At 35.4% G+C, this 144,179-nt stretch overlaps 6 protein-coding genes and 1 long non-coding RNA gene across 12 annotated transcripts; 2 read left to right on the top strand and 5 right to left on the bottom strand.

Moving 5' to 3' along the window:
- Positions 1-25,084: 25,084 nt before the first annotated feature.
- LOC136205901 (cationic amino acid transporter 2, vacuolar-like) lies at positions 25,085-32,874 on the top strand. Its single transcript, XM_065996750.1, has 14 exons — positions 25,085-25,558; positions 25,883-26,084; positions 26,352-26,436; positions 27,447-27,587; positions 27,687-27,805; positions 27,889-27,985; positions 28,079-28,251; positions 28,367-28,433; positions 29,149-29,307; positions 30,488-30,755; positions 31,235-31,340; positions 31,528-31,640; positions 32,203-32,278; positions 32,496-32,874. Exons 1-14 carry the CDS (start codon positions 25,396-25,398, stop codon positions 32,650-32,652), a joined length of 1,926 nt encoding a protein of 641 aa, XP_065852822.1. The 5' UTR covers positions 25,085-25,395; the 3' UTR covers positions 32,653-32,874.
- Positions 32,875-33,202: 328 nt separating this feature from the next.
- On the bottom strand, positions 33,203-36,636 carry LOC136207202 (uncharacterized). Of its 3 annotated transcripts, none has more exons than XM_065998511.1 (4): positions 36,480-36,636; positions 36,147-36,381; positions 36,008-36,060; positions 33,203-33,398 (listed from the first exon to the last, which is right to left on the bottom strand). In XM_065998511.1, exons 1-4 carry the CDS (start codon positions 36,504-36,506, stop codon positions 33,225-33,227), a joined length of 489 nt encoding a protein of 162 aa, XP_065854583.1. In that variant the 5' UTR covers positions 36,507-36,636; the 3' UTR covers positions 33,203-33,224. The 3 variants fall into 3 exon arrangements, with proteins under 3 accessions (XP_065854583.1, XP_065854582.1, XP_065854581.1); XM_065998510.1 differs by having other exon boundaries at positions 36,150-36,381; positions 36,456-36,617; XM_065998509.1 differs by having other exon boundaries at positions 36,456-36,612.
- A 10,088-nt stretch (positions 36,637-46,724) lies between these two features.
- Positions 46,725-48,101, bottom strand: LOC136205480 (uncharacterized). Its single transcript, XR_010675971.1, has 2 exons — positions 47,896-48,101; positions 46,725-47,108 (listed from the first exon to the last, which is right to left on the bottom strand). It is a non-coding gene; the product is annotated as an uncharacterized lncRNA (long non-coding RNA).
- Positions 48,102-68,986: 20,885 nt separating this feature from the next.
- Positions 68,987-72,716, bottom strand: LOC136206650 (uncharacterized). The gene is made up of 3 exons (XM_065997797.1): positions 72,359-72,716; positions 70,354-71,626; positions 68,987-69,656 (listed from the first exon to the last, which is right to left on the bottom strand). Exons 2-3 carry the CDS (start codon positions 71,541-71,543, stop codon positions 69,542-69,544), a joined length of 1,305 nt encoding a protein of 434 aa, XP_065853869.1. The 5' UTR covers positions 71,544-71,626; positions 72,359-72,716; the 3' UTR covers positions 68,987-69,541.
- Positions 72,717-76,755: 4,039 nt separating this feature from the next.
- LOC136206632 (uncharacterized) lies at positions 76,756-80,196 on the bottom strand. 3 transcript variants are annotated; one of them, XM_065997776.1, is made up of 3 exons: positions 79,947-80,196; positions 77,832-79,106; positions 76,756-77,309 (listed from the first exon to the last, which is right to left on the bottom strand). In XM_065997776.1, exons 2-3 carry the CDS (start codon positions 79,022-79,024, stop codon positions 77,192-77,194), a joined length of 1,311 nt encoding a protein of 436 aa, XP_065853848.1. In that variant the 5' UTR covers positions 79,025-79,106; positions 79,947-80,196; the 3' UTR covers positions 76,756-77,191. The 3 variants fall into 3 exon arrangements, with proteins under 3 accessions (XP_065853848.1, XP_065853849.1, XP_065853847.1); XM_065997777.1 differs by having other exon boundaries at positions 77,832-79,102; XM_065997775.1 differs by having other exon boundaries at positions 76,757-77,309; positions 77,832-79,032.
- A 3,236-nt stretch (positions 80,197-83,432) lies between these two features.
- LOC136206806 (uncharacterized) lies at positions 83,433-86,906 on the bottom strand. Its single transcript, XM_065997981.1, has 3 exons — positions 86,536-86,906; positions 84,314-85,589; positions 83,433-83,780 (listed from the first exon to the last, which is right to left on the bottom strand). The coding sequence occupies exons 2-3, from the start codon at positions 85,504-85,506 to the stop codon at positions 83,666-83,668; spliced, it is 1,308 nt and encodes a 435-aa protein (XP_065854053.1). The 5' UTR covers positions 85,507-85,589; positions 86,536-86,906; the 3' UTR covers positions 83,433-83,665.
- A 16,807-nt stretch (positions 86,907-103,713) lies between these two features.
- LOC136206745 (probable protein S-acyltransferase 17) lies at positions 103,714-108,058 on the top strand. Of its 2 annotated transcripts, none has more exons than XM_065997894.1 (10): positions 103,714-103,970; positions 104,091-104,184; positions 104,472-104,566; positions 104,661-104,828; positions 104,904-104,976; positions 105,112-105,164; positions 105,311-105,402; positions 105,487-105,539; positions 105,635-105,760; positions 107,366-108,058. In XM_065997894.1, the coding sequence occupies exons 1-10, from the start codon at positions 103,822-103,824 to the stop codon at positions 107,642-107,644; spliced, it is 1,182 nt and encodes a 393-aa protein (XP_065853966.1). In that variant the 5' UTR covers positions 103,714-103,821; the 3' UTR covers positions 107,645-108,058. The 2 variants fall into 2 exon arrangements, with proteins under 2 accessions (XP_065853966.1, XP_065853964.1); XM_065997892.1 differs by having other exon boundaries at positions 104,472-104,570; positions 104,665-104,828.
- Positions 108,059-144,179: the final 36,121 nt, after the last annotated feature.

Raw genomic sequence — 144,179 nt, 5'->3', positions numbered from 1 at the left:
AAAGCCAATAGGTCCTCAACGATCGAAAAGTGGTGAGGAAACTACTTTTATAAAAGGAATAGAAAATGACGCAGAAAACACTTAGAGAAGAAAATGAAAAGACGGACAAAATATGGAAAGTCAATGCATTAGAAGCTCATCATCATTTAAGTGCAGATTGCCACTTTTCGAGAAAATACAGCCCACGTAGATTCCCAAGCCCAATGAAAAGAAGACACATTAACAAAGCATGGGAGAAAACCAATCAAAATAATGAGTACTAGTACATGCAATCAACGAGGAATAAGTCCAAAAAGATCCTTTCTTTTCTCCTTATACCCCACAAGTACAAATCCTTAAAGAAATTGTAAAGTAAAAAAGGAGGATATATGATATCATGCAAAATGATATCATAATTAATATGACATCAGCACTGCTCCTTTTAGGCTTATTGCAAAGGAGCCTCCCTAAGGATGGTCAAACTTACACCTTCCGTAAACGAAGGAACATTCGAGAAACACTAGAATTCCATATGACAAAGGATTTCTCATAGGATAAAAATTCCTTATGGGGCACAAATATCCTCAACTCATAAGGATTCCTAGTTAACAAGTGTCTCGATCTAAAGACCCTGTGTATAGACAGTTATAGTCACAAGAGACGATATGTTAATTATCTTACAACTAATCCACACTTTTCAATCCTTCCTAAATCATCAACTGACTTACGCATTAGAGCGGATTCACCGGATTCCGACCCTGTCTGACCTACGATCTGTTTTACAGATTGATATAAAAAAATTCATAGAGACGTTGGTGTTAGAAATATGGGATCACAAACATAAAATAGGGACGTGATTAATCACTGTCCTTAAGGAAATATTAGCCTCCACTATCAATTGTTGTTGGGTTTCTGACTAAGTTTCCTCTAGGATTTCCCTAACATAAAATTAATGGTAGCAATTTCACTAATTTCCCAATGAACGTATTTGAATAATTAAAACAGTCAGTCAAAAGGTATGAAGGATTGAGGATATTTATAGCCAAAAAGCTGGTTGTCAAAACAGTTATAAAACTGTTTTATCTTTATCCAAAATACAGATGTCTCCAGATAATACAGATGTCTCCAGACATACAGATGTCTCTAGACAATACAGATGTCTCTTAGACAATATAAAATACAGATTTCCTTCTTATTCTTTCCATGTGGAATTTCCACAACACCAATATTAAAGACTAATATCTAACAATCCCCCACTTAGGCTTTATGTATTCGTGTTTAAACAAATCTCATTAGAGTTATGCATAAATGTCGGTATCTTGCGATTTGGACCTCCACTTAGTGTAACACTTCAAGGAAAAATGAAATTGATAAGTGTCCAATTCAACATTCAAATGTCCACTTTAGTGCTAGGTTATTTAATTAATTTAGTGTCATTTCGGATATTATTGCTTGTTTTGGTATGATTTGCCTCCACAGGACTCAAATGATTAAAAGGAGCGGAATTGGACTTAACTTGAAACAAATTTGGACTAAAAGGGAATTTGGAGCTGATTCAGAGGAGCTGAAACGAAAATGGAGTTAGTCTTGCCCAAGACTAAAGATTTCGGGAATCGCAGACTCCAGGATTGATCAGGACTCTCCTTTATTCTATCAAGAATAAACCTGGACAGTTGGGAATGACTAAGCATGCACGAAATTAGGAGATATGGAAGATTAGAAAAGATTTGTGATTGGGAAAGATATTCTTTTGTTAGCTAATTTTTAGGGATATATTTTCCCTACAAAACATTAGGTTTTAGATTAGATCTCTCTCTTTTTTCTTAGACTTTTACATTCCCAGAGAACGTATCTTTCAGAGGGGAAAACTCAGAAACATTTATTTTGTTCTTTATGGCTATTCATAGCTAAACTTCTTTATTTCGGTTAAGGGATAATTCAAAGGCAGGAATCTTCAAGTATTGTGAGATCGTTTCTCTTCTAGTATTTACTCTTTATTCATATCATTTGTTTATTCACTGTGTTTAGGGATTTTATCTCAATTGTTAGTTTGCTTTTGAATGATAAGGCCGATTGTTCATTTGATTAAACTGGCATATAGCTGTCTGATTAAACTAGATAATCAACGAGTCATTATTTAGTTGAATCTGAATAAGTAGCAATTGATGCTATAAAGTTGAAATCTAGATTGTATTTGGGGATAATCAGATTGACAACTGAGAACTCTCCATGTGACATTAATACATCTATTTTCGACTTTATCACATCAAGTGAATGAGTAATTAAGTTTCTGAATCGATATCGCTGAGAATCGGTTGGCTTAGATTAGGTTCTTCTAATTCCTAACGCTATTAACGGGTTGAATCTTAGCCGTTGAGGTAAGGTTATTCGTTAATTAGGAATTAACTACAGTCTTACTTGGTTAATTCATTATTTAGGAAGAATATACCAAACTAGTCTGATATGCAATTTAGAAGAAACATCATTTCTGTCAATGATCAAGACTAGCCGAATTCCTTGCCTGAGAATCCCTTAGCTGAAATTCTAATTAATCATTTTATTCAATTTCAACTCAACTCTATTACTTTTGTCAATTTAGCAATCATCTATTCAAATCCCCCTTTTTTACATTTTATTCATTTGCTTGGTTATATTTACAAATTAGATCAGTATTAGTCCTTTGGGTACGACCTTTGCTTACCCTTGTGCAAGCCTAAGGGCTGTGAAGTTATATTTTATTTTTGGTGGATTCGACAACCGTCAAATTTTGGCGCCGTTGCCGGGGACTAATCTAACTTGATTTAAAGCCATTTATAACCAGGTCTGAAACTTCGGAGCAACTTCTATTTAATTCAGAAATAGAGAAACAGTAAGGAAACTCCGAAAAGAAGCAAAACTGCAGAAACTTCAAGGTGCTGAAACTTCCAGTTCTAGTGAAGAAGAGGGAATTTCCAGCAAGGAAAGTGAGCCATCTGAAGTAGAAAAAAATGGCAGACAGAACTTTGAGGCAACTTCATGCACCTCAAGCTGATCAGCAACCCTTGTGCGTCACATATCCAAACCTGGATGCGGCATTCGAACTTAAGTCAGGGCTGATCCATTACTTGCCTAAATTCCATGGGATGGAAAGTGAAAACCCGCACAATCATCTGAAAGAGTTTCATGCTGTCTGTTCAGGTATGAGCCCACAAGGAATTACTGAGGAACAAGTTAAATTGAGAGCTTTTCCTTTTTCTTTGCAGGATGCAGCTAAAGACTGGTTTCTCAACCTACCCTCCGGATCCATCACAACATGGACCGACATGGCTCAAGCATTCTTAGAAAAGTATTTTCTAGCCTCACGTGCAGCAATGATCCGTAAGGAGATCAGTGGTACAAGGCAGAAGGATATTGAGACACTCTATGACTATTGGGAGAGGTTTAAGAGACTGTGTGCAAGCTGTCCCCAACATGGGATAACTGAACATTCTCTTATTCAATATTTTTATGAGGGAATGTTAGGCATGGAAAGAAAGATGATAGATGCTGCTAGTGGGGGAAGCCTCTTTGATAAAACACCAACTGCAGCTAAAGAGCTGATCAAAAGTATGGCAGCAACTTCCCAACAATTTGGGAAGCAACAAGATGCTCCAAGGAAAACTTATGAGGTAAGTACTTCTTCCATTGAGGAAAAACTAAATGATTTGACGTCTCTTGTTCAAAATTTGGTTGTAGGGACAGCGGTTCAAGCTAAGGCGTGTGGGATTTGCACAGTTATTGGACATGCCACAGATGAATGTTCCACATTGCACGAAGGTACACCGGAACAGATCAGTGCGGTCCTCGGATATCAGGGACATCCCCCAAGGAAGTATGATCCATACTCGAATACATATAATCCCGGACTACGGGATCATCCGTACCTCGGCTACAAGCCGCAAAGTAATGTGGTTCAACCAAACATTCCCCAAAAGTACCAAAGACCTCAACAATATAGTCCCGTTCAAACGGATCTAAATTCAGGTATGGCGTCTAGTTTTATTGATCAGTCTGTTGTGTCTAACTTGCTGAAATTTCAGGAAGAACAATGCAAGGTCAATGCCAATGTTCAAGCAAACTTCCAAAACTTGGAAAAACAAATGAGTCAGATAGCAACCACCCTGAGTGCAATACAGTCCCAGGGGAAATTACCTTCGCAAACTGAGATGAATCCGAGGCAAAATGTGAGTGCAATCTCGCTTCGCAGCAGAAAAGAATTAGTCTTTCCCAAGACTAAGTCTACTTCCGAATTAGAACAGCCTATGTCGGAGAAATCTGTAAGCAAAGAAGAGGTATTCGAAAATGAGACAGAAGGTTCTATTGGTAAGTCATCCGGAGAAAAAGCCACAAATCAACACATACCTATGGTAATTAGACCACCTTTCCCTGGTCGTTTAGCCAAATCAAAGAAAGAAAAGGAGGAGAAAGACATCTTTGAGACGTTCTGCAAGGTTGAGGTAAATATTCCATTGCTTGATGTTATTAGACAAATCCCTCGATATGCTAAATTTCTCAAAGAATTGTGTGCTAACAAGATAAAACAAATTGGATATGAAAAGATTGTCATGGCTGAGAATGTGTCTGCTGTACTCCAAGGCAAAATGCCCCAAAAATGTAAGGATAAAGGTATGTTTGCAATTTCTTGTCAAATTGGGAATACTAGCATTAAGAAGGCAATGTGTAATTTAGGAGCGTCTATAAATACCATGCCTATGTCTATTTATTCGTCCTTAAATGCCGGACCTCTTGAGGAAACGGGAGTAGTGCTTCAACTTGCTAACCGATCTATTGTTTATCCCGAAGGTTTGTTGGAAGATGTTCTAGTTCAGGTTAATGGTTTAATTTTCCCAGCTGATTTCTATGTTATAGACATGGAAGATGAAGATCACCCTTCAGATTCATCAGAAATCCTGTTAGGTAGACCATTCCTAACAACAGCTCGGACAAAAATCGATGTTCACAAAGGAACACTGACTATGGAGTTTGATGGTAAAATTGTTCAATTTGATGTTTATAATACCATGAAATTTCCTAATGAAGTGCATTCTGTTTGTGGTATAGATGTTGTCGAACCAATAACTCAGCAAGTTTTTGAGATTTTTAGGGAAGATAAGTTGCAGGTGGTTGTTGAGGAAAGTCTGAATGTGTACGATGAAATAAAGGAGAAAGGCGTGGAGCTTAGAGAAGATGTGCAGGAAGTCATGCAAGAAATGGCAGCGCTGAAATCAAAACCGGAAAATTCTGATGTTAAAACAATTTCTCGTGCTAATCAATGCCCATTACCTTATATTTTGCAGGCACCAAAACCAGAACACAAAGCCTTATGGGCGATTAAGCAGTGTGACATGAATATTGGTGGTGCAGTGGAAACTCAGAGCTTGGAGAATGGGAATGTGCAAAAAGTAAACGGCCACCGACTTAAGCCGTTTTATAAGAATATCCCAATTGGAGTCCTCAAAGAAGTGCAATATCTTGATCCAGGAGACTAGCCTTAGAGCTCAAGAACGTCTGGCCATAGACGCTAACTAGAGGCAGCCTAGTTTTAGTCTTGCCCAAGACTGATGTTCATAATTTCATTTTCATTTAATTTATTTATTTATTTGTTTTTTTTTGCAACAACTAACTTAACTAACATCATCTTCTCCAAAGGCTTCAATTTTTTAGTTTTAATTTTACAGATGTGAGAGAAGAAAAGAATGGAGAAATAAAGGCCCAAGTCAATGAATTGAAGAGCAAATAAAAGCCCAGGAGTGTTTAGCAGGGACATTGAAAATAAGAGTGGTGAAAAAGAAAAAAATAGGGTAATTTTAAACTAATTTATCCCTACCCTAATTGCCGAACTCCTACCTTCCCTGCTCACTCCATCGTTCCACAAATTCAGAACCCGCCACCCTCACACCATCGCCTCACTCCATCCTCAATCCCACTTTCTAATTTCTTTTGATTCCTCAACTCACACCACCGCCACTTTCTTTTCCATTCCACAAACCCACCATTCACAAACTCAAACCACTCACCACCACTCACCACTCACTCCTCTCTAATTTCTTTCTTTCCTAAAATTTGAACAACATCTTTAATCTTTCTTTCCTTTAATTTCTAATACCCATCCATACAAATTCAAACCCACCAAATTCCACTTCCTTCAATCACAACAATTTTCTCAACCGGCTACGAACGAGGTCTCTGCAACTTCGATAGATATTACGCCTGAGTCACCGCTTACAGCACCACAGCCACAAGCACCGCCGAACTCCTTCGTTGTTACACCGGTAGAAACTTCAGCCGTACCAGAAAGTCGTACAATACCTCCTCCAAAAGGGGCAGTAAGTTTTTCCACAACTCGTTTATATTTTGCTTTTAGTTTGAATTTTATCTTTTTCGTTATGGTGTTTGCTGCCCTTCGCCCTTAATTGTGTGAATTCCGCACCGAGACAGTGCGAGGAGAAAGTGGGGGAGGGGTTTTTGATATAGAAGTGTGTTTTGTTTGTTTGTTTTGATTTTGTCTAACTTTCATGGAGATATACTGTTTCATTGCCTTATTTTATGTCCGTTCTTTCCAGAATTTCTGTCTATTTTTGTCTACAATAGTGTGGGGTGACCACCCTTTGTTTTGTCCCTAGAAATAACAATGCTAGCTCTCAGTTTTGCACTCGGTTGAAACTAGGTTGCCAACTTAGTACTGAAACCCCTAAGTCTTGTTTTGAGTAAAGATGTCGATTTCAAAAGGTCAGGGTTGCACAATTCTCTTAAGCATGCATATGAACCACTTGACTAATTTTCCATTACATGACAGACGTTTTGAATGAAACAACACCAATTTACCCCAATTTTTGGAAAGTTTTTGAGCCTAAATGCAAGAACAAAAACATTACACTTTGTTCTATATTTTTCTGAGTGTTGTCTAATTCTAGTTTGAAATTCTAGAACTTGCCATGTTATGCATTTCGAGACCACATTGATGTATTCGAGTATTAAAAATGATAAGGGCAGTAGGTTTTTTTTCTGTTAGCCATTTCAAAATAAACTTTGCACCCTTAGTCTTGTCCAGGACTAACAAAAAATAACAGTACCAGCCCTTAGTTAGCCACATTTGAGCCTTCCCCCATTCTTGACATACCCCTGTTCAAATCCCTTGGCCAGGGATGTTCTAGCCATCAGAGTCTGTACATTCTCTCGCTTATTTATGTGTTTAGCTGTTGCTTTAAGCAATCTCCGTATTCGAATTAACCACAAGCTCATCAAAGTATGAGGATTTAGCACAAGCATGTTGCTTATATGTGGTTGTGCTTCAAAAGGTGTCTAAATGGACATTAGCTTGGAAAGTAGTAGCTTTCTTATTCTAGTTTGAAATATTATCTTTAGAAAAAAAGAAACAAAAAAAAGCCTCAAAGAAAAAAAAAAGAGAAAAAGAAAAAATCAGAGGCACAAAAAAAAACAGAAGCAAAAAGAAAAAAAAAGAAAAAAAATGTTCCGTTAACTTATTCATTTTAGTATGTCTATAGTTGTTTAAGTTTGTCTTAAACATTCATTCATTCTGAAGTTTAAGAATTGTGAGTCGTTTGTAAATAATCGTGTCTTGATTCCATTTTGGCCATTTTCAGAGTAAATGTACATTTTTATTACTCTCGATTTCCCTTTCTTCCTCATTTCCTTTCCAAACCTTAACCCCAGCCTACGCTACACCCTGTTTTAAGTCCCTTTGATTTAGTGTCTTGAATTCATACTAAGTGGTGGAGATTTGATATATTGGCAAGCTTATGGTAATTTCATTCTAGGTTGCGACTTGAGTGATTTCTTGAAATTAATTATAGCCTAAACACTTGAGTGCAATGAGCGATTTCCGTGAGGGTGTTGTTGATTTTAATTCATACCTTATGTACATGGTCAAAAGCTTGTTTGCTGAGATTTTTCAAGTGGTTACATTGTATGTTTAAACATGAATAATGTCTTGGCTTTGAGAGTTGATGGTTGATAATCTTTACATTATGAGGGGGGATCGGGAAAGGTTGGTAAGCACGAAATCATAAGAGTAAAGAGCTGTTGACATGATCTGATATGCTTAGGGACAAGCATTGGGTAAGTGTGGGGTGTTTTGATAAGTGTCCAATTCAACATTCAAATGTCCACTTTAGTGCTAGGTTATTTAATTAATTTAGTGTTATTTCGGATATTATTGCTTGTTTTGGTATGATTTGCCTCCACGGGACTCAAATGATTAAAAGGAGCGGAATTGGACTTAACTTGAAACAAATTTGGACTAAAAGGGAATTTGGAGCTGATTTAGAGGAGCTGAAACGAAAATGGAGTTAGTCTTGCCCAAGACTAAGGATTTCGGGAATCGCAGACTCCAGAATTGATCAGGACTCTCCTTTATTCTATCAAGAATAAACCTGGACAGTTGGGAATGACTAAGCATGCACGAAATTAGGAGATATGGAAGATTAGAAAAGATTTGTGATTGGGAAAGATATTCTTTTGTTAGCTAATTTTTAGGGATATATTTTCCCTACAAAACATTAGGTTTTAGATTAGATCTCTCTCTTTTTTCTTAGACTTTTACATTCCCAGAGAACGTATCTTTCAGAGGGGAAAACTCAGAAACATTTATTTTGTTCTTTATGGCTATTCGTAGCTAAACTTCTTTATTTCGGTTAAGGGATAATTCAAAGGCAGGAATCTTCAAGTATTGTGAGATCGTTTCTCTTCTAGTATTTACTCTTTATTCATATCATTTGTTTATTCACTGTGTTTAGGGATTTTATCTCAATTGTTAGTTTGCTTTTGAATGATAAGGCCGATTGTTCATTTGATTAAACTGACATATAGCTGTCTGATTAAACTAGATAATCAACGAGTCATTATTTAGTTGAATCTGAATAAGTAGCAATTGATGCTATAAAGTTGAAATCTAGATTGTATTTGGGGATAATCAGATTGACAACTGAGAACTCTCCATGTGACATTAATACATCTATTTTCGACTTTATCACATCAAGTGAATGAGTAATTAAGTTTCTGAATCGATATCGCTGAGAATCGGTTGGCTTAGATTAGGTTCTTCTAATTCCTAACGCTGTTAACGGGTTGAATCTTAGCCGCTGAGGTAAGGTTATTCGTTAATTAGGAATTAACTACAGTCTTACTTGGTTAATTCATTATTTAGGAAGAATATACCAAACTAGTCTGATATGCAATTTAGAAGAAACATCATTTCTGTCAATGATCAAGACTAGCCGAATTCCTTGCCTGAGAATCCCTTAGCTGAAATTCTAATTAATCATTTTATTCAATTTCAACTCAACTCTATTACTTTCGTCAATTTAGCAATCATCTATTCAAATCCCCCTTTTTTACTTTTTATTCATTTGCTTGGTTATATTTACAAATTAGATCAGTATTAGTCCTTTGGGTACGACCTTTGCTTACCCTTGTGCAAGCCTAAGGGCTGTGAAGTTATATTTTATTTTTGGTGGATTCGACAACCCTCAGAAATTAATGGTGGCTTGCCGCTTTTTGAGCCATAATCCCTTTTGTTATACCGGAAGTATCACACACATAACTTCTATATAAATGTACGTTCATAGAAATGGTAGCACTATTATGGCCATGCGCTCATCCTAGACTTCATGGACAATTATAAAAGTAGACCACACTTTCATTAGGAGCGGCACCACTCCTTATGTCCATATAGGTGAAGTTCAAATACAACACATGAAGCTTTATTAAGAGTCTAAGACTCACCCTAATAATCATATACTATCTAATTTATTATTATACTTAGTATATCAATCAGTTATCAACAACTTGTTTTTACCACATTGAACCTTTACATAGTGATAATACTATACATAGGTTGGGTTTCTGTTGTTGCCGATGTAATCATATAGGTCTTAAACCAATCTCTTTGGACATTTTATATACTATGTCCCTTGGAAGTCCTTTTGTGAAAGGATCTGCCAAATTATTACAAGACTTAACATATACAACAGTAATAATCCCATTTGATATTAATTGTCGTACATACGAATGTCTTAAGCTAATATGTCTATACTTTCCATTATATATCTTGTTATAAGCTTTAGACAAAGTGGCTTCCCTATCGCAGTTTAAAGAAATGGCTGACATCGGTTGTGGCCACAACTTAATATCTAATAACATATTCCTCAGCCATTCAGCTTATTTTCCTGCTGCTGCTAAGGCCAAAAATTCAGCCTCCATTGTGGAATGAGTAATACAAGTTTGTTTCTTTGAAGCCCAAGAAACAGCTCCTCCACCAAGCATAAAAATCCAACCACTTGTGGACTTACTATCACCGATAGTATTTATCCAACTAGCATTTGAATAACCCTCAAGAACTGCTGGAAATTTATTATAATCTAATCCAAGGTTTTTGGTTCTTTTTAAGTAACCTAAAACCCTACCAATTGCTTTCCAATGTTCACGACTCGGATTACTCGTAAATCTAGAAAGTTTACAAACAGCAAATGCGATATCTGGTCTAGTACTACGTGATGCATACATCATACTTCCTATTGCACTAGCATACTCAAGTTGAGCAACACCTCTTCCCTCATTTTTACTAAGTTTACAAGATGAATCATAAGGGGAATTAGCCTCTTTAAACTTTAAGTGCTCAATTTTATTAAGCACTTTTTCAATATAATGAGATTGACTCAACGCAAAACCCCCACTATGTTTTATAGCCTTGATACCTAAGATAGTATCAACTTCATTTAAATCTTTCATTTTAAAACATGAACTCAAATAGTTCTTAGTCTCATCAATTCCTTTCATATTGGTTCCAAAGATTAACATGTCATCAACATATAAACATATGATGACATCATAATCTTTTGTAAATTTAGAGTAAATGCACCTATCTACTGAGTTATAAGTAAAACCATGTGACAAAATAACAGAGTCAAATTTTTCGTGCCATTGTTTAGGCGCTTGTTTTAATCCATACAAGGATTTAACCAATTTGCAAACTTTATTTTCATTTCCAGGGAGAACAAAACCCTCATGTTGTTTCATGTACACTTCTTCTTCTAAATCCCCATTTAAAAAAGCCGTCTTCACATCCATTTGATGTACGTATAAACCAAAAATAGAAGCTAAAGCCATAAGTAGTCTAATGGATGTAATTCTAGCCACGGGTGCATAAGTGTCAAAATAATCTACCCCTTCTTTTTGAGTAAAGCCTTGTGCAACCAATCTAGCTTTGAAAGAATTTATAGATCCATCTGTATTATACTTAATCCTAAATACCCATTTGCATCCAACAGTTTTGGACCCCGGAGGTAAGTCCGTAATATACCAAGTATTGTTTGATATCAATGAATCCATTTCATCATTAATTGCCTCTTTCCAAAAAGCTGAATTTCTAGAAGCCATTGCTTCTTGAAAAGTTTTGGGATCATCTTCTACAGTAAGTATAATTGGTATTTTATTAGTAACCCCATTTCTATTTCCCTCCACCAGAAAGAGAATAGCTTGAGAATTAATAAAATCTGGACCTAAATTCTTCTCTTTTCTAGTTCTTTCACTTCTTCTAGGTTCATTAGAAGAATCAGGCACAACTCTTTTCCCATTTGAGTTTGAAGCAATTTGTGGTGCTATTGAGGTTTCTATTCCTGTGGAATCGTCACGAAATTTATTTTCAAAGAATTCAGCATCTCGTGATTCCACTATAACATTAGAATCCAAATCCAAAAACCTATATGCTTTTGAATTTTCAGCATAGTCCACAAAAACACTTTTCAAAGCCCTTGGTCCTAACTTAGTTTTCTTAGGATCTGGGACCTTATAATATGTAAGACAACCCCACACCTTAAAGTAACTTATATTAGGTTTCCTTCCCTTCCAAATTTCATAAGGTGATACTTTAAATTTCTTAGAAGGTACTCTGTTGTGTATATGACATGCGGTTAGTAGAGCTTCTCCCCACAAATTAAGTGGCAAATTTGCATTAACAAGCATTGCATTTAGCATATCCCCTAAAACATCATTTTTCCTTTCAGCCACTCCATTTTGTTGAGGCCTATAAGGAGCACTAACCTGATGTATAATTCCGTTAGATTCACAAAAAGAAGAAAATTCCGTAGGAAAATACTCCCTACCTCTATCACTGCGTAAAATTTTAATTTTCTTATTCTTTGTGTCTCTACCATGGCCTTATAACATTTAAACATTTCAAATGCTTGGTCTTTTGTTTTCAACAAATAAACATAAGTAAAACGAGAACTATCATCAATGAAAGTTATGAAATACCTATTACCTCCTCTAGTTAAATTTCCATTAAATTCACAAATATCAGAATGAATAAGTTCTAATATTTCTGTACTTCTTTCAATTTTAGGAAATGGTTTCCTTTTCATTTTTGCTTGAACACATACCTCACATTTATCTTCATGATCATTACCATAAGATATCATTCCATTTTTAGACATATATTTCATGGTTCTATAATTGGTGTGTGCTAAACGATTATGCCACAAATGAAAAAAAAGTACATTCAATTGCATGCACAAGAAAATAAGCAGAATTCTCAACTTTATTAATAGACAACTTGAACATTCCATCACAGACATAACCTTTCCCAACAAATGCTCCAGCCTTAGACAAAATTATTTTATCAGATTCTATTACAGCCTTTAACCCCTTCTTACATAACATAAAACCAGAAACTAAATTCTTCCTAATTTGAGGAACATGAAGAACATTTGTGAGAATAACTTTCTTTCCAGAAGTAAACTGAATTTCAACAGTCCCGGTTCCTTGAACCTTGGAAGAGTGATGATCACCCAACAAAACTTCATGGTCTGGAGAAGAATCAATATAAGTCTTGAAGAGTCCTTTGTTGTTGTTGCAAACATGAGTAGTTGCACCAGAATCATACCACCAATCATTGCTTATGGTAAGAGATGCCATATGCAATTCTTGGATCATACCAATTTGCAACTCAGAAACGATGGCAATAATTTCATTATTGTCAACATGTTCAACAACATTTGCTTTGTCCTCACTCTCCTTCTTATTCTGATTTTTGATATCCTTCTTCTTGGGGTTCTTACAGAATCTTTTGATGTGTCATTTTTCACCACAATTATAACAAACAACATCAGACAAATTCTTCTTAAACTTTTTGTTGTTGTTGGGATTATTCTGATAATTTCCTTTCCTCTTTTTGCCCCCCCCCCTTCTGATTATTACTGACATAATTAACTTTAGAACTATAAGCAACATCATGTTTCTTATCACGAATTCGAGTTTCCTCTTCAATTCGTAAATACTTCTGAATTTGTTCCAAATTAAAATCCTCAGAAGTGTGCAACAGTTTCTTTCTATAGTTATTCCAACTTGGAGGTAATTTGGCTATGATTGCCCCCACAAGTAATTTCTCTGGAATGTCTATAGTAAGATCCTTAAATTTAGAGGCTAAGATAAGAAATTCATGGACTTGGTCAAGTACAGATGCAGAATCATTCATAGTAAATTCAAAAAATTTCATAGTGATAAACTTATATGCCCCTTGCTTTTCTGAATTATACTTTGTCTTCAGAGATATCCATATATCCTTTGCCTTTTGTACAGGAATGTACAAATCATAAAGACGATCAGAGAGATGGTTCAGAATATATCCTCTACATAGCGCCTCGTCTTCTTCTCGCTTCTTACGTTCAGCCACAATTCCATCAGTATCTTTGTCACTCGGTTCTGGAATAGATTGCAAATCAATGTCCAGAATGTAAAAAAATTTCAGAGTGATCAGAAAAATTTTCATAGTCTCCTTCCAACGAGTGAAATTCGTCCCATCAAACCGATCAAGTTTACCAGCATCACCAACATTCTTCAGCGCGTTCTCCATAATATTTCCTTAAGAGTTGGGCCACTATACAAAATTCCGATACTCGGTTTTACATTCCACCAATTAGAATTATTTTATATATCATTCTATTCTATGAAAGATAAATTAATGTAATGAAAAAATATATACATGACATTAATAGATTCGTTGAATATATTTCTCCATAAATGTTCTAAAATAATTTGATTGACTATATATATTAGAGATGCCTTAATTTCATGGGAGACTAAAAAAACAACCCATAGCCATTCATCAGCTAAATTAGCCACTTCGTGTGAGATTATTAAATGGATATATCTCTTTCCTATTTAAAGATTGCAAGGTTTCTTGTACTCTACCAATTTCCCTACATAATCTCAAACCCCTCATCTTTTGTTAAAAGAGCAGCTCCCATATCTTTTAACCAAGCGAATGCATGGACCACAAATTTCTTGGTATCGCATCAATTATCAAATTAGTGTCAAATGGGTTAATTCTATTCAATTCGAAAAATTATGTATCATGGACTCATAGTTGTATCAATCTAATCAGATTAGTATTGATTTTATGTTATGTTTTCGGATCATATACATTTTTACTATGTAATTTACATCAATGGTGACATTTAAAAATACAGAAGGATACGGTAATATTTCTAAATATTTTATGTCATTCTTAGATTAATAGGTTAATTATAGCCATCGAAAAGTCTATCAATATTTTGTTGGGTTTGTGTAATGTGTTTACAAGTCGAATCTAATTTTACTATCTCTATTAATGATAGCATGTAAAAAAAATCTTGGATTTGTAAGTAATAATTGTAATTTTATTACTTTTTAAAATTAATCTAACATGTAAAAGTATGAAAGAATGTGATAATATTCTAAATATTTGTATCATATCATATCATTCTCGAGTTAGTAAGTAAATAATAACCTAAACAACTAAATCCAAACATTATAATTACGTGTCGTGTGCATTGATGGAGCAAAATATCTACATCTTGTGGGGCTGACTTTTATCCTTGCGGTGAGTGCTAGAGAGTTGAGGGTAATTTTCTAAAGTCCATCTCATTGGACTAGACAATTTGTTTTTGTTCCCATTATCCTAAAACTTCATTGTTTTGATATGTTAGAGGCTAAAAATTAAAAGTGCTCAATTTAAAAGAAGTAAACATTTTTAATATTTTATAAATCCTACATTAATTTTTAATTATAAATTTCTTATAATTTTCATAAATTAAAATTTTGATTCAAAAGGATTTAAAAGATAAAAAAGTAATTAATAATATATGAAATTTCAAATCATAACCTCTTATATAAAACGTACATCTTAACTTAATTCAACTATTTTAAAATATTAAAATAATACTATAAATACACTAATATACTCTAAAATTAAAGAGGGCTGTCAATCCGAAATTATCACTATTCAGGAGTGGAGTGGCAGCAGGGGCGTCCAAGCCCTCGAGTTCTTGGCTAAATTCGCCCGCCCCTGATAGTGTGTAATTTTGTTACCCTAACTAAACATTTGTAAATAGGTAGAAATTTTTTATTAGTTGTCGCAATAAATAGCAGTGATTTTTTCATTATGATCTATCACTAGAATTTTATTGGATTAAAGCACTCTTTATTTATTTAGAATTATTTTGTAATATTTAGTATCCATTTATTTCTATTTGTCAAAAAAAATAAAATTTTGCCTTGTAAGTCCAAATACGGATAAAATATATTTAGTAAACAGCAAACAGAAACTACAAATAGCAAATTCACTTACTCATTAAGGTGCATGTGAAAATTCACTTACTCATTAAGGTGCATGTGAAAATTCCTGTTATCCAAGATATTAGTCATTACCTCTTGATCTATTATTTGGTTACGTATGACCTTTAATTTATATAAAAAAAATGGCTGAAATCTCAACCATCCATACTCATTAAGATTTCACAAATTTTAGATAAATCAGACGATAAATGTTAACAAATAATAAGTTAGGGAGTAAAAATAAGCATTTTGAATAACTCAATAAATAAATATTACTAAATAATAAAGGGATAAAGTACCAAAATAAGTCTATGAATTTCTGGAAAGTATCAATTTAGGATTCACGTATAAAATAACATCAATATATGCTTAACATTTAAAAAATGGTACCAATTTAGGTCTCGATAACGGATTGAGACACATTATTGATATTACTCTGTTAAGTTATGTCAATTGTGTGTGGAGGGAGAAATCAGAACTTAACGGAGTAATAGGAATGACGTGTCCAATCCGTTATCGAGACCTAAATTTATACCATTTGTTATTTTGTACGTGGAGCCTAAATTGATACTTCTCCAAAAACCATAGGTCTATTTTTGTACCTTATCCCAATAATAAATTAAGAATTAGAATCAAAATTTTAAAGGGAAAATATGCAAAAATACCCCCAATGTTTACATCTATGAGTAATTTTACTCTTGATGTTGGCACTTGAGAGCAATTTTACCCCTAACGTTGACAAATTGGATCAATTGAAGAAATTATTCATCAAATTGTATTCTCGGTCATGAATTTTGTCATCTACACTTCATATTTGCGTCATTTTATCATTCATTAATTACAAATCACAAACATATGATTAAACGTGAAAAAATTAAAAACAATGTTGTATTTTGTACGAGTTGGATAAAAAAAAATTTAAATATTTCACCGAATTTAAAAATATCAATCTTCAATTCTATTATTAAATCACAAAAAATATGATTTTTTTAAAATCAATTTACATTCAATTAATTGGTGCAAAATAAAAAACAAAATATTTATATTTTATAATAATATTTAAAATTGATCCAACTTATCAATATTAGAGATAAAATTGCTTTTAACTATCAACATTAAAATTAAAATTGTACTATTTTAAACTTTAAGATATTTTTACGTCTTATCCTAATTTCAAATAGATTAGAATTAGGTGCTCCAAAATTTTATCAGTTCTTCAACTATTATTTCTTAGATTCTTATACTATATACTAGACAAATAAAAAAAAAGATATTGAATAAAGAATTGAGATTTGAAAATGTGAAATGGAAGATTTTAGATGAAGAAGAAGATGGAGATGCAGAACCGACCAATATCCATAAAATATAGAAGAAGATAAGAGTGAGCAATCCATCCATCGAAATCTACTTATTTACTAAAAACAATTTTACAATCCCGAGGCTTCTTTTCTCAATCCATTTAATAAAAAAACATAAGAATTGATTGCAAACTCAATTTAATTATATCTTTTCACGTGTTGTAAAACTATCATCTATGATTTATGGATTAATTTATACAAGTGATAATTGTGTATCATTTGGGAATTAAAATCAATCCATAATTAACTTTCCACGGACGCACCAATTCTACAAAACTAAAGATGAAATTAGGATATTCTGCTAATAATTTTTTTGCACGTCCAATAGAACGGTAAAGTATTTTTTATAATAATTTTTATTTGTATCGTATTTATTTTTTCCTCACTTGACTATCACTAAAATTTACTAGTTAACCTAATAATTTTGACATGCTTGGTGAGACTTTCGAAGCATTTTCTATCCCAAACACCATTTTTATTCCACTTTTCGCTAGGCACCAAAATATAGTTTCTATGCAACGATTTTGGCACGTTCGATGAGACTTCCAAAGCAATGTCGATGATTTAAGAAATGAACGAAAAATACTATTATGCAAAATACGCTGAAAATACCAGGATTTTTTAGAGATTACAATCGGAGTCACTACATTACCATTAATACAGCAGCAAAATGGATCCATTGGTACATTAGTACATTATTGTTCAATGTTACATAGCTAGCTATGTTTCGATAGGCTATATTAGTGAGTAGAATGTCGACAATCTATTTTGAGACGACGATCGTCCTTCAACATCATATGTTGATCATAAATCTAATTGTTGTGTGAAACAAATTAATCAGTTCCATACAAATCATTTTGGTCATTGTTATACGGAAATAAGAGAACATTTGTGGAAACATAACCCTTATTTTTCAGAGAATGTTCATCTACAACCCAATTATTATGAAGATGCGGTGGTAACCCCAAGTGATCAAAACGATAAAGAAACTGAATCCTTCCCCCTTGAGGAGAAGCATCGAAGAACAAGTCCATTGTTAGATCAGACAATCTAACAGATGAACGCATCTATGGAAAAGTGGTGAAAAAGTATGTCTAATGCGATGCAAGTGATGCGTATTTTACGTATATGTGCTTGTGAAGTCAATTGCACCTTAATCGTGTATCAAGTAATAAAGTGAAAGTAGAGTATTGTTCCCCCGAGGATGGTGATTATAATTACTAATCTTTTTGTTTACTATCTATTATTTAAACAATCGAAAGGTAGATTTTGTTGGATAACCGAATTAAAAAATTATGTTAACAAATGGATAAAAGTTACAGAAATTTGAGAATAGAAATTAATCATAATGGAAGAAACTAAAGATTTTACCTTCACTTAACCTACTTAGCCTTTTTCAAGTTGTTTATATCCTTTTTGAGATGATGATTGTTCTTATTAACTAATAAGTTCTTAAGTTATTGGTTTTAAACTTTCGATTACTTACTTTAGCTTGGTCTGGCTAAAGTAATTAATTCAAAGAAGCATTACGTTTTATTAAATCTAAACCTTTATTGATTATTTTACCTTGGTTTGATTAAAATGATTATTTAAGACTCATTAAAACCTTTTGAGTTTATTAATTCTCAACTTTCGATTAATTATTTTACCTTGGTCTGGCTAAATTAATTAATCCAAAGAAGCATTAAGTTCTCAATTCTAAACCTTCAATTTATTATTTTACTTGGTCCGGCTAAAATAATAAAATTGAGATTCATGGAAACCCAATAAGCCACACTAAATGGTCATTAGGTCCAATTTATGAGTTTCGATTAATCAATTTAATCACGATGATTATAAATGATCAATTAAATTCGAGTTGATATTTGGTCCATCTCCAACAAGCATTAAGAATCATAAATTAGTTCTCAAATGGATAAACAGAGCTTGATTAGGTTAAACGTAATTATCAAATAATTAAAATGGTAAATTCTAAAAAAAAACCCTGTGGTTTGGCCGATTTCTAAAAAAACCCTTGTGGGTTGTTAATACAAAAAAAAGGACTGTGGTTTTGCCGTTACCCGAAAAATGGAAAATGACTTAACGGTGTTAAAACTGCTGACGTGGCAAGGGGTAAGGTTGGAAATTCGAATTTTTTTTTATTTTTTTTCCTCTCTTCTCCTCCTCCTCCTTCTTCCTCCTCCTACTTCTACTTCTTCTTCTTCTCTCCTTCTCATTCTTCTTCTTTTTTTCTTCTATTCTTTTTATTTATTTCCGATTTCCAGATTTCTGGAATCCAGAAATCTGGAAAATTTCCAGATTTCTGGAATTCAGAAATCTGGAAAATTTCCAGATTTCTGGAATTCAGAAATCTGGAAAATTTCCAGATTTCCGGAAATATTTTCGAAAATATGAAAATTTCTGAAACTTAAAAAAAAAGAAAAAAAAGAAGGAAGAAGAAGAAGGAGGAAGAAGAAGAAGAAGGAAGAAGAAGGAGGAGGAGGAGAGAAGAAGAAGAAGGAAGAAGGAGAAGAAGAAGGAGGAGGAGAGAAGAAGAGGAGAGAAGAAGGAAGAAAAAGGAAGAAGAGGAGAGAAGAAGAAGAAGGAGGAGGGAGGAGAAGAAGAAGGAGAAGAGGAGAGAGGGAGGGAAAAAAAATAAAAAAAAATTGAATTTCCAATTTTACCACTGTGCCACGTCAGCACTTTAACACTGTTAAGCCATTTTCCGTTTTTCGGGTAACGGCGCAAACCACATTCCTTTTTTTTGTATTAACAAACCACAAGGGTTTTTTTGAAAATCGGCCAAACCATTGGGTTTTTTTTTGAAATTTACCCTAATTAAAATTAAGATCAGCTTTTAGCATTAATTAAGGAAGTTTTAGCCCATAATTAGATTAAAACTTACTTTAGACATATAGATAATAGATTTCACAATAGTAAAAGTAAAATAAGGATTAGAAGAAACCGTAGTTACGATCGTCGAACGAAACTCCTTTGATGAACTAACAAACTCACTTTTATTGGATTGAACTCTTGTACCAACAACACTCTTACAACATAAATAACAATATATAACCAAACTACTGATTCTTGAAGAAAAGAATAAGTAAACTAACTATATAGAGATGGAGAAAAAGTTTGTAGTCTAAGCTTGGTGTATTTTCGGATGAATCTCAATGCCTCCTTTTACAGTGAGAAGTCATATATGCTACCAAAAGCCAAATCTACTGATGTTCCCCAACTACCAAACCTGCATTTATGGATTACATGAATTATACATGCGAAAATTTTCTTCTGAGTAAAAAAATGCATATAGGGTTACGACAATTATACACGGAAAGCCTTTTTTCCTGAGTCAAAAATTCAAACCGCATAAGGACAAATTTTTTTTGGATATTTTAAGCTATTTTTACAGGCATCTCTTCAAGGTATTTACACACCTCGTTGAGGTGTTGCAACAAATTGGGATTAAAAACTCAATTTTATCACACCTAGTCAAGGTGGAAATTCATCTCGCTCGCCCAGGTGAATTACATCACCTGGGCGAGGTGATGCTAAGTTGGAACTTAGCTTTTAGTACTTATTGGTTATATTATGTTTTTTTAATTTTTTGTACTTTGTGTGTGGTTTGTGAAAGTTTTTAAATATTTTTATGTTTGGTTTAGTATGTTTTTAGGTTGTAATTTTATTTATTTATTTCTTTTTATTAGTTGTTTAAATATTTATAAAAATAAAATTTTAAGTTTGTAACAAATGTTCCTCATTCTGAGTTTTGTTTTAGTCCAACAAAACATTAAAAAAAAAATATCTAGAGTAATGTTAAAGGTTGATAGGATGAAGTTTTATCTAAAAATCTTAAATTTTGTAAACGAATTTTGAACACGTAAAAAATTTCATTTCACTCAATCTTTAACGAATAGACATTGACATTTTGAGGAATAAATTGAGTTAGTTGGCACACATAACCGTTTCAAGTGAGTTTTTGAGCCTACATTAAACATTCACTAATGCTATATTTTTTTTTCAATAGTAATCCATAATCACACGAAACTTGAGAATTTGCATCAAATACCAGTCAAAACCTCACACATCTAGCTTAAAACACAATATGACATAAGCATTCTTTGTTTTACCCCCACATCGTCAAACTCAAAACAATAGCCCACCTTAAACACATTCTCCATTGCTCACCTCTTCGAACCTAGACATTCCATTCATTTCACCATGTTACAAACCACATTCCCTTCCTAAATACCAGTTTGTTTCCTCCTAAATTTACAGATAATTAGTAACTGATATGTTTGTTAATTTCAAGAGATGATGATTCACAGTGAAGACAAAATTCAGACAAATACTTCTATCGATATATGACAATTATACCTCTCCATTTTTTTTGTATATTTCATATTCTCTATATATATATATAAATAAAATTAAAATTGATATATATATATATACACACATATATTTATGTGTGTATAAAAAAAATAAAGAAAAGATATGTCACAAAAATAGATTCTGAATTGGCAAAAGATAAAATTATTGCGAATCTATCACATATTTTAAAATAATTCCTCCGTAAATTTATTTACCCAAAAAATCTTCCCCTTCTCCATACATTTACTTTCAGTCAACTTTACAACCCGTAAAAGACCTTTTGATCGTGTTTGTAGTCAGCCGGCTTTGGTAAAGATTGGATGACACTGCAAATTTTTAGTAGTTAGAGTTTTTATCGGACTTCAGCGAAACACACATTATCCTAAACACTTGAGTGATAGAATGATTTCCATGTAAGGTGCTTAAATTGGTTTGATTTTATTCAATATAATGAAAAATGTCCATTTGAAAAACAAGAGTGTAAAAATAAATCATTTTTATTCAAAGGAATAGTCCGAGATTTGAATATAGAATTTTGTTTTATTTTTTATTAAAATAATTCATGTCCTTATATTAACTTATTCGATGATATAATGTTCTTTTCAACTTTTCTTTGCTTGAGGACAAGCAAAATTTAAGTTTGGGGATATTGTTATCGTCGTAATATATAGCTTTTTCATATTTTATTTATATTTATTTCATATCATTTCTGTAGAAATAATAATAATTTCATGTAAAATTTTCATCATTTTACACTTCTAAATAATTATTGTGTATTTTTAGGTGATTCCATAAAATTTTATAAAATCAACGTACAATTCAAAAAATACGAAATGATACGTGGATATGGGTATTATTTCAGTGGTTAAGATTGGACTATATCACAACTTTAATAAAATTGAGACTTTATATCCTAATTTTATTAAAGTGGGACAAAAAAATCCCAATTTTAATAAGGTTGGGGACAAAAGTCCCAACTTTATAGAATATCGGGAAGTTGGGACTTCGTCCCAACAACAAAAATGATCGACAAAGAGTTTAGATATTTGCTTAAAGCTAGTGATGGTCATGGTGTCTAGAGACTCATACCAATAAGAGGCGATGCCTTTCAGGGTGGTGGGGAATAGACGGCACATCACAATATCGGTTGTTGTGGTAGTATCTATGGCTCGCCTAATTTCTTACAATCATAGCCTAAACTCAAAAGAGATCATAAATATTTAGAGGATATATCAGAAAAGGAAATATTCAAGTGTAGATAATCCCTTAATCTTCAACTCCTGTTATTTACCATAAAAAATACATGAAAATTGCAGGAGACATGAAAATAACATTATCCCAACTATTTTCAAGTAAGAAACTAAAATAACAGCAATAGGCAAAGTTTTCCTAAAACCACAACTAAAATAAGAGAATCAAACTCAACTCATAATCATCTAAAGCCATAATCTTTAATTATCTGCCTTTTTCTTTGTGTTTTGGCCTCCAAAAAAAAAGTTATTATCACCATTGGGCTTATCCCTTTGTATTTGATTAGCAGCAATAAGATAAGTTGATTTTGACTCAAAGTTACCATATGCCTACCTATCAGGTTTGTGAAAGGCTAACAAGCAAAGCATATCTTATTCAAAGGCTGCTTTTCCCACTGTTCGTGTAGACTTCCTTGTGGTTCCATCAAACTGAACTGGGCCTAAGCCTATAAACTCTTCAATTCAACGGTTGAACTCAGGGCTCAATTCTCAACATTGACAGTAACATTAAACAACAAAATGTTTACCATCAAACCAAGTAACTGACCCAAAATTGTACCTATGTTTAGCCATTTTACCATTAAACTTAACCTTGAAAGGTAATTTTGATAATTTTTCTTCAAAGAAAAGTTTCTTTGGTAAAACCTTCACAAATAATCCTTTTGGGGCTTTAATTTTGGTAATATAAGTTCAATTTAGAGGTCCAACATTTGTCACTGTTCTTTTTATGGTGAAGGTTTTATCAAGTTTGGCAGTGGAAATTGATGGGTAATTTATGTTCTGTTGTTCTTCTTTGGTTATAAATCAAGGAAATATAGAAATAATAATATTATTTTCAAGCATTCTAGCTAAGCATAACATTAGCAAGCATTGTAACTTAAAAGCAATTATAATCAAATGCATCAGAATGTCTAAACAGACTGGAAATACTTCTAACTAGAATGAGGATACGGCCTACTTCTCTTCTGGTGCAATCAATAGGGAGCCCATCAACAAACAAAACTTTTGATTCGTTTCTTTTGAATAGTACCGTATTGAATTGTTCAAAAAAATTGAAAACTAACCTGTTGAAAATTGCCGTGAGGGAAGAAAAATCCGCAGAGAAGAAAACCCAGTCCAGCGAGCGATGGAAAAAAACCAGTCCAGCGAGCGATGGAAAAAACCCAGTTCAACGTTCTTGGATTTGATTAGATTTGATGGAGGGTATTTAAGAGAGAAAAAATCGAAACGTAGAAGGAGACTAGAAAAGCAGCGGCGTGCTCCTGATGGAAAAGGCAGTGTTTTCCTTATGAAACAGCAATAGGCAGTTGTATTTCATTCCTAACCAAACACTGAGTATTCTCCTGTTTAGGACTTAAACGCAAAAGGAGGTTTAAAAGGACTTTAACAAACACCCACTTAATATAGCTAAAAAATTTCCTCAAAAATAGCTAAAAATAAATTAGGTGTAATACATCATTTACCAATCTTCAACTTGTAAAAAAAAAAATTGATAAGTCGTAAATTTTTAACCGATAGTTCTAAACTTATTTAAAATATTCACTTAGCTCTTTAAAATAACGTAAAATATAATTAATTAATCAATTAGTTATAAATTAAATGTAGGAGATATATTGCATATATTTCAAATGTTATTATATAACTCACAAAATAGATTAAAATATATTTAAAAAATGAAGTTTTTATTTATTCAATTATAAAACTTTTTTTTTCTCTAACATTAGAATTGCATACTTTAATTTTGGTCATTTTACATTTTTAAGATGCATATATATCTTTTATATTTAAATTATTTTTTATAACTAAGTGATTGATTGATTATATTTTATATAAATTTAAAAGACTAAAGCCTTTTTTGATAAACCACTTAATTACTTAAATTAAAATATTAAACACTTATTTAATTTAAGTGTGTTTGATAACGGTTGTTCTTCTACCAATTAAATTAGTTAATTAAGTGAAAAACCATTTATTTTGATAAATCAAAATATTTAACTTAATATTTTAAATTAAACAATATATTTTTATTAAAACTAAATCGTATAATATGTTCAACACTTATAATATTCCGCACTTAAAATTCAATACTTATTTTTTTAGCATTTAATTTTCAATTTTATAAAATAACACCTAATTAAATATTTCATACAAATTTAAAGAAGTGTCAGAACATTTAAAAAATCCAGGGAGCGAATTAACCTTTTTTACAAGTTAAGGGCCAATAATATATTAAGCCAATTAATTATCTATTTTTCAGTCATTTGAACAAAAGCACGTAAGAGAATTTTGTATTTTTGCAATTTAATAATGCAATCATTTTGTGTAGAGCACTTTTTCTTAAATTATAATAATTCGAAGTGGTGGGACCCAATGGAATCCAGTGGTGCTGAGATATCAATTCATGGACGAAATCCCAATCCAAAGATTCCAACCTCCCCACGCGCTCTCCCAGCATTGGGCAACACACACCAAATCCATTTGCCTTATATATAAAACAAACTCCATTTTTATTCCTTGCCTTGTATCATAGTTTTCCCTTTTCGCTCTATCAATAACCAGAGAATTTCTCTGTAACCACATTCTGCCCGCTTCCCTTTTGGAATCTTACTCAAGGATTTTGGGGGCTTTACTTCTTATCTCTCCAAAGGCGGGCAGATTTGGCTTAGGATTTTACAGTTGCTGTCTTTTGTTTTTACAAGTTTTTGGTTTGTAAATTGTTTAATTTTTTGTTCTAGTTTGATTAATTATGATATAGCAATAGAGAAATTTCATTGCCCGGGTCTTCTAGATTGATTGTTATTGGATCTTGAGGGAGGAGTTTGATGGGTTTTCTTGTTGATTTACCAAAGGAAGGTGGGTTTGGTGTTGTTGGAGGTTGCTTTAAGAGTTTGGTGAGGAGAAAACAGGTTGATTCTGAGCTTTCCAAAGCTAATTCTCACCATCAGTTAGCCAAGGAGTTGTCTGTTGCTCACCTTATTGCTATTGGTATTTCTTCTACTTCTTACCATCCACCGAAATTGATTTTTTGAATTTTCTTTTCTGCGCTTTTTGTGCTTTTTAACTTTAGTTGATGATGATGGCCGAGAGCTTGATATGTTTTTTTGGATAGTTCTAATTTCTGTTTCCTCTCTGTACATTATTTTCATGTTATTTTTCACCTGCTAAGTTCTTAATTGCTATTTCGCACATTTCTTCGTATTTATACTGTCTTTCTCTCTCAATATCTGCCTGTTACTTTGAATTGGTGATTTATGTTCGAGTTTTCTTCTTTCAATGACCTCTGAATCCTTGATTGCTTCCCTTTCATAGGAGTTGGTTCAACAATCGGAGCTGGAGTTTATATTCTCGTCGGAACAGTCGCTAGAGAGCATGCTGGTCCAGCTCTCACGATTTCTTTCTTAATAGCTGGAATTGCTGCTGCTCTCTCTGCCTTTTGCTATGCAGAGCTTGCAAGTCGATGTCCATCTGCTGGCAGTGCCTATCATTATTCCTATATATGCGTTGGAGAAGGGTGAGCTCATGTTATCTCTTCATTGGAAAGAAAAAATAAATATTTGGTTGTTTATCATGTGTTCTTCACCTAATCCCGACATGGGAATAGGAGAGTTGCTTATTAATACATCATTTATTTTTAATTCAATCAATTGATCCACTGTACTGTAGTTTGATGGTGATACAGTTATAGTTTAATGTCATTTGTTCAGAAAATGAACTCAGTGTTATTTTTGTTAGCATTTGTATTATCCTACTAAATTACTCTACCAATATCAATGTGAAGTGTTGCATGGTTGATTGGCTGGGCTCTAATATTGGAATACACAATTGGTGGATCAGCAGTTGCTCGTGGCATATCCCCAAATCTAGTTAGTGATTTTCTCTACCCTAAACTTCTTCTTTTCCTGTGTAGAGTAACCGGTTTTGATCACATGCACCTTAATGACCATGTACTATTTGGTCATTCACCGTTAGATCCAGGCTTATTAAAATCTCAGGATGGAGATGCAAAGTATCCTAAGGCTTAGATTTAATAAGCCTATATCTAACGGTGATTTGGTCATTAAGGTGCATGTGAACATGGCTGGTATCCTTTATATGCAAGGTTTAATTAATTATATTTTATGTTTTAGCATTATGTAATTAAGTAGTCATATCTTTTGTTGGTTTAATGTTTGAAGGATGCTAATTGTAAAATTGGTAAGTCTATCATTTCTCGTATCAACTACCAAGTAGAAATAAACACATTAGTAATTTTGTGCATATTCTTAAGTGACAGGGACATTGAAACTCATATCTGGAGGTGTTAGTTTTTATTTAATTGACTTTTGCAGTAAAATGTTGCATTATTAACTCATATTGACAATCTAATTCTTTGCTTCTTAGTATTCATGCTGAATTTCACTAGGTTTGACCTCTTTTAATTAGTTAGGCCTCTCGAGTTTATAAGAGTTTCTGATTCTTAAGTGATGTTATTCTATCTTGAAATTCATTTTATTATGCTTTGGGTATTATACCAAGAGTTAAATAGTTGAGACTGGATTGGATTGTATCCTCAATCTTACTGAGCTGTAAAAAAAAAAAAAAAGAGAACAAAACCTAAGTTGTTGACATTTCTTTTGTTAAGATATGGCTATTTGAATCAGAATAGTTGCTCTATTTAATAATATGGTTATCTGAGTTAATATTTATTAGTCAATGGATTTTCTTCTTCTCCATCTGTAATATTCCCTTCTGGCCTTATGTTCCTTGTATTGTCATTATCAGGGTGTTATGTTGGTAGTGGTGAGCTTGTCTTCCTTGAAATTTAGTTTGCCTTTCTATTTATCTTCTTATCTGGATTTTTTTTTTCTTTTTTCTTTTCTGTTAAATTATCAAGGCATTGCTTTTTGGAGGTCAGGATTCTCTTCCTGTTTTTCTAGCACGTCAGCATATTCCAGGGCTTGATATTGTGGTTGACCCATGTGCTGCATTTCTGGTATTTATTGTTACTGGGCTCTTGTGTGTGGGAATCAAGGAGGTAATTTCCATTCATCTTCATCAATTATTTTCTGTCACTTTTTTATGGTTATAGTGTTTCTTGCATGCAATTAACGCCATAAAAATATCACTTTTTCAGAGTATCTTGGTACAAGCTATAGTCACCACTGTGAATATGTGTTCTTTGGTGTTTGTCATAATAGCTGGTACTTATCTGGGCTTCAAGACTGGATGGGCAGGATATGGACTTCCCACTGGGTAATGATCATTCAGGGGTATATGTTAACTCAATTTTGTGATTTGTAAGTGTGTAGAGGCTAATAAACTCAATTTACTGATAGGTATTTTGCCTTCGGAGTTGATGGGATGCTTGCAGGCTCTGCAACTGTCTTTTTTGCTTACATTGGGTTTGATTCAGTTGCTAGCACTGCAGAGGAGGTATACTCTTACTATTATTATATTAGTAATTCATTTTTAAATCCATTTCCTTATCTATTGCCAGTATTTATGTTTATGCTAATTATCTGACAGGTGAAGAACCCTCAACGAGATTTGCCTATGGGCATAGGGCTTTCTCTGTCTATTTGTTGTTCTTTATATATGTTGGTTTCAGTTGTTATTGTTGGTCTAGTACCGTATTATTCAATGGATCCTGACACTCCAATCTCCTCTGCATTTGCTGAACATGGGATGCATTGGGCAGCGTAAGTATCTTCTTTGGCTCAAAATGTTGAATGTGCTAATTTTTATTCCCTTAAACATTATGAAAATAAGTTGAACCTTTCCATTGAAGGATTATTTAGTTGCTTTTAATTCCAGGTACATAATAACTGCTGGAGCTGTTATGGCGCTTTGTTCAACATTGATGGGCTCGCTTCTTCCTCAGGTGATGAAATAAACTCCCCTCTTCCTATATCATAATTCAATTTAACAAATTATATTGTCTCTGTGTATTCTTTCAAGATGATCTATTCTATTGTTGAACCTTGTACACTTCCTTAGTATTCCTGTTTTCTAAGAGGGACTTGAATTAAATTTCTGCTTTACTAATATTTTTTCCCCCAATTCCATTTGAGAAGGATGAGTTAATTTTCTCTATACAAGTATATATTTTTCTTTCCTTCTGTATCTTCTGAGCTTTAGAAAATAATAGCAATTAAAAATAGTGGCATCTCAGATCATTCTTTTGATGTTTTTGTGATAAATTGAGCTGAAGATGCTATGTGCAAGAGGAAAAACATGATATGGAAGCTGGTGAAGGGCTCTGTAATGGTGGTATTACCTGAGAACCATATGGAAAACTATAGGGCTTAAAGAATATTTCAAACAGATTCTAGAATGCTATGTTTTAGTTGATAATTAATTTAACATAAAAGAAATTTTTTTCTTTGTTATTATTAAACATTGTCTAGGGAAGGAAAACCCCGTCTGTCTCTCTCTCTTTTTTTGTTTTTATTTTTTATTTTTTAATGATTGCTTTGCAAGATAAATCAAATATGAGCCTCATTACATTTAATGGTTGAATTGCATTATCAATTTGTAAGGATCTGGTTATTTGTGAGTTATGATGCTCAATGTTCCTCATTTTTTGTTCTTTACAGCCGCGAATATTAATGGCAATGGCCAGAGATGGATTACTGCCATCGTTCTTTTCAGAAGTTAATAGAAGTACTCAAGTTCCTATAAAGAGCACATTGACAACAGGTGTTGGTGCTGCAATACTGGCCTTCTGTATGGAGGTTGACGAGTTGGCTGGAATGGTAAATGTTCTTTCTTCCTTTTAGTTTGAATTTTCTTTCCATATGATTGGGGGTGATAAATATTTAAATCCCTTTTCTATATTGATTTGACTATTGAAGTGGCCTTTCACGTGTGAATTGGTTCAGGAGGTCATATTAACTCATTTTGAATACTGAATGGTATAGATGGATAATGGTTGGCCAGGCCTTACCAATCCTGCTTACTAGGAGATGCTGCCCTGTCCCTGTTATGTTTACAAGACTGGGAAAGGGTAGGCTCCTGCACATGAAATAAGTTATACATTTTTCCTGTTCACTTCGAGGTTCTCATCCATTCTCCTGAATCGAACTAGCGCTACAACAGTCCAATAACCATTAAAAGAAATGAAAAAAAAGGAAAGGAAATACAGCTTGCTTATAGTAAGGTCAGAAACCTCAGTCAAGTTGACATCTGGAAAAGATATTAATAGATATGTGAGTAAATAATTGTTAATTGTTCGTAATTGTGAAACCATCCTATGCATAATAAGGAAGATACTTTACTGCTTGCACAAATAACCATACCAGAGTGGACATCTCATTTCTCCTTATTTGTGTTACCATCGTTGTCCTAAAGGAAATCTTAAACATCATTCCTTTACTTTTTAGAATAGGATGTTAAGAAATTGCTACTTTACTTTGGACGATGTTTATATTCTGTCTGGCCTGCCAATGGTGAATCACAGCTACTACTAGCTTTCACAATCTTATAGTGCTGGGATTAGTTGCTTTGCAATTTGTGAGAACAGGCATTAGCATATACATGAAATAATACTACCAAATGTGACTGCTCTTGATTGAAATATCTGTGTTCTTCAATCGGCCTTATAGATTGCATGGTAACGCCTCAAGTAACTTGACATATACTTGGATATTGGTTTTAGGGTATTTGTTGATATAAGATACTCAAGAAGCTCTTGCATCTTTAAATAGTCCAGAAATACAGAGTTGTACATTTCAATGATAAAATTCTTCTTCCTGTTTCCAGTCTCGGATTAACATGTCGAAGTTTTGAAAACTGAGGATTTAAGTTCTTATCTTCAAAAAAGTGAGGTTTAAACTGTGTTTTTATGTTGCAACTCAAGTTACTGTTCCCTTGGCATTATAATCTATTTTAATGCAATGTTGATAAAGGCTCTTAATTTGTGGCATTTTTGTGCAGGTTAGTGTCGGCACACTTCTTGCTTTCACCATGGTAGCAATTTCTGTATTGATACTGAGATATGTCCCACCAGATGAGGTGCCAGTACCATCCTCTCTTCAGGATAGAATTGATTCCATGTCATTGCAGTACAGTGCAAGTAGTAAGGATATTAAGAGTGATAGGTCCGAGGTTAGTGCTTGTACTTCAAGCACTTTGCCTTTGTTAGGCAAGAAGAAAGCTACAGTTGAATATTCTAAACTTGTAAAACAAGTAGCCAAAGGCAATTGTAAGTTCCTTGCAAGATTCATACTTCAGTTTGAAATTTACTGAAATTAAAATATGAAGACCCTTGTCGAATGTAGACTCACCTCCTTCCCCAATCCATGTGCGCATATAAGATATCAGTGGCTATTTATGAAATGCTTGATTATTTTGCATATGCTATGTTCATACTGTATCTACTAAAATATGGGGTTAAGCTAGCCAATTTTGAAAATTAGCATTTGGAAGATTATTATACAAAAATTATAGGCTTTTGTAAGAGAAATTTCTTTGTTCATTGTGATAAAACATTCTACCGTTTTGAGCTGCTTTAGATTATATTATTATGGAGTGATTGCTGATGGTATTGAACAATAGCTCTTTTTCTTGTCCTAAATTTAATTCATAGAAATTTTTTAAGCCTTTTTAGCAATACTTACCTATTCTTGCTTTACCATTATGATTCTGCTATTCTGATCCTCTTATATCTTTTAATTTTTTCAGATTTCCTGAAGGAGAAGAGAAGAAAAATTGCTGGTTGGACCATAGCATTTACATGCATAGGGGCATTTATTCTTACTTATGCAGCTACAGATTTGAGCCTACCTAGGTTGGTTTAGGATCTCTATTTATCATTTTTTTACAAACGTTTTTCTAGTAAAATTTGTACATTAAAAGTGGTGCTCATTTGATGTGAGAGGACTCATTTGTTGCCGTGGATTGATGGCTACAGTATTTAGCTTTACTTTTCTTTCAAGATATAATATTGATATTTTTTTGGATCTCCTCTCCATCAGGCCTTTTCGCTTTACATTGTGTGGTGTTGGTGGTCTACTACTTCTGTTTGGTTTGGGTGTGCTTACATGTATCGAACAAGATGATGCTAGGCACAGCTTTGGGCATTCTGGAGGTATGTGCTTCTTTAGCTTGTATTACTTCCAATTCAATAACTTTATCTATCTTGGAAGACTTTCTAGGTGGTTAGATTTCAAAATATCTCAACTCATGTACCGGTAATGTCATGTGCAAAAACTCGGAGCAGTTCTTTATAAGAAATTTAATGTTGCAAGTTCTTTTTACATGTTCAGACCTTTGGTCGTATGTGCCTAGTTAAAGGATTCTTAACTTATTTCCTTCAAATTGGCTTCATGCTGTGACATCACTTGTTTTTTAGACATAATACTACGAATGCAAAGAATTCTCTGTTGAGATGTGCTAATCACATGAGCTATAATGCCACATTTTCAACGATATCTGTAAACGTAAAATGAGATTTAAGTAAAATGAACTCTTTAATCCGCCCATGTATTGTACCTAAATGTAAGCATATTTTTCATTTTAACTTAATTTTGTATATTATGCACCAATCTAGTATCCTCGGAAGATGCTTATCCATTACTATTATCGTTGGCTTATGAAAAGTATTTTAAATGTTGTTTATAATTAATGTTAAGTAATAACATCATTTTCAGGTTTTATTTGTCCATTTGTTCCTCTCCTTCCAATTATCTGCATTCTCATCAACCTATACCTGCTGGTTAATCTCGGGTGAGTCTTAATTCAGAACTTTTGGGTAACCAATCTGCACTCTGTTCTTGCTCTTCAAAAGTTATTGTTAGTTATTTTTGCATGTTTTAGAATTCGTTTGAATACACATTTTTGTTCAGGGCATGGAATTTTTTTCATCTTTAAACTGTATTTCTACTCCATGTTTTAGTTTTCATTTTCTGTTCTAACCTTGTCTAATCTGTGTCTGAGCTTTCAGGGGTGTCACCTGGGCCCGTGTTTCTATCTGGCTCCTAATCGGAATGGTTGTTTATGCATTGTACGGGCGGAGACACAGCACACTGGTAGATGCAGTTTATGTGCCTGCAGCTCACGCTAATGAAATTTACAGCAGCTGTAGAGATAATTTAGCTTAGAATGCAGGTGGATTCAATGTGGTTCTTACAACAGAATCTCTTTGTTGTATGATAGAATTAACCCACTCACTCCTCTCCTCTTTATTGCTTCCCCATATTCAAAATGTGTTTGATTATTATGGCAACAAATATTGCTATTGATATCAGTCCTGTATATATTATTTTCTTATATTACCAAACGATGTAAATAGTTTGCCAATCGAAGATGATTGTTTTTCTTTCTTTTTACTTCTCTTAATGCTCTGCAAGCAGAGCTGCTGAAGAATATAGACATCAATGCCATTCGTGGGCTAAGGCCAAAAATTCTAAAAAATGCACCCCTCTCATGAGGGGTCATGAAATGTTTTGGTATGATACAGAAACAAGGGGTGATAATTTCGGGTTACACATCAAAACCGTATTATATATAAACGGCAACACTCAAACATCCATATAGCAAGCACTCCCTCGCACATAAAAAGGCCTAAAAAGGAACCATTGCTTATTCCTTCATTATCATCACAATTGTGGGTATGAGAAATAAGAATATTGGAATAAAATTCAAACATGACACCCATAAATTGAGGGATATATTATACAAACGAGTTAATAAACAATATCACTCTGGGAAGATTCTCAAGTGCCAATGTAAAAACTGCTCCAAGAACAAAAAGTGATATCAAAGCAAATAATATCTTAGTAACATACAAGAAATTGATTCCTGATTCGGGAACTGTGTTTGCATGACGTGAGCTACCGGTACTCCGCTGAAACAAAAAGCCAATAACATTAGTTTATGCCATAAAAACACTTGAATCACGCTATTAAACAAAAAAAAATGTAATGCTATAGATAATAACCTTAGTAGCTGAGATGTAATGCTTTAGACATCAACTTTGGTGGTTGAGATGCTTTGCATAGATGAATATCAAGACATGCATGTTTTTCACAAAAATTCCATGTCATTGCCAAGGAATTTTGCCCGCAATGAGCTCATAAAACCAATGGCCACTCAACATTGGCATGCCCGCAATGAGCATGTTTTGATTACAGAGAGAGCAATATGTAGAACAGTAGACAGAATACTAAACCACTTTCTATGCTATTCTACGATGTTGTATGGATTCTATAGTTTGGTAGCCAATTAGAGAAAGTAACATGTCATCTCTCCCATAAATTTCAATACTTTTTGTTGTGCGTGTAAGATTTGGTTAAGCATTCCACTGGCTCTTATAGGAGCCATGCTATTAATTTTAAACTTGAGCTATCAGAAATAATAATAACTTACCAAAACCCAACTGTATAAATTTATTTTAGAAAAACTTTTATCAGAGTTTCAAATTTCAATCAAAATGAAATCTAGAATCCGATAATCCCCGATAACATGTTTACTCGAGTTGTTAATCTCAGCCATGTTCTCATGTTTATCTTTACCTTAGTTCAAAAGGCTTCATATGAAAGTTGACGAAGTCATTGGCTACATTTTTTTGAAGCAACCCAAAAATAATAGTTATTTTGGCTAAGCTATAAAGTATTTAGGCAAAGACAATTTGCATAGTTGACATAACAGTCAAATGATCGCAAGAAGCATAGCCAAAACTTGGGTTTCTTTTGACCATCTTCTCAGTGGTAGCAAGAGAAGTGCTAAAGCTTCATTATCTTGACCAATTATTTGTGCACTGCCTGGTTAACTTTAGAGAAAACAAAATGTTTTAGGCTTTTCAAGTGAAAGTAGAATCATGTGGAACTGAAAATAACTAAGGGGATTAGTTTAAATTGTGATAACTAAGACATACAAACATAGCACTAGTCTCTTATTGGAAGAAAAAGCAAACAGGACCACAAATAAAATACATAATATTTGTGGTCCTTTTTGCTTTTTCTTCCAATAAATGACTACTGCTACTTTTGTATGTCTTAGTTATCAAAATTTAAATAATCCCCTTAGTCATTTTCAATTTCATATGATCCTACTTTCACTTGGATTGCGTAAAACATTTTTGTTTTCTCTATAGGTAACCAGACATTAGACAGATTGGAGAACAACTCTCGCACAGTTGAGGGTGCACAAATGATTGGTCAAGATAATGAAGCTTTAGCACTTCTCTTGCTAACACTGAAAAGATGGTAAAAAGAATCCCAAAATTCTCGCAGGTGAAGTTCTGCTATGCTTCTTGCGATCATTTGACTGTCATGTCAACTATGCAAATTGTCTTTGCCTAAATACTTTATAGCTTAACCAAAATAAATACTTATTTTTGGGTTGCTTCACAATAACATAGCCAATGACTTTGTCGACTTTCATATGAAGCCTTTTGAACTAAGGTAAAGATAAACATAAGAGCATAGCTCAAATTAACAACTCAAGGAAACATATCATCGGGGATTATCGGATTCAAACTTTCTAGATTTCATTTTGAATAAAATTTGAAACTCTTGATAAAAGTTTTTCTAAAATAAATTTATACAGTTGGGTTTTGGTAAGTTATTATCATTTCTATGATAACTCAAGTTTAAAATTAGTAGTATGAACAGCATGGCTTCTATAAGAACCAGTGGAATGCTTAACAAAATCTTTCACAGACAACGAAAAGTATTGAAGTTTATGGGAGAGACGACATGTTACTTTCTCTAAAAGTTACAGTGCTGCACCATGCTGAACTGCATACAATTTACATAACCATGCTAAATTGCTACAATCCTGTGAATAGAATCTCTAGGTTCAGCATGAATGATGAACTATTCATCAGAGTTTAACTCAGCCATTCAAAACTTCAATAAATCCAATGCAAAACTAAGCTATTCCCTAGTGATCTTTATTGCATTCAAATTCTTGGGAACCACAAAGGATATTCAAAACTTGTACATTGAGTTCAGTAGTATATAGATCATTGCATATGAACACCTCTAATTAGGGACAGCTCTGGGGGTTAAGTATGGGGCTTGTGCACACACTACGGAGCTTTAATTTTTTAGGGTAAAAGCACCAAAGCAATTCAATTAAGCACCAATAGGCCTTGATCAACCCTGTCAATGAATCATGGGTCTGTCACTGCCTGTAATGTTTCACTTCACCTGACTAATTTGTGCCAGAAAACACATTTCTGAAACCAATTAAGGTCAAGTGAAAAAGTTCTCTACTCAGCTTAAATTAGGTCTTGAATTTGCTTCAAGTGTATTGATCTAGGTCATAAGTTTGATTCCTAAACCCCCAAAAAAATCATATTTCTAAAGCAAAGATAAAACCAGATATGTCTAGTTCCATTTCCCCAGTAACTCTAGGAATGCATCTAATTTCCATGCATTCATCCAGTCAAAAGATGGATTCATACCAAGCCCAAAATTAAAGATTAATAAGAGAGCAAGCAAATCATACCACATTGGGATCCTGTCCTGGAATCAGCCGAATGCGATCTGCTTTTCTAGCCCCTGTGGATAAATGATCAAATAATTAAATAAAGGTCAGTAGATTATCCATAACTAATCCAAAATTCAAGCTAAGAGAAGCTGATTACCACCGAAATCCAAATCTGTAACGGTCTGCAATTTCCAGCCATCGCCATAATCCAGAAGAAGTGCATCGGGGCCAAAACTTATGGGTTCCTCGCCTTCTTTAATGGCTTCGATGTATGAAATACCAGAAGATCCGATTTCTAACTTCCTGTTTAGCAAGGACACGGCAAATCCGGCCTTGGTACCCGACGCAAAGCGACAAGTCTTACCCAAGCTTTTGCAAGAGACCTCCAGAAACTGCTAAATACGTAAAATTAAGCGAAGGAAGAAAAGAAAACAACAGAAAAAGAAGAGAGGAAGAAGGAGATTACAGGAGGAGGCAGTGGAGAGTTGACCTGAGAATCTTCTTCTGCTTCTGCCATCAACGGTATGGTATGCCAAATTGGCAATGGTAGTAGACTTTAATTCTTATGGGTTTTCTTTCTTTTTATTCATATGAAAAAACAAGCATAATACACATTTGCCTCCCTCTTCAACTGTCAGTTTATGAGACTCCATTGGTGATTTTTTACTTCGTTCAACTATATTTATGATTTTAATAGTTTAAAGTTTTAACTGTTTTTTTTATAAATATGTATTAAAACATAATAATTATAGCAATAAAACAAGTTGTAACTGATTTTAAAGTTTTAGTTTAGGATGTATAATGCCAAAAAGAAATTTTTATGGTTTTTTTTTTTTTTTTTTTAATATGTACGGCCATGTACGGTTTGTTATAACAATTAATTTAGAAAATAAAATATTTATAAATATATACCCAAACAAAAAGAATATATACCAAAATATTTTAACACAAAGTGATTATTGAAGTAAATTAACAAAAAATAAAATATCGCAAAACGCTGCCAGTTGTTGGGTATTCTATGAGGATAGAGATAAAGATAAAAGTTTAGATAAATATAAAGATAAAAAATGAGTGTTTATTATCTCATGTTTGATAAGTATGATATATAAAATGATTCATTTTATTATATTACATCTATCAAAATTTAAATAGAAGAGGTATATTACTGTATTATTGATGTGGATTTGAATTAATTAAATTTAATATATTATTCTAACTTGAGAAATACTTGGAACATTGTATTAAAATAAAAAAATGGAATAACTTGAGAAATACTTGTAATATTGTATTAAATTTTAAAACAGAAAAAATGGAATAACTGATATATTTAAGATGATAAATTAAATTTAATTAATTTCATTCGACATTATACTATAATACATGAACAAACTTAAGTTTTCAAAAGTTCAAAGATTAAAATTAATTTGAGAAATATTTGGAACACTCTACTAAATTTTCAAAACACAACAAATAGAATAAATAATAAAATTTGAGAGACAAATTAAACTTTTCCATCTAAATAAATTATCATCATGTCATATACCCCTCTAGGTATAACTTTAGTGTGATAAAATGTTTACACATCTCTTGTCTCATTCTCCTATCTCCTAAACAAACATGTGATAAGTCATCTCATTTTTTTATTCTTATCTCACCTCATATATCTCATTTAACAAACACCCTGTATATGCAACTACTTTCTTGGTTGAGAGAACAAGGTTTCTGAGCCAATTGACAGTAAGAAAGTCTCGCTTTTGACAAGTTTTTTTTATTTTAAGTGTACCAAAATAATTTTGGACGAGGACGAAGATTTAAGTCTCGTTTTTTTATAGTGATGAAGGAAAGGAACAACAACAACAACAACTACCTAGTTGGAGCCTGATGGGAGGATTTATTTACCGATTATGGAATAAAAGTACCTATCATGAAAAACACTATGGTTGATCCTTGGGACCCACAAGAGAACCATGTATCACAGACATCAGCCCAAATATTTTCCAATTTGATTTTTTCTACCCATTGGAACGAGATTGAGTGATTAAGAGGGGTTCATAGACGTACGAGCAACAACTTCTCTTAAAAGAAAAAACTGGATGAGGGTAAGAATCCTAAAAAGGTGCAGCTGATTCGTGCTGATTTTTGGGTGCAAATATATTAACTTCCTATTAGCTTCGTGTCTGAAAGGGTGACTATCAATATAGATAATTATATGGGCAAGTTCATTGAATCAGATGCTAATAATTTCTCTAGTGGGGTAAGCAGTTATATGCACATTTTTATCACAATTGACATTTTACAACATTAAAGAGGAAGATGAAAGACTCACAACCTTTTGTTTTAGGTTTTTTTCTATAGACAAATCTGGCACTTGTTTGGTGGATTTACCCAATCTAGTGACTATTGAAAGACTCTTTGGCACTTGGTTACGAGCTTCAGCGACACAGCATATGACCATTTCGACTTCTAGGTGGTTGCTCTAATAGCCGACGATGAATGTTTACATCGACTAGTGAACCAGGTGATGGTGCAACTACAAAGACATCTCTGTTTATCGTGCCTCATATCACGGTTCCTACCAAATTTGTTCCAGGCCTTTCTAGTGACGTGATTGGGGGAAGGAGAACGTATTAGATATGGAAACTATCTCTATTCTTGAGGGGATAAGTGTTGAAATTGATAATTCCAATTTAAATGTAGAGGAATTGTGATTGTGGATAACAAAAGGAGAATACATGAGGCTTTAACTGATGATGTGGTAAATGGGCATGGTAAGCAGGTAGAAAACCCAATCGAGTGTGATGGACTCAACTCAAAAAGTTAAGTTGTGACTTAAAAAATGGATTATTGGTGCGTTTCTGGCGCCTTGGCTTGCCAGGAGTCATAAGTATCCTAAGTTGGAACTGTCATGGTATGAGTAACCTGAGTTCGTATGTATGGATCTTGTATCCTATTGGAAGCAAAATTTTATTTTCTTAATGGAAGTCAAATGTAATAGAGCAAAAATTGATGCAAATAAAAAAGGCTAGATTAGAAGGGTTTGTTTTTTTTATGTGGATCTAGTTAATAGAGGTGGGGCTTCTTTATTCTGGAAAACAAATAACTTAAGCCATCTTTTAAATTACTTAAAAAAACTTTACGAGATGTCCAAATCACCATCCAAGGTGCCTATCCTTGGCATCTTACATTCTTTTACAGTTACCCGAAAGGAAGTTGTCTTTCCGCCTATTAAAAGTTGCTCTAAACCCTTACATCGCTCCTCCCTCCCTTGGCTGGTCATCGGTCACTTTAATGACCTATCACTTCATTCACAAAAGTGTGGTGCAACATACATCCTCATTCCCTGTTGAGAGGATTTGGGGAACGTATTTTGCATTCATGGTTTGGATGGGAAAGAGGATAAAAAAGCTAAAGAAAAAAGGAAGTAACCAGAAAGTACTTCAAAGGAATAGAGCCCATAATTCACCATAACATATTTGATGTGTTCGTAAATACAAATTAGAGCAAGAAGAATGGCAGTGAAGTTGTTAGTGTTGCAATGTTGTATTTTTTCCGTTAGTGTTGCAATGTTGTATTTTTTACATAGTTGTTTGATCACCACCTGTCAAACCCGGCCTAAAATAAGATCAGATAAGACGGTGAGACATTACCACTGACTTATTATATAAACCAGTAGCAGTATCTCTCAAATAAGGAGAAACATCAGGCAAAAACCAAATTCTAATGTTAAGCTCAAATGACCAACATATGTCATTTCCAGCATAACTTTTTCATACGGAGTCCGATTAAGACGATTCAAAAACCCCTAGAAACGTAAGATAATAATAAAGAACTTTCATTTAGGACTCCATGACAGACTCGGCCTATATCTGGTCGAAAAATGCATCACAAGATTCAAGTACGAATCTGATTTTCCAGCATCACCTATATAGACAAGTTATGACTTACTCATAACCCATATCACAGTATTCCACAAATTCTCAACTTCAGCTAATTATATATATATCTACATGTAGACAGTACAAACCAAACAAAAGGACACTGCCAAAAACAAGTTCTTCAAGTGTCCGTATACTATCCACATATATGTACATGAACAAAATGGATGCAATACCCTAGAGACGACTTGCACCTCGTAGCTGTAACCGAACCTCGCCCTAGGATCGAGTACCCCTCTCGGTACCTTGCACTTCTTCGCCTAAAACAAAACATTAAAAACATTTGGAAAACATGAGACAAAAATCTCAATAAGAAACTATCAGCTATAAAAATCAACTTTACTTAATATAACTACATATATATCCGTTTATAAAGGATTTAATCAACACCTTGTAAAATATACTCCAAACTAAAGTTCATAATAGGATCAAGGTATGAAACCAAAAACCAAAAATATATAATCTTGTATCCATTCTTGAGTTCATCCCCTTATAATTCAAATCACAATTCACAATATATACGAGACGTCTCTTAACATTGCCTATCCCATATGGTCTTACCCAACACTTCATTGCCATACCCAATAGGTCTTCAGACTGTGTACACATGCCATATTTCTCACTAAATATGGTCTTTAAAATTAAATCCACCATACCGGACTACTCTCAATGGATACCAAACATTTAATTCCATATATATATAGATTGAAACCAAAAACATATATGTATATATGTATATACTTCACTTGATCATAATCAAGTTCACAAGTGTGCAAGTCTCCAAAATATCAATCGTTAATCAAATAAAATTCCAAAATTAATCAACCAACGAAACCTCAAATCAATATAACCTAGTAAAAGCTGTAATTCATATTTAAACATAGTCAATAGTTCATTTGAACTATAATTTCGCAAGATTGTGAAAAACCTCAATTTTACAAAATTCCAGCATAACCCTAAAATATCAAGTTCTAGAAATTCTTTGATTATATATATATATATATATATATATATATCTATATACATAAAACTCAAAATATAGTTGATAGTGACTTACCTGAGCTATGAATTGAAGAAAATACACCCGTTTAATTCTCCGCTAAATCAGTCTAAGACGTTTCCCCTCCAAACACTTCCGAAATTCAGAAACTCTTCGATTAGGATTTAGATCTATGCCTAAGGATGCTATAGTTTAAGTTTCAAGTGATTTGGACGGTCGAATCTCCGCAAATCAAAGAAACGGTGGAGAAACGGTCGAAGAACGGTTGAGAAAAAGAAAAAGAAACAGAGAAGAAAAGGAAGGAAAGGAGATGATGTCGAGAGTCTGGAACAATTTGGGATTTATATCCCAAATTTGTCAAATATCCCTTTTGGTCCTCCATCTTTATATAATCTTTTAATAATTACCCTAAACTTTTAATTTACACCTAAACCCATCGAATTAACTCCAAATTTTGCCTATAACACCAAATAAAAATCACATACCCCATAATAATAATATATATTAATATCTAGGTATAAATTCTAGAAATTTGGACACGGACGTGACAATCCTCCCCACCTTAAGAAATTTCGTCCACGAAATTGTACTTACCCGTCTAGGTGAATAAATGGGGATATTGTTGTCTCATATCCTCCTCTCTTTCCCAGGTTGCTTCCTCACGAGAGTGTCTGTGCCACATAACTTTAACAAGTGGTATGGTTTTGTTCCTGAGGACTTTCTGTTCTCTAGCTAGGATAGCTACTGGTTCTTCTTTATAGGACAAGTCTTCAGACAATTCAATTGGCTGCTCTTGAATAATGTGATTCGGATCACTCCTATACCTCCGTAGCATTGAAACATGGAATACATCATGTATATTAGAGAGATTCTGAGGCAATTGTAATCGATATGCAACTGGCCCAACTCGTTCCACAACTTCATATGGACCAATGAATCTAGGACTCAACTTCCCTTTCTTGCCAAACCGAAGTAAACCCTTCCACGGTGATACTTTCAGAAATACTCTATCTCCCACATCATATTCAATTGGTCTCCGTTTCAAATCTGCATAACTCTTTTGTCTATCTTGTGCTTCTTTTAACTTTTGTTGTATGATTTGCACATTTTCTGTTGTCAACTGCACTATCTCAGGCCCTAATAACTGTCTCTCGCCTACTTTAGACCAACATAATGGAGTTCTACATCTTCTTCCATATAAGGCTTCATAAGGTGCCATATCAATACTAGATTGATAACTGTTATTATATGCAAATTCCATTAAAGGCAAATGTACATCCCAACTACTTTGAAAATTCAAAATGCTAGCTCTCAGCATATCTTCCAAAGTTTGAATGGTACGCTCACTCTGACCGTCAGTCTGTGGATGGAAAGCTGTACTGAAATTCAATCTTGTGCCTAATGCATCCTGAAAACTAGGCCAAAACCTTGATGTAAAGCGAGGATCCCTGTCAGAAACAATAGAAACTGGTACACCATGAAGTCTAACAATCTCCTTGATATACAACTGTGCCAGCTTCTCTAAAGAAAAAGTCACTTTCATCGGAAGAAAGTGGGATGATTTTGTTAATCTATCCACAATTACCCATATAGAATCATTACCATGTTGTGTACGAGGTAATCCACTGACAAAATCCATTGTAATATGTTCCCACTTCCATTCAGGAATAGGAAGTGGTTGTAAAGTACCAGCAGGTCGTTGATGTTCTGCTTTGACTTGTTGGCAACTTAAACATCTACCCACATACTCAGCTATTTCCCTTTTCATTCCTTTCCACCAGAAATGCTCTCGAAGATTTCTGTACATTTTAGTACTCCCAGGGTGCATTGCATATGACGAATCATGAGCTTCTTCTAATATCTCCTTCTTGATATCGTGAACATTCGGAACACACATTCTGTCTCCAAACATTAACATGCCATCTTCTGTTACTTTATATTCAATCTTCTTCCCCTCGCTAATGTCTTTTCTGATTTGTTCTAAAAATTCATCTTGATTTTGAGCTTCTTTAATTCTGTCTCGAAGAATCGGTCTCACCTTCAGCATTGCACATAATACTGCCTCATCTCCACAAACCAGTTCAACATTCAAAGCTCTCATATCAAGCAATAAAGACATTCTCACTGATTGTGTATAACTCAAACTTCCAACGTTCTTGCGACTCAAAGCATCAGCTACAACATTAGCTTTACCAGGATGATATTCAATAGTCAGGTCATAGTCTTTCAATAACTCAATCCATCTCCTTTGCCTCAAATTCAATTCCTTCTGTGTCATTATTATTTCAGACTTTTATGATCAGTGAAAATTAGACACTTTTCACCATAAAGATAATGTCTCCAAATCTTTAAAGCAAACACCACGGCAGCTAATTCAAGATCATGTGTCGGGTAATTCAATTCGTGTGGCCTTAATTGTCGTGACGCATAAGCAATAACGTTATCATTCTGCATCAATACAATTCCAAGACCTTGCCCTGATGCATCACTGTACACTGTATAACCTTCACCCACTATAGGTAGTGTTAACACAGGAGCACTGATAAGTCTGGACTTTAGTATATCAAAACTTTCTTGACATTCAAGTGTCCATTCAAATTTAACACCCTTCCGCAGTAATCGTGTCATCGGACAAGCTATAAGTGAGAATCCTTTCGCAAATCTTCTGTAATAACCCGCTAATCCTAGGAAACTACGTACTTCATGTACATTCGACGGTGCTTCCCAATTAACTACAGCTTCAACTTTCTTAGGATCAACTAAAATTCCCCTAGCTGATACCACATGACCTAAAAACATCATTTCATCAAGCCAAAACTCACATTTGCTAAATTTTGCATACAATTGTTTCTCCCTTAGAATCTGCAAAACTGTTCTCAAATGCTTACTGTGATTTTCCTTATCCTTAGAATACACAAGGATATCGTCGATAAACACAATCACAAATGTATCTAAGTAACGTTTAAAAATCCTATTCATAAGGTCCATAAAAGCAGCAGGTGCATTAGTTAATCCAAATGGCATAACCAAAAATTCATAATGCCCGTATCGAGTTCTAAAAGCTGTTTTCTGAACATCCTCTTCCCTGACCTTCAATTGATGATACCCAGTTCTCAAGTCAATTTTCGAAAATATGGTTGCTCCTTGCAATTGATCAAACAAATCGTCAATTCTAGGTAATGGATACTTGTTACGAATAGTAACCTTGTTCAGTTGACGATAATCAATGCATAACCGCATTGTACCATCCTTCTTTTTTACAAACAAAATTGGAGCTCCCCATGGTGATACACTAGGTCGAATATACCCCTTATCTAATAACTCCTGCAACTGCACTTTCAATTCTTTCATTTCTGCTGGTGCCATTCTATACGGTGCAAGTGATATAGGAGCGGTACCAGGCTGCAAATCAATTGCAAACTCTACTTCTCTTACTGGTGGTAACCCTGGTATTTCATCCGGAAAGACATCTGGATACTCATTCACAATTGGCACATCTTCCAATTTGGGAGATTCTTTATTACTATCTACCACATATGCCAAGAAAGCATCACATCCCTTCCTTAGCATTTTCATAGCTGTCATAACTGTGACTATACTTCTACGTACACCTCTCTCACCATGAAACACATATCCCTCTCCACTAGCTAATACTAGATTAACTTTCTTTTTAGAACAATCTACCATTGCTTGATACTTAGATAATGAATCCATGCCTAAGATGACATCAAATGTTTGCACCAGCAAAGGTATCAAATTCACATCTATAAAAGACTCTCCTAACTTCACTTCACAATTAGGATACACATGTGTACATACTAAAGATTCTCCCATAGGCATGCTAACAGTTAAACGTTCTGGCATAAGTTTTGACTCCCAAATTATATCAGACATAAATAATGGAGACACAAAAGAATGTGTAGCACCAGGATCAATAAGCAGATAAGCATCTTTTCCAAATAAAGAAATCGTACCAGTGATAACTTCTGCAGATGCAACAGCTTCTTGTGGAGTCATAGCAAAAGCTCGAGGTTGAGTTGCAACTCTATCTGACTGATTACCCTGATTCCTAGCTCCTTGAGAAGTATTACCAGCTCCTCTTCCCATGTTATTACCTCTACCATTACCCTGATTATTTCCTCTCCCAAACAAATTACCTCTACTTCCTCTGTCAGTCTGTAATCCTCTACCCCTTCCAGCTCTGTTCCGTTTAGGACAACGAGTACGTATATGTCCTTCCTCACCACACTCATAACAAACAATTCGTCTCCGTGGTTCAGTTGTCCTCCCTGAAGGACAATCCCTCCTTATGTGACCACTTCCGCCACACTGAAAACACTGTAATGTTCTCTTTCTGCATTCACCTGAATGAAATTGCCCACACTGACTACACTTTAAAACATTACCACTACTAGCAATTGAAGGACTGTGTGAAGCTTGGCTAAAAGTATCAGGTGCTCGAAAAGTACTACGATTCACAAATGCTCCTCTTGAAGCCTGACTTTGTATCTGACTACCCCGAAACTGAGATGGTCCTCCTCTAACAAACTTTGATCTCCCAAACTCCTCTGACTGCTTCTGACTGGTCTCAGATTCTAACTTCCCCTTTAACTTTTCTTTCTGTAATGCTTTCTCTACCCAGCCACGATAATGTACACCCTCATATAAACTCAGCGCATTCTGATAAAATGCACTCAATCCATCCTTAAATCTCTCACATTTCACTTCCTCAGTAGGAAACCACTGACTAGCATAACGATATAAATCATCAAACTTGTCCACATACTCTTTCACAGCCAAAGTCCCCTATTTCAAATTAAAGAACTCATTTCTCTTCGCTTTCTGGAATGTTTCAGTCAGATATTCTCTCATGAATTCACGTTTGAAAACTCCCCAATTCAAACCTTCAGGATACAAACCCCTGACTCGAGTTAACCATGCATCTGCTGGTCCATGTAATAAACCAAACACAACCCTGACTTTATCCTCATCACGTAACTGCATAGTACTAAAGGCTTTTTCTGTAGCCTTTAACCAATTATCAGCTTCCTCAGAGTCAATGGTACCTTTGAAATCAAATGCCCCACAATTTTTGGCATCCTCAATCAGTTCACTGGGCCTTCTATGTGCTTCCCGTGTTTCCATCATGGTAACAAAAGCTTCAACTAAAGCTCGGGGTTCAAGTTGTACTACTTGTGGCATTGCAGCTTGTGGAGCCACATATGGTGCAGGTTGTTCAGCTTGAAGATTAACAGGTCGACGTGGAGGCAATGGTTGTTGTTGTCTTTGAGGTTGGTTAATGGGTAGAACTCTTGCATCAGAGGCTTCACTATCCCCTATGCCCTCAAGATCCCATCCTAACTCTCTTCTTTCCTCATCTCTACCTCTACCTCTACCTCTATTTAGAGGCGGTCGGCCACGCGGTCGTCTCGGATGCATCTATATGATAAAGACACAATTATAATTATATGTAGATATATGCTATGCATGAATGTCATGTGTGCAACACAAGAAATACAAAGAATCACATTATATTACCTATATATCCACTTATGGATATGGATTAAACCTATGCTCTGATACCAAAATATCAAACCCGACCTAAAATAAGATCAGATAAGACGGTGAGACATTACCACTGACTTATTATATAAACCAGTAGCAGTATCTCTCAAATAAGGAGAAACATCAGGCAAAAACCAAATTCTAATGTTAAGCTCAAATGACCAACATATGTCATTTCCAGCATAACTTTTTCATACGGAGTCCGATTAAGACGATTCAAAAACCCCTGGAAACGTAAGATAATAATAAAGAACTTTCATTTAGGACTCCATGACAGACTCGGCCTATATCTGGTCGAAAAATGCATCACAAGATTCAAGTACGAATCTGATTTTCCAGCATCACCTATATAGACAAGTTATGACTTACTCATAACCCATATCACAGTATTCCACAAATTCTCAACTTCAGCTAATTATATATATATCTACATGTAGACAGTACAAACCAAACAAAAGGACACTGCCAAAAACAAGTTCTTCAAGTGTCCGTATACTATCCACATATATGTACATGAACAAAATGGATGCAATACCCTAGAGACGACTTGCACCTCGTAGCTGTAACCGAACCTCGCCCTAGGATCGAGTACCCCTCTCGGTACCTTGCACTTCTTCGCCTAAAACAAAACATTAAAAACATTTGGAAAACATGAGACAAAAATCTCAATAAGAAACTATCAGCTATAAAAATCAACTTTACTTAATATAACTACATATATATCCGTTTATAAAGGATTTAATCAACACCTTGTAAAATATACTCCAAACTAAAGTTCATAATAGGATCAAGGTATGAAACCAAAAACCAAAAATATATAATCTTGTATCCATTCTTGAGTTCATCCCCTTATAATTCAAATCACAATTCACAATATATACGAGACGTCTCTTAACATTGCCTATCCCATATGGTCTTACCCAACACTTCATTGCCATACCCAATAGGTCTTCAGACTGTGTACACATGCCATATTTCTCACTAAATATGGTCTTTAAAATTAAATCCACCATACCGGACTACTCTCAATGGATACCAAACATTTAATTCCATATATATATAGATTGAAACCAAAAACATATATGTATATATGTATATACTTCACTTGATCATAATCAAGTTCACAAGTGTGCAAGTCTCCAAAATATCAATCGTTAATCAAATAAAATTCCAAAATTAATCAACCAACGAAACCTCAAATCAATATAACCTAGTAAAAGCTGTAATTCATATTTAAACATAGTCAATAGTTCATTTGAACTATAATTTCGCAAGATTGTGAAAAACCTCAATTTTACAAAATTCCAGCATAACCCTAAAATATCAAGTTCTAGAAATTCTTTGATTATATATATATATATATATCTATATACATAAAACTCAAAATATAGTTGATAGTGACTTACCTGAGCTATGAATTGAAGAAAATACACCCGTTCAATTCTCCGCTAAATCAGTCTAAGACGTTTCCCCTCCAAACACTTCCGAAATTCAGAAACTCTTCGATTAGGATTTAGATCTATGCCTAAGGATGCTATAGTTTAAGTTTCAAGTGATTTGGACGGTCGAATCTCCGCAAATCAAAGAAACGGTGGAGAAACGGTCGAAGAACGGTTTGAGAAAAAGAAAAAGAAACAGAGAAGAAAAGGAAGGAAAGGAGATGATGTCGAGAGTCTGGAACAATTTGGGATTTATATCCCAAATTTATCAAATATCTCTTTTGGTCCTCCATCTTTATATAATCTTTTAATAATTACCCTAAACTTTTAATTTACACATAAACCCATCGAATTAACTCCAAATTTTGCCTATAACACCAAATAATCCCAAAATTGTCAAATATCCCTTTTGGTCCTCCATCTTTATATAATCTTTTAATAATTACCCTAAACTTTTAATTTACACCTAAACCCATCGAATTAACTCCAAATTTTGCCTATAACACCAAATAAAAATCACATACCCCATAATAATAATATATATTAATATCTAGGTATAAATTCTAGAAATTTGGACACGGACGTGACAATCCTCCCCACCTTAAGAAATTTCGTCCACGAAATTGTACTTACCCGTCTAGGTGAATAAATGGGGATATTGTTGTCTCATATCCTCCTCTCTTTCCCAGGTTGCTTCCTCACGAGAGTGTCTGTGCCACATAACTTTAACAAGTGGTATGGTTTTGTTCCTGAGGACTTTCTGTTCTCTAGCTAGGATAGCTACTGGTTCTTCTTTATAGGACAAGTCTTCAGACAATTCAATTGGCTGCTCTTGAATAATGTGATTCGGATCACTCCTATACCTCCGTAGCATTGAAACATGGAATACATCGTGTATATTAGAGAGATTCTGAGGCAATTGTAATCGATATGCAACTGGCCCAACTCGTTCCACAACTTCATATGGACCAATGAATCTAGGACTCAACTTCCCTTTCTTGCCAAACCGAAGTAAACCCGTCCACGGTGATACTTTCAGAAATACTCTATCTCCCACATCATACTTTCAGAAAATCACATACCCCATCTAAATTCTAGAAATTTGGACACGGACGTGACACCACCGTTAATGTGCAGAGAACATATAATGGTCTAAAATTCCGCACATTAGACCAATATTTATTTATATATAATATGATGTAAGCACTCACATCTGCCCGTCGACTGCAACACAATAAAATATGAATTCATATCTGGTTAGTATTTTAGTTAGATCTAAAGAAAAGTTATATATGAAGGAACTAGTAATTAATATATTCATGGCTAGTTAATATACAAATGGCTAAACATGTTTAAAGTGAAGATTAAATGTGTTTAGAGCAAAAATTAGAACATAATAAACATATTATATGAATACCTTCAAACAGATTAGATAGAGAAAGGAAGTGTACTTTATTGCCAACCTCAAGTTTCAGATGTTTAGATTCCAGATTCTGCTCTTTAATCACAAGAATATGAAGTATATGCTCTCTCAATTTCTGATTCCTCTCCAAACACAGATTTTTGGATTTAGAATACAGAGTTTTTCCTCTCAAAATAATACAATCATATCTCTAATTTTCATGGATGTAGATGAATTGCAGGTTTTGAGGCTCATTTTGTCAAATGTAGCCTCTTTCTCCCCATGCCTTGTCTCTCTTGAAAGAACATCCAACCATCTCTTTTAATTGTATTTGCAATTTCTAGTCAAGATGTCAATTAGATGTCAACTTGACGAATTTGCATTTTTGAAGACTTGAATAATTGTAGGGACTTTGATAATTTTGTAATTTGCTATTCCTTATTCCTATAAACAAAACAATTGAGTATTAATTTTGTAATTATAGTTGTTTATTGATAAGAGAGTTTATTTTGTTTAGCTTCCAACAATTGAGTACTAATCTATATATATATATATATATATATATATATATATATATATATATTAGGGTTAAAAATTAAAATTACTTTAATATCCATAAAACTTTTTTATATTTACATGATATATGGGTTATATGGGTTCACGGGTTGGGTTGACACGATCCATAGACTAGTCTAAATTATACGGGTTACAACGAATTCGCGAGTCAACCCGCGACCCAACCCGTTTATTTTACGGGTTAGGCGTGTCGACCCATTTATGACCCAAATCCATTTATCTCAACCCTAATTCGTTTAATTTTCGTGTTATGCGAATCGTGTTATCGTGTTGTGACCCATATTAACAGCCATATTTACGGATGTCCAAATCACCATCCAAGGTGCCTATCCTTGGCATCTCACATTCTTTTACGGTTACCCGAAAGGAAGTTGTCGTTCCGCCTATTGAGAGTTGCTCTAAACCCTTACATCGCTCCTCCCTCCCTTGGCTGGTCATCAGTCACTTTAATGACCTATCACTTCATTCAGAAAAGTGTGGTGGCAACATACATCCTCATTCCCTATTGAGAGGATTTGGGGAACGTATTTTGCATTCGTGGTTTGGAAGAGATGGGAAAGAGGATAAAAAAAGCTAAAGAAAAAAGGAAGTAACCAGCAAGTACTTCAAAGGAATAGAGCCCATAATTCACCATAACATATTTGATGTGTTCGTATATACCAATTAGAGCAAGAAGAATGGCAGTGAAGTTGTTAGTGTTGCAATGTTGTATTTTTGCCGTTAGTGTTGCAATGTTGTATTTTTTACATAGTTGTTTGATCACCACCGAGAAAACTAGGTTGGTGAATACTGATTGGATCGTGTTCGCTGATTATCCAACTCTATTTGATGTGTTTCTGTGGGAGAGGTGGCTTGGGATGAGATGCACAATACTATGACAAGGGATATCTCCAAATGACGATAAAGCGTTTGAGTCAAAAGAAAAGAAGGACCCTTCTAAATATCAACTAGGAGGGTTAACACATGTATTCGAGGTATGAATTGTATATATATTGTTTACATAAGAATTGTAAAAATATAGTTTACTTACATGTTTGTCTCTTTTGTATAGATTTGGATATTTGAGCTTTGAAAGGCAACCAAGACATACTACGTTAAGAAACAAAATTGTGCCCCCCCCCCCCCCCCCCCCCCCACATGCTTAGATGGAAAACTACTAAAGTCTCATCACTTTCTCAGGTGCACGATATGATTAAGATGAGCAAATATCCATTTAAATTGAGTCATAATCGATTTTGAAATCATATTAATTATCTCTCTATAAGTGTTTTATAGGATGTTGCTACTCCACAACCTATACTTGTTGTGGAAGATGTCGAGACAAAGATTGCTTGGTACAAATTGCTCCTTAACCATATCGAGAGTCGTACGATTAATTTTGACAAGTTATTTATGGGTTTTATTATTGACGGGGATGATGAGGCCAAGGAGCGAAATGGAGAGGATGATGAGGCCAATTAGCAAGATGGCGGGGATAATAGCCCCAATGACCGTGATGATTCTCCTCGGGCATCGCCTGATGGGATTTCTGAGATCAAGAGATTGTTACTCAAGCATCAAGAGTGGTGGAAAGGGAAATTAGCGGAGATTGATGCGAATTTGTCTACTTGATTTTTCAAACTATATGCTCAGAGGTTTTCATAAAAGAGAGAGACATGCGCACCTTACAGGATTCCGACCTAAGGCTTCATGTTAAGATATTAGAGAATAAGGTGCACACCTTACAGGATTCGGGAGCGGATAATGTTGAGGTACACATAGTGTCATTTATATTTATTGATGTTTCTATTTATCATTTGAATTGTAATAATATATGGTGTAACCTTGTTGATAGGTTAAAACAAGAGAGGGTGGCGTAGAACTAGATAAAGGGGCATCCCCTACTTCGTTCCTCGTATCATCTAGCCCTGACATGTCCATCACCGATTTGTGTGTAAATAAAAAGGCCGTTAAAGAAGAATAAGGTCGGATTAGGAAACGAGGCCGACAAATTTCATCCACTTTCACTCCTTATGATACTACGAGGCTAAAAAGGATGAAGAAAATGGATATCATTCCTATTGTATTAAGACTAGACCTGGGCATGGGCCGGTGAGCCCGCCCAGGCCCAGACCCATTTAGTCGGGCCTGGACATATAAAAATGCATTCAGGCCCGGTCCGGCCCAAGCCCGTATAAGCCCGTCAAAAACTGGGCGGGCTTGGGCTTTACATATTTTACCTCGGGCCGGCCCGATACAATATATGCTGATATTATTATTATTATTATATTATGTTATATAAATATTAATTATAATTTATAAAACAAAAATATAAAAATATAAATATTTGTTAGACTAAACCTAATCTCCTCCTCCATAAAAAAAAACGTTGCACATTTGTTAGACTAAACATTTGTTTTAATTGCTTAACTATGTTCTGTTTTAGGATGTTTTACGATGTTTTAGGATATAAGCTACTCTATTTTTTTAGGATGTTTTAATTTTAAATTTAATTTTTTTTTAAATATACAGATGGGCTTAGACAGGCGGGCTTGGGATTTATATCTCAGGCCCGAGCTCGAGCCCGATTAAATTACCTGCGGGCTGGGCTGGGCTTGGGCTCATTAGGCTTTACTAAAAGCCCGATAGGCCCGGTCCGAGCCCGGCCCAGCCTGGCCCATGCCCAAGTCTAATTAGGACCAAGTAATCCGATTGATTTGTGGCTAAAGGCGAAATATATGGAGTGGAAAAAGCAACCGCTGAGGCCGACAATAGTACTAGGGTTGGGAAAGGAATGCTATGCATTCGAATGTTAAATGGTTCACTATCTAGATACTAGCCCTAAATGCCTTGAGGGAGAGGTGTGTATTCACTTTTAATGATAGTTAATTAATAAGCCTAGAATTTGAATAATTGTTTATATATTTTGTTTGGGTGTCTCAACACAACGATGCCTTTTTTGTTGATGCACCATCAACATGATATAAAAGACAATCGCTCAGACGGTGATTGATGCAGGGTTAACATGATGGTTGTGCCAAAAGTATATGTACCGTCGGGATAAGTGTATGGCTCTAGGATACAAGTATGGATCAATGTATGTTGATGTAGTCAAGGGATCTATGCTAGAAGCTTATTTGAGACTATGGAGGGAGGTTAGTAGGGTATTAATGTCATTCAACATCAATAATGAGCATTGAGTATGTGGGGAACTCAATTTGGTGGGATGCATCTCCGAATTTACAATAGTTTCCACACATATTATGCTAATGATAAGCTAGGAACTTTCTTGACGCCCTTCCTAGTTTCCATTCCAAGAATTATGAAACAAGCCAGATACTTTGATGACTCAGGTGCACATACTATTCCCACCTTGTAATGGACTAGGGTATCTAGAGTTCCACAACAAGAGTCAGAGTCTAATGATATGGATTCTTCACCTGTATTTTTTGCACTTTATTTATCCGAAGATCGTTAGTTTGACTTCACCGAAGCCGATGGTATTTATTTTAGGTCTTGTATAGCTATTGAGCTGTTTCATGAGACCCTTTTAGATTACTCACATTATATGTACATTTTTTATTTATTATAATGTATATAATATTATGACATTGCATTGTTTTTTATACATTTAATCCATATTACATTATTAAATTGAGCGAAATTTAGTCAAATTGAATTCATTTTGACTTAAACTGCACACAATCTTTGCATTTTGGCAGAGTCAATTCATATTTGAGGTATTGCGAATCGCAATTTTACATACTAGGTCGCAGTTTATATAAAATGCAAAATAAGTCAATTTATATTATGGTAAATGCGAAGCACTAAACCATAGAGTTACTTCGCAAATGAGGTTCACAATTGTTAAATGTGAATCATAATTTTATCATTGGGTCGCAAATTATATAAAATGTGAAATAATCTTCCATATGACATTGATAATGTATCTCCCACTTGAGTGAAATTGAAATTAAGTGAAGTTGAATGAAATTAAATAAATTATACATTTAATCCATATTACATTATGCAGTTGAGTGAAATTGAGTGAAGAATGAATTTGAATAAAATTATACATTTAATCCATATTACATTATGCACTTGAGTGAAAATTGAATGAAATTGAGTGAAATTATACATTTAATCCACGACTTGACGCCTTAGAGTTCGAAGAACTTGGGATTTCACTTGGAGGTCATGATGTATTTGGTTATGCCCAGCAAGTCCACACCTGCTACATCTTCTGGGAACTACATCTTCACCTAGTGATGGTCTTTTATTTTGACTTCTCGATTGACCGGGAGATGGTCTTCCATTTACAGGGGGAGAACTTTTATGGGGTTCTCATGGTCTTCCATTCTGACTGGTGGCCAACTGGATATATAGACTCGGTGTAAGCCAATTTAAGTATTTCATTTTTGTAGCAACTATCTACCCACCGATATACATTAGTTAACTGAAACTCAAAAGCAACTCTACATACGTGTCTACATGGAAACCCAAATAGTTGTCATTTCCTACATGTGCATGTTCTTGCTTCTAAATCGACAATTTTCCCCTTATTCTGATCGTGGACCTCAAATGTGTGATTGTTAATTCCTCGAAATGAATAAGTAACTACTTAGTGTACTTGCCTTATCATCATTACTTCAGCCTATTATGTCAAATGAGATTTTCATTTTCCTCAAAACCAAATATATTATGTTAAAAGATGAGGTAAATTGAACAAATTTTACAAACATGGTTAGATTTATAACCTGATGCATTACATCTCTCGTAAAACCATTTTTGAGCGGTTGCTCTTATGTACTCCACCAACATTGCGATGCATAAAAGTCTATCATCAACCATGACTGCATTGAATGATTCGGTTACATTTGTGGTCATGATGTTGTACTGATGAGTAGAAAAGTGTGCACATGACCATTTTTCAATTCCGACTTCCTTTAAATATGCAACAGATGGGGCATGTATTTCTCAAAGTTTCGGAAATGCCTTTTCAAAATCAGAGATGTGATAAGCTTTAACAGCTCACCAATACTGCTTTGTTATCTTCTTAATAGACCAGTATTTGGTATTCACATTCATTTTCAAATGTTGACAACAACATTCATGTATCGCATTTGGAAACATCAAATTCAATACATAATTAATTGCTCGTGTCCGTCTGATATTATGGCAAAAAATTTAACATCACCAATACATTCTCTTAGCTTGGTCATAAATTAGGATCATGCTTCCTTACTTTTATTCGATACAATCCCAAAAGCAATGAGATAAATTTGATAATTACCATCCTTGCAAACCGCAATGTACAATGTACTGGAAAATTTACCTTTTAAAAAAACTCCCTCAACACATATAACAAGTCAAGTATGTTCTTTAAAAGTTCTAAGTGAAGGACCCATTTGAAGAAGTATTTAAAGTGATCATCATCATCATCATCAGTTTCAATATGGGTAAATGTACATGGATTAGTACTCTGCAATGTCTCACAATAGTCCAATAACATGTATGGCTCTTCTGGTGTACCACATTGAGCTAACAACCAACTCATTGCTCTTCAAGCTTGCATGTAAGAGATGTTAATTATGCGATCTTTCTCAAAATTGAAAATAATGTCACTTGGTTGATAAACTCTATCATCCTGGTCAAACTTATTTGTTAGTAGTGTGCCTGCAAATCGATTGCTTGTGATGTGGTAATATGTTATCTCTAGGACAAGTATGTTGGTCTACCATATCCATTCTTCGAAGTCTGAACATCTTGAAATTCTATATCACAAGACTTCTAGCCTACTACTTACATATATCATGTGTACATTTAACTTCAAGCAAAGATTTGCTAGGTTTGTAGTCCTTCCATTCATACTTCTCTTCAATTGCATGTCATGAAGGAAAATAGGCTAACGTTTGGCAGCTGAAATATAAAATTTTTAACCTATTTCCATTAACCCAAGATCCGTTAATCGTTATTTCATATAAAGAGGGATAGAAAGAAATACCTTTTAGAAGTTCTATCTACCGTTGCAAACGAAGTGCCCACAACTCTTACTTCGAGTTCCCAAGCACAAAACAAACAATTGAAGATCAAGTTATAATTCAACCGTATATAACAACCAAAGTAGATTGTCTCTAATTAATCAACACAAGATCAAGGATAAAGAGAAAAGAGATGTAATCAATTGAACGGAAGGAAACGGTAGATAAGCTCGTCCTTATGGTGTGGGTCGAAATTCTCTCTCTCGGTTGCTCTGTGTATTTCGAAAATTCACATATAGGGGGGTATTTATATTCTCTTGTATCTAAACCTTAGTTAGATAGAATTAGGTTACTGAATAAGAATTTAATTTGGAATATAATTCTTATTTATTATCTATAATTATATCTTAAATATAAAGATAATAATAGTAACCTTATAGGATAATAATGGGAGGAATTTAATCTAATTAAAACTCCTAACTTATTTATCCTTTAATTAATTTAATTCACAATCATAATCTAATTAGAATTGTTAAAATCAAATTAAATCATTCATGTATTTTCATACATGAAAATCGCCCCACCCCATGTACTGGGCCTTAGCGGGCTCAGTTGGGCTTCCATCAATTAATTAACATCCGTTTCTCTTTTGGGTTCCAAGTCTTATGTGTGACCCATTAGGTTCTTATTGCTTCTAGCCGTATGCAACTATTAAATTAATTTTCAAAGAATTATATTTAATCTTTGCATAACGGAATGAGTACGCAAAATGTGATTGGCAAATCCGAAACATTCCCCAGAGCTATAAGAAGACAGGTTGATTCTGTCGTTGACCTTTCCGTATTAGTTACAGTATAATTCGATCCTTTATCAACTACATCCTTGAACTGAATCTTATGACTATGGATAATGTTAAGTCACATATAGTGAGACGTTCGTTTTACTTGTACAGGCCGAGTCAACTCCAATTAGATAGGTTAAGTGAAATCTGTATTTCAAGTCTTAAGCTATCACCTTGCAAGGATTTAGAGTCAAGTCTTCCACAAGCGATCCATGGATGTATCTCCCATTTATCGGGAGTGATAAATGCTCAATCCAATGTATAACTATCCTGCAATTACTTCATGTGATACCCAACGTCTGCCGTTCACACCCCAGAGTCATCTCTGTTATGGATCGTGTTACAACAGGATCAAAGCGTCACATTCCGTAATCCAGATTTACTAATTAACATTCCTTTGAGTCTGAGGATTACTTATACATATTAATACCAATGAGATGAACATGTGACAATGATGAATCTACCCATCCTGTTATCTCAAGTTGGGTCCCCAATCCTAATGAACTCCTTTTCATTGGATCCACGTAACTGTCCAGATATATGTATATATGAAGCTTGTGAGATCAGCTTTCTGTCTCGACAGAAGACATTGTTACATGCAAGTCTCAGCAGTGATATGTCAATCCTAAACATATTACTTGACTTGGGGTGGTTTTAAGTTTATTAGTTTATTATAAATTTTCGTCTCACTTCATGCTTGTATGAACACTTTATAATCACTTTAAACAAACTTATGGATTTCCTTTTATTAGACTTTATTTAGTTCTTAAAAGGGATTGCCTTTATATAGTTATGAAAACATATCTCATTAAAACAAATGATATAAAGAACACTTCATTTACATTAAGTTTGTATCCTAGAACAATTGTCTATAGAACACTAAACCCCAACATACTCCCACTTGGACTAAAGCCAATTGTTTCTACAACTTATCCCAGTAGAAGTTAGATGACGATCATGTACTTTCTGGGTTAAGGGCTTTGTCAACGGATCTACAACGTTGTCCTCAGTAGGTACTCTTTCTATTCTCACATCTCCTCTTGCCACAATTTCTCTTACAATGTGGTATCGCTTCAGGTAATGCTTGGATGCATTATGAGACCGTGGTTCCTTTGCTTGCGCAATGGCTCCATTGTTATCACAGTACAGTGTAATGGGATTTACAATGTCAGGCACCACACCAAGTTCAGTAATGAACTTTTTAATCCAAACCGCTTCCTTTACTGCTTCCGCAGCAGCGATATACTCTGACTTGGTCGTAGAGAAAGCTACGCTTCCTTACTTGGAACTCTTCCATCTGACCGCGCCCCCATTCAAGATAAACAGGTATCCTGATTGGGATTTAAAATCGTTCTCATCTGTGAGATGACTGGCATCTGAAAATCCTTCTATTTTCAGATCCCCTTCTCCGTACACTAGGAACATGTCTTTAGTCCTTCTCAAGTACTTAAGAATGTTCTTGAAGGCATTCCAGTGCTCGTCTCCCGGATTACCTTGGTAACGACTCGTTATACTTAACGCGAACGCTACGTCAGGTCTAGTGCAAAGCATAGCATACATAATCGAACCGATTGCGCTGGCGTACGGGACTACAGCCATGCGCTATCATCTTCGGTTTTAGGACATTGATGATTGTTTAACTTTACTCCATGTATCATGGGTAAGTTACCTCGTTTCGATTCAAGCATGCTAAACCGCTTTAGCACCTTTTCGATGTATGTAGCTTGTGAAAGACCAAGCAGTCTTCTTGATCTATCTCTGTAGATCTTTATACCAAGTATATAAGCTGCTTCACCAAGGTCTTTCATGGAGAAGTTACCAGATAACCATACTTTTACCGACTGTAGTAGAGCTATGTCATTTCCCATTAATAATATATCGTCCACATATAATATCAGAAATGCTACTGAGCTCCCACTTGCTTTCTTGTAAATGCAAGCTTCTTCGCAATTTTGTTCGAAACCAAATTGTTTTATGGTTTCGTCAAAACGCTTGTTCCAGCTTCTTGATGCTTGCTTGAGTCCATAAATGGATCTCTGAAGTTTGCAAACCTTTTTTGCATCCTTTGATGTGAAACCTTCATGTTGCATCATATATACATCCTCAAGCAGGTTTCCGTTTAGGAAAGCTGTTTTCACATCCATTTGCCAAATCTCGTAATCGTAGTGAGCGGAAATAGCGAGCATTATTCTGATTGATTTGGACATAGCCACAGGAGAGAAAGTTTCGTCATAATCAATTCCTTGTTTCTGACGATATCCTTTCGCTACTAACCTAGCTTTGTAGGTGCTAACCTTTCCATCCATGTCAGTCTTCTTTTTGAAGATCCACCTGCACCCAATGGGTTTTATCCCTTCGAGTGGATCAACCAAAGTCCACACTTGGTTGGTGTACATGGAATCCATCTCAGAATCTATGGCTTTGAGCCATGCTTTAGAATCTGGACTGTTAAGAGCCTCTTCGTAGTTTTCGGGTTCATCGTCTAACACGGGAACCTCATCATCATCTCCCACTAGAAAACCATATCTAATTGGGAGTTCACGAACTCTTTGTGATCTACGAATGGGTGGCACTTGAGTCTCATCTAATAGGACTGCTTCAGGTTCCTCAACCGCCTCTGTTGTTTCAGTCGGTGTTTCTTGTTCTTGAACTTCATCAAGTTCAATCATGCTTCCCTTTTCTGTTTCTTTGAGAAACTCTTTCTCCAAGAAGGTTGCGTGCTTGGATACTATTACTTTCTGATCATCTGGGTGATAGAAGTAATACCAGACAGTTTCCTTAGGGTATCCAATGAAGAAACACTTATCAGATTTAGAATCTAGTTTGTCTGACGCTATGCATTTGACAAATGCTGAACAACCCCATACTCTCATGAATGAGAATGTGGGTTTCCTACCAACGAACAATTCATATGGTGTGGAACTAGCGGATTTAGTTGGTACTCGATTTAAGGTGAAGAGGGCAGTTTCTAAGGCATAGCCCCATAATGTCTTTGGAAGTAATGCTATGCTCATCATGGATCGTACCATATCTATTAAGGTACGGTTCCTCCTCTCGGATACACCATTGTGTTGTGGTGTATAGGGAGGTGTCCATTGTGAGCATATCCCACATTCATTTAGATAATTCAGAAAATCATCTGAAAGATATTCGCCACCTCGATCGGATCGAAGTATCTTTATTTTCTTTCCTAATTGATTTTCTACTTCATTCTTGAAGCATTTGAATTTCTCAAAGGCTTCGGACTTGTGCTTCATCAAGTAGATATAACCATATCGGGTATGGTCGTCTATGAAGCTTATGAAGTATCTGAATCCTCCTCTTGCTTGGACTGACATAGGACCACATACATCGGAATGTATTAATCCTAGAGTGTCTGATACACGCTCACCTTTATTGCTAAAGGGTGTCTTTGTCATTTTACCTTTTAAACATGCTTCGCATGTTTCCAATGATTCAGGATCAATTGAATTTTATAAGCCCATCTTGATGTAGCTTAAGCATGCATCTTTTGTTTATATGGCCTAAACGACAATGCCACAAGTAAGTTGAATTATCTAGCTTATGTCTTTTGGTATCAATTGCGAAAACAGAAATTTTGTCATCTAGCACATAAATCCCATTTTGTGATATTCCTGAAAAATAGAAAATCTCATCTCTATAAAAATCGCAATGTTTGTCTTTTATTGAAATATGAAAACCGTCGTCAATAAGACGGCTAATAGAAATAATGTTACGAGACATTTCTGGAACATACAAACAGTTCCCTAATTCTATTACAAGCCCAGAAGGCAAGCTCAAAGCATAATCTCCAATGGCGAGGGCGGCAACTCTTGCTCCATTTCCTACTCGCAAGTTTATGCTTCCTTTCTTCAATTCCTTAGTCCGTTCGAGTCCCTGAATGTTCATACAAATATAAGATCCACATCTGGTATCTAATACCCAAGATTCAGACTGTGAAATTGTATTTATTTCAATATAAAACATACCAGATGTTGAAGTCCCGGCTTCTTCCTTTTTGAGGGTAGCTAGGTACACCAAACAGTTTCTTTTCCAATGCCCTTCTTCACCACAAAAGTGGCACTCTCCTTTGGGCTTCTTCACTTCCTTTCCCTTTGTTTCGATGAGCATGGCCCCCTTGCCTTTATTAGGATGGTTTGGATTGGGAGATTTCCCTTTCCTCTTCTTTGATCCTTCAATAGCAAGGGCCGGTATCCCCTCGTTTTCTTTCATATTGGGCTCGACTGTCTCGAGCATATTTGCAAGCTCTTCAAGAGAGGTTTGCAAGCCACTCATTTGGTAGTTCATGATGAACTGTGAGTAACTCTTGGGGAGGGACTGAAGCAGTAAGTTTACACTTAGTTCATGATCCATCGCATCTCCAATACTAGAAAACTTGGTGATAAGGCTAATCATCTTGACACAATGTGCCATTACAGATGTGCCCACCTGCATCTTGCATCTATATAACTGCTTTGTTATCTCGTAGCGTTCGCACCGAGTTTGATTCACAAACAACTCTTTCAGGTGCGCGACCATAGAATAGGCATCCATTTCTACATGTTGCCTTTTCAATTCCGGTGTCATTGATGCAAGTATGATGTCTCCCGTATGATCGTCATCAGCCTTATGCTTCAAGTAAGCATAAAATTCTTGGTAGGGAGCACCATCCGCCGGGTAAGGGGGTATCGGTGTATCAAGTACATACCCTTTCTTCTCGAACTTCAAAACGATTTTGAGGTTGCGATACCAGTCGGTGAAGTTTGAACCGTTCAACTTGTTATCAGTAAGTATATTTTGCAGATTGGTGTTAGTCATGATTTTAAGAGTGTTTTAATATAACCTGAGAGTGAGAAAGAGTAAACGTACGTTATTCATTTGCTTTAAAATACATCAATCTAAAATTATAGGCCTTTTGTTTATTTTAAATTGCTCCCACTATTTTGCCAAATTAATAGCCCTCCATATTAATTCGAAGAATTTCGCAAATCCTTTAGTGAGCTAGGATCCTAACTCCTGAGATTTCACCTTGAGTTTGCTCAACAAGCTAGTCTCATTTGTTAGGTAGATTCATGTAATCAATCACATCTTTGATGTGATTCCTAGGTTATTGGGTTACTAACCACATTAGTAACTAATATGCTATTCATATTAATCCCAACCATATTGCCCATTAGTTTATGACAACATGAGTTTGCTCATCCAATTATCATAATCTAATTTAAGTATTACCCCATATTCATGAAAGATGATTTTCGATAATTCAGGTGTTACCATAAGACCCCGAGCTTGAGTTTACTCAACAACCCAAAGGCCCCCAGTACTGCCGGCTGAATTATAATATTAGGGAGGGGCAACCGATTTAATAACTTGCTTATTTACTTAACTTTTAATTAGTGAGGGATTTTTATTTTAAGTCTCATAATCTAACTTAGTCTTGATTTGCTTTAGCATACATCAGACACATACATTGGCGTTATGGACATATCATCTAAATTACTCCGTCGAGCCAGAGATGGAATAAAAGGCCAAACCTATGGAAATACTAACTATTACATATTTCTCTTTAGGTCCTCTGTCTTCTCCATGGCGCCTTGAAATTACATATTAATTTCTATTCTACTAAAGAAAACTTCAATTAAATTGAAGAGAATTAGATGAGAGGAGAAATTACAATAGATAGTAGAAAGGCAGGACTCGCAGGCCCTATTTCAAAAATACCAAAAGACTAAAAGAGGGTCCAAATATGTCCACAACTCCAAACATGCATAGACTCAATTAAATAAATTTAATTGGTTGATTACATAAATACTTTATATAATATTTAGGTTAATCACATTAACACATCAAATTAACTTTCATCCAATTTTACTTCTAACAGTTTCGTATCTTCTATATTAACCTTTTAGATTAATACAACTATACAAAACTTTAATTATGTATGTCCCAATTATTTTGATTTCAATTCATTTAATACTTTTGATTTACAGATAGGTAAAACAAACGTTTAAATAAACTTTTCATTCAATAATCAAAACATAAAACTATTAATTTCTGAAACATATATATACATATACAAATATATTTAAAAACTGATTTTAAAATAAGTGGGTCTCGGGCCGGGCCCGAGGACGCGGCTGCTGCCGTTTGGCAGCAGCCCTAACGCGTTTGGCCCGCCGCTGCGCGGTTGCTGCCGCGAGGCAGCAACCGTGCGACAGCAACCGGGTTGCGCCGTGAGGCGCGACCCGAGCTGCTGTCCAATTTTTTTTTTAAAATTATATATATATATATATATATATATATATATATATATATATATATATATATATATATATCAGTTTTAAAATGGTTTCAAAACGATTTTCAGAAAATAAGAAAATCTATTATAGATTTTCCGTTTTATCTTTAGAATCAATAAAATTAACTTTTATCAATCTAACTATAAAACTAATAGATTTTGTTATAATGATTATCAACCGAAATAATTAGGAACATATGCATAAAGTATTTTAATTAACAATTAATTAAAACTTATTTATCTTTAGAACTAATTAATCAAAACAGTTTTGTTAATTAACCTAACTATAAATATTTATTCAACCTGATTGAAAAACTTCTAAATTTTCATATATGAAATAACGGATTTAACGCAGTCTCTGATACCACTGAAGGAAAATAGGCTAACGTTTGACAGCGGAAATATAAAAAATTTAACCTATTTCCATTAACCCAAGATCCGTTAATCGTTATTTCATATAAAGAGGGATAGAAAGAAATACCTTTTAGAAGTTCTATCTACCGTTGCAAACGAAGTGCCCACAACTCTTACTTCGAGTTCCCAAGCACAAAACAAACAATTGAAGATCAAGTTAGAATTCAACCGTATATAACAACCAAAGTAGATTGTCTCTAATTAATCAACACAAGATCAAGGATAAAGAGAAAAGAGATGTAATCAATTGAACGGAAGGAAACGGTGGATAATCTCGTCCTTATGGTGTGGGTCGAAATTCTCTCTCCCGGTTGCTTTGTGTATTTCGAAAATTCACATATAGGGGGTATTTATATTCTCTTGTATCTAAACCCTAGTTAGATAGAATTAGGTTACTGGATAAGAATTTAATTCAGAATATAATTCTTATTTATTATCTATAATTATATCTTAAATATAAAGATAATAATAGTAACCTTATAGGATAATAATGGGAGCAATTTAATCTAATTAAAACTCCTAACTTATTTATCCTTTAATTAATTTAATTCACAATCATAATCTAATTAGAATTGTTAAAATCAAATTAAATCATTCATGTATTTTCATACATGAAAATCGCCCCACCCCATGTACTGGGCCTTAGCGGGCTCAGTTGGGCTTCCATCAATTAATTAACATCCGTTTCTCTTTTGGGTTCCAAGTCTTATGTGTGACCCATTAGGTTCTTATTGCTTCTAGCCGTATGCAACTATTAAATTAATTTTCAAAGAATTATATTTAATCTTTGCATAACGGAATGAATACGCAAAATGTGATTGGCAAATCCGAAACATTCCCCCAGAGCTATAAGAAGACAAGTTGATTCTGTCGTTGACCTTTCCATATTAGTTACAGTATAATTCGATCCTTTATCAACTACATCCTTGAACTGAATCTTATGACTATGGATAATGTCAAGTCACATATAGTGAGACGTTCGTTTTACTTGTACAGGCCGAGTCAACTCCAATTAGATAGGTTAAGTGAAATCTGTATTTCAAGTCTTAAGCTATCACCTTGCAAGGATTTAGAGTCAAGTCTTCCACAAGCGATCCATGGATGTATCTCCCATTTATCGGGAGTGATAAATGCTCAATCCAATGTATAACTATCCTACAATTACTTCCTGTGATACCCAACGTCTGCCGTTCACACCCCAGAGTCATCTCTGTTATGGATCGTGTTACAATAGGATCAAAGCGTCACATTCCGTAATCCAGAATTACTAATTAACATTCCTTTGAATCTGAGGATTACTTATACCTATTAATACCAATGAGATGAACAGGTGACAAGGATGAATCTACCCATCCTGTTATCTCAAGTCGGGTCCCCAATCCTAATGAACTCCTTTTCATTGGATCCACGTAACTGTCCAGATATCTGTATATATGAAGCTTGTGAGATCAGCTTTCTGTCTCGACAGAAGACATTGTTACATGCAAGTCTCAGCAGTGATATGTCAATCCTAAACATATTACTTGACTTGGGGTGGTTTTAAGTTTATTAGTTTATTATAAAGTTTCGTCTCACTTCATGCTTGTATGAACACTTTATAATCACTTTAAACAAACTTATGGATTTCCTTTTATTAGACTTTATTTAGTTCTTAAAAGGGATTGCCTTTATATAGTTATGAAAACATATCTCATTAAAACAAATGATATAAAGAACACTTCATTTACATTAAGTTTGTATCCTAGAACAATTGTCTATAGGACACTAAACCCCAACATGTCACCCAAGTGCATCTTGCAATTCTTGTTTGTTTAAGAATATATCATACACCTTTAAACCGGTCACCCATGTTGATGCATTATATACAATAGAAATCACAGGTGCATTATGAACCACTGACAGCCACCGAAATGAATCAGGCCTCAATTTTCTGTCTCATAGATACTTGATGGGACATGGTCAACTCGTGTATTTGTTTCGGGAACATCTTTATCAATCGGTTGTGTTTCAGGGACAAATGTATCTTCAGCATCATCATGATCGAGGTTACAATTACCACATAATCTTCATGTGTCATTCCATCAACAAATGGATCACAACTTGATTGATCTGCCACAAGATTTGGACATGTATGTCTTGGAAAGGCTTACTCGTCTCAACATTCTCTTCCTTACAAACTCACGGTATTTGTGCATCTACTGTTCGCAGTATCAATTCAATATATAGTGGGATCACATAGGTCGGATTCTTCAAACAATAATCTAGGAAGCATCATACACCATTGCGATTAACAATAGATACTACTTTGCCAAGAGCTTTATTTGGGATGTCTTTTGCTTGCATGGACATTCGTAAGACAAACGAGATTGGATCAACACCTACAAAAGTATAAATTCTCTCTTTTAACCTCTCCAACTTGATTTTTGTTGAAACCCATAGCAACTTCGATTCACCACCCACGTATATCATGGTATTTGTAACTTTTTCCATTGCCGATTCCACGAGATCAACCAAATAACAAACTCTATGGACATACTTCTACTGAAATAAGCAAAATTCTTTATCAAATTCCTATAAGAATATATCATATTAAACAAACACAAAATACTTTTAAATTAACTTCCCATTTTGGCAAACTCACACACATTTTGGCAATTGCCGAAATAACTAAACCACAATTTTATCAACTACTCCCTTCATTCCATTATATATGTCATTCTAGGGAGTTTCACACAAATTAAGAAATACAATTAATATAATCAAATTAATGAAGTTACATTTGTTAACTTAAAAAAAAGCTCTCTCATGTAATGGTTGGAGAATAAGCCTTGAATGTTCAAAAACACATGGACCAAAACAAAAATTTAATGCTTTAAGTGAAAAACTAAACTAAAAATTCTTAGAAAACTAGAACGATTTATATTTTGGAAAGTTGAAGGGGGCAGTTGCAACATTTGGACAAGTTCAGGGGTTATTTGTGTATTAGGCCTTTATAGAATGACTTATAAAATGGAATGGATAGAACAGTTCACAATTTATTCAAATTGCGAAAATAGTAATGTTAAAAGTTAGTTTGCAATTGGGCTAAGAGCTTTATAATTAGCGATATACAAAGTGTGAAGAAAACTTGGTTGAATTAACTTCGCATTTTGACAAACTCAGCTAGCAATTGCAATGCAACTAAACCACAATGGATAATTCACAAGTGTGATTAGAATTCCGCAATTCCTAAAATGCGAATTGCAATTTTATCAACTATTTTGCAATGTATTCAAATTGCTTAATAATAATAATAATATTAAAAGTTAGTTCTCAACCGGTGTCACGTCCGTGACTAAATTTCTAGAATTTATATTTTAATATTAGTATATATTATAATTATTAGGCGTGTGATATTAATTTGGTGTTATAGGAAAAGTTTGGGGTTAATTCGATGGTTTTATGTGTAAATTAAAAGTTTAGAATGATTTTTAAAGATGATATAAAGATGGAGGACCAAACGAAATATTTACCGAATTTGAATAAGTATATGCGAAATGTTCCAGAGATGATCACATTCATTACTTTTCTTTTCTCATTCTTTTTCTTTTCCTTTTTCTTCTTTCATCATTATCCGTTCTTCATCGTTTCTCCACCGTTTCTTTGATTTACGGAGATTCGACCGTCGGAATCACTCAAAATTGGAAACATAGCATCTTTATGCATAAGCCGAAGAGTTTTTGAGTTTCGGCAATGGTTGGAGGGAAATGGCTTAGACAGAATTTAGAGGAGAATTGAACGGGTTTGTGGTTTTCAATTAATAGCCAAGGTAAGTAACTATCAACTATATTTTGAGTTTTATGTATACAGATATATATATATATAATCAAAGAAGTTTCAGAAATTGATATTTTAGGGTTATGCAGGAATTTCAAATTGGGGTTTTTCCTGATTTTGCTTTTTATTGTGAAATTACGGTTCAAATGAAGCTATTGCTTATGCTTCTATGTGAATTTCAGATTTTACTCGATTATGTTGATTTAAGGCTTAATTTGGTTGATTTGCATATATACATATATGTTTTTGGTTTCAATATAAATCTATATTGAACAAAATGAATTTGATGATTTCTTACGAATTGTTTTTGGATTGAGAAATCTGTTGCGGTTATTATTGTTCTTATTTTGGATTGAAGTCCAAATATGATTTTTATCATACAAAAGTGCTAATTGAAGCCAAATGATTTTTGGTTATGAAATAGTTTGGAATTTGATTGTGAAAGAATATTTGAGCACGTTATGATTTTATGATTTTATGATTTTATATCCATCGAGAGCTATCCGGATCGGTGGTTCCATATTTGAAGACCATGTTCAGTGAGGGACATGGCCTGTGTACACAGTTTAAAAGACCTATTGGGTATGGCAAAGAAGTGTCGGGTAAGACCATATGGGATAGGCAATGTTAAGAGACGTCTCGACTATATATGTGGCTATGGATTGATACTTAAGGGGAGAAACTCGAGGATGGATACAATGTTTTAAGTTCATTTGGATTATGTTTTCCGTTATGATTGATTTTGGTATAAGGTTTTACGTTTTATTGATTACGATTTGGGTTTGATAAAACGCTTATTTGATTATACTATTTAATAAGGTTTTGAACTCAAGAGTCGATACAAAATTATATATTTTTGGTTTTTGGTTTATTACTTTGACTATATTATGAACTTTGGTTTTGAGTATATTTAATAATGTTTTGATTAAATCTTTTTCTAAAGGTATATATGTAGCTATGTTAAGTAAAGTTGGTTTTTATAGCGGATAGTTTCTTACTGAGATTTTTGTCTCACGTTTTTAAATGTTTTACTGTTTTTAGGTGATAAAGTACAAGATATAGAGAAGGTTATCGACCGATTAGGCGAGGTTGGAGACTCCTAAGTGTTGATTGTGATCTTTCTATTTCACGTCCGATGCCGATTGAGGTCATTTAGGGTCGGGTGTGACAACCGGGCTAAGAAGTTCGCAATTGACAATATGCAAAGTGAAGAAAACTAGGTTAAATTATTTCACAATTCGACTAACTTAGAATTAACTTCAACCTAATTACAACTACATATATTTACCAATTGCATTTAATTATTATGTATTTAAATGAACAAAAGCTTACATTATGTTGAGAATCAACAATAAGCTTGAATTGTTTTTTGAAAGTGATGTTGGAGATGAAGCTTGAATGAAAGGAGATAAGAAAAAAAAAATGAAGCTTGAATTGTGATTTTGTGTTGTGTTATTAGTTGTTATATACATATACTAAGAGTATTGTAAGCATATAGTTTTGTGGCATGTGTTGAAATAGATCCAAAATGTAAATGAACCTCCCCAATATTATTGGGTTAGTTTTATAAATTTTCCTAAAAACAGATATAAACAGCCTGAATTTCACTTAATACAAACTGAGTTATAATTTTTTCAAACTTCTATATATAAAATCGACCTCGTGCTCCTACATCAAAGGAGTCGATAGGGCAATTTGACATTTAATTTTAAAATGTAAATACCAAGGGCATTATTAAAAACTCTAGCAGGAAGACCAAGAAAGTCTATTTTATGGGGAAATAATTGGAAAAGGGGATACCTTGTCTCAAACAAGAACTGCTTTCTGATGCTATGTGCTTTGTGCAGACACAGCTTCTACATGAAGTAGGCAAAAAGATTTACACATTGCTAATCTAACAGTATCATCTAAAGGAAAAGCTATCCGGATAGAAGGGATAGAAAAAAAAATCCTACCAAAATGCCCTTTTGAAATATTTTTATTTTTTTTATTTTTATATTCTATTAATGATTCAATACTACTAGTACATTAAATACTATTTTAATTTGTAAGTTCCCATGACTACAAATAAATAAAAGAAAACCTAATTTTATTTTATGGAGGGTAATTATGATATTTTAACTCATTCTATCCATTCTATCCCCATTTTTTCTATCCATTTAGCATTGTCCATCATCTAAATGCCACTTCAAACAGCACATCCACGCAAGTTGTACAGGAAATAATTGCTATGAATCTAGCAATTATTAACGAGTAATTCAAAGGCCATCAAGATGATATAATAAGAATGGCCCCCTGTTTGTAATTTATGGTCTTTCCCAATCCTTCAACTTCTTGCTTCCTCTTGGTCTAGCTATAGATGTGTTCATTCCAGCCATTTTTGTGTTGTATTTTGCGCGAAGAGCATCGTTGTATGTCCACCTGCAATCAAAACAGGAATAAATGTTAGAAACTGCAAAAGCTCCTCTATCCAAATTTTATATACCAAATTAAACACCTTCTTCGAGAGCCATATAACCTCATAGGGGAAAAAACCAGCTTGAAACAAAATAATAACTAGGAGATATGTAATTCTTATGAAGCCACTATTAACAGTTGTATCCACAAACAAAGTGCAACTGATTTTAATCTACAGTAGTTCTAACCCTTTAATGTTACACATTTATACAATAACATCACATCTGGTGTCAGAGGTTCAATCCACAAGAAAATACCAACGAACACTTACAACATCATGTTGGAGCTTTAGACACCTTACTCAAAATAATAGTGCATAGGTAAAAATTGGTCAAACACAAATTTCAGATATCAGTGCCAGCAAAGTGCAAAATACCAAACTCAAATAAGATATGCAACCAGGCACCAATCATGTTCATACCCAGACAGCTACAAATTATTCAACTAATTGCAGTAATATGGAGTTATGATCCCAACATGTGGGAACAATTTTTTTGAAAGGACAGCAAAAAAAACTTCTTTATTAGCTTAGAGCAAAAATAGAAACACAAGGATATAAGCTCTACAACAACAACAAAGCCTTAAGGATATAAAGCTTAAAGAAGAGAAAATAATAGACACGTGAAATAATTATAAAAAGTTCTGGAAGAAGTAAACTTACGGATTGTTCCAATCAGTTGTATCTTCGTTGACAAGATGAGTCCATTTGGTTCTTCCACTGCGGCCAAAGTATTTGACTTGCATGACCTTAGGTAATATGGATTTATCCATTTTATCTTCTCCAGTTGGGGCAGAAACATCACGCTTATAAATATCAGATGTTCGAGCAGTGGCAGCAAGGTCATCTGGGTTATCCTGGAAGAAAGCACCCTTATGGTAATATTTTTGCATAAAGTTCCACTTCTGCTTTGATGCCGGAGCCTGTTTCGGATTTTTCCGATCCCACTCTCTCTTCTCTTCCTCTGTCATGTTTCTATACCTCTCAGCCTCTTCCTTATCCTTAAAAATTGCCTCACGGGCCTCCCGATCCCTCTTGATCCTTGCAATCTCCCTAACCTTCCAAGCCTCATACTCCTCTGCCTCATTGACTTCATCATCAGTATCCACATCAGCAATACTTGCTTCCATTTCCAGATTCTTCTGAATAAGTTCCTCCTTCTGAATCTCCTCAACCAAAATTTGCTTTGTCTCCACCTTCCTCTCCTCCAATTTCCTCATTGCCTTTTCCTCAAGAGCCTGTTCTTCAGCCTCAAGACGTTCACGTTCAGCTATGGTTTCCCTCTCAGCCTTTGGAACAAAAATGGGCTTCACCATGGCCATACCCATCATTTCCTCTTCAGAATCGGTCTCATACTCAGACTCCTCTTCCTCCTCTTCCTCTACTTCCTCATCTTCTTCTTCAGGTGGGAGTGCAGCTTCATCTTCTAGTTCTCTCAGTCGCGACTTCTCCTTAATTCTTCTTCTTTTTTCCTCCAATGCATCTTCATCTTGTTCCTCCATATCAGCCCATTCTTGCCGACGGGTTTCCTCCTCTTCAGTTGAAATAATCTCAGCTTGCCGTATACGACGGTGATCAGCTCTGACTTCATCACGATTATCAATCTTGCTCTCAGCCAAACGGCGTAACCTAGGATCATCTTTCCTAACAACATCAGAATCTTCCCTAGTAGGAAAAGCTTTCTCCAGGGCATCTGCTCTGGTCATCTTAATATCCCCATCTTCATCAGCATCATCTGCCCACTCAGGTGCTTTACCAGGCCAATACCTTTTCACTTTAGTTTGCCCAATTTTACCTCTAAGCTTATCCCTGACAGCTAGGGCAATATCAGTTACACCTGCTGTGACCGACATGGCTGCCTCTGAAACAAGACAACAAAAGAGATGGCCTGTTTAGTCTCCAATACCAGGCGCTATTTACCTTGTCTATGCACTGCCTGAGACCCAAAAAAATAAATAGAAAACTATGTTAGCATTTCTGAGAAAAGCTTATATCACAAAAGAACTGACCACTTTCTTATTGGTATAAAATAAAAACCACCTCTAGACACCTTTAACACTAGACACTCTTCGAACAGACATACTAAATGGCAAGTAAAACCTAAGAAATTATAAATACCAAAGCTTTCAAATAATGCTGGGCGTGACCAAACCAATTTTGAATATAATTCTAATACCAAATTAACTGTATCACTTAACTGAATAGAAATTAAGGGTTGTTCAAATTAACTTAACCAAATTTTTAATAGGTATAATAGTATTGAATAAAATGATATTAATAGTTGATAATTAGAGACTAGCGTTAATTTGGTAGTATCCAATTTGCTAGGCATCTTCAACTATTCACGATACCCATTAGCGTTAATTTCTCATTCTTGGCCGCCATTTCAGCATCCTGATAATCATCCTTGGCCTTTTTGAAGGATATATAAAGATAAACGCAAGCACAAATTACACCAAAAGTAGTTGTTGTTAATACATTTACAAACTAGATATGGTCAAGGCTGTCTGAAATGATTCTGATGGAATAGTGGGGAAGAATTGATGAAAATGGAAACTAAAAACCCTTGCCTACTGAAATCGACTTATAATGTGCGCGGTAGAGAATCTAGAATGATGTTTAGGGTATAATGGAATTAGAATTAGGGATTTAGGGTTAGGTTGCTTACCTCAATGACAATAACTCAGAGCCAGTGACCGGAGATGACGGTCAATGCTACTTACGGAGATCGAGGAGGGATAGGGAGGACATTTGATTGCATTGCGGGAAGAGAAGCCGCGAACCGGGAATCAAAACTCAGGGTGGCGATGAATAAGGATGGAAGGACCCCGGTGAACTAAATGATGGCTAGTGGGCGGGCGGTGAATGTCGGCGTCGGGTGGGTAGCGCGGAATGGAGTTCGAACGTTGTGTAATAGGAATTGGGAATTTGAGTTCTGATTTCAGATTTCGGATAACAGAATTAGGGCACCTCGGCTCCATTTTCTTCCTAACAAACTTCATTTTGCTCTTTCTCAATTCTATTTTTATGATTCTGCCCAATCCAATCCAGAAATCTATTTTCAATCCCAAAATTATTATTATTTTCATATGTTATTTCTTTATTATCATATTAATTTCGTATATTATTTATATTTTTATTATTACTCCATCCATTTTTAATTAGAAAAATTATAATCAATTATTTTTCATATTTCAAAAAAAAAAAATCCTATAAATAAGCAGTAGTAATTAAAAACTATAAATGAACTTTTTCATTGAATGAAAACAAAATTAGGAAACAAATGTTAAAATTAAATCAATCATTCTTTTTAATTTTCATAGAAAACTTAAACGGCTTATATCTTATAAAATACAAGGAGTATTTAACAGATTATACCAAAAGTCAAATTTTTTCATATTATATAATAATTTAAAATAAAAAAGTATAATTTTTATAATAAAATAAAAGAATATACTTAATGAGATTGCATATTTACTAATTCATTTCCTACCAAAAAAAATGTTTACTAATTAATTAAAAGAATTACGTTGTGTCAAAATAAAAATTAATTATGACTTATCACGAGAGAATATACTTTATGTAAAAAATTAATTACTATAACTTATCACAAGAGAATATATTTTATGTGATTTATGACTTATCACGAGAGTATTTACAGCTTGAAATATGCATTCATGGAGTTGTTTTTATTAGGAACTAGTCGAAAACCCGTGCGATTCACGGGGTATGAAACTTTTATATAATTTAGATAAATAAATAAATTGACATATTTACTTTTAAATAATTTTATATCATGCTATAAAAAAAAATTATATTATGTATATTTGAAATTAATATATAGTTTTTAATGATAATTCAAATTAAATTAATTTTAAAAATAATTGACTACTTTTTTTATGGAATTTTAACTAAAGATGAATGATTTATTTATTTTTACAAAATTCAATGATGTGTACTTTTTAGGAATTTTAATACATTTTCATATTCCAAATATTCTGTGAAACAAATAATAAAATAACAGATTAATTAAGAAATATATTAGAATATAATAAAAAAACCAAAAATTGAATTAACTATAATTAAAATTAAATATTATATTTATGATACAAAAGAATTACAATATAAGTTAAACAAAAATTGAATTAAACTATAATTAAAATTAAATATTATATCTACGATACAAAAGAATTACAATCTATGTTAAAATGGAAGCAACATCAATATATTATTCTATAAACTATTACAATCAATACTTTTCTAATGTTGCATATGAATAAACTTTATCAATTCAATATGTTACATATAAAAAAATAAAATTCGTAAGAATTAGTCACAAATTCATCTTGATGATAATTATTTTGGTTGATAGAATTTCATGATCATCAAGTATTCGAATTCAATTATTTATTCTGCTACAATAACCCAATATATCTAATTGAATCAGTTTAAAATGATAATTTCTCCTATTTTCATCTCGTAATATCTCATCAAGACATTCGATCAATTTGTTCTTCATTCTTTCACTATATAGAATATCGGTCATACTCGCAGATATCACTTATTTGACTTCATTAATATTTTCTAATAATTATATATTCTTGAATTTTGTAAGTAAGAAAAACAAACATAAGAATTGAAAAAAAAATGAAGGGACGAAAAAGATAATTAGGAGAGAACCATCTTTCTCTCGGGTTTTTTTTTTTTTTGAAAATAAGAGAGAATGTCGAGACATAAGCGTATAAAGAGGAGAGTGAAAATATTTTTTGCCCCTTAATTAAACATTTTATTTTTTTCTTAATGAAGTATTAAGTCCATAAATTAATTTTAGTTAAATAGAATTAAATCGCAATTGTAACCACTCAGTACAAAAAAAAACGTTTTATAATTAATACGTGAAATTAATTATATTAATTATAATCATTATGCTCAACATTTGAGAATTTGAAGAGATTCAAATAATAATATTTTTTTAATTAATATTTTTCAATAATTTGTCCTATGATCATATTTCATTTTCATCTGTTAAAAACTCTTGAAATACTAACAATTTTGTTAGAACCATAATATAATAGTTGAAAATTATATAAGCCAATGTTGCAAAAGCAATTATCTCAATATCCATAATTAATGTACATTTTTAGGATTTTGAGCATCAAAATTTATTTTTATTTACTTTGATTTTGAATTCGTATCTAGCATAATCCACATTCTTCAAGAATAAACATCTTATCAAGCGTATTAGACGCTTACAATCTCCTTGTCTAGAAAATTGGGAAAAAATAACTTCTTGATAATAATAATAATAATATAACATAATTTATATTGAAATAAACTTCATTGTAAGTATAATATTCCAATATCTCTTTAATATTTTATTTAATATATCTCAAACTTTAATGAACAACTATCGTGTGAAACTTTATATCTATTTGTACCAAAATGCATAAAAATAAAAAATACAATCCATATCAATTAGCTAAACTCAAACTAAAAAAATGAGTGGATTTCAACATGTTCCGAATTAGAAAAATTAATCTAACTTCAATTAAAACTAAAAATTGAGTTCATAAAAAGCCGAAAATCTAAATTTTAGTTAGAGTTAACAATCAATACGATAACACCTATGAACATATACTAAAAAAGAATGCAAATATACAAAATCTTTATTTTAGTCATTTTGAAAAATAAATAAATAAAAAAGAAAACATGGATAAGTTAGCGAGAGGTTTGGAATCTGGATAACGACAGAAATGGAATTTCATCTCTGAAAGATGAAACTATAACAACAATTGTCTAATAAAAATAAAACAACAACACAATTGAGAAAGCCAAAAATTGAGTTCATATAAAGCCGAAAATCTAAATTTTAATTAAGAGTTAGCAATCAAAACGATAACACCTAGCAACATATACTAAAAAAGAATACAAATTTACAAAATCTTTATTTTAGTCATTTTCAAAAAAAAGATAAATAAAAAAGAAAACATGGATAAGGTATCGAGAGGTATGGAACATGGGTAACGACAGAAATGGAATTTCATCTCTGAAAAATGAAACTATAACAACTATTATTTAATAAAAAGAAAACAACAACACAATTGAGAACAAAAATAACTACAACATATGAAAAAAAAATCGAATAATTACCTTGAGAAACATAAGAATTTCTTGTAATTTTTGACACTTTTGTGTTTCCCGGTTTTGGTTGTTCATGCATCTTCTATTTCTGTCGGATTTCTTCAATTGAAGCTATCAGTTTGGAAAAAAAAGGCAAATAAAAAAAATATGGATAAGATAGCGAGAGGTATAGAACCTGGGTAACAACAGAAATGAATCTGAAAGATGAAACTATAACAACTATTGTTTAATAAAAATAAAACAACAACATAATTGAGAACAAAATAACTACAACATATGAAAAAAATCGAATATTTACCTTCAGAAATATAATATTATCTATCGTGACCAATGAATATAATGGTGGAATACTGTCTATCATGCTTTATATAGAAGTTTATTTGTGACTTTTGGATTTCCTTTGCTTTGTGTTTTTTCATCTTCCCGTAACTCTTGCTTTCTTTATTATTTTAATTAATAGGCTAGTAATTATTTAATATATTATAAATATAAATTTGTTTTTTAATTAATTAAAGATTTATTTTTAATTAATTAAATATTTTTAATCTGATTTTTTTACTACGTTGACAACTCATCAAAAAGACCTCTAAAACACTTCTTCTCATTTCTCTCTGCTTCCATAATTATATATAGTATAGATTTGGTTTCATAATTGTATATTATAATCTTAGCGCATATTAAATTAGCATTATAAACATAATTATAATCTTAGTGCTTATCAAATTAGCATTACAAACATAATACAACATAGTATATCTTATAAGATCAATGAATATTTTATTTCATACTTTCTTTTTTTTTTGATAGAATATTTTATTTCATACTACCTTTTCTTCAATGGATATGCCTCCTAATTGTTATCATCAATTTATTCAACAACAATAATTGAGACTCAAGCATAATTGCTGACGCAATTTCATGTTCCTTGGCCATTTTTGGCACTCTTTGGGCATTGTTTTATTCGTCCTTAATCGATGGTCATACAAAGATTGTGAACATAACGGTGGGAAATCTTCTGAGTATATGCAAAAATAACCTAAGAACTTGGGATTTTGCAGTAGCACAGGCGGAGTTTGCATACAATAGAGCAATACATTCGGTTACTAGAAGATCACCATTATAGGTTGTGTACTAAGATGTTGAATCATATCATGGGAATGATCCCTCCTAAGTGCAAAGCAGAATGCCTCATTCCGAACTTCAGTCGAGGTTTTTGACTGAAGTTCATTTAGGGCATCTGTCACATTCCAAACTTCAGTCAGATGTAATAAAACTAATGCAGATGTTAATAAAGTAGTGGAATTCATTTGTTCCATTTGCGTTAAAGATGTTATAAACAAGAATGGCCTCTGTTTGTAATTTATCGTCTATTATCCCAATCCTTCAACTTCTTGCTGCCTCTGGGTCTAGCTATAGCTCCGTTCATTCCGGCCATTTTTGTATTGTATTTTGCACGAAGAGCATCGTTGTATGTCCACCTGCAAATCAAACAGGAACCAATGTTAAACAGCTTGACAAAAAAAGAATAACTAGGAGATGAAATTCTTATGAAGCCAATATTAACAGTAGTTCTAACCCTTTAATGTTACACAGTTATGCAATAACTTCGTATCTGGTGTCCGAGGTTCCAGTTTACAAGAATATACCATCAAACACTTAAGACTTAGTTTTAGACACCTTTTACTTAAAATAATAGTGCATACATAAAAATTGGTCAAACACAAATCACAGATATCAGCAACAGGTAAGTGCAAAATAGCACACTCATAAGAAGGTATACCACCAGCCGCCATGTTCCTAGGTGCTACAAATTATTCAGCTAATTTCAGTAATATGGAGTTATTGTCCCAAATTATGGGGACAAAAATTTCAAAAGGACTGCAAAAAAATATTTCTTTATTAATTTAGAGGAGCAAAAATAAATCATATGGATAAAAGCTTAAAGAGAAAATAATAGAAACATGAAATAATTAAAAAATTGCTGGGAGAAGCAAACTTACGGATTGTTCCAATCAGTTGTATCTTCGTTGACAAGATGAGTCCATTTGGTTCTTCCACTGCGGCCAAAGTCCTTGACTTGCATCACCTTAGGCAATATGGATTTATCCATTTTATCTCCTCCAGTTGGGGCAGAGTAATCACGCTGATAAATATCAGATGTTCCAGCAGTGGCAGCAAGGTCATCCGGGTTATCCTGGAAGAAAACACCCTTGTGGTAATATTTCTGCATAAAAATCCACTTCCGCTTTGGTGGCGGAGCCTGTTTCGGATTTTTCCGATCCCACTCTCTCTTCTCTTCCTCTGTCATGTTTCTATACTTCTCAGCCTCTTCCTTATCCTTAAAAATTGCTTCACGGGCCTCTCGGTCCCTCTTGATCCTTGCAATCTCTCTAACCTTCCAAGTCTCATACTCCTCTGCCTCATTGACTTCATCATCAGTATCCACATCAGCAATACTTGCTTCCATTTCCAGATTCTTCTGAATAAGTTCCTCCTTCTGAATCTCCTCAACCAAAATTTGCTTTGTCTCCACCTTCCTCTCCTCTAACTTCCTCCTTGCCTTTTCCTCAAGAGCTTGTTCTTCAGCCTCAAGACGTTCACGTTCAGCTATGGTTTCCCTCTCAGCCTTTGGCACAAAAATGGGCTTCACCATGGCCATACCCATCATTTCCTCTTCAGAATCCGTCTCATACTCAGATTCCTCTTCCTCCTCTTCCTCTACTTCCTCCTCTTCTTCTTCAGGTGGGAGTCCAGCTCCTTCTTCTTCTAGTTCTCTCAGTCGGGACTTCTCCTTAATTCTTCTTCTTCTTTCTTCCAATGCGTCTTCATCTTGTTCCTCCATATCAGCCCATTCTTGCCGACGGGTTTCCTCCTCTTCAGTTGAAATAATCTCAGCTTGCCGTATACGCCGGTGATCAGCTCTGACTTCCTCCCGATTATCAATCTTGCTCTCAGCCAAACGCCGCAACCTAGGATCATCTTTCCTAACAACATCAGAATCTTCCCGAGTAGGAAAAGCTTTCTCCAGGGCATCTGCCCTAGTCATCTTAATATCCCCATCCTCATCAGCATCATCTGCCCACTCGGGTGCTTTACCAGGCCAATACCTTTTCACTTTTGTTTGCCCAATTTTACCTCTAAGCTTATCCCTGACAGCTAGGGCAATATCAGTTACACCTGCTGTGACCGACATGGCTACCTCTGAAACAAGACAACAAAAGAGACCACTTGTTTAGTCTCCAAACCAGGTGCTATTTACCTCGTCTATGCACTGCCTAAGACACAAAAATAAATAGAAAACTAATTCAGCATTTTTAACCAAAAAAATATATCATAAAAGAACTGTGCACCTTTCTTATTGGTATAAACTACCTCTAGTCTAGACACCTGTTGACGCTAAACACTCTTCGAACAGACATACGAAAATGGCAAGTAAACGTAAGAAATTAGAAATACCAAAGCTTCCAATTAGGGCTGCGCGAGAATCAGTTCAGTTAAGGAACCAAACCAACTATTGATATAATTTTAATACCAAATAAACTTTAACATTTAACGGACAGAAATTACCGAACCAAATTAACTGAATTTTAAATATGTATAATAGTACTGAATGAAATAGTTGATTAGAGACTAGGGAATTGAGAAGGCTATGAGATGAGAGGAAAAACAAAAGATTTATCCAATCAAACTTAAGCAGTTATAAATTCATGGAATATTCATATACTCGATACAAAAATTGCATTAATTCACAATTCAAAAATCATAAACAATCCGAAGTATCTTGGTAGCCATCTCCAACACTGCATGGTCAATTTCTCATTCTTGGCCGCCATTTCAGCATCTTGATCATCACCCTTGGCCTCTTTCAGGGGTTTATAAAGATAAACGCGAGCACAAATTACACCAAAAGCAGTTTTTGTTAATACATTCACAAACTAGATTAATTGGTTAAGGTTGTCTGAAATGATTCTGATGGATTCATGGGGAAGAATGAAAATGGAAATCAAGTACCCTTGCCTACTGAAATCGTCTATGAGTGTGCGCAGTAGAGAATCCAGAATGACGTTTAGCGTATAATGAATTTAGAATTAAGGATTTGGGGTTAGGTTATTTACCTCAATGAAAAGAAATCTGCGCCAGCGACCGGGGATGTGGTGGCCCGGTGAGATATGAGGGGCAATGCTACTTACGGAGATCGACGAGGGACAGGGACTACTATTGATTGCATAGCGCGAACCGGAAAACGGAACTCAAGGATGGAAGCACCCCGGTGAATTAAGCTGGCGGGTAGTGGGTGGTGGTGATTTAGATGAATTGAGAATTTGAGTTCTGATTTCAGCTTTTGGTCTTCCTCAATTCTATTTTTAGAATTGCCCCCATTCTATTTTCAACTCCAAAATGATTATTTTCTTTTCATAAATAATTTTGTTATTATTATCATATTAAAACGGGTAAAGTTCAAATAAAACCCATGTGGTTTCACTAATTTTCAGATAAAGGACTGTGGTTTACTTTTTGTCAAAACGAGGATTGAGGTTTTTAACTTTAACAAAATAAGGACTTTTTCTATTGATACTATTAAAATCACATTTGACGACTTCAAAAATGACATATTTTAAAAACTACTAATATTCTAAGTAACTTTAATTCTTCAACTTTTTTATTTTGAGATTGTTTAGATGATGTTTGGTAAAGAGAGAGAAAGTTAGTGTTTAGAGAGAGAAAGTTCCAAAAAAGATGATTTTCGAAAATCGAAAATGTAGATCCATAGAAAATATGACATTGAACAACTTTAATTATTGAAAATTTTCATTTTCAGATCGTTAAAAATGGTTTTAATAGCATTAATCCAAGTTTGAAACCTCAATCCTTGTTTTGACAAAAAGTAAACCACAGTTCTTTATTTGAAAATTAGTGAAACCACATGGGTTTTATTTGAACTTTACCCTATTAAAACCTAGCTTTCAAGAAAACTTCAACTTCTTCGTTTAATAGTTTCTACTTTAGAGCGTTTTCTATTTTTTATTGTATATGTAGTTTTTCTGGTATATGTGTTATGCCTCTTTATATCCACATTATCATGTTTTTCATCATAGAAACGTTGATGAGTTTTCTATTATTACATAGATTTGATTCATTGAAATATTATGAAGTTATTCGTTGAGAAAAGACGGTAAAATCGATTCCGGGTAAAGTATGTTTTTCATCGTTGTTGTTTTTATTTGAAAAGTTCATTGTTGTTTTAAGAACTGTCAAGAACTGTCTACCATTACTCTATAATGATCTATGATATTAAATATGTAAATTTAAACTCATTTTATGTACTTTTGTCTTGTTAAGATTTATCAATTTATTTTTGTATATATAATATTCTATCACTTTAGCCCTTGTTTGGAAGGAGGTTAATGGAAGTAAATGGGAGTAATGGAAGGTTAAGTATTGAGTTAACCTTATTTGGGAGTTATTTTTTGAGAGTAAATGGAGGTTAATGGGGTTAAATGTTTACTTCCTCTAACCTCCAAACTCTAACCTCCAAATTGGGGGTTAATGGGAGTAACGTAAACTTTTTTAAAATTTTTTGTCTCTGCAGAGTAAATTTAACATTTATTTCCCTCCATATTTAAACTCTCAAACAAGGTTAAACATTTAACCTCATTTACATCCTATAAACTCCCAAACAAGATTAATTGTTTTTTTTTTTTGAAGTAAAACAAGATTAATTGTTAACTTTCCATTCTATCACTTCCCTTCCCTTTCCATTACGTCCTTTAACTCTCCCCTCCATTAACCTCCAAACTCCCAAACAAAAGCTTAAACGAAAAAATCATATTTATCGCTATATACACTAAAAGAAAAATTTAATGTTAATAAAGATAAATGGCGGTATCTATATAAATTCTGACTAATCAAATAAATTTGATGATTCACCCTAAATAAAAATAATATAGACTTATTAAATCACAATTACATTGAAATAAAGAAAATCCTATAAATAAACCGTAGCAATAAAAAAATTACATTGAAAGTAGAATTAGGAGATAAATATTAAAAGTAAATCAATTGTTTTAAAATCACAATTAACTACTATTTGCATAGATTTAGGAGACGTTTATTTTAGGGTAGGGTAATGCTTCATTTCTTTTAGGTTAATTTATAAAACTACACCTTAGATTCATAAAACTACACCTTAGAATCATTTGGACATATGCTACTAAACTAGATTTTTCCAATATATTTTTTTAAAATACTTTTACAAACCCATCATCTTCTTAATCCATCTTCTTCCCAAGTGACCACGTTTCAATCTAAAATCAACGAAGAAAACAAAAACATAAACTAAGAATGATGAAGAGCAAGTAGAAATATATAAAAAAAACAAATAGAAGTAAATTTCTTCAACCTCATATTCTACTTCAACTCATCTTCTATGCAATTTTGAATGTTTAAAGTAAATTTAAGGGATAAGGTGTCAAAATAGACCTAAGGTTTTTGGGGAAGTACCAATTTAGGTTCAACGTCCAAAATAGTACCAATATAGGTTTAACGTTTACAACATAATATCAATTTAGGCTTAACGTTTATAATATAACATCAATTTAGGCATCACGTACAAAATAGCACCAATATAGATTTAACGTTTACAAAATAATACGAATTTAAGCTTAACGTTTACAAAATATATACAATTTAAGCTAAACGTCATAATTAAATTAATCATGTTATATTCTTTCCCTATTAACTTTATATGTTATCTTTTTATTTAGTTCGATATTCCTATTTATTATAATACAATTAATTAGTATTATTGCCCATTAAAATCTTATATTTGTTTTTCATCAATGATTCATGTAATATATACAAACTAAAAGTAATTGAATATCCACAATATTTCGAACACTAGTTAAAATAATATTGATACATTATACATTATTCAGTATTCGAAATATTGTAGATATTCAATTACTTTTAGTTTGCATATATTACATGAGCCATGAAATTTATGAGTCATAGAATGGTTGATGAAAAACAAATATAAAATTTTAATGGGTAAGAATATTAATTAATTGTATTATCATAAATAAAAAAAATAGAACTAAATAAAAAGATAACATATAAATTTAATAGGAAAAGAAAATAATATGGTTAATTTAATTGTGACGTTTAGCTTAAATTGGATATATTTTGTAAACGTTAAGTTTAAATTCGTATTATTTTATAAACGTTAAGCCTATATTAGTGTTATTTTATACGTGAGACCTAAATTGATGCTATATTGTAAACGTTAAGCCTAAATTATATTATGTTATAAACGTTAAACCTATATTTATACTATTTTAAATGTTGAGCCTAAATTGATACTTATCAAAAACCTTAAACCTATTTTAGTATCTTATCCCTAAATTTAATAGCTAACAAATATAATATGTGTTCCCATTTTATGAATTAAGACTGGACATTTGAATATGATAGTTGGTTGTTTAAGTTTGACTAGCACAAAAATTCAAATCTCGTCTCTTCATACTCAATCATTCACCTCTTTTGTTGGACCTTTATCTCTATAATTTACTACTCACTAATTCTTGCAGTGCTTAGGCTCCCTAGAATAATAAACATAGTTTTTCCAAGTTTTATGCTGCTAATAAACCACAGTGGAATGTTTTTCCTAATATTTTTCATTCATTTCTTTACAGAATGTAGCACACTCCTCTTTTTCCCTTCGTTTAGGGCATTCCTCACATTCCAAACTCCAGTCAATGTATAAAATCAACCAGATAAAAAAAATGTTCCATCTGCCCTTAATTTGATATAAACAATAATTGACTCTGTTTCTAATTTATCGTCTTTCCCAATCCTTCAACTTCTTGCTTCCTCTCGGTCTAGCTATAGATGCGTTCATTCCGGCCATTTTTGTATTGTATTTTGCACGAAGCGCATCGTTGTATGTCCACCTGCAATTCAAACAGGAATCAATGTTAACTCCTCCATCCAAATTAAATATACTAAACTGAAATATCTTCTTCAAGAGCCATATAACCTCATAAAAAACAGCTTGAAACAAAAGAATAAAACTATTAACAGTTGTATCCACATGCGAAGTGTAACTGATTTTAATTTTAAAATGCAGTACTTCTAACCCTTTAATGTTTTACACATCTATACATTAACTTCACATCCGGTGTCACAAGAAAATACCATCAAACGCTCAAAGAGTTGGACTTTTAGACACCTAACTAAAAATAACAGTGCATACATAAAAATTGGTCAAACACAAAATACAGATATCAGCAACAGGGGAGTGCAAAATACCATAACCATAAGGTATACCTAGGTGCTACAAATTATCAGCTAATTTGAGTAATATGGAGTTATGAACCCAAATTATGACAATAAATTTTTTGAAAGGACTGTAAAAGCCATTTCTTTATTAGTTTAGAGGAGCAAAATTAATTTATCAAAAATTTGATGGGATAAGCAAACTTACGGGTTGTTCCAATCAGTTGTATCTTCATTGACAAGATGAGTCCATTTGGTTCTTCCACTGCGGCCAAACTTCTTCACTTGCATGACCTTAGGCAATATTGATTTATCCATTTTATCTTCTCCAGTCGGGGCAGAGTAATCACGATGATAAATATCAGATGTTCCAGCAGTGGCAGCAAGGTCATCTGGGTTATCCTGGAAGAAAACACCCTTATGGTAATATTTCTGCATAAAATTCCACTTCTGCTTTGGTTGCAGAGCCTGTTTCGGATTTTTCCGATCCCACTCTCTCTTCTCTTCCTCTGTCATGTTCCTGTACTTCTCAGCCTCTTCCTTGTCCTTAAAAATTGCCTCGCGGGCCTCTCGGTCCCTCTTGATCCTTGCAATCTCTCTAACCTTCCAAGCCTCATACTCCTCTGCCTCATTGACTTCATCATCAGTATCCACATCAGCAATACTTGCTTCCATTTCCAGATTCTTCTGAATAAGTTCCTCCTTCTGAATCTCCTCAACCAAAATTTGCTTTGTCTCCACCTTCCTCTCCTCTAACTTCCTCTTTGCCTTTTCCTCAAGAGCTTGTTCTTCAGCCTCAAGACGTTCACGTTCAGCTATGGTTTCCCTCTCAGCCTTTGGCACAAAAATGGGCTTCACCATGGCCATACCCATCATTTCCTCTTCAGAATCGGTCTCATACTCCGATTCCTCTTCCTCCTCTTCCTCTACTTCCTCCTCTTCTTTTTCAGGTGGGAGTCCAGCTTCTTCTTCTTCTAGTTCTCTCAGTCGGGACTTCTCCTTAATTCTTCTTCTTCTTTCTTCCAATGCGTCTTCATCTTGTTCCTCCATATCAGCCCATTCTTGCCGACGGGTTTCCTCCTCTTCAGTTGAAATAATCTCAGCTTGCCTTATACGCCGGTGATCAGCTCTGACTTCCTCCCGATTATCAATCTTGCTCTCAGCCAAACGGCGCAACCTAGGATCATCTTTCCTAACAACATCAGAATCTTCCCGAGTAGGAAAAGCTTTCTCCAGGGCATCTGCCCTAGTCATCTTAATATCCCCATCTTCATCAGCATCATCTGCCCATTCGGGTGCTTTACCAGGCCAATACCTTTTCACTTTCGTTTGCCCAATTTTACCTCTAAGCTTATCCCTGACAGCTAGGGCAATATCAGTTACACCTGCTGTGACAGACATGGCTACCTCCGAAACAAGACAACAAAAGAGATCGCCTATTTAGTCTCCAAAACCAGGTGCTTTTTACCTCGTCTATGCACTGCCTGAGACACAAAAATAAATAGAAAACTACTTCAGCATTTCTGACAAAAAAAATATATCATAAAAGAACTGTCCACCTTTCTTATGGGTATAAACCACCTCTAGTCTAGACACCTTTGACGCTAAACACTCGTCGAACAGACATACAAAAATGGCAAGGAGAAAACCTAAGAAGTAAGAAATTATAAATATAAAGTTCCCGTCCCGATTAGGGCTGACCATCAATCAGTTCGGTTCACTAACCAAACCAACAAACTAACTTTGGGTATAATTTTAACAGCAAACCAAACTTAAACACTTAACTGAACAGAAATTATCTGTTTGGTTCGGAACTAAAGTGAACAAAAAATTCAATATTTATAATATAGCAATGTAAAGGAACTCATGGAATATCCATTTCTGAATAAAAATTGCACTAATACACAAAAAAAAAATAAGAAAAAATCCTTAACAATCCCAAGTGGTGCAGAATTTGGTAGCCATCTGCAATTCTGCATGATCCACATTACGTTACTAAATTTCTCATTCTTGGCTGCCATTTCAGCATCTTGATCATGATACTTGGCTTCTTCCAATGGTTTATAAACATAAAAGCAAGCAGAAATTACAAAACAAACATAGTCCAGCATAAATTACATAAAAGTAGTTCTAGTCATTACATTCACAAATTGAATTAATTGGTCAAGGCAGTCTGAAATGATTCTGATGGACTTGTGTGGTGAACGATTAATGAAAATGGAAACACTCCAATTTAGAGTGTCAGAAAATCAACACGTAAAACCCAATTTACCATTAAAACCCACCAATTACCATGAAAACAACATGTATTAACTACACTTACCGCTTACTTTATTAAACCCCATTAACACTCAAACCAAACAGAGTGTGTACAACGAAATTAAAAATTAGGATTACGGATTTAGGGTTAGGGTTAGGGTTTTTACTTACCTCAATGTAACGAACTCAGTGCCAGTGACCGGAGATGTGATCGTCCGGTGAGAGAGGAGGCCAATGCAACTTACGGTGATCGACGAGGAACAGGGACTACAATTGATTGCGTTGCGGGAGGTGAAACCACAAACCGGGCACGGAGCTAAGGCTGGCTATGAACAAGGAAGGAGGAACCCCGAATGAAGGCTAGTGGCCTGTGATTAATAGGTGAATGTCGTCGTCGGATGGTTGCGCGGTATTGGAATAGGAGAATTTAAGTTCTGATTTCGGAATTTGGATGACAAAATTAGACACTCATGTTATTACATAGGGATGGTTGGACGAATCGACAGACAGAGAGGGTTTAACACTTTCCAATCACAAAACAAAATATTTCAAAATTCTTAACAGTTCTTTGTTTTATCTTAACAAAATTTCCAAAATCAAAATTATAAATCATACGGTGGAATTTAAGATTTCTTACTAAATTGATCGTTTATAAACTAAATTGATATTCAATTTCATTTTACATTTTTTAAGTCCGTTGTTTTATTGATGGGATAAGGTAACAAAATAGGTTTTAGGTTTTCGGGAAAGTATCAATTTATGCTCAACGTTCAAAATAGCAATAATATAGGCTTAACGTTTATAACATAATATCAATTTAGGCTTAACGTTTATAATATAGCATCAATTTAGACCTTACATACAAAATAACACCAATATAGACTTAACGTTTACAAAATAATACGAATTTAAGTTTAACCTTTTACAAAATATATATACAATTTAAGCTAAACGTCACAATTAAATTAACCATATTATATTCTTTCCCTATTAACTTTATATGTTATTTTTTTATTTAGTTCTATTTTCTTATTTATTATAATACAATTAATTAGTTTTCTTACTCATTAAAACCTTATATTTGTTTTTCATCAACCATTCCATGACTCCTAAATTCCATGGCTCATGTAATATATGCAAACTAAAAGTAATTGAATTTTAGTTTGCATATATTACATGAGCAATGAAATTTAGTAGTTATGGAATCATTTATGAAAAACAAATATAAGATTTTAATTGGCAAGAATACTAATTAATTGTATTATAATAAATAAGAAAATATAACTAAATAAAAGATAACATATAAAGTTAATAGGGAAAAAATATAATATGATTAATTTATGACGTTTAGCTTATATATTGTAATCGTTAAGCTTAAATTCGTATTATTTTGTAAACGGTAAGCCTATATTGGTGCTATTTCGTACGTGAGGCCTGAATTGATGCTATATTGTAAACATTAAGCCTAAATTGGTATTATGTTGTAAACGTTAAGCTTATATTAGTGTTATTTTAAACGTTGAGTCTAAATTGACACTTCCCTAAAAACCTTAGACCTATTTTAGTACCTTATCTCTTTTATTAATATGCAAATGTAATTTAATAATGCTTGCAAACTTTTAAACCTTGATCTTTTATTTATCCTGTTATATATCTTTGTTGGAACCAAACTAGAATTAGAAAATAACATAAACATATTTTCATACTAGTTTTTCACTCATGCAACTTTTTTTTTTCCTTCGACATTATATAGATGTTCAGAAATTTTATTAAGTATTTTCATTTATTAATTTATCCCGCTTAGTATTATTAAATACTTTTTAAAAAGAGTAAATTATACAAATGGTACCTAAACTTTACCATAATTTACACTTTGGTACCTAGATTACATTTTGTCTCAAAAATATACCCGAAGTAACGATAACCGGACAATTAAGTATATTTTACCAGTTAATGGCCGGTCAATGCGATTTTGACGAGTAAATTACACTGATGGTACTTGAACTTTATCCGAATTCACATTTTGGTACCTAGATTTCATTTTATCCAAAAAAATACACTTCAAGTAAAGATGACTCAATATTTTAGTATATTTGACTGATCAGTGATTGATCAACCCGAGTTTGACCATTTTAAATTAAAAATTGAGACCAATCATACACTCAATTAACATAAAATTATAATACTGTCATTTAGTAAATGACAGTATTATAATTTTATGTTAATTGAGTGTATGGTGAGTCCCAATGTTTAGTTCATGTTACCCGATCACTAACTGATCAAATGAACTAAATCTTTCAGTCACATTTACTTGTGTTATGTTTTTAGGATAAAATAAAATTCAGGTACCGAAGTGTGAATTATGGTAAAGTTCGGGTACCATTAATGTAATTACCTCATGAAACTCGCGTTGACCGGTCATAACCGGTAAAAATATACTAAATTGTCCGGTTATCGTTACTTCAGGTATATTTTTGGGACAAAATGTAATCTAGGTACCAAAGTGTAAACTATGTAAAGTTCAGGTACCATTGGTGTAGTTTACCCTTTTTAAAAACTACATTTTATATAGATGTCCAGAAATTCTAATGAATATATAAGTTTTATAATTTAATGTAATCATCGCAAAGTATTAATGAATAATTCATTTAGTTTTATTTTTTTTTTAATAAAAAAAAACAATGCATTAATAAGCCAGATCATGGCAAAATTGTAACAATGAATCAGAAATATAACTCGGTAATAAATTAAAAAAAGAAGGGCAAGTGGATAAACGAGAAGACTGTGCTAACACATGTGTCATCTCATTCGCTTGCCGTCGTATCCATTTGACTGAGTAAGAGTCATTTGATGTTAGAATCGACCGTATTTGAATAATTCTATCCTCAAATTCATAATCATCAACAGAAGTAGAATTTATTGCATCAATCACTTGTTTAGCATCAGATTCGAAAACCACATTCCTTATTCCATCAGTTTCAAGCCATTGCATAGCCTGTAATAGAGCTTCGGCCTCACATTCTCGTGTTGTCGGACAACATAATAGACCCGCACATCTCCCCATTACAAACTGTCCATGTGCATCTCGTACTGCTGCTCCCATCCCTGCACGACCATCGGCGTTAAAACATGCAGCATCAACACAACAAGAGAGAAATCCTTCCGAAGGCGGGTGCCAAGCCGTACAACCAACAAATGAAATATTTCCTGCTACTGTATTTCTGATCTGCTGTTCTCCCGTACCAGTCCGATTTCTCAAGGCATTTGCTTCTGACCAATCATTAAGTACAGTGCAAGCTTGAGCCACTATTTGATCTGTTGTACGAATCTCATACTGCCAAAGACGAGTATTTCTAGCCTGCCATAAACTCCAGAGGTGCATCAAAAATGTTTTCACAATTTGTTCCGATGCTGCTCTAATCATATTATGAAACCATGCTGTCAAGTTCTCAGCCATCGCCGCCTCCGCATTAATTCGATCCAGAAGTCCCACCTTTTGCCACACTCTTATTGCTTCTGTACATTCAATAAAAAGATTCCATCCATCCTCCCAAGGTTCATTACATATTACACAAGTACTACATACCTGTAGCCCGCGTATTTGGAGATTCACATGTGTTGGGAGACAATTGTGGGCTAGTTGTCAGCCAAAATGTCGGACCTTGTGTGGAATTTCAGCATACCACAATTTTTTCCAAGCTCCCTGAACATGAAATCTCTCTCCTGCTTCCAGCGTTGTAGCCAGTCGATAAGCACTTTTCACTGTGTAACGTCCTGAAGAATGGGATTTCCATATTAACCGATCCTCACTAGTCGAAGTACCAACAGACAGTTTATGAATTTCTGTAATGTCTCTATGCTCGAAAATTTCCTCCAACAGCTCCTCATCCCAATCCCTGGAATTATAGATAAACAAATCATTGACTTTCAAATACTCCAACCCTTCCACCATAGGGGTTCGTATATAGTCATCCTCCTCATCACGCAACCATCTCTCACTCCACACATTTATTGATTGACCATTTCCAATTTTCCATCTGATTCCTTCTTTAATGATTAGTTGAGAACTCCAGATACTTCGCCATATAAAGCTTGGTGAATGCCCCAATGAGGCCCCCATAAAATCCCCTTTTGGATAATATTTAGCTTTGAAAACTCTACTAACAAGCGAAGATGGATTGGTAAATAACCGCCATCCCTGTTTTCCCAACATAGCAAGATTAAAGGCAGTAAAATTTCGAAAACTCAATCCTCCCAACAATTTTGGAGCACATAATCTTTCCCATGCCATCCAATTCAGTCCTCTCTCACCTGATTTTTTATTACCCCACCAAAACGAATTCAGCATTCGTTGTAATTCCTCCACCGTCGATATAGGGAGCAGGAATACACTCATGAAATAGATCGGGATGGCTTGCCCTGCTGATCGAATAAGTGTAGCATTACCGGCTTTTGATATTCCTTTTCCTCTCCATCGTTGTAGCCGCTGCCATAACCTGTCTCTGAAGTGTGCAAAGATTGCTCGTTTCGTTCTACCCACCAACAATGGAAGACCCAGATATCTTCCCGTATTCAACGGACTAGTAATACCCAAAATGCTAGAAATTCCCATAGCTAGGTCATTTGCCACATTTCTATTGAACATGATTCCAGATTTTTGAAAATTTATAGCTTGCCCTGAAGCTACTTCATATGATGTGAGTAATTTTTTTAAGACTCTAATTTCAGATATGGTAGCCTGACAAAATAAGAATGCATCATCAGCAAAGAGCAAATGTGAAATCGCAGGCGCCCCTCGCTTAACTCGGCAACCATGCAGTAACCCCCTATTCTCAGCTGCCTTCAATAATGACGTCAATCCTTCAACACAAAGTAGAAATAGATATGGTGATAGTGGATCACCTTGGCGGAGTCCTCTTTTTGGGCAAACAGGACCAACCAATTGATTATTTATTCTAACCATATATTACACAGAAGATACACAATGCATTATCAAATTAACCCATTTATCTGCAAAACCCAACTTTAGCATCAATTATCTTATATAATTCCAATCCACCTTGTCATATGCTTTACTCATATCAACTTTTAGTGCCACACTACCTGCTTTCTTAGCAACATTATTGTTAATGCTGTGAATAAGTTCAAAAGCGATCAAAACATTGTCATGAATAGACCTCCCTTTAATAAAAGCAGATTGATTTTCAGAGATAATCCCAGGCAAAAGCATTTTTAATCTATTTGCTAATACTTTGGAGAAAATTCTTAGAATAACATTACACAGTGCTATTGGACGAAGTTCAGTCATAATAACAGGATTCTCACACTTTGGAATGAGAGTAATGATAGTATTATTAAGCTCAGAGGGGAACATACCTTGATCAAACCATGTTGACCCAGCAATGAAAATATCATCTCCAATTATATCCCAGAATTTTTGATAAAAACCTGGATTAAATCCATCAGGTCCTGGAGCCTTATCAGGATGCATATCAAATAAAGCTTTCTTGAATTCATGTTTTGTCAGTGGTCGCAGTAATTGCTCATTGTCCCGATCAGTGATGCGTGGCTGCATTAAATCTACCACTTCACTCCATTCGCTATTACTGTTAGAAAAAACCGATTCAAAATACTTTATTGCAATCTGACCCATCCCATCTTTATCATCAACCCATTCTCCTGCATTATTCCTGAGCCCTGTTAAACTGTTATACTTCCGCCTTCCATTAGTGAAAGAGTGGTAAAAACGAGTATTCAAATCTCCCTCTTGAAGCCATAAGACTTATGCTCTCTGTTTCCAGTGGTCTTCCTCTTGAACCATAATTCTCACATACTCAGCTCGGGTCGACTCATACTCATCACTATTACTTAGACCTCCCACATCACGTAGTTGTATTAACTTTGCTTTTAATTGCTCAATTTTCTGTCGAAAATTGGCATCACTACTTCTGCTCCATCTCATAAGCACTTCTGCCACATGTGTTAAACGTGAACTTAGTACCGTTCGCCTATCTGATCCCCATGCCTCCTTAATCACATTCCAAATCTCCTCATCCCTTAGCCATCGTTGCTCGAATCTGAACTATTTTTGCCTCGGAATAGCTAAGTTGGTTGACGTATGCAAAATTATTGGGGAGTGATCTGAAGTGGGAGCAATAGAATTAACACAAAAATTACCAGGAAAACGTCTCCCCCACGCTTCTGTACAGAGACTTCAATCTAGCTTCTCTTGAACTTCATTTGGTTTACCTCTGTGTCGTACCCATGTATACGAATAACCTTATAGCGGAATATTAGTAAGGCCACAATCAGTCAGAGTATCTCTAAATCCTTTGTAACACCATTCTGGATGCTCATTTATCCCTTTTTTATCACTGTGAACAAGTAGATCATTAAAATCCCCCAAAATAGACCATGGGAGAGAAGAGGCGGCAGCAAGGCTCCTTAGTAAATCCTAAGAAGTCCTTCGTCTAGCTCTCTCCGGGTACCCATAAAAACCAGTAAGGCGCCAGTCTCCATCCCTAGGGTCATTTACAGTCAAATCAATGTAATTTGGTGAAAATGACCTTAAGGAGCACATATTGGCCTTCCTCCAAAAAGCACATATTCCTCCACTTCTCCCAATTCTATCAACAACAAAACATCCTTCAAAACCAATGCGTACCCTGATAGCTTCAATGCGAGATTGACGAACCAGAGTTTCATACAAGAAAATAACATCAGGCCTATGAGCTTTGATGAGCTCACACAAAATGGGAACTGTCCTAGTGTTGCCCAGACCTTGGCAGTTCCAACTAAAGATTTTCATTGCTCTGGGCAGACCATTTGGCCTGCCTTTCCTGTTTGCTTTTTAGCTTTATCTTGTTCTTTCGGATTTCTCTGTTCTTTCTCACAAGCTTTATTATTATTATCATTTACCTGGTTTGGGGATAGATCATCAACTTCCATGGTTTGAATAGTTACCTCTTGTATAGTCTCAATTGGTTTTGGTTGAAATGCCACAAGTTCTCCCCTTCGTCTTTTCCTTTCCTCTCCTACTTCTAATCCGGTTTCTGATTGCATGAGATTAACTGTAGGTACTTCCACATCCTCCTGATCATAACAGCTTACACCAGCATCTCTGTTTGAGCCATATACCCTAATTCCTTCGGGCCTAGCTTCTTCCTTTAGCCATCTTTCTCCTCCCATCACACTAACACGGCGTAAGGGAGCCTTTATAGAAGCATCCCAAGCCCTCACTAAGTCCTCTTCCTTACTACAAAAAAAAAAAAAAAGATCTCACAATGTCTATCCAAATGTCCAATTAGACCACATATAAAACATATAGTTGGCAATTTTTCATATTTAAAGACACAATTCAACCAATAACCTCCTGCCCTTCTTACCTTTTTTCCCCCTTTGTAATGGTTGTCTGATATCCACGCTAACTCGCACACGGAGATAGCTATGCTCATTTATCCATTTCGCTTTTGAGTCCATAGATACATAAGACCTAATGAAATTTCCCAATGCCCGTGCCACTGTTTCAGTAAACAAATTCTGTGTAAGACCGTGAATCTGTATCCAGAAGTTTGTATGTGTGAATTGACCCGCAGATGGGTCTTCCCCCTCTTTTTATTAAATAATAATAACTACAGTTTATATATAGTTATATAGTTTTTCATCATCGTTACAAATGATAATTTTCAATAATTTTTTGCTAGTAACTCTTGAGACTGTCACATACATTTGACCATGACTGACCATGACTGAATACTAGACGTGGAAGATATAATCCAACATGTGCTAGTGGCTATTTTTGACTTTTATATATTGTCATTGCAAAAACTACAACCAAATAATATTGTATTCTTTAAAATCTGAAAGGTAATTCGATATCTTATGGAGTCCAAGCAAGTCGAGTAATATAAATTTTATATCCAATGTTACAACTCGTAATTGTAGGAAGAGGAGCACAGAGTATTGGCGCATCGCCATTGATGGCTGGAATTGGATTGGAATCGAGACCGACTGATACCATGTTATCGTATATGAAAAGATAAAAGTTTGAATGAAATATTTTATTCTATTGTATTCTGTATATATCGCATATTATGATTTACAAAGAGATGTATATATATACAATTAAGTGAGATAGAGAGCCCTATAGAATAGGAGGAGAATATAGAGATATCTTAACATGCAGATTTACAGAAAACAAATAAGTTTGAATGAGCCAATAAGATATTTATTTGAATTATCGCTACTAAGATGATCCACGTTGACAATCCTAAACTAGAAATTAGACGAATCACACTTAAATCCATGTTGACAATCCTTTGCATATGTATTACGTTTTGTTTCTTTCCTTCCTTATAAAACCTAATCCTTCTTTTATATGTGTTGTTACCTATTTGATTCGAGAGTTGTGATTCACTATATTAAGTATTTATATGAGTTTAAGGTAAATTTATTAAAGTATTTTCTGTTGCTTATGTATAAAGTAAAAGCTTGTTCCAATGATATTTATCGATCCATCTTAAAGTTCAAAATTCCTACTTAAGTGACTAAGGAAATTTTTAAAAATAATAATAATAATACCGGATTAGCTTGTTGTATACGGTAAATGTATATTTATGATATTCTAAATTCTTCTAATGTTAAAAGAGTAATGAATAGATGAAAACAATATACACAATATATTCAAGCATATTTTTTTTTTTACAAAATGGATACCGAATGCTTGAATTTGAAGATCATATATGATCACGTATTTTATATCTTAATCAAATATTCATAGAAGAATGTATATATAAAGTTTATAGTATGCATAAAGTTTCACAACACATTAATGAAGGCATTAATTATGGCATATATGTTAAGAATGAGACATTCCTCTGTCCCATTATTAAGTCATTTTAGGGTTTTTTTTCATGCAAACTAAGAAGTATAATTAATATAAATTCAAATTAATAAATTTACATTGATTAATTTAAAAAAAATCTCTCTCATATAATACTTAGGGAATAGGTCTTGAAATATTTAAAAAATACATAAATCAAAACAAAAATGCAATACTTAAGTCGAAAAACTAAACTTTTTTTTTTTTTGAAAACTAGAACGATTCATATTTAAAAACTTTCTAATTTTTATGTAAAATATTATATAGACATTTGTATTTATTTATTTATTTATTTTTATAGAAATTGGGACGAGACAGAACTTGGGCGGGATGAGCACCCGTGGCCCAAGAACTGACAAACCCGCAATATATTAATAAACGAAAAATGAGTGTTTGAACAAGAGAAAAGAAAAGAGAACAAACAAAAAGAAGGGGGGAGGAGAAAAGCTTAGGAAAGTCAAGAAAAATGCAAGTGAGAAATACTACAAATGTCATCATTGATAAACCTGTGGCAAAAAGCAGGAGCTGAAGGCCACCAATTGATCACTGAGGAAGAGACTCCAAACTTTGCCAGTGCATCAGCAACTCTATTTCCTTCCCTAAAGATGTGTGAAAAAAGAATATTCATCCTAGAGCAAATACTGAGACAATGCAACCATTCTTGACGAATACTCCAAGGAACATCCATGGAATGATGTCTAAGCAGATTAACAACGTACATTGAGTTTGACTCAACCCAAAGCTGATGCCAATTTTTCTCCCAAGCAAGTTCAATTGCAAAAATAGCGGCTCTCAATTCAGCCATATAAGCAAAAGAATGAGGGGTAGAAAAAGCAAAACAACCTTTGGGAAATCCACGATAGTTGCGAAAAATACCTCCCGCTCCTGCCTCGCCTGGAGTGCCAAAAGCCGAGCCGTCCACATTGACTTTAACCCAGCCCGGAGGAGGTTTAAGCCAATGGACTGGAATAATGTTGGGAGCCGGAGGCGGCCTAGGAGAAGCCAGAAGACGGGATAAGATAACACCATCTCTCCGTGAAGAGCAAAAACCTTTAGAAGTGGCAAAGGACTCTCGAATCATTCGAAAAAGGGTGATCTTCGAGTGCTGAATAGAAGGAGAAACTTCTTTAAAGATTGCTTCATTCATGCAATGCAAGATTAACTAGATGCAAGTGACAGCGGCAACACGCCAGATCATCGACACCTGTGAGCCAAAATGAATGCTACGAAGAGAGCTGAAGAAGTGGATGAATTGTGAATAACGAGGCAAAGAGCAGTCAAAGTGAAACTCAAGGGCCCTCCAAAGAGAATCTGCAAAAGAACAGCTAATGAATAGGTGGTTAATGGACTTAGCATCCCTACCACATAGAACACAACGAGAGGCAAAGGAGAATCCAAGATGCTGTAAGAGGTCGTGAGTCGGAACCCGGCCATGCAAAACTCTCCAGAAAGTGAAGGAACGAGAAGGGGGAGTGTGAGCATTCCAAACAAATTTATACCAGTCCACCGAAGAGGAACTAGGACTCATAATCGAATAGTACTCTTTGGCAGAGAAAACACCCTTCGTAGAGGGCTGCCAAGCACATAAATCAAGATTATCTCTACCCCTGTGAATAGATCGAATACTGTCTTGAACAACCAAAGGAATAGTGCCTAAGTCAAGCCACTCTGAGTTAACCAAAAAATCATTAACATAATTAAAGCGTGAACGCTTATCCCGATGATCAAGACCCAATCTGTCCGCCACCAATAGAATGATCCACCTATCAGTCCAGAAATTGAGCTTTGAAGACAGACCAATCCACCAAAAGGTCTGGTCCCAAATGGATGAATAAACAAACTTACAAGAAGACCAAATCGAGGACGGAGCAATTGAAGCTTTAGGCAAACCAGAGACAGTCAGAAATCTAGACTTCATTAGAGAAATAGCAAGACTGGTGCCTTGAATTAATTCCCAACACATCTTACCCAAGAGAGCCTGGTTAAAGATCCTAAAGTCCTTAATGTCCAAACCTCCATCCTCCAAACTTTTGCAACAAGTTTTCCAGGGAACTGTGATTGACTTCCTCTGGTCAACACAACCCGTCCAAAGGAAATTCCTAACACTTCTATTGAGCTTATTCAACAAATCCACTGGCCACTTATAGATCAAGAATGAGTGAACCAGAGAACCAGTAATAGCAGATTTAATTAGAGTTAAACGCCCTGCAAAGGAGAGAGATCTACCTTTCCACTTGCTAAATTGAGAGAGAAATTTGTCTGCAAGACTGCTGAGATAACAAGCTCTTGGAGCTCCTTTAAATAGAGGGACTCCTAAGTAACTGAATGGGAGAGACTCTAGACGGATGCCAAGATATTGAGCAAGACGAACCCTCCTTGGAGGACTCACTTGAGAACCAAAAAAGATAGCAGATTTGTCCCAACTAACCTGCTGACCGGAGATCTGTCCATATAGCATGAAGAAATTCTTGAGTGCATGCAAATTGCTCAAGGATGCCACTCCAAAAATGAGCATGTCATCAGCAAAAAGAAGGTGAGAGGGAAAATAATTTCCACCAGAATAATACATAGGAGAATAAATACCATCCCTCACCATCTTGGCAAGCCAACGAGAGAAAAAGTCCTCAGCAATGTCAAACATAAGAGGAGAGAGGGGGTCCCCTTGTCTAACCCCTCTAGAATAAGAAAAGTAACCCTTTAGAGAGCCGTTAATCATCACAGAAATACGAGCAGATGCCAGAATGTTTAGGATCCAATCTCTGAAAGTGAGAGAAAAACCAAAAGAGTCCAATACAACCAAGAGAAAGTTCCAATCTAAAGTATCAAAAGCCTTACGAATATCAATTTTTAAGGCCATGTGACCACCAAAACGTTTTCTTTCAAGCATATTAATTCCCTCAGAAGCTAAGGCAATGCACTAGTGAATGCTTCTACCTTTAAAGAAACCATACTGGTTGGGAGAAACAATCCTTGCTGTAATAACTGCAAGTCGATCTGCAAGAATTTTTGAGATGATTTTGAAACTAAAGTTACTCATTACAATTGGACGAAAATTCTTTATTCTGTCAGCTTCAGCAACTTTAGGAATTAGAGCCATAATACTAGAGTTTAAGCCAGACAGGATGCAACCATGATCAAAGAAAGACTGAACCATATTGCAAACATCCTCCTCTATAATATCCCAAAAGAAACGATAAAAAGTTCCCCCAAAACCATTAGGACCAGGTGCACTGTCAGGATCCATGGAAAAGACCGTATTTTTAATAACTTCAATGGAAGGATTAGAAATTAATTCTTCATTCTCTAAAGAAGTTACTAAGTTTGGAATTACCTCATTAATTGGAGAAAGATCAATATGCTCCCTAGAACTATGAAAGAGATTAGAGAAATACCCAATAACATGATCAGCTAATCTTACAGTGTCAGAAGTGGGACCCCCCATCGCCGATTCTTAAATGATGAATGTCAGCCCAAGTCTTTCTAACTTTAGCAGATCTTTGGAAAAAACTAGTGTTCCTATCCCCCTCTTTAAGCCACTTAACATGGCTTTGCTCTCTGTACATCATCTCCTGCCGAAGAAGTTGTAAATCCAAGTTGGAGCAGGTGGCAGAAGCAGGACTACGCAAATAATTGTAACCATATACATATAAAATGACAGCCATGGAATGCCAATCTTCGGGCCTCGGCTCCGGAGAATCTCCTTGCTCTGAAATTTGCTTTTGAATATCGGCAAGATGAACTTCTGCCAGATGGATATTAGAATCAATTCTGCCAAACACGTTTTTATTCTAATCTCTGAGAATAGGCCTAAGAGTGCGAAGTTTATGACATAATAGTTGTGCAGGAGGGAGAGACATGTGGGATGTTGTCCAGTGATTAGCAATTACCCCCTTTAAAGAATCATTAGTGGTCCACATGGCATGGAATCTGAACCTAGCAATCATTGGTTCCCCAAATCTGCATTGAAGGAGCATCGGGCAATGATCAGAACTATACCTTGCCAAAGCCGTGCAAGAGATAGAGTCCCAAGAATCTAAAAAGCCCTCGGACACCAAAGCTCTATCCAGACGACATTCAACATGAGCCGCCCCATGCCGACCATTGGACCAAGTAAACCTCTGACCCAAAGTATCAATATCAATAAGATCACAATCATCAATAAAATTCCTGAATTCCCTACAGGATCCAGCATCAGGAGGAGAACCAAGTTTCTCATGAGAGCCTGTAATAACATTGAAATCCCCAAACACCAACCAATTATTATGTGGAAAGGCACAACTATAAAGAGAAGACCACAACTCCTTTCTTTTCGAAGCCAGGTTACTACCATAGACAAAAGAAAGCAGAAAAGACTTACCATCCAACTGGTGTTGAATAGTAACATGTTGGACATGAGAAGAATGAAGAGAAAGAGAAGAAGAATCCCTAGAAAGAAGCCAAAGAGTCGGTGAATCCTTATCAGTCCAGGCAAAGAGAGAAAGACCCAGAGATCTCCAAAACCGATCAGAAGTGTCACTAAAACAAATAAGAGGTTCTGCAAGACATAAAAAATCAGGACGATGTTGTTGGCACAGAAGTTTCAGGGCTCGTTGAGTGCGATCATTACTGATGCCCCTACAATTCCAAAATAACACAATCATTGAAACCGCAAAGGCGGCTTGCTATGCCGTTTACCACTGACCTCGAGGGGAATGATGTTATCTTTGGGCTTCTTTCTTTTTTGGACTTTTGACCAAGTCTTTTCCTCTGGTTCATTAACCACCTGCAAACTATCACTGTTTTTTGAATTCTCCATGATTTGCAAAGTAGGAAATTCAGAAGCCTGGCGATTGGGATGAGAGGTTTGCCAACCCAAGATTCTCAGCTCTTTATCAAGTTGATAAGATTGAAAGCCAAGAGAAGGAGAGGCGGGGGCCGTGCCAGAATCAGAATCAAGAACCGACTCACTAATCTTGACTGAACTATGAAGTACCATCTGCAAATCACAGTTATTAGGTTTGTCAGACTCTCCTTTCTCAGGAGCCTCTTTAGAGGATTCACCAGTAATAATATGAACTCCTGGCTTCTGTTTCCAAATCCGAGTAACAGACCTACCTCGGGGCTCGGGAGATCCCATCTTTTGCTTCCCATTTCTTTGCTTTATATCAACATGTTCTTCACGACGAAGGTTCCTTCTACAAGCTCCAGCAGAATGACCAATGGAATGACAAATGTAGCATAAGTCAAGAAGCCTTTCATATTCAAGGAAAATCCAATGCATAGAGGTGTCAGTATCCACCCTTAGTTTGTATTGAATTTCCTTAGAAAGCTCCACATCAATCAAGATCCGAGCATAATGACCCATTTCACCATCCACAGTATTCTTGTCAAAAGGAAGGGGCACCCCAATCGCCCTTTCAATGCTTGCCATGATCCGCTTATCCCAGAATTCCCAAGGAAGATTGTAGAACTGGACCCAGACTTGAGCAGATGTGGATTTGTGAGAGTCCGGATTAAACCCCGGGCTCCAAGGAATGAAACACATAATCCCAGGCCTAAGAGCAATGGCACCACGACTCCAAACAGATTGGAGAGCCTCTGCAGATGAAAGAATGATGTGGTAAAAACCTCTACCGAGAGAAATCAATTTCCAATTAGGAGAACAACCCCAAATAGATGAAAGTTTGGCCTTCAAGTCTGGATGCTTCTAAGGAGATTCCTCTTTAGCAAGAGTGATACGCCCGATAATAGAATGCTTACAAAGATTGAGCCTTTCATTGTAAATATCCTTCTGAATTTTGACGGCTTTAAAGCCGCCTTCTTCAGGAGAAATAGCCGCATAAGGAGCAGCACCAACAAGAGTAGCTGCATAGGACCTAGGCCCAGCAGAGGGCCCGGGTCTCGAAGGAGGACAAATCGCAGCATCACGAGACCCAAGTGAAGCATGCTTCAAAAAAGAGGATCTAGAAAAAAGATGAGCAATAGAGCAATCCATCTCCATCAGATCTGCGAGAGCCGACCAAACAACCAACCATGCACCAGACTCACCTCAGATGAAACCCTAGGAAGCCGCACAAACCCTAGCCTCGCAAATTCTAGGTATCCAAATTTTGGCAAATAATTATATACAGATGTTAATAACACAATTAGATCCACTTAAAATTTTAATCAGATTTCATTAATCCTTTCAAAAAAAGTATTGGATGAAAACCGAATTTAATCAGATTTCAATTTAATCCATTCAAAACTATATTGGACGAAAACCGAAACACCACCGCCAGTGGACAAAGATTCCAGATCTCAACGCCGTCGAGACAGACGATGAGATCGGAAGAGAGATAACGAGAAAGACCGCAGGTGGAGAGAGAAAGGAGGAGAGGAAGAGAGACGACGAGATCGACGGACCCAAAGAAAATCTCCTGGAAAAAAATTACGCCCTAGATCTAGAGAAAATGCCTTCGACTGCGACAGGAGGAGCAGAGGAGGCATGTAAGGAGGTCGTCGTCACCGAAGGGGAGGTCGCCGAAGGGGCGGCGCTGGATCTAGATCAGGAAAGTGATTGTTTGGCTTTTTTAACTTTTAAAATGTCTTGATAGCGCTCTTAACTGACATACAATATTCAGATTGCCCTCCTAAACTTGCTTAAAATACAATCAATTAATCACTCAATTGCAAAAAAGAAAAAAAAGTCACATGTAGAAGATGTGTTGCACGCGCCTTAGAGGCAAGTAAGAACTTCCTTTGTAATATGTTTTAATCTATTCTATGAATTATGTAATAACATTCTAACGCGTGTGCAACATATCTTCTTCATGCAACTTTTGTTTTTTTTTGCAACCAAGTGATTAACTGATTACCTTTTAAGCAAGTTGAGGAGGATTATCAGAATATTTTAAGTAAGTTGATGAGACCATCGAGATACTTTGAAAGTTCAGGAGACAATTAAGCTTTTTAGACAAGTTCAAGACACAAATAATATATGAAGCCTTATTTAAACTTATGAGTGATCCACGTGGTAAAAAAATTGACCAATGAAAGCTCATCGTTTGGATAGACCCTATTATATAATTCTTGTCAAGTTCTTCATTCTCAAACTGTCGATTAGATCCATTGTTTCTCTTGAATCTTCTGTCAATTCTTCATTTTCGAAGTCTTCTCTTTCAAATGACGACTGAAGAACCTTGTTGTGGGCCAGGACTATAAATGACCCGAGCTTTTGCCTGTTCGGGTTCCGCTCGATATAATATTAACGAGTTCGAGCCGAGCTTCAAGCTCGATTCGAGCTTAAAATTATGTTCAAGCTCGACTCGAACATGAGCTCGTTTGCTCACGAGCCAGCTCGTTTATCTTATTCACGAGCAGCTCGTTTTTGCTCCTTAGCAGTTTTCATTTATTTTACTCGCGAGCATTACTTGTTTGTTTTGCTCGTAAATAAATAATTATCAAATAAATTAATAACCAGTTTAATAAATAAAATAATATAAGTTCACACGTTTTTTTTAAAAGATAAATTCACACACTTAAACATTAAAAAGCTCACTTTTTAGTCATCAAACAACAAATAATAGCAAACCAAAATTTAACAAATGTTACTTTCTAACTATAAAACACAGATAAGTGATTGGTTATTTTTCTTTCAGGAATTTTGTTTCTGTTTATGGACTTCTTTTTCCTCTATGTAGATTTTATAACGGATTTAAATCAGATTTATGTGGATTTTTTTTTTTTTTTTTCGGTTTTGATATATGCAGCCCTTTGGACTGCATATAAGCATTAAATATAAATAGAATATTCTTTTATATTTTCAAGATGTTTATTTATTATGCATTGAACTTTTAAATACATCAAAATTCATTTAATGCAATCATAAATTCTTTTATATTTTCTATATTTGTATTAATTTTTTATTTTTTAAAAAGATGTCTGCATTTATTATTTCAACGGGTTATTTGTAACTGTGTTATTAACAGAATAAAAGTTACAAATAACCTGTCGAAATAACACAGTTACAAATAATCTATCGAAATGATAATGTTTAAGTCTGACAGATAAAAGTTACACAAAAAAAAAACTGTATATAACCCGTCAAAATACAATTAACTGTATGCAGATACAAACATTATCATTTTGACAGGTTATTTGTAACTGTGTTATTTCGACAGGTTATTTGTAACTTTTATTCTGTTACTATTATAAATAACCTGTCGAAATTACAAATAACTTGTCGAAATAACACAGTTACAAATAATCTGTTGAAATAATAAATGTAGACATCTTTTTAAAAAATAAAAAATTAATGCAAATATAGAAAATATAAAAGAATTTATGATTGCATTAAATGAATTTTGGTGTATTTAAAAATTCAATGCATAATAAATAAACATCTTGAAAATACAAAAGAATATTATGACCCTAAGTGCTGCATATATCAAAACGAAATTTTATAAAGAAAATAAAATAAAATAAAAAAGAACTATGGAGGCAGTAGGTTATTGCCTAGAGTTCTTTTGAAACAGGGGTAAAGTCAAAAGCTTTGCCAAATTCCAAACGCAGGCCAACGCTACTTCGTCAAGCTTTCTTCTCCCTCTGCAGTAAGGATGGAGGTTCAGTGGGTTCTGGTCTGCCATGGACTGATTACATTGTTAGTGGTGATCTCGTTCCTCTGCGGGCAATGGCCCATCTTTCAAGGCACTCCTATCGAGCGTATCCATTACTTCCTCACCTTCGGCGCCTACGATTATTTCCTGTACTCCCTTCCTTCCCCTTTTCTCTCTGTTTATCTGACGTTTAGTTAGTTTTTTGTTTCGGTGATTTCGTCTAGATGTCTTTTTGTTGTTTTGGAAATTTGATTGGCGCTTTTGATCAGACGCTTTGTAGGTGCCGTTTTTGGAAGTAAGGGCACGAATTTCATTCTCTCCATTGAGAATTTCTGCTGCGATCGCCCTAATCCTATCTTACAGGTATTCCCATCAAAATTCCATATTTCTCTTTACATGAGTTTTGAATTTTTGATCATGAAGTAAAAGGAGAACCTTTTAGGGTGGGATAGTTAGTTGTGGGTTCAATTGGATTAATTGAGTGTTCTGCTCTTTTAGTACTTTCTTGATTTTATGCTCACTGCTCAGCACGGTTTTGCAGTGAGAAGATATAAATTTTTCATTTGATAGCTTCTGAGATGAAAATGCGCTTCAATTTTTCTATCTATGAGGGTTCCAACTGGCACTTAAAAATCTCTATTTGAATTCAGGTCATATATTTGGCTATTGTAGGAGGAACTTATTACTTCATCGCAACATCATCCTTTAGCTATCTTCCTGGATATTATTTAAGTGAAGTTCACAGGTACCTACACAATTATCGACATCAAAATTCTGCTGCAAAAGAATTCCTGTTGCATGAGGCATCTAATTAGAATGGACATTCTTTGCTTTCGCAGGTACACAAGCTTGTTGGCAGTTGGTGTTGGTGTTCTACTCTTTATATTGACTAGCTTCTCTGATCCAGGAACTGTGAAGCCTGAAAATGTTTTAGAATATCTCTCTGCCTATCCATATGACAATATAATCTTCACAAAGAAAGAATGTTCTACATGTAAAATACCGAAGTATGTACTTTAATTGTATTTGGTTGAGTTTTTTATTTTCATACTTTTAAGATGGAATTTTTCACCTTGATGTAGACCTGCTAGGTCCAAGCACTGCAGCATATGCAACCGATGTGTTGCACGGTTTGACCATCATTGTGGATGGATGGTTTGTACTCTTCTGTCACCCCTTTTTTGTTTAATTCATGTTTTTGGCCATTTTATGATTAGCTAATTCATTTGTAGTTTTGTGTTTCTAAAACAAATCAAATTTCAGTTCCTCCATTGCGTCTTTTTATTGCAGAATAATTGTATAGGAGAGAAAAATACCCGATACTTCTTGGCTTTTCTTTTATGGTAAGTATATATGATTCATTAGCAAACTATATTGTTGCACTTCACAACTTTGTTTGACATTTATTGCAATCAGTTGCATTTATTTTCAATTTTCCATTTCTTCATCATTATTAAAATAATTTAGATATCTTGTTAATCTTTTGCAGGCATTTTCTTCTTTGTTTGTATGGCACAATTGCCATAGGATTGATTCTTGCAGGACGATTCAAAGAATTGAAGATTGCATATATTCTGACCGGTAAAATCAGTTCCCATGTGAAAACTCTAGTTGATGACTGTTTTTATTTATGATTGTGATGACATGTCTGTTCATTATTTGCAGTTTATTATGGTGTTGGAAATTCATTCCGTAGTTTAGCTCCGCATGTTGTACAGGTGGGGGAATAGTGATTTTTCGTTATCTTTCTTCTGACATTTTGTCTATACTTTTTCATTTACCCTTATGATTAATTGTATTTTGTGGTTTGCAGTGGCTGCTGGGTGCATATAACACTCAAATTCTTCTTTTGGTGTTTCTTGCCGTAGTATCTCTCTTATTGGCAGGATTCTTTGTATACCATGCTAACCTTTGTCTCACGAACACCACAACAAATGAGGTTTCCTTTGCTCGCCTTACAATTCTGCGCTTTGTTTTGTGTTTTTCTCCTTTTTGGAAATAAGATTAGCATGGAGTCAGTTGATGAGTAATGGCACATGAGCATTCTAATTTGAAACCATAGACCCCATTGCTGCAATTAGCTCTCCCTTTTGCAGTATAGAAAAGGGAAATAAAGATAAATAAGTTAAACTACAAATATAGCAGGGGATACTTAGTGTTCATTTTCTCCATTATGCGGAGAAAAGGAAAGAGGAATAAGAAATGTGGCACAACAGGTATACGCATCCACCTAGTGGAAATAAATTTCGACTTTCCAGAATGTATAGGGTACTTTCCTGAATTGGTCAGTTTAAATGAGTTCTGCATGTTATGGTTCCACGAATAGGATATCGTCACAGGTCAATTCACAAGAAAAACCCGTTGATCTTCCTTGTTTTTCTTGTCCTTCGTGGAACCTAGCCTTGAAGCTCAATGGTGATGTGTAAGAGGTCACCAAACGCCCCTTATTCTTATTTTTGACTGAAAATTCATGATAAACTTTTATTTAAAGATGCTATCTCTTATAGGAGACACCAAGAGATTACAACAGGAAAGAGTTCTATTTAGGAAAACTACAAGTAAATTCAAATAAATCACTACTTCCTAATAGGAAAAATAAACACTAAGGCAACTGCTATTACTGTTTTGATATAAGTAAACTAAAAACCTTAATGACTAAAGCACTTCACTGCCTAAGCATAGGAAAATATATTTCCTTTTAACCTATTTGTGATTGTTGTACATTACAACAACACTGCAACAGCTTTAGTTTTTGACTAAAATGTCTTGTTCCATTCCCTAGTCTCCTCGGTGTTGGGACCTGTTTCCTGTGTATACTAGAAGTCTGGAAAATGTTTAATTGAATTAGAAAAGCATCTGATACACAGAAAAGGCCAGCGTCTTCTTCCATCTACCTCTACCCTCTAACTTTCATTTACTCAACTGAACTTGGGATGTGAGACTATAGCTGACATGAGAATGATTTTGCATATGTATTTGTTTTCAACCCCGGCAGAAGAATGAATCTTAATATTTTCTGATTGCTTTTCTAATAATTTGTCAGCAAGTCGTAGGTGATTTCCTGTGCACAAATGATCAAATAGAAGTTGACTACTACTAATTAAGTGAACGGTGGTTTTTACCTGGTCAGTCACTGACCAAGTAAATTTGGTCAGTCACCGTTAGATCTAGGAGGTATGAATCTAAGACTTACGATGCTTTTAATCTCCACCACAAGATTTTAATGAGCTTAGATCTAACGATGACTTACCAAATTCACTTGGTCAGTCTTTGCCAAGAATTATTGCTTTTTCATGAAGTGCCAATTTCATTTCTATTTTCTAGAGGGGTGGTTTTTAGTTTTATGCAATAAATTGTTCCCCATTTATCATGAAGAATGAAATAATGAGAAGTTGTGCTGTTTCCATGATTGATTCCATGGTGTTGCTTGAATTTTTGGTAATTCTTTTAGATGGTTTTGTCATTTGTGATGTGTTTTGCTTTACTATTATTAGTTTATCAAAACTGAGATGCTTAATTAGTTTTTGTTGGTGTGCAATTATAGACATTCAAGTGGCAAGAGTACATAAGCTGGCAAAGGAAAGTGAGGGAAGCAAGAGTTAGTGCTGCAGCACTTAAAGCAAGCATTAGCGGGTTGAGCAGTGAAGCAAAGCCTCGGATGAACAAATGCAAAGCCTTTTTCCAGAGATCCCCACTTGAAGATACTGAGATTGATGCAAAGAAAAACATGTATGATAAGGGTATACTTGAGAATCTTTTGGAAATAGTGTTTCCGTTATCAACAAGACCATCATTTCGGAAAAGAAAATCCAAGTCTAGCTGAGGTGGTTTATTGCGGAAGAGAGGATTGGATTGGATTGGTTTGATTGAAAAGGGCCGTCTGAGTGAATTGTATTTTGTGCATATGATTATTATTGTGCCAAGAGTGGCTGGAGCTAGCCTGAAAAGAAATGAATCCTGAGGTGGAGGCTAATATCAATGAGTTGGTGATGCAATTTGGCATTAGATGGTGAGTTGAGTGCTGTGGTCTGAAGAATATAGAGACATTTTGAATAGAGAAACATGTGATTCTGCAAAGAGAAGCAATGTTGGAGAGTTTATTTAATCTTAATCTTGGGAGTTGTAAATGGGGATCAGATCAGGCTGTACAGTAGTAGTTATATGTGGGATTGATACAAGGTTTAATTATTGGGAAAATTACAAATCTGACCTATTTTGAAAGCCCATTTACATATTAGGCCTAGTTGTTCAACATCTTACAAATCTAAAAACTTTCACTACACTTGGACAAAAATGCTCTCATCTTCTTCATTTCTTCACCTTGATAATCCAACTCAAATTTCATGATGATGTTAACCTCAAAACTTTTCTCGCATCTTCTTTCAACTTCACAATCTGAGTTAATCTCAAAACTTTTCTTGCATCTTCAACAGAAATTCTGAAACGATTAGGAGGCGGTTCATTCTCCAATCGGTACTGAGAGCAACTCCGGCAGCTGTCGTGTTGTCGCGTTGTATATATAACATGACATCATATATAAACTATTCTTTGTCGCGTTATGTCGCGTTCGCGACAGCTAACATAATTATTGTCGCATTATGTCACGTTTTCATATAACGCCTGTTGCGTTATATGAAAACGTGACACAATGCGACAACGAATAATTTATATATGATGTCGCGTTATATATGCAACTCGACAACGCAAGGATGAAACCAGATTTGAGAAGAGATTAGAACCAAAAAAAAAAAAAGAAAAAAAAAAGAAACAACTTATGTGAGAAGTTAAAATGGTACTGCGAATAGCAGGAAAGAAAATTGGCTTCTCCAATAAATATACTACAAGAGCTTCCGACTTCCAAGACGATTCCGTTTTTGGGAATATTTATTGCATGTGATCCTAGGTTTCGAATAGCTTCTGACTTCGATAGCGATTCGAAACGGAGGGGTCGATTTGGATATGGAGCTTCGACGGTGGACTCCGATTTCGTGAGAGGACTTCGATGGAGCTTTTGATTTTTGGAGGAGGACTTCGATGGAAGAGAAGTGAATATGAGGAAAAAGAGAAGAAAGTGAAAGTGAGGGTATTTTGGTCCAAATCAAGTGTCTAGATTGGTAAGAAGTGAGACAACTAGTCCTAATATGTAAATGAACTTTCAAATAGCTCCAATTTTGTGATTAACCTTTTAATTAATGTTATGTTGTATTCTAGTCCTAGGACTTAAAAGTCCCAGTAATCAATAAGAAATTTTAAGCCATATAGATAACCTAATGTTATGATGTATTCATTTGCTCTTGTCGAGTTTAACATGAGTGGAATTAACTTATAGTCCGTGTGTGCATTTGTTTCGTATATATCCATTTATCCTGAAGGGTTTTAATGATGAAAATTGAATTGCGAATGGGTGGCTTTTGGTTTCTAAGAAGTTTTAGAATTTCATTTAAGGTATAATTTCCTTTTATAAAAATAGTTTGATTCTCTTTGTAGATTTTATACCAGTTCTAGTTTGAATCCATATGGAAGTTTATTTATCTTCCTTCAGTTTTTTATGATGGAATAATATATTCTTTTATAAAAAAACAAAACTATATGATTCTACTAAACAGATTTTTTTAAGTAAAGGTAGGAAAATCAGGGAAAAGGGAACCGATCTTGTCCCAACTAGATTGGTACCGGAACCCGATCACTAGCTAATTGATTATGGTATATACTCTTTTGCTAATTGATTTTTTGAAATGAATTGATTTTTTTTTAATATTTTGATATTGGAGATTTGAGAACATGACTTGTTTAAGCATGCTAGCTAAGGATAGGCCCATAGGATCGTGCACATCGAACATCTGAGTTAGAACTTATAGAACGGTACATTGGAGAGATAGAATTTATTAATTGATGACAATAAAATGTCAAAGTAATTAATTAGTGGTTAATTAATTGATACTTTGTATCAATGTAATTAATTAATGGTTTTAGGAGTTGAGTATTTAATTGATTAATTAATTTGGGGAATGTAATTAATTAATTTGTAAATTAATGAAATTGCATTCGGTGAATAATTAATTACTTGATACGTCAATTTATTAATTAGTGTTGTTTATTTAATTGGGGTAATTAAATTTAATCTAATCATAATTAATTGCATAGAATAAATACTATTGGTATTTATTTATGTAATTAGATTAAGATTGGATTAGTTTTGTAATTAACCAATTAACCCTAAACCAATTAGGTTTAGAAATAAACACACTATATATATAAAATTAACCTAATAACCTAATCACTAATTCATATGATTTTCGGCCACAATTCTATTGCTTGGGAAGCAATAAGTTAGGCGGCCACCACATGATTAAAGGTGAGGAATCTTTGTGAAATTACTCTATCTCTCCAGATCTTTCTCCGTTCTTCGGCTAGCACCGGTTCTGGCTCAATAGCTGTTCGTGCACCTGACTATGGAGATCTTACTACCTTGTGGATTCTTCAGCCGTCTCTAGAAGAGACAGTCCGGGTATGTTTATATCCTTAAACGGATCAAAAGGTTTTATTCAATCAATGGTTAACGGACAAAGATCAAGCTATAAGGGATTAGAAATAAATTTTAAACCGTAATTCCGCTGCGCTATAATTGATTAACTGGCAATAATCCCTAACAGTGGTATCAGAGCCATGGTTTAGTCCGTTTTGATTGATTGAAAAATTAATATGATTTGGTTTTATTATTTTTCCAAATCAAAATTTGAAATTTCCTATTTAATTCCTCGTGTAGAAATTGTTCTAGGAAGTTTTCTATTTTATTTATGTCTGTATTTTGTTGTGTTTGGTTCTGAAATTATTTTTAGAATTATAAATTTAAAAAAAAAATACAGCAGCTGTTTTATTTATACAGTAATAAAAAGAAAAAAAATAGTTTCGGACACGGAATAGCAGTCGCGGGACAGCTGTCCGCGGACAGCAGCCCCGTCGCTATCCCGAGTCCGTCAAAAATTCAGAATTAGTCTAATTTTGGATTTAACGGGACTGATTTTAATCTTTAAAAATTTTCACGGGTATTTTTTTAATAAAATCAGGGCCCTAATACCGTTTAATTTATTAAACGTGTTTGGAATGAAAATTAATTGGTATTAAAACGTTTTTGATTGGCATGCATATTTAATTTTAATCGAATTGATAATTTGTGTAAAATTGAATATGATTAATTTTTGAAATTGGCCCAATAGACCGTGACACCGGTTTAAATTGGGAGGGCTAAATTTTAGATATGTGACGACCCTAAAATTCAGTGGGAGCGAAATTGTAATTTTGCATACAAATGGATGTTAACCGTTTGGGCCTTTATGGGCCTTAGTCACATATGGTAAAATTGGCGATTTCACCCTAAGTAACTCGGCTTAACTTTATTAGATGATTTTGGAATGCCATGATCATGCATTATATTTATATGTCTTACCGTGCAGCAATGTGTTATAGAGTTCTATGGGCCCTAAATTAAAGTCGGTTTGTAATTTAATTTTTTTTTTTGGGAAATATGGCATGCGTGTCATTCTTTCATTAATGTAATTTTAGAATAGGTTCTATTCATAAAAATTGTAATTGGTCGTGAAGAATCCCAGATGGTCCAAGCCCATGGTGGGAGCCCAAGGAGACTTGAAGCAAGCCCGTGAAGATTAGATAGTTTATCTAGTTTCACTATGATGTATTAGAAGGCCCATAGAGTCTCTATGTTTATTTTAATTATACAATTGCTTAGTATAACATGAAATATAAGTAGCAACGATCACCAGATCATCACCCGCGATAATTATATGTTAAAGCCGTATCACTTAATTAATCCGGATAATGAAATATTGAGTCGCTTAAAAGTGCTTTCCATATTCACACCTCTTCCTTCCAGGTAGTGCTACAGTGTATGACGTGCCCTAGCAGGTATGCTGTAGTATTTAGTGGGCCGTCGAGGGTTAGGATACTTTGGTATGGCTAACACGTGTATGGTGGTTGGACTCAACGTGGGTAGCATTAGCTCAGAGCGGGCCCTAAGCACAGATGGGCTAAGTGTCACAAAGTCCATCATACTAAGAGTCATTGCGGAGGATTGGATAGTTTATCCTACCAAATCGTCAATGGTCGACGGCGGAGCCCTAGCTCGGTCGATTATTGATGGATTGTGGATATTGGTCAAGACAGCCAAATAAATATCACCAATAACAAATTAAAATGGATTATTAATTTGATCTTTGGCTTAAGCCCTTTATTCTAACTCTAATGTAATTTTTCCATGTAGATAAAAATCACCAAGTTACATAAAAAAAAGAAATAATGACTGCAATAAGCAACAACTCCTTCAGACCACTCCTGGAAAAGGAAAAATCTTCAGGGACTGATTACCTTGACTGTTCTATGGACTTGCAAAAGGTTTGTAGACACGAGTGGAAGGAATCTGTACTGACTACTACCTTACCAGCCAACAAAGGGAACATGCCTAAGGGAAAGGCCAAGTCCAAGTCCAAGGCGAACGCCCAAAAGGCCAAGTCAAAGATAAGGAAGGCGGCAACTCCTAAGGGTAGGTTGGCCTCGACAGATGATATCTATCACGAATGTAATGAGAAGGGACACTGGAAGAACGTGTGTCCAAAGATAAGGGAGAAACAGAAGGCTAAAGCTTCTGGTTCTGGCATTTATGTTGTTGAGATAAATCTGGCTATTTCTACATCTTGGGTTTTAGACACTGGATGTGGTACTCACATTTGTTCAAATGTGCAGGGAATGAGAAATAGGAGGTTGTTAGGATCTGGTGAAGTGGATCTTCGAGTCGGCAATGATGCTCGTGTAGAGGCCTTGGAGATCGGAGATTACACTTTGGAGATGCCTACTGGTTTAGTTTTAGAACTTAAAGATTGTTGTTTTGTACCTGCAATGCGCAGGAATATTATCTCAGTTTCTATGTTGGATATTTCCAGTTTTAATTTTAATATTGGAAGTGGTAGGATTTCTATACATCGTGGCAATATTGTTTATGGAACCGCATTTCTAGAAAATGGTTTGTATATCCTTGATCTAAAACGTAGTGAATCAATCTATAACATAAACGCTAAAAGGATTAAGACTAATGAACTAAATCCTACATATATCTGGCACTGTCGTCTTGGCCACATAAATGAGAAACGCATAACTAGGCTTCACTCTAGTGGAGCGCTAGGGTCATTCGACATGCAGTCTTATGACACGTGTGAATCTTGTTTAAGAGGGAAGATGACAAAGGCGCCTTTCACCAAAACTGGTGTAAGGGCCACAGAGCTGTTGGAGCTGATACACTCAGATGTATGTGGTCCAATGAGCACCAGTGCTAGATCTGGTTTTCTGTACTTTATTACCTTCACAGATGACTATAGCCGATATGGGTATGTGTATCCGATGAAACATAAATCTGAAACTCTTTTGAGATTCAAAGATTTCAAAAATGAAGTAGAAAATCAACTTGGCAAGAAAGTAAAAGCGCTCCGGTCTGATAGAGTGGGTGAATACTTGAGCCAAGAGTTTGTCTCATTCTTGAGAGAGTGTGGGATTGTATCCCAACTCACTCCTCCTGCTACACCCTAATGGAATGGAGTGTTAGAAAGGAGGAACAGGACCCTGCTCGACATGGTCCGCTCAATGATGAGTCAAGCTTCTCTCCCTATCTCCTTTTAGGGATTTGCTTTGGAAACTGCTGCTCATATAATTAACAATACACCGAGCAAGGCAGTTGAAGGAACACCATATGAATTATGGACGGGCCGAAAGCCCAACGTTTCCTTCATGAAGATTTGGGGCTGTGATGCACATGTCAAGAAATTGATAAGTGGCAAACTAGAGTCCAGATCTGTTAAATGCTAGTTCGTGGGTTACCCTAAGGAAACTAAGGGTTATTACTTCTATAACCCAGCCGAGAATAAAACATTCGTGGCTAGGTTTGCAGTCTTTTTGGAAAAGGAATTTCTTTCCAAAGTAGACAGTGGGAGCAATATTGATCTCGCTGAGATTCAAGACTCACCAACTCCTACAGCAGATGTTGAGGATGCTCAGGTAACCGATTTAGGTCCTCAAGAAATTGAGGAGGTTGAACCAGTTACACATGAACCTAGAAGGTCAGATAGGACGCGTCATCAGCCCGAGAGGTACGGCTTTGTCGTGACTGATGATGGGGACATAATGGTCGATGACCAGGATGAGCCCAAGACTTATCAAGAGGCTATTGAAAGCCCACAATCAGATCAATGGCGTAAAGCTATGGAGGCTGAAATGCAGTCTATGCGTGATAACCAAGTGTGGAACTTGGTGGATCCACCTCCGGGTGTTAAAACGATTGGCTGCAGGTGGTGTTTCAAATTAAAAGCCGATAACACCTTCAAGGGGCGACTAGTGGCAAAAGGTTATAGACAAATCCAAGGAATTGACTATGATGAAACCTTTTCACCAGTTGCTATGTTCAAATCCATTAGGATAGTACTAGCCATAGCTGCATGGTATAACTATGAGATATGGCAGATGAATGTTAAAACCGCTTTCCTGAATGGGAAGTTACTCGAAGATGTCTACATGACACAACCAGAGGGTTTTATCGATTCGAAGTATCCTAACCGAGTATGTAAGCTTCAAAGATCCATTTGTGGATTGAAGCAAGCATCTAGGTCTTGGAATCAGAGATTCAATGAAGCCATAACTGAATATGGTTTCGTGCAGAATCTTGATGAACCCTGTGTGTATATGAAATTCAGTGGGAGCATATCCACTTTCCTGATATTGTATGTCGATGATAGACTGCTGTAGACACCGGGGTCGGAGGACCGATGAAGAAAAATTATAAAAAGGGATCCAAATCAGTCGATTGAAATAAATGATGAGTCAATAAAAAATAATAAATAAAAAAACGTTGTTCGAAGGAACCGTGGAGACCGGTTTGATCGAATTCGGAAATCGAATCGAGATGACGGGCGAATCGGTTCCGCGAGTGAAATCTTAAATCGTCTCGCCGAGTTCGGGGTATTTCACGCCCTTTTCTTATTAATTTGATTATTAATAAAATCTCGGGACGATAGAGGGTTTTATTTTGGTATCCGAGCAATCCAAAAAATATATATGGTTTTGTAAAAAGATCGATTTTATAAAAGCTAATTTTATAAAATCGGTTTTGACGAAAATCATTTTCGATAAAAATCATTTTTTAGTTTTGGTTATTTTTAGATGTATTTTATTTAGTTAAACTTTTTTATTTTTTTAGTATATATAAACGCGGCCCCGTCGGGGGCCGGTATTTACGTCACGGGCCGTTGGACGGCCCGTGACGGGGCTGGGCCGCCCAGGCCCAGCCTCCTGCACTTGGCATTCGGCCAAGTGCATTTTGCTGCACTTGGCCAAATGCCAAGTGCAATTTTAGTTTACAATTTATAAAAAAAAAAAAATTTAAAATCAAATAATTATAATAAGTATAATAATGAGTCATTAAGCCAAATTAGTTTACCCTTGGCTCCAAGTCAAGAGTAAGCTAATTTAGCTTTGCTTGGAGCCTACCCTTAGTCTCCAAGTCAAAAAAAAAACCTTAATTTTGGGGCTCCATTTGCCTATAAATAGGATGGAGCCCAATGCATTTTGGGGGGAGGAAAATAAGACTCGAACCTCTGGAAAAATTTCACGAGACCCGAACAAAGCAAAAACACAAAGAAATCCGACTCAAAACACTATCAATCGACTTGATTTGGCATCCCCATTACCGATTGAGAGGTAATAATCTGAGGAACTAGACCCGTTTAATCTTTATTGCAATTTTATTGTTTAGATCTATTTATTTATTTGTTTTTTTACAATTTTATGGTTTAGATTTGTTAAGTTAATTTTTTGTTTTGCATTTGAACAAGTATTTGGTTTTGGTTTTGAAATAAAAACTTCGTTTGGATCCCAATACGAACCGTGACCCGATTTAAGGGTAGTTCGGGATCCAAACGTCGTAGATCCGTGTGTTTACAAGTATTTTGAACCGTTATTTTCAATAAAATGTTGTTTTAGAATCCTCCGTTACAAACCATGACCTGATTTGGGGTAGTTTGGGGGCTAAAATGATGAAATAAAGTAGATCTAATAAGTTTTGATAAATCTGGAATTTCAAAGGGACTGTTTCTGAGATTTTCCATTTTTCTGTCACTAACACAAAATCTGCTGGAACTTTTTTAAAATACCATTTTTTGAACTTTTGCTTTTTGGTTTTACATTTGGGGCAATGGGTATAGATATATATATATTTATTTAGTTATTTTAATAGTTTTAAAATTAATTTATTATATATATAGGTGTATTAGGGGATGTGGACATCTATATACGGGTATGTTGGGATATTATATTATGGGGTATTTTATTCTAATTTAGGGATTGTGTCCATATACGTTACTAGTAAATTATTCATTATATATAGTATTTAATTTATAGGCATATTTATATTTATGTGCTTTAAATAATTTTAATTTATATATATATATATATACATGTATTTATAGGGTACTATTTTGGGCTAATTGTTTGAGGGTATATAATATGGTATCATTTTGGTTTATTTAGATAACCTAGGTAATTATTTTGGGGTATTATATAGAGTATTATTTTTGGCTATTTGTTTTGGGATTTTTTTTTGAGTTTCGGTAAGAGTAGGGACTGTTTTGATATTTGGTGACTTTATGGGCTATTTTGGGGAGTTTTTGGGTCATTAGTATATTATTTGTGTTTATAGATATATTTGGGTTAAATTAGAGGTCATATATGTATATAGGAGTATATTTGGACATTAAATATAGTCTTTATACCTTTTGTCTTTCTAACTATTTTTTAATAATAATCCACTTATTATGTATAGTATAATAGTTATTTTCCTATAAAAGTATATGTTTTCTAATTATTTGAATATATGTATATATACCTAACTATATTAGGAGGGGTCCTTTTGGGGTGTTGTATATTGGAAGAAGTAACCATGTTTTTAGTTAATAAACTTCAAGGAGGGAGTTAGATTGTAAAAGAGATGGTTTAATTTGATTTCTTTAACTCAAGGTTTTTAATGTTTTCAAAAAGATAAATAAAGTGTTTTAATTTCATTTTCTATTTCAAACGGTTTCTAAAAGTGTCACGATTTTGAATTTTCTATATATATATATATGTTTTAAAAGTATTTGGGTTGGGTGAATTTGGGTTTAATTCATTAATTGTTGTAGTTATATTCAAACAAAGGTTAATTGAGTGAAAAAAGGAAAATAAAACACAAAAAGAGAGTTCAAGTTGCTTATTTAAATTAAAGCTTTTCTAGATATTCCCAAAGTTTAAATAATGTTTTCTTGTTGTTTTTAAACCGTTTCCTAAAACATCACGTGTTAAAACCTTAATTCGTTCCAACGACGGATTAAGCGAACCTTGTAATTAAAATTGCTTTTGTGAATAATGAAGTTTTGAATTGTTTTCCTAACTAAATGGTTTTTGTACAAAATAAATTGACTTGTATGCTTAATCACACTTTTAGATTAAAAATGTTTGCTCAACGTTTTCAAACGCTCGAGTCGTTCCAACGGCGATTCGAGTGAACGTCATTAATGGGGTTTTGAAACATGCCTAAATCGTTCCAACGGCGATTAAGGTACGAACCATGTAAATAAACTTGTTTTTGGGGAATGAGATTAGCTTAGAGTTAGTGTATAGTCTAAAGCATAAAATCGCACTGTGAATAAATCAAATTCTTCTCCCCCTTTCTCTCCTATATACTTTAAATTTATGCAAAATGGGTGATTCTTTACTAAAATGGATTTCAATGACATGCTCAAAACGGTTTTCAAAGCGAGAAAGAAAAGGTTTCAAATGAATTTTAAACTTAAAGAAATATGCGATTAGTCCGTTATCGCCTAACACGCTGAGTAGGAGGCCGGTGGTTCATAACCGGGCGATATCGGGGTGCCTAGTAGCCTTTCTCCGGAAAGGAGCTAGCCTTCTCGGCTCGTACCTAAGTTTCCCGAACCCTCACCGGTCTCCCGCAAGGGATCGGTGTTCATTTTCCCATTTGTGGGTGGCGACTCTTCCATACTCCGAGCTCCGGTCCTGCCGAGCAGCTTGATTCCACGATTGGTTGCTTTCGGCGCCAATCACCGCTTACATCGCCATGAGGTGTCCACCCCCCGGTCCGCCCGGGCGAGGCCGTTCGGCACCTTGTCTGTGGGTTTGATTAATGGCTCGATCATTTCGACCGTTACCAAAACTACAAGAAGTATGGCCCGATCTGCGTGTTTGCTTGACTCGTGCATAACTGAAAAAGAACGGTAATATCCCTGCTTTGAATAAGCATGCGATTCAACGAAACGTTGATTTTCTATAACCACGCTAGGATGATATATCCCGTAAATTGGAAGAAATAAAGAATTGTTGCTAGCCGAAAGATTACCGTGCGCTCAAATAAGACTCGTTGTCTTCTCATGTAGCCAAAACGAGCAAACAGATTCTTGACGCTAAAAACAAACACGTTACGCGATGAGTCCTTTCCTTAAAATAAAAAGTGCTTTCATCACTAAATAAACACGTGGTTACGTCTCTCGATAGATCCAAAAGATCCCGTCGTAATCCAAAAATCGAGACGCGAACCCACGTGAATAAAAGGGAACGAGTCATTGTCAATAACGAACGATTGAACCAGAAGAATAACTCGTACCACGTCTAAAAACCGAGATGCGTTCAAAGGATGCATCTCGCAAAATAACAAGGGACGAGTTATTCGAAAGAACAATCCATTTGGTCGATTCTTAGTCACTGGATGTTGATACGTCAAAACGAACTGTATTGTCTGATGAATGATTTATTTTTTCGCAATAATCGTCGGCATCACGCGTCCCCTGGACCGCAATGTGAGCCCCGAACCAAAATCCTAGGAAAGAGACTTGGACCATCGAGTGTGTGGAGGAATAAGGGTGGAAGAGAGATGTTGTGATACGTGTAATTAGACTGACGTTTGTTCTTCTTATCTTATATATCCATAAATAAATGAACGCACACACCACGAATCATGCATATAAAAGCATGCATACATACTAATGGACGCCGTTCACGTAGACTTCATCATTAAGCGGTTGTGGTTCCGCAAGAGTAATCGGCTAGTCAGGCAGTTTGATCAGTTACGGATCGTCAGTTCCGAATCAGCAGTTGTGACGTCCGAATCATCGTTGTCCGAATCAGCTCAGTCTTCGGTCAGTATGTCTACGCCAGATGAGAGAATATCAGGGTTAGAAAGAGTGGTAAACAACCTCAACGATCAGTTAACCGCGATTTTAGTCCAGCTGGATGAGCTTGCAATTAAGAGTAACGAGAGCGGCAGTAAACCAGCTAAGAGCATTGTGAGCACGGGTCCCCGTTATGGAAATAACTATCAGGATTGCGTAACAAGCAGTTTGGGAAAGAGAAAACAAAGGGAAGAGGAATGGAAGCAGCACATCACTCAGGAAGTGCATGATCTATGCGGGGTAGGCTCTGGGAGTCAGGATTTTTATAACTTGAAGAACTGCTTATCGGCGACTGCTTTGCCTTTGAAATTCCAGCTCCCGAACATGAAGAAGTTCGATGGAACTGGGGATCCTACCGCCCATGTGAACCAATATGTGGCAGCAATGAAACAAATAATTCTGACGGAGGAACAAATCCTAGGGTTGTTCAGCGCCTATCTGGAAGGAGTTGCCCTCATGTGGTTTCATGCATTGCCACTAGGAACGAAGAGAGATTGGAAAGAACTAGCGAAGGTATTCATCACCCAATTTAGCTTCAACACTATGTTTCAGGTTACTTTGAGGGAGCTAGAGAGCACCAAGCAGTAGGTTGGGGAGTCTTTGTTCGACTTTGTGAGTAGGTGGAGAGCTAAGGCAGCAGTTATGAAACAAAAGCCGTCGGAGCAGGATCAGATTCGGGTGGTAATCAGCAACACTTTGCCGTATGTTAAGAATGAGTTGCGGTGAATGCCTTTCACCGATTTTAATCAGATGTATGGCTACGCTTTGACAGTTGAGGGGGATGGAGAGCCGAAAAGAGCTTGTACTAAATGGACGAAGTCGGGGTATAGTGCCGGAGGGCCAAGTACTAATGTAGAACCTACCGCAGTGAAAGTGCTTGAACTTAACGCTATCGGGAAAAGGCAGTTCGCCCAATTTGATCTGACCTATGCAAAAGTTTTCGAACGATTGCAGAAAAAGGAGTTGCTGAAAGCCCTTACTCCCAAGAACAAGACAGGACCCACACCACGGATGATAACCAGGGGGTATTGCGAGTTCCATAGTAACTACGGGCACACCATTGAAAATTATGAGAGGCTAAAGCATGAGATCCAGGATCTGATTGATAAAAAGAAAATAGTCGACCCATCGTCAGCAAACCCTCCCCTTAGGTGCAATCCATCGTCTAGTCATAGGGTGAGCGTAATTGGATCTGGGTTGGAAGAGAGCTTTGTGGTGGAGTCATTCTGCGAATTTAAGGAGGAGCTGTTGGACTCCAATGAGAAAAGGAATGTGGGAAATGGTTTATACATGTCTGTTTTGGAGGAAGAGCCAACGGAAGAAGTGATGGACGATAGAACTAAAACTGAGGAAACCGAGGAAGTATCATCTCGGAGGATCATGCCTGTGTTGAAACTGTTTAGTGGGGTAGAAGACCCAGAAGCTCATTTGTATGGATACGTGTGCGCTATGTTTGGGGAGCCATACAAAGTGGAAGAAGTCGCTCCATGGTTCTATCTCTCGCTGGTGGGCGAACCTTTGAAGTGGTTTCAATCGCTACCTGACTCGACTAAGCATGATTGGTCACTGATGTCAAGCTTGTTTTTGGTGAAGTATCGAAAAGCCCAAACACAGGTGGGGGAACATAGCGCGATGCAAATTGGGCCTATCAAACGTCCATTTCCGACTGTCAGCAAGTATAATGAAGGCAAGGACCCCATGGAGCACTTGCATTTTTACCTATCCGCTATGGGTCCTTTGGGCTTCAAAGAGGACGAAATCATGAGTTTGTTTTGCAACTCGTTGGCGGGAGAGTCACTAGTGTGGTATATGTCTCTTCCGATGAACGTTAAAGTGAATTGGGCTGAAATGACTAAGAGATTCATCAAGAAGTACACCGCAGGGGGATACCTAGAGGAAGTGCCGATGTTACCCGATGAGGAGACACCTGAGGCGGTGTTAACCATGGCTAAGTACAAAGGAGGTGAGAACCCCATCGACCATATAAACTGTTTCCGTGCCTACATATTTGACGCAGGACTCTATCGAAGTGAGTTGGTTCAGCATTCTCCAAAGACACTCGTAGGAGAAGCTTTGATGTGGCACCGAATGCTCTCGGCAAAGGCAAAAGGGGACTGGGGGTCCCTCATGGAGGCTTTCGTGCAGAGATATGAGATGTACATCCCGTGGACTGGGTCGTTGGAAGATTTAGAAAGGATCAAGCAATTTCCCGAGGAAGCATTCGTGGATTATGCTAGGAGATGGAGGTTCAAGTATGCCTCATGTCGGGTCATCTTGAGCGATCAGGAGCAACTCATGTGTATCCGAAGGGGTTCTATTCCACTCGTCGCTAGAAGAATGAATGGAGTGTTCCTCAGGGACTATGAAGAACTGATAGGCTGGGCTCGGTATGGATGGTCGGAACCTTCCTACGTAAATCCGAACGTCCCTCACGTAATGGATCTGATGGTCGTGGATATTTGGGGAAGTTCCTCCGACGAGGAGGGTATCAATCAGAGAGTTCCGATCAACATCTGGGATGAGTCTGATGATGAGCTGGAAATGGCTGCTAGCACCGAAGGAAAGATTCTGCCAGGTTTTGAGATCTTCAATGATGTTACCGACTGGGGCAAAGGAGAAGCAAGCTGTTTCATCGAGGAGATCACTATTGAGGCCACTGTGGGAGCGGTGGATGAGCCCAGTACCTCCAAGACTTATGAGAAACCCGAGAACCCTGTTGATGACAACTAGATTACCGCTTTGTTTGAATCTGATGATGTACTCACCAATACTATCAATGAAATGAATTCTGATTTTGCTTACTTGCTTAATGTTGATTCTGATCATTCCATGCATTCTCATTCATATAACATGCCTACATTTGAAATCAATGCAATAGAAATGTCAACTTTAAATCTTGGCACGGATGAAAATCCTAAACTTATACAAATTGCTCAAGAATTAACTATTGAAGAGAGAAAAGAATTTGAGAGAATAAAAAAAAATACGAAATAGGGTTTGCTTGGACGTACGAAGACATGCCAGGAATCGATTAATCAATCGTAACTCACCGTATTCCAACATACCCCGATGCTAAGCCCGTGAAACAGAAACTTCGACGCATGAGGCCGGAATGGGCAGATAAGATCAGAGAGGCAGTGAAGAAACGGTTGGAAGCAGGTTTCATCGAAGTAATCGACTATCCCCCTTGGGTCGCAAATGTAGTTCCAATCACAAAAAGGACGGTAAAGTGAGAATGTGCATCGACTATAGAGATCTCAACAAGGCTTGCCCCAAAGATGAATTCGCATTACCTCACATTGACGTATTGATGGACAGTGCAGCATCAAGCGTCTTACACACGAATATGGATGGCTTCATGGGCTACATGCAAGTTCAGATGGCCGAAAAACACAAAGCGAAAACTTCGTTCACCACTGAATGGGGACATGCTGCTATCGAGTTATGCCGTTTGGATTAAAAAATGCTGGGGCAACTTATCAACGGATGGCTACGGCACTGTTCCACGATATGATACGCTAAGAGGTGGAAGTCTATATGGATTACATGATGGTCAAATCGGAGACGAGAGAGGGGCATTTCGCTGCACTAGAGAAGTTTTTGGCCCGAATTGCAGAATTCAAGCTAAGGTTGAACCCAAAGAAGTGCTTCTTTGGCGTTTCATTGGGGAAGATCTTAGGCTATGTGATCAGTAACAAGGGGATTGAGGTGGATCCCGATAAGGTAAAGGCCATACAGGAAATGCCAGCACCCAAGAATGAGAAAGAAGTGAGAGGATTTCTGGGGCAGGTTCAGTGTATCAGTCGGTTCATAGCACGACTCACTGTGATCTGCGAGCCGATCTTTAAGCTGCTACGGAAAGATCAACCAACGGCTTGGAATGATAAGTGCCAGCAAGCATTGGAGAGTGTCCGGAACTATCTGTCTAATCCACCAGTCCTGAGACTGCCTAAACTTGGAAAACCGCTTCTCCTCTATGTAGCAATCGAAGAGCGATCTATTGGGGCAATGCTGGCCCAGGAAGGGGACACTGGGGTGGAGCACACAGTGTATTATCTGAGTAAAAAGTTCTTGGAATATGAGCTTAAGTATAATATGATCGAAAAGACGTGCGTGGCAGTAGTATGGCTAACGAAGAAACTACGGCACTATTTTCAGTCTTACAAAGTGATCATTATTTCTCGGATGGATCCTGTGAAGTATCTGTACCAAACTCCATCTCTAACAGGGAAGCTATCCCGATGGTTGTTGCTCTTGTCCGAATTTGACATCGAATATGTAACGAAAAAGGTTATTAAGGGAAGAGCCGTAGCGGAATTTCTGGCCAATTAGCCTCTAAATTCGGAAGAGGAAGAGATAAACTATGGTTTCCCCGATGAGCACTTGAACGCGATAGAAGTTATACCGTGGAAAATGTTCTTCGATGGAGTGGTTAACTCAAATGGAGCGGGAGTAGGAGTGCTACTTATCTCACCAGAAGGGGAAAGGGTCCCAATGGCAAAGAAGTTATCCTTCCCTCTCACCAATAATATGGCCGAATATGAAGCGTGCATCTATGGGTTGGAGTCGTTAGCGGCACTGGGAGCATCATATGTTGAAATCTGGGGCGACTCAAAACTGATTATCGAACAAGCGCAGGGAAACTGGGAAGTAGGGGAGGAAAGGTTGCGTCCATACCTAGACCAGCTGGAGGGGTTGGCACAGAGATTCAGCGAGTGCCGCTTTTATCACATTCCCCGAGCACAAAACCAAGCAGCGGATGCTTTGGCCACCTTGGTGTCGGTGTGGGATAATCCACGGAATCTTGCCTCAAAGCCTTTGGTGCTAAAAAGGTCCCACAAACCGTGCTATGAAGATGTAATGTTGTTAGGAGTAGACGAGAAGCCTTGGTACTTCAACATTGTGAATTTCATGAAAAACGGGACTTATCCAGCAGAATCAGAACTTAGGGATCAGGCTGTGATCAGGAGGTTAGCTCATCAGTTCGTCATCCATAATGATTTGCTTTACAAAAGGCACACCGATGGATTACAATTGAGATGCTTGGACGAGGGAGAAGCCCGTGAGGCAATGGAGTCGGTACACTCAGGAATTTGTGGAGCCAATATGGGAGGAGCAGTATTAGCAAAGAAAATCGTAAGGCAATGCTTCTATTGGCTCACCATGGAAAGAGATTGAAACGAATATATGAAGAAATGCCATGGTTGTCAAATCAACGGGGATTATAACCACCTGCCAGCTATGGAACTACACATGTTGGCACCCGTTTGGCCGTTTGTAGCTTAGGGCATCGATATCATCAGCGAGGTGAGGCTTAATGCATCTAATGGACACAAGTTCATTGCAGTTGCCATTAATTACCGCACCAAGTGGGTAGAGGCAGAATCGTTTAGTAAGCTGGGATCAAAGCAGATGAGGAAGTTTATTGAAAAGCATCTAATCACCAGGTTCGGGGTGCCTCATCACATGATCACGGGCAATGGGGTCCAGTTTCAAGGAGAAGTAAAAAGTCTTTCCCAGGAGTACAATATCGAGCATCATAGATCTTCTCCATACTGTCTGCAAGCTAATGGGGCAGTAGAAGCCGCAAATAAGAACCTTAAGAGGATTCTCGTAAAGACAGTGGAGTCGCATCGGAATTGGAACGAGCAACTTCCGCTCGCTTTATGGGCTTATCGCACGACGGTTAGAACGTCTACTGGGGCAACACCGTTCTCTTTGGTATATGGGGCAGAGGCCGTTCTCCCAATTGAGGTTGAAAAGCGATCGTTGAGAATCACAGTAGAAGCAGAGATTCCCGAGACGGAATGGGTGAAGAAGCGATATGAACAGTTGGCGTTGGTGGACGAGAAAAGGATGGAGGCTCTTTACCATGTGCAGTTATATCAAAGAAGGATGGCCCGGGCCTTCAACAAAAAGGTCAAGGCCAGCCCTATCAAAGAAGGGGAGATGGTGCTGAAACAGATCCAAATGACGCACACTAACCCTAGGGGCAAGTTTAGGCCAAACTGGGAAGGACCGTTCTTCGTGAAGAAGATCCTGAGCAAGGGGGCGGTGAAGCTTGCTACTATGGACGGCATGGAGTTCTCCGAACCTACCAATCTGGATAGGCTCAAGAAATACTTTTCGTAAAAAAAAAAAGAAATAAAAATTCCCGATAGGTTGAAAACCCGCAAAGGGCGATCTATGCAACAATAAGGGACATCCCAATGAGTGAAAACCCAAGAGGGCGCTCATTTGAAAATTCCGGGATAATAAAAGGAGAGTTGAAAAATCGCTGGGACCTGAAAACCAAAAAAAGGCGGGTCCTGGTAATAGTAGTTATATCTTGAGCAATTATGGAAATAATGTGTAAGTGGCTAAGTATTTCTGTTGCTTGTAAATAAATAAAGGCATGAATGTATTCGAAGAGAATGTTTGAAATGATTATGATCGACTGAATGCATGGTATTACAAGTCATGAGTTATACATTTCTTTTCCCCACCACCAAATAAAAAGCCTACACAAACATCTTTTTCACATATACCCACTATACATCACGGTAGTACTAATAAAGTCGTAAACCAAAACAATGACGGGACTATCAAGGAGGAGGAACCCCAAAGTCCCAAAAGCCCTCAAGCGAATCAAAGCCTCTGAAGTAAGGTGCCCACTCCTCGGCTAAGGCCTCCTCGGCAACCCGATGACCCTTTACCGCAATCCGCAAACTCTCCTCAGTAGCTCACTGGACCTCTATATCCACACGACTCCTCTCCTCGGTTGCCCGGTCTCGCTCCTCCCAGCTAGAGCACTTATCCTCCATCTCTCGATAACGATGTATGATCTGAGCGTCATCATTCCGTAGTGACTCTCCTCGCCAGGCCGCCACGCCCTCCTGTACTCTTCGGCCCATAGAATGGAGGCCTCCCTGTAAAGAAAAATAGGAGGGAAGCAATGTAAAAAAGGAGAAAGAAAAAAAAAGAGAAAATATATATACATTCATTCATAATCATGTGCATACATATCCTTACACTAGGTTATACAATACTCACCAGATGATGGGCGTAACTTAAGTCAAGCCGCACGCAGAAATACTTGGATAGCTCCACGAAATTTGTGCAAGTCTAGGCAGGCTTCGATAGGCAAATTAGGATTCGATCTATGGGCACAGGCCCCGCTACGGACTGCGGTCTACGACATTATTAATGGGCACAGGCCCCGCTACGGACTGCGATCTATGGCATCATCAATGGGCACAGGCCCTGCTACGGACTGCGGTCTACGGCATTATCAATGGGCACATGCCCCTCTATGGACTGCGGTCTATGGCATTATCAATGGGCATAGGCCCCGCTACGAACTGCGGTCTACGGCATTATCAATGGGCACAGGCCCCGCTACGGACTCCAGTCTACAACATGAATCGACTGCAGTCACAAACTCTCGGACGAGTGATAAAGCCCAAATATCAAAGCGACTGCAGTCAAAACCTCTTGGACGAGGTCTCAATTCCAACTCTCGGACGAGTGATAAAGCCCAGCTATCATCAACGAAGAGCACCTGCGATCGATGTATAGATTAGGGTCAGATGTTCGATTTGGAGATCTGCAATACAAGAAAACGCCTGTGATCGATGTAGAGATTAGGGTCGAACGATGGATTTGGAGATATGCAAACGAAAGGACGCATGCGATCGATGTATAGATTAGGGTCGGATGTTCGATTTGGAGGTCTGCAATACATGAAAACGCATGCGATCGATGTAGAGATTGGGGTCGAACGATGGATGTGGAGATACGCAAACGAAAGGACGCCTGCGATCGATGTGGAGATTAGGGTTGAATGATTAATTTCAAAACGAAAGAGTACCTGCGGTCAAGATAAAGACTAAGGTCGCTACAAAAATCAACTTTACCTGCGGTCGAGATAAAGACTAGGGTCGCTAGAAAAAGCAACTTTACATGCGGTCGAGATGAAGACTAGGGTCGCTAGAAAAAGCAACTTCACCTGCGGTCGAGATAAAGACTAGGGTCGCTAGAAAAAGCAACTTTACCTGCGGTCGAGATAAAGACTAGGGTCGCTAGAAAAAGCAACTTTGCCTGCGGTCAAGATAAAGACTAGGGTCGCTAGAAAAAGCAACTTTACCTGCGGTCGAGATAAAGACTAGGGTCGCTAAAAAAAGCAACTTTACCTACGGTCGAGATAAAGACTAGGGTCGCTAGAAAAAGCAACTTTACATGCGGTCGATGTGAAGACTAGGGTCGCTAGAAAAAGTCATTTACCTGCGGTCGATTTAGACTAGGGTCGCTAGAAAAAGCTATTTACTTGCGGTCGATTTAGACTAGGGTCGCTAGAAAAAGCCATTTACCTACGGTCGATTTAGACTAGGGTCGCTAGAAAGAGCCATTTTACCTGCGGTCGATTTAGAGACTAGGGGCCCCAGAAGGAGCGTTCACCGGCAGCCGATTCAGAGGCAAGGACGGGACAGCCAAAGTGAAGATTGAAGACAAGATAGGAACTTGCGACATGGAGATCAGGTATTTCTCCTCCCACTCTATAGGTGTCTTTTACTTTAATATATTTCGCATTGCATGTGTTGAATTCACGAAAAGAGGTTTTCGAAAAAGCACACACGTCACTGCCAAAAATAGAAAGTAGGGGCAACTGTAGACACCGGGGTCGGAGGACCGATGAAGAAAAATTATAAAAAGGGATCCAAATCAGTCGATTGAAATAAATGATGAGTCAATAAAAAATAATAAATAAAAAAATGTTGTTCGAAGGAACCGTGGAGACCGGTTTGATCGAATTCGGAAATCGAATCGAGATGACGGGCGAATCGGTTCCGCGAGTGAAATCTTAAATCGTCTCGCCGAGTTCGGGGTATTTCACGCCCTTTTCTTATTAATTTTATTATTAATAAAATCTCAGGACGATAGAGGGTTTTATTTTGGTATCCGAGCAATCCAAAAAATATATATGGTTTTGTAAAAAGATCGATTTTATAAAAGCTAATTTTATAAAATCGGTTTTGACGAAAATCATTTTCGATAAAAATCATTTTTTAGTTTTGGTTATTTTTAAATGTATTTTATTTAGTTAAAATTTTTTATTTTTTTAGTATATATAAACGCGGCCCCGTCGGGGGCCGGTATTTACGTCACGGGCCGTTGGACGGCCTGTGACGGGGCTGGGCCGCCCAGGCCAAGTGCATTTTGCTGCACTTGGCCAAATGCCAAGTGCAATTTTAGTTTACAATTTATAAAAAAAAAAAAAAAATTAAAATCAAATAATTATAATAATTATAATAATGAGTCATTAAGCCAAATTAGCTTACCCTTGGCTCCAAGTCAAGAGTAAGCTAATTTAGCTTTGCTTGGAGCCTACCCTTAGGCTCCAAGTAAAAAAAAAAACCTTAATTTTGGGGCTCCATTTGCCTATAAATAGGATGGAGCCCAATGCATTTTGGGGGGAGGAAAATAAGACCCGAACCTCTGGAAAAATTTCACGAGACCCGAACAAAGCAAAAACACAAAGAAATCCGACTCAAACACTATCAATCGACTTGATTTGGCATCCTCATTACCGATTGAGAGGTAATAATCTGAGGAACTAGACCCGTTTAATCTTTATTGCAATTTTATTGTTTAGATCTATTTATTTATTTGTTTTTTTACACTTTTATGGTTTAGATTTATTAAGTTAATTTTTTGTTTTGCATTTGAACAAGTATTTGGTTTTGGTTTTGAAATAAAAATTTCGTTTGGATCCCAATACGAACCGTGACCCGATTTAAGGGTAGTTCGGGATCCAAACGTCGTAGATCCGTGTGTTTACAAGTGTTTTGAACCGTTATTTTCAATAAAATGTTGTTTTAGAATCCTCCGTTACAAACCATGACCTGATTTGGGGTAGTTTGGGGGCTAAAATGATGAAATAGAGTAGATCTAATAAGTTTTGATAAATCTGGAATTTCAAAGGGACTGTTTCTGAGATTTTTCATTTTTCTGTCACTAACACAAAATTTGCTGGAACTTTTTTAAAATACCATTTTTGAACTTTTGCTTTTTGGTTTCACATTTGGGGCAATGGGTATAGATATATATATATTTATTTAGTTATTTTAATAGTTTTAAAATTAATTTATTATATATATAGGTGTATTAGGGGATGTGGACATCTATATACGGGTATGTTGGGATATTATATTATGGGGTATTTTATTCTAATTTAGGGATTGTGTCCATATACGTCACTAGTAAATTATTCATTATATATAGTATTTAATTTATAGGCATATTTATATTTATGTGCTTTAAATAATTTTAATTTATATATATATATATATATACATGTATTTATAGGGTACTATTTTGGGTTAATTGTTTGAGGGTATATAATATGGTATCATTTTGGTTTATTTAGATAACCTATGTAATTATTTTGGGGTATTATATAGAGTATTATTTTTGGCTATTTGTTTTGGGATTTTTTTTTGAGTTTCGGTAAGAGTAGGGACTGTTTTGATATTTGGTGACTTTATGGGCTATTTTGGGGAGTTTTTGGGTCATTAGTATATTATTTGTGTTTATAGATATATTTGGGTTAAATTAGAGGTCATATATGTATATAGGAGTATATTTGGAGATTAAATATAGTCTTTATACCTTTTGTCTTTCTAACTATTTTTTAATAATAATCCACTTATTATGTATAGTATAATAGTTATTTTCCTATAAAAGTATATGTTTTCTAATTATTTGAATATATGTATATATACCTAACTATATTAGGAGGGGTCCTTTTGGGGTGTTGTATATTGGAAGAAGTAACCATGTTTTTAGTTAATAAACTTCAAGGAGGGAGTTAGATTGTAAAAGAGATGGTTTAATTTGATTTCTTAACTCAAGGTTTTTAATGTTTTCAAAAAGATAAATAAAGTGTTTTAATTTCATTTTCTATTTCAAACGGTTTCTAAAAGTGTCACGATTTTGAATTTCCTATATATATATATGTTTTAAAAGTATTTGGGTTGGGTGAATTTGGGTTTAATTCATTAATTGTTGTAGTTATATTCAAACAAAGGTTAATTGAGTGAAAAAGGGAAAATAAAACACAAAAAGAGAGTTCAAGTTGCTTATTTAAATTAAAGCTTTTCTAGATATTCCCAAAGTGTAAATAATGTTTTCTTGTTGTTTTTAAACCGTTTCCTAAAACATCACGTGTTAAAACCTTAATTCGTTCCAACGACGGATTAAGCGAACCTTGTAATTAAAATTGCTTTTGTGAATAATGAAGTTTTGAATTGTTTTTCTAACTAAATGGTTTTTGTACAAAATAAATTGACTTGTATGCTTAATCACACTTTTAGATTAAAAATGTTTGCTCAACGTTTTCAAACGCTCGAGTCGTTCCAACGGCGATTCGAGTGAACGTCATTAATGGGGTTTTGAAACGTGCCTAAATCGTTCCAACGGCGATTAAGGTACGAACCATGTAAATAAACTTGTTTTTGGGGAATGAGATTAGCTTAGAGTTAGTGTATAGTCTAAAGCATAAAATCGCACTGTGAATAAATCAAATTCTTCTCCCCCTTTCTCTCCTATATACTTTAAATTTATGCAAAATGGGTGATTCTTTACTAAAATGGCTTTCAATGACATGCTCAAAACGGTTTTCAAAGCGAGAAAGAAAAGGTTTCAAATGAATTTTAAACTTAAAGAAATATGCGATTAGTCCGTTATCGCCTAACACGCTGAGTAGGAGGCCGGTGGTTCATAACCGGGCGATGTCGGGGTGCCTAGTAGCCTTTCTCCGGAAAGGAGCTAGCCTTCTCGGCTCGTACCTAAGTTTCTCGAACCCTCACCGGTCTCCCGCAAGGGATCGGTGTTCATTTTCCCATTCGTGGGTGGCGACTCTTCCATACTCCGAGCTCCGGTCCTGCCGAGCAGCTTGATTCCACGATTGGTTGCTTTAGGCGCCAATCACCGCTTACATCGCCATGAGGTGTCCACCCCCCGGTCCGCCCGGGCGAGGCCGTTCGGCACCTTGTCTAACAACTGCTCATTAGAGGCGATATACCAACACTGCAAAGCATGAAGCAGTGGTTGAGTAAATGCTTCGCAATGAAAGACTTAGGAGAAGCCGAAACGATCTTAGGGATCAGGATCTACAGAGATAGATCCAACAGACTTCTAGGCTTGAGTCAGGCAACGTACATAGACAAAGTTCTTAGAAGATTCAGCATGGACCAGGCTAAGAAAGGATTCATGCCTATGCGCCATGGGTTGAAACTTGGTAAGAAAGATTGTCCTCAAACAAAGCAGGACAGAGAGAACATGGAAAAGGTCCCATATGCGTCAGCTATAGGATCCATCATGTACTCTATGTTATGTATAAGGCCAGGTGTTGCATTTGCACTTAGCATGACTAGCCGGTACCAGTCAGATCCCGGCGAGGAGCACTGGAAGGCAGTTAAGGCTATCCTAAAGTACCTTAAACGTACCAAGGATCTTTTTTTAGTTTTTGGTGGGCAAGAGGAGCTGGCAGTATCAGGTTACACTGACGCGAGTTTCGAGACTGATGAGGACCAGAAACAATCACAGTCTGGTTATGTTTTTCTCCTGAATGGCGGTGCCATTAGTTGGAGATCCTCGAAGCAGCCTACCATTGTCGATTCTACATCGGAAGCTGAGTACATAGCTGCATGCGATGCTGCAAAGGAAGCAGTTTGGATCAAGAAGTTCATAACTGACTTAGGTGTAGTTCCTACTATCCTAGGTGCAGTTGATGTTTTCTGTGATAACAACGGTGCCATAGCACAAGCACTGGAGCCCATATCACATAAGAGATCCAAACATGTACTTAGAAAGTTTCACCTCATCCGGGAGATCCATGCGAGAGGTGACATTACATTACAAAGAGTTGACACCGAGAACAATATCGCAGATCCATTTACCAAGGCACTTGCACAGCGCCTACATGATGGTCATACCAGATCTATAGGGATTAGGGCAATGCCTGCTTGGAACTAGTCTAAGTGGGAGACTGTTGGTGTGCCCTAGTTCTTAGGCATTGGTTCATGTATATTGTATTATGCTTTTGATTATTCTTGCATAAATACACTATTTGTGTTACATTAATAAAGACATTAATCTAGTTCATTTATATCTTGTGTTATAATATGAATAGAGAATCCATTGATTGATAATCGTAAAACCATATCCCAAGTCTATATTCTATCATGGGAATGATTAGGACCACAGACTTGTATATTCGACGACTGTATGGTAGTAATTGATACTAGCCATAGCACTTGATAAGTCAGTTGTGAATACGGGTACATGTTGTATACATGTGACTGGATCGATCCGCTCGAGAAAACTACATGGTGGTTGTGTCATTAGTTTTCTTAAGTAGGTCTCTAACTGTCTTCAGACCAGATTTTATTATAATATCGATGTGAGATCCAGTTCACTTTGACATACGCCTAACAGGTTTGTAACAGGATGCCAAATACGGGTATGATTGGGTGAACAGGTGAACACATTAGTATTGATAGTGAAGTGATGGAATTACCACTCACATAACAGTGAGATGATATCACAGGCCACTTGATAAGTGAGATTGATAAGTGTGTGGCCACACCCTGATAAGTAGTTTACTTATCTGATTCATTAATCTACTTAAGATCAAGAAATATCATAAACATCAGAGAGGATGACAGCCGTCATGCCTCTAGTTTATAATATCGATGTCAAATGGTAAAAGAAGTTAAGAGATAACTACAGGGTCTCTGCATCTTTAGACTGCTGAAACTCTGTTTTAGTTAGGGGCAGTAATGGTTTGCTAGAACCCACTTACTGTCTGTGAGCCATAAGCCCACTGCTAGCTAAGGACAGACCCATAGGATCGTGCACATCGAACATCTGAGTTAGAACTTATAGAACGGTACATTGGAGAGATAGAATTTATTAATTGATTGACAATAAAATGTCAAAGTAATTAATTAGTGGTTAATTAATTGATTAATTGATACTTTGTATCAATGTAATTAATTAATGGTTTTAGGAGTTGAGTATTTAATTGATTAATTAATTTGGGGAATGTAATTAATTAATTTGTAAATTAATGAAATTGCATTCGGTGAATAATTAATTACTTGATACGTCAATTTATTAATTAGTGTTGTTTATTTAATTGGGGTAATTAAATTTAATCTAATCATAATTAATTGCATAGAATAAATACTATTGGTATTTATTTATGTAATTAGATTAAGATTGGATTAGTTTTGTAATTAACCAATTAACCCTAAACCAATTAGGTTTAGAAATAAACACACTATATATATAAAATTAACCTAATAACCTAATCACTAATTCATATGATTTTCGGCCACAATTCTATTGCTTGGGAAGCAATAAGTTAGGCGGCCACCACATGATTAAAGGTGAGGAATCTTTGTGAAATTACTCTATCTCTCCAGATCTTTCTCCGTTCTTCGGCTAGCACCGGTTCTGGCTCAATAGCTGTTCGTGCACCTGACTATGGAGATCTTACTACCTTGTGGATTCTTCAGCCGTCTCTAGAAGAGACAGTCCGGGTATGTTTATATCCTTAAACGGATCAAAAGGTTTTATTCAATCAATGGTTAACGGACAAAGATCAAGCTATAAGGGATTAGAAATAAATTTTAAACCGTAATTCCGCTGCGCTATAATTGATTAACTGGCAATAATCCCTAACAGTGGTATCAGAGCCATGGTTTAGTCCGTTTTGATTGATTGAAAAATTAATATGATTTGGTTTTATTATTTTTCCAAATCAAAATTTGAAATTTCCTATTTAATTCCTCGTGTAGAAATTGTTCTAGGAAGTTTTCTATTTTATTTATGTCTGTATTTTGTTGTGTTTGGTTCTGAAATTATTTTTAGAATTATAAATTTAAAAAAAAAATACAGCAGCTGTTTTATTTATACAGTAATAAAAAGAAAAAAAATAGTTTCGGACACGGAATAGCAGTCGCGGGACAGCTGTCCGCGGACAGCAGCCCCGTCGCTATCCCGAGTCCGTCAAAAATTCAGAATTAGTCTAATTTTGGATTTAACGGGACTGATTTTAATCTTTAAAAATTTTCACGGGTATTTTTTTAATAAAATCAGGGCCCTAATACCGTTTAATTTATTAAACGTGTTTGGAATGAAAATTAATTGGTATTAAAACGTTTTTGATTGGCATGCATATTTAATTTTAATCGAATTGATAATTTGTGTAAAATTGAATATGATTAATTTTTGAAATTGGCCCAATAGACCGTGACACCGGTTTAAATTGGGAGGGCTAAATTTTAGATATGTGACGACCCTAAAATTCAGTGGGAGCGAAATTGTAATTTTGCATACAAATGGATGTTAACCGTTTGGGCCTTTATGGGCCTTAGTCACATATGGTAAAATTGGCGATTTCACCCTAAGTAACTCGGCTTAACTTTATTAGATGATTTTGGAATGCCATGATCATGCATTATATTTATATGTCTTACCGTGCAGCAATGTGTTATAGAGTTCTATGGGCCCTAAATTAAAGTCGGTTTGTAATTTAATTTTTTTTTTTGGGAAATATGGCATGCGTGTCATTCTTTCATTAATGTAATTTTAGAATAGGTTCTATTCATAAAAATTGTAATTGGTCGTGAAGAATCCCAGATGGTCCAAGCCCATGGTGGGAGCCCAAGGAGACTTGAAGCAAGCCCGTGAAGATTAGATAGTTTATCTAGTTTCACTATGATGTATTAGAAGGCCCATAGAGTCTCTATGTTTATTTTAATTATACAATTGCTTAGTATAACATGAAATATAAGTAGCAACGATCACCAGATCATCACCCGCGATAATTATATGTTAAAGCCGTATCACTTAATTAATCCGGATAATGAAATATTGAGTCGCTTAAAAGTGCTTTCCATATTCACACCTCTTCCTTCCAGGTAGTGCTACAGTGTATGACGTGCCCTAGCAGGTATGCTGTAGTATTTAGTGGGCCGTCGAGGGTTAGGATACTTTGGTATGGCTAACACGTGTATGGTGGTTGGACTCAACGTGGGTAGCATTAGCTCAGAGCGGGCCCTAAGCACAGATGGGCTAAGTGTCACAAAGTCCATCATACTAAGAGTCATTGCGGAGGATTGGATAGTTTATCCTACCAAATCGTCAATGGTCGACGGCGGAGCCCTAGCTCGGTCGATTATTGATGGATTGTGGATATTGGTCAAGACAGCCAAATAAATATCACCAATAACAAATTAAAATGGATTATTAATTTGATCTTTGGCTTAAGCCCTTTATTCTAACTCTAATGTAATTTTTCCATGTAGATAAAAATCACCAAGTTACATAAAAAAAAGAAATAATGACTGCAATAAGCAACAACTCCTTCAGACCACTCCTGGAAAAGGAAAAATCTTCAGGGACTGATTACCTTGACTGTTCTATGGACTTGCAAAAGGTTTGTAGACACGAGTGGAAGGAATCTGTACTGACTACTACCTTACCAGCCAACAAAGGGAACATGCCTAAGGGAAAGGCCAAGTCCAAGTCCAAGGCGAACGCCCAAAAGGCCAAGTCAAAGATAAGGAAGGCGGCAACTCCTAAGGGTAGGTTGGCCTCGACAGATGATATCTATCACGAATGTAATGAGAAGGGACACTGGAAGAACGTGTGTCCAAAGATAAGGGAGAAACAGAAGGCTAAAGCTTCTGGTTCTGGCATTTATGTTGTTGAGATAAATCTGGCTATTTCTACATCTTGGGTTTTAGACACTGGATGTGGTACTCACATTTGTTCAAATGTGCAGGGAATGAGAAATAGGAGGTTGTTAGGATCTGGTGAAGTGGATCTTCGAGTCGGCAATGATGCTCGTGTAGAGGCCTTGGAGATCGGAGATTACACTTTGGAGATGCCTACTGGTTTAGTTTTAGAACTTAAAGATTGTTGTTTTGTACCTGCAATGCGCAGGAATATTATCTCAGTTTCTATGTTGGATATTTCCAGTTTTAATTTTAATATTGGAAGTGGTAGGATTTCTATACATCGTGGCAATATTGTTTATGGAACCGCATTTCTAGAAAATGGTTTGTATATCCTTGATCTAAAACGTAGTGAATCAATCTATAACATAAACGCTAAAAGGATTAAGACTAATGAACTAAATCCTACATATATCTGGCACTGTCGTCTTGGCCACATAAATGAGAAACGCATAACTAGGCTTCACTCTAGTGGAGCGCTAGGGTCATTCGACATGCAGTCTTATGACACGTGTGAATCTTGTTTAAGAGGGAAGATGACAAAGGCGCCTTTCACCAAAACTGGTGTAAGGGCCACAGAGCTGTTGGAGCTGATACACTCAGATGTATGTGGTCCAATGAGCACCAGTGCTAGATCTGGTTTTCTGTACTTTATTACCTTCACAGATGACTATAGCCGATATGGGTATGTGTATCCGATGAAACATAAATCTGAAACTCTTTTGAGATTCAAAGATTTCAAAAATGAAGTAGAAAATCAACTTGGCAAGAAAGTAAAAGCGCTCCGGTCTGATAGAGTGGGTGAATACTTGAGCCAAGAGTTTGTCTCATTCTTGAGAGAGTGTGGGATTGTATCCCAACTCACTCCTCCTGCTACACCCTAATGGAATGGAGTGTTAGAAAGGAGGAACAGGACCCTGCTCGACATGGTCCGCTCAATGATGAGTCAAGCTTCTCTCCCTATCTCCTTTTAGGGATTTGCTTTGGAAACTGCTGCTCATATAATTAACAATACACCGAGCAAGGCAGTTGAAGGAACACCATATGAATTATGGACGGGCCGAAAGCCCAACGTTTCCTTCATGAAGATTTGGGGCTGTGATGCACATGTCAAGAAATTGATAAGTGGCAAACTAGAGTCCAGATCTGTTAAATGCTAGTTCGTGGGTTACCCTAAGGAAACTAAGGGTTATTACTTCTATAACCCAGCCGAGAATAAAACATTCGTGGCTAGGTTTGCAGTCTTTTTGGAAAAGGAATTTCTTTCCAAAGTAGACAGTGGGAGCAATATTGATCTCGCTGAGATTCAAGACTCACCAACTCCTACAGCAGATGTTGAGGATGCTCAGGTAACCGATTTAGGTCCTCAAGAAATTGAGGAGGTTGAACCAGTTACACATGAACCTAGAAGGTCAGATAGGACGCGTCATCAGCCCGAGAGGTACGGCTTTGTCGTGACTGATGATGGGGACATAATGGTCGATGACCAGGATGAGCCCAAGACTTATCAAGAGGCTATTGAAAGCCCACAATCAGATCAATGGCGTAAAGCTATGGAGGCTGAAATGCAGTCTATGCGTGATAACCAAGTGTGGAACTTGGTGGATCCACCTCCGGGTGTTAAAACGATTGGCTGCAGGTGGTGTTTCAAATTAAAAGCCGATAACACCTTCAAGGGGCGACTAGTGGCAAAAGGTTATAGACAAATCCAAGGAATTGACTATGATGAAACCTTTTCACCAGTTGCTATGTTCAAATCCATTAGGATAGTACTAGCCATAGCTGCATGGTATAACTATGAGATATGGCAGATGAATGTTAAAACCGCTTTCCTGAATGGGAAGTTACTCGAAGATGTCTACATGACACAACCAGAGGGTTTTATCGATTCGAAGTATCCTAACCGAGTATGTAAGCTTCAAAGATCCATTTGTGGATTGAAGCAAGCATCTAGGTCTTGGAATCAGAGATTCAATGAAGCCATAACTGAATATGGTTTCGTGCAGAATCTTGATGAACCCTGTGTGTATATGAAATTCAGTGGGAGCATATCCACTTTCCTGATATTGTATGTCGATGATAGACTGCTGTAGACACCGGGGTCGGAGGACCGATGAAGAAAAATTATAAAAAGGGATCCAAATCAGTCGATTGAAATAAATGATGAGTCAATAAAAAATAATAAATAAAAAAACGTTGTTCGAAGGAACCGTGGAGACCGGTTTGATCGAATTCGGAAATCGAATCGAGATGACGGGCGAATCGGTTCCGCGAGTGAAATCTTAAATCGTCTCGCCGAGTTCGGGGTATTTCACGCCCTTTTCTTATTAATTTGATTATTAATAAAATCTCGGGACGATAGAGGGTTTTATTTTGGTATCCGAGCAATCCAAAAAATATATATGGTTTTGTAAAAAGATCGATTTTATAAAAGCTAATTTTATAAAATCGGTTTTGACGAAAATCATTTTCGATAAAAATCATTTTTTAGTTTTGGTTATTTTTAGATGTATTTTATTTAGTTAAACTTTTTTATTTTTTTAGTATATATAAACGCGGCCCCGTCGGGGGCCGGTATTTACGTCACGGGCCGTTGGACGGCCCGTGACGGGGCTGGGCCGCCCAGGCCCAGCCTCCTGCACTTGGCATTCGGCCAAGTGCATTTTGCTGCACTTGGCCAAATGCCAAGTGCAATTTTAGTTTACAATTTATAAAAAAAAAAAAATTTAAAATCAAATAATTATAATAAGTATAATAATGAGTCATTAAGCCAAATTAGTTTACCCTTGGCTCCAAGTCAAGAGTAAGCTAATTTAGCTTTGCTTGGAGCCTACCCTTAGTCTCCAAGTCAAAAAAAAAACCTTAATTTTGGGGCTCCATTTGCCTATAAATAGGATGGAGCCCAATGCATTTTGGGGGGAGGAAAATAAGACTCGAACCTCTGGAAAAATTTCACGAGACCCGAACAAAGCAAAAACACAAAGAAATCCGACTCAAAACACTATCAATCGACTTGATTTGGCATCCCCATTACCGATTGAGAGGTAATAATCTGAGGAACTAGACCCGTTTAATCTTTATTGCAATTTTATTGTTTAGATCTATTTATTTATTTGTTTTTTTACAATTTTATGGTTTAGATTTGTTAAGTTAATTTTTTGTTTTGCATTTGAACAAGTATTTGGTTTTGGTTTTGAAATAAAAACTTCGTTTGGATCCCAATACGAACCGTGACCCGATTTAAGGGTAGTTCGGGATCCAAACGTCGTAGATCCGTGTGTTTACAAGTATTTTGAACCGTTATTTTCAATAAAATGTTGTTTTAGAATCCTCCGTTACAAACCATGACCTGATTTGGGGTAGTTTGGGGGCTAAAATGATGAAATAAAGTAGATCTAATAAGTTTTGATAAATCTGGAATTTCAAAGGGACTGTTTCTGAGATTTTCCATTTTTCTGTCACTAACACAAAATCTGCTGGAACTTTTTTAAAATACCATTTTTTGAACTTTTGCTTTTTGGTTTTACATTTGGGGCAATGGGTATAGATATATATATATTTATTTAGTTATTTTAATAGTTTTAAAATTAATTTATTATATATATAGGTGTATTAGGGGATGTGGACATCTATATACGGGTATGTTGGGATATTATATTATGGGGTATTTTATTCTAATTTAGGGATTGTGTCCATATACGTTACTAGTAAATTATTCATTATATATAGTATTTAATTTATAGGCATATTTATATTTATGTGCTTTAAATAATTTTAATTTATATATATATATATATACATGTATTTATAGGGTACTATTTTGGGCTAATTGTTTGAGGGTATATAATATGGTATCATTTTGGTTTATTTAGATAACCTAGGTAATTATTTTGGGGTATTATATAGAGTATTATTTTTGGCTATTTGTTTTGGGATTTTTTTTTGAGTTTCGGTAAGAGTAGGGACTGTTTTGATATTTGGTGACTTTATGGGCTATTTTGGGGAGTTTTTGGGTCATTAGTATATTATTTGTGTTTATAGATATATTTGGGTTAAATTAGAGGTCATATATGTATATAGGAGTATATTTGGACATTAAATATAGTCTTTATACCTTTTGTCTTTCTAACTATTTTTTAATAATAATCCACTTATTATGTATAGTATAATAGTTATTTTCCTATAAAAGTATATGTTTTCTAATTATTTGAATATATGTATATATACCTAACTATATTAGGAGGGGTCCTTTTGGGGTGTTGTATATTGGAAGAAGTAACCATGTTTTTAGTTAATAAACTTCAAGGAGGGAGTTAGATTGTAAAAGAGATGGTTTAATTTGATTTCTTTAACTCAAGGTTTTTAATGTTTTCAAAAAGATAAATAAAGTGTTTTAATTTCATTTTCTATTTCAAACGGTTTCTAAAAGTGTCACGATTTTGAATTTTCTATATATATATATATGTTTTAAAAGTATTTGGGTTGGGTGAATTTGGGTTTAATTCATTAATTGTTGTAGTTATATTCAAACAAAGGTTAATTGAGTGAAAAAAGGAAAATAAAACACAAAAAGAGAGTTCAAGTTGCTTATTTAAATTAAAGCTTTTCTAGATATTCCCAAAGTTTAAATAATGTTTTCTTGTTGTTTTTAAACCGTTTCCTAAAACATCACGTGTTAAAACCTTAATTCGTTCCAACGACGGATTAAGCGAACCTTGTAATTAAAATTGCTTTTGTGAATAATGAAGTTTTGAATTGTTTTCCTAACTAAATGGTTTTTGTACAAAATAAATTGACTTGTATGCTTAATCACACTTTTAGATTAAAAATGTTTGCTCAACGTTTTCAAACGCTCGAGTCGTTCCAACGGCGATTCGAGTGAACGTCATTAATGGGGTTTTGAAACATGCCTAAATCGTTCCAACGGCGATTAAGGTACGAACCATGTAAATAAACTTGTTTTTGGGGAATGAGATTAGCTTAGAGTTAGTGTATAGTCTAAAGCATAAAATCGCACTGTGAATAAATCAAATTCTTCTCCCCCTTTCTCTCCTATATACTTTAAATTTATGCAAAATGGGTGATTCTTTACTAAAATGCAACAACAATGGAGAAAAATGGAGAAAATGATATAACTCGGGTTGAAAATTCAGATTCTCATATGGAGCGAATACGTCTACCAGATGGACCTGTTACTCGAGCACGTGCTAAGCAGTTTGAAGAGGAGCTCCAAACATATGTGGTGCAAATGTTAGATATGTCGGACCAAATTGACACAGGTGGAATTCAAGAAGCTATAACTTTTTCATATCTCTTGGGTTATTCGGAAAGCGGGCACATCAAAGAAACCGAATATGGATTAAACAAAACAAGCGGTGAAATTGAGTCAAAAATTACTATATGAATTTTAACCATTTGGATTTATGAGGAAAATAAAATCAATTCAATATGAATTGATTTAATTCTTTTTCAATGGTCAAAATTACAACTTCCAAAAAAATCATGTGAACCTAATCAATTCCATGGGAATTGAGTCTTGTTTTCTCATTTGCATTATTGTTATATTATGGGTATTGATTTTCTTTGTCTTAGTGGTTGACTAAATAAAGTACTCAAATGCCCTTTTATTATTGTTGTTAACAAAGATATATAAGGACAATTCAAGTAATTGTTTGTATTTGCTTTACCTATTTAAGGGTGAGCTTTTTCATATGTAAGACACAACTTTGATATTAATAAAAATATTTTGTGAGTGGTTTCTCTTGTGTTCTTTGGGGCACTACTTTGAACAGTTCGGGATTAAATCCTTAATTGTTGGAGACTGAGATTGGGTCTTTACAACCTAGTTTTGTAAGGGTTCTTTTCTGTCCGACCCTGATTCGTTAGCTTTCCCAGGGATCAAATCTAGTTGTCGGGTTTTCGAGGCACTGTTCCTCGTGGGTTCGCATCAGAAAATTTGTGGAAAATACAGGAAATTGAAACGATACCATTACAGATGAAGAAAGAGGCAAGACCAACGAGAAAAGTAGGCGTATAAGCTAAAAACATACCATTTCTACGGGAAATTGAACATAATACGTCAATAATCTCAAAAATCGCTAACGATTGGTATAAGAAGAAGAAGAAGATCGATTGATCGATCGAATAGAACTAAGGGTAATTTTGTCCAAAGTGGTTGAAAGTGTCTAATTTGGTAAGATAGAAGCAAGATGAGTTAGATATGTAAATGACTCTTCTTAATTGTGCTAGATTTGTAATTAGCCCTAAATTATTTATCTAAACTAATATTCATTTCATCCCAAGAAAAATTAGTTTAATTAAGCCTTTACCTAGTTATAGTTTTTTTTTTTTTTACCTTACCTAGTTATAGTTCATATAACTTAAAGAGAGTTCTTCACATGATTTTTCTTATATATTCTTATTTAGTTCGATAACTATTAGTCATATATATATAATTGGATAATTAGTAGTCAATTTATAGTTCTAAGTAGAATTTAATATTTATATGTACATTTTTTGTAAATAAAAATATATGTTAATAAGAATATATTGACAAATCTAAAATTGAAAACAAATTATTATTCATAAAGAATAAAAAATATAATTATAAAAGAAATTATTCTTTTGAATCAGTAATTGAAAGATAATCATTTGGGCCCTCAAAGTCCCCTACCGCATTAGGAGTTTCCTATGGCTGGGAGTCAAAGACAGGCTCCTCACGAATGCAGATAGACACAGAAGGCACTTGGCTGTATCTGGTGCCTGTAGCAGATGCAGCGGCCATGTGGAAACCTTGTGCCATGCTTTGAGGGATTGTCCGAATAGTAGAAAGGTTTGGGAAGGGGTCCTTCCTCACCACATCATTCCTTCCTTTATGGGGTTCTCTGATATTGACTGGTTCTCTGAAGGCGTTAATGGGAATTTGTTGGCCAGTATGGAGCACAGGGCTATTCTCTTCGCTATTATTTGTCACCAAATGTGGAAATGGAGGAATGAAGAGTTATTTACTGAGAAGACTGTCTTTATTCCTGACCTCCGGTTTTACTTCTCGAAAAAACTCTCTGTTATTACAAAGAGTTTTGAAGGAGAGCCCCTGGTTCACCCCTCCCCGGTTAAAGAGGTCCAGTTAGTTGGTTGGAGGAAGCCCAGGGAAGGGGTTGTCAAGTTGAATACGGATGGCTCCTGCCTTAGTAATGGCAGAATTGCTGATGGTGGCGCCTGACTGGCTGGGTTTACCCATAACTTAGGTACGGGCTCCTCCTTTACTGCGGAGCTCTGGGGGATCTTGTCTGGCATTAAACTCGCCATTCGCATGGGTGTTAAAAGACTTTCGGTGGAGTCTGACAATTTGGAGGCTATCAACAGGATTTCGGATAGACAGGCTGTTTGTCTTAAGAGTCAGAATCTCATTAAAGCCATCTTGAGGCTTCGTCCTGCCTTCGATTCTCTTACCTTCTCCCATATTTATAGGGAGCAAAACCGCGTGGCGGATCGCTTGGCAGCTGCTAGGCATGGGGGGATGTTAGGTGTTTCTACCCTTTCCGTTCCTCCTTCTTTTCTGTTACCTTCTCTTCTTGAGGATAGGATTGGGGTCAGTCTTCCTAGACTGATCCCGGGTTAGGTTTTTGTTTGTTTGTTTTTTTTCTTCCCTTCTTACCAAAAAAAAAAGTAATTGAAAGATAATTTGTTGTTCCCAAATCTTCTGTTCTCTTTTTTGTATAATATATTATTTTAAAGAAATGTGGAGATTTTTTTAGTGGGAGGGACATCAAAAGGATTTGACATATTTTCTTTCGGAAGGAGAATTCAGTTTTCATACAAATTTTTTGGGTATACAAAGCACACAAAAAGTATCATAAAACAACAAATACTAAAATTAGGTCTGTTTGGTTATGTTTGTTGTTTGCAAATTTTTCTTTAAAATTTTACTAAACAATTTTGAATTAAAAGTCAAAAAAACAGTTCCGAAAAATGAAAATAAACGGACACTTAATGGTTTAAACTTTTTGCAAACGTAGTTCCATTATTTAAAAATTTATAAAGAGCGACCTGTGTAGTTTGCAAACTCATGCATTTTATCAAAAATTATTGTCGTGACTATTTACTACAAAAGATAGCGATTTGAAACAATTAAAAAAACCAATTTTACAAATTACCATATATAGAAGACACCGTAAATTAACACAACAAAAATATGACTCTCATCCTTAAACTACAAACTGCACAAACCACAAACATGTATTTGTTAACTTTTAATCACAGACTTGCCTTTGCAAATGGGGAAAGCCATTTTTTTACTCCA

This window comes from Euphorbia lathyris, chromosome 9 (assembly GCF_963576675.1).
Source record: "Euphorbia lathyris chromosome 9, ddEupLath1.1, whole genome shotgun sequence".
NCBI classification, from domain to species: Eukaryota; Viridiplantae; Streptophyta; class Magnoliopsida; order Malpighiales; family Euphorbiaceae; genus Euphorbia; species Euphorbia lathyris.
This window is presented reverse-complemented; position numbering and strand designations above follow the sequence as displayed.

Excerpts from the sequence above, each read along its gene's own strand:
- LOC136205901 (XM_065996750.1), top strand. The coding sequence starts at position 25,396 with ATGGGTTTTCTTGTTGATTTACCAAAGGAAGGTGGGTTTGGTGTTGTT. Across the intron at positions 25,559-25,882 it reads TGCTCACCTTATTGCTATTG|GAGTTGGTTCAACAATCGGA; the intron begins GTATTTCTTCTA and ends TCCCTTTCATAG. Across the intron at positions 27,588-27,686 it reads TGTGTGTGGGAATCAAGGAG|AGTATCTTGGTACAAGCTAT; the intron begins GTAATTTCCATT and ends TCACTTTTTCAG.
- LOC136207202 (XM_065998509.1), bottom strand. The coding sequence starts at position 36,506 with ATGGCAGAAGCAGAAGAAGATTCTCAGGTCAACTCTCCACTGCCTCCT. Across the intron at positions 36,382-36,455 it reads ACTCTCCACTGCCTCCTCCT|TTTCTGGAGGTCTCTTGCAA; the intron begins GTAATCTCCTTC and ends CGTATTTAGCAG. Across the intron at positions 33,399-36,007 it reads CAGGACAGGATCCCAATGTG|CGGAGTACCGGTAGCTCACG; the intron begins GTATGATTTGCT and ends TTTTTGTTTCAG.
- LOC136206650 (XM_065997797.1), bottom strand. The coding sequence starts at position 71,543 with ATGTCGGTCACAGCAGGTGTAACTGATATTGCCCTAGCTGTCAGGGAT. Across the intron at positions 69,657-70,353 it reads ACAACTGATTGGAACAATCC|GTGGACATACAACGATGCTC; the intron begins GTAAGTTTACTT and ends TTTTGATTGCAG.
- LOC136206632 (XM_065997776.1), bottom strand. The coding sequence starts at position 79,024 with ATGTCGGTCACAGCAGGTGTAACTGATATTGCCCTAGCTGTCAGGGAT. Across the intron at positions 77,310-77,831 it reads ACAACTGATTGGAACAATCC|GTGGACATACAACGATGCTC; the intron begins GTAAGTTTGCTT and ends TTTGATTTGCAG.
- LOC136206806 (XM_065997981.1), bottom strand. The coding sequence starts at position 85,506 with ATGTCTGTCACAGCAGGTGTAACTGATATTGCCCTAGCTGTCAGGGAT. Across the intron at positions 83,781-84,313 it reads ACAACTGATTGGAACAACCC|GTGGACATACAACGATGCGC; the intron begins GTAAGTTTGCTT and ends TTTGAATTGCAG.
- LOC136206745 (XM_065997894.1), top strand. The coding sequence starts at position 103,822 with ATGGAGGTTCAGTGGGTTCTGGTCTGCCATGGACTGATTACATTGTTA. Across the intron at positions 104,829-104,903 it reads TCTACATGTAAAATACCGAA|ACCTGCTAGGTCCAAGCACT; the intron begins GTATGTACTTTA and ends ACCTTGATGTAG. Across the intron at positions 104,977-105,111 it reads ACCATCATTGTGGATGGATG|AATAATTGTATAGGAGAGAA; the intron begins GTTTGTACTCTT and ends TTTTTATTGCAG.